The sequence below is a fragment of the Xyrauchen texanus genome, chromosome 48, assembly GCF_025860055.1.
Source record: "Xyrauchen texanus isolate HMW12.3.18 chromosome 48, RBS_HiC_50CHRs, whole genome shotgun sequence".
Taxonomy (NCBI): domain Eukaryota; kingdom Metazoa; phylum Chordata; class Actinopteri; order Cypriniformes; family Catostomidae; genus Xyrauchen; species Xyrauchen texanus.
The window spans coordinates 24679760-24823938 of record NC_068323.1 but is presented as its reverse complement, the minus strand read 5'-3'; the positions used below and the strand labels follow the sequence as shown (position 1 = coordinate 24823938).

The 144179-nt window shown below is 40.7% G+C and overlaps 2 protein-coding genes and 1 pseudogene across 2 annotated transcripts; all 3 read left to right on the top strand.

Moving 5' to 3' along the window:
* The first annotated feature begins 23287 nt into the window (after positions 1-23287).
* LOC127639318 (alpha-2-HS-glycoprotein-like) lies at positions 23288-28232 on the top strand. The gene is made up of 7 exons (XM_052121248.1): positions 23288-23524; positions 23636-23743; positions 23869-23953; positions 25493-25659; positions 25977-26093; positions 26499-26573; positions 27429-28232. Exons 1-7 carry the CDS (start codon positions 23336-23338, stop codon positions 27858-27860), a joined length of 1173 nt encoding a protein of 390 aa, XP_051977208.1. The 5' UTR covers positions 23288-23335; the 3' UTR covers positions 27861-28232.
* A 2605-nt stretch (positions 28233-30837) lies between these two features.
* Positions 30838-34658, top strand: LOC127639763 (kininogen-1-like; annotated as a pseudogene).
* A 2058-nt stretch (positions 34659-36716) lies between these two features.
* Positions 36717-137820, top strand: kcnh1b (potassium voltage-gated channel, subfamily H (eag-related), member 1b). Its single transcript, XM_052122176.1, has 11 exons — positions 36717-36789; positions 40735-40858; positions 46115-46221; positions 46319-46447; positions 46627-46745; positions 48678-49070; positions 65273-65702; positions 121764-121963; positions 122456-122708; positions 124080-124276; positions 137026-137820. Exons 1-11 carry the CDS (start codon positions 36717-36719, stop codon positions 137818-137820), a joined length of 2820 nt encoding a protein of 939 aa, XP_051978136.1.
* Positions 137821-144179: the final 6359 nt, after the last annotated feature.

Below are 144179 nucleotides of genomic sequence, written 5' to 3'. Positions count from 1 at the left end.
GTGGCTCAGTGACAGAGTTCCGGATGCCACCATTCAGCTAGACGGGCTTTCCTCATTTCCTGCCGACAGAAATGCAGCTCTGTGCGGTAAGACTCGCGGTGGTGGCTTGTGTGTTTACATCAACACGGAATGGTGCAGTAACTCTATGCTAATCTCTAGTTACTGGTCATCGCTGGTGGAGCTTGGAACTGTTAGATGCAGACCTTTTTATTTACCACGGGAATTCACCCCTGTCATTATAACCGGAGTTTACATTCCCCCCAGCGCTAACGCTAAGGAAGCGCTCGGTGAACTGTATGGGGCTATTAGTGAACTGCAGAATGCTCACCCCGACGGACTGTTTATTGTCACCGGAGAATTCAACCATGCGACTCTCAAGACAGTGCTCCCTAAATTCAATCAGTATGTGGACTTTGAAACGAGAGGGGCGAACACGTTTGATCTTGTTTACACAAACATCCCAGGCGTGTACTTGGAGGAATACACAGCAACAGTGACCAGCTACATCAGCAAGTGCATTGATGATGTAACCTTCTCCAAGACCATCAGCGTACGCTGCTGAGGATCCGAGACTCCGACTTCAGAGCAGGCGACAAGGCTGCCCTAAGAACAGCGAGGGTCAAACTGTCCCAGGCCATCAGGGAAGCAAAGCGTGCACACGCCCAGAGAATCCACAGTCACTTCCAGGACAGCGGCGACCTGTGGTGCATGTGGCAGGGCATCCAGGCCATCACCAACTACAGGACAACATCAGTTGCCTGTGACAAAGATGCCTCTCTTCCAGATGTGCTGAACGACTTCTACACTCGGTTTGAGGCGCAGAACGACGTGGTGGCGAGGAAGACCACCCCTCCTCCCAATGACCAGGTGCTCTATCTTACCATAGCTGATGTGAGGAAAACTCTACGTAGAGAACCCACGGAAGGCTGCTGGACCAGACAACATTCCTGGCAGGGTGCTCAGAGGATGTGCAGACCACCTAGCAGATGTTCTTAACGACATCTTCAACATCTCTCTGAGCAGCGCCATCGTTCCAACGAGCTTCAAGGCCACCACCATCGTCCTCATACCAAAGAAGTCTTCAGTGTCCTGCCTCAACGACTACCATCCCGTCGCACTCACACCCATCATCATGAAGTGCGTCGAGAGGCTCGTCATGAGACACATTAAGATCCATCTGCCCCTCTCACTAGAGCCAATGCAGTTTGCGTATCGTCCCAACCGTTCAAAAGAGAACGCCATCGTCACCACCCTCCATCTGGCCCTCACCCACCTAGATAAAAAGGACTCATACGTTCGAATGCCGTTCATAGACTTCAGCTCAGCATTCAACACAATCATTCCTCAGCACCTGATTGGAAAGCTGAACTTGCTGGGCCTGGACACCTCCCTCTATAACTGGATCCTGGACTTCCTGACTGGGAGACCTCAGTCAGTCCGGATCGGGAACAGCATCTCCACCACCACCACACTGAGCACTGGGGGCCCCATGGCTGTGTGCTCAGTCCATAAATTTGTGATCATAAATTTGCTTGTTTCTTGTAGAGGTGTTAGTAAAAGCTAAAGAATTAGGCCACACTGGCAATCCAGTTTATGATGGTATGCAAAAAAACAAAACAAATCCATGCTGAAAGCTACCAGTTGCAGGACATATATATTAGACTGTGTATGTGTTGCGCTTATTGACTCAAGTACGTTTTGGAATTATACAGAATTCCTATTGAAAACATTTGGCCGAAGAAAGTTACATTTGGAAAATCTCATTGTAACATCTAAGTTTTTCAAAAGGTGATTAGGTAGTTCTTACTTGTACCCACACCCTAGAAACATGGTTAACTCTAGTGGTATCTTGTATCTTTGCTTATGCAATTTGTTGACACACTTTTGGTATTTCACATGAATAGTTTGCTCAAGATCTGGCAGTAATTGGATGATATTCCCTGAGTTCATAATCTGTGATTCAACATGGTGTGTGCCATGAAACAATTTGCATTTATCACCATTGACATCCTCAAATACAAAACAAGAGTATACCCACAGTGGTCCAAGTTCCCTAACACACTGAAGCAAATGCAAAAGCATGTGCATGTCGAATGTGCAGTATTTCAACCCTAAAGTGGTCCAAATAAGTTAACAAAATAGGTAAAAAGCATTTTGTTTTACAAATATCTATCAACGCTACTTCCACAAATGCAGCATAGTGATAAAAGGATTCCTCTGTCATTGTATCAGCAAGAATAGGGAGGGAGAAGACGAACAGCCTAGATGCTTTCTAGTACTTAAAGTCAGTCCTAACAGCTCTCAGAATGTGTGTAATAAAATATAATGGTTTGATGCTTGACAATCTTTTGTCAACAACATCTGTTAATTGAGAGAGGGACAATTTCTCTCAACAGTATCCTGGAAGAAACATAATCTTAATAGGAGTTTGTCACACCCAGCATTACTGCATGTATGTAGTCAATGCCAGAACTTCTAATGTGGTCATAATGTGACGTATTCATCAGGAAAGATGGCCTTTTAACTCCATTAACTGGCTTGTCCAACCTGTTAGCAGCTTTTGCATCTCCAATACTTTGGTTGTGAGTTCTCCGCAAACCACAAGAATTATCATGGTTACAGGGAAAGACACAGATGTTTCCACCACTTCCAGTTCTGAATGTTTCACCGGGTTGAAAGCATTTGTGGCAGCTAAAGGCACCATTGAACTGAATATGGTTCAAGATAAGACTTTTGGCAGGGAGATCTGCTGTGTCACAAATAAGAAATGCTCTACATAATACCATTTGACATATTTAGCCAACTTTGGTGCAAGGGTTCACTAAATGCTGGGGAAAATGGTTTGTTCTCTCCAAACCATAAATCATAAAGAAGCATGTTCTCTTTTCTTCTTCTCTGTGTGTAAGGCAACTCATTAATCTGAAGGTATAATGTGCAAACAGATACTTTAGAACTCCTGAAAACTGAAACACCATCAGTGTTCCAGGTGTAGGAAATATTGTGAGGGTTGCTGGCTGATAACCCACCACCAGGTCCAGACAAGGCTCTATACACAGTATCATCATATATGTCATTGATATTTCTGTTATTCACTTAAACTAGAAACTAGAGTTAATGAGGTCTGAGAAACCTTCACGCTTAAAGAGATTATGTTTTTCAATAGGAATCTCATTGAAGTAAGAATAAAATTGGAAGTTTAGAATAAAGTGCTGATTAGAGCAATGTTGTGGATCAGCAGAAACTTTTGCAAAGCAGACAGACCAGTAATAATGTTTTACCAGAGGGGTCTTAAGAGTACTTCTTAAAAAAAAACTCCTACAGGGACAGCCTCCAACCTCTCCTGCAGAAATGAGAGCACTGACCCAATTGTGCACCTCTGCAGGTCTGCGGACCGGGAAGAGCACCAATTCGCGAACAAGCGCCACTTCAGTGCATAAAGTGCTCTGGCTTGGTTAATTGTGTCTACGATGGCAGGTGGTAGGCCACTTAGATCCTCCGCATCCCACCCAGGGGCCTGGATGGAGGTTCCAGAGGTCTGGGTGCGGATGCCAGAGAGTGCTCCATCCCTGAGAAAGAAGGTCCTTCCTCAGGGGAATTCGCCAGGGAGAGGCTGTCGCAAAGAGCACAAGATCCAAGAACCAAGTCCGAGTGGGCCAGTAGGGGGCTACCAGAATGACTTGTTCCTTGTCCTCCCTGACCTTGCACAGCACCCATGCAAGTAGGCTCACTGGGGGAAATGCGTACTTGCGCAGCCCCTGGGGCCAGCTGTGTGACAGCTCGTCTGTCCCGAGGGGAGCCTCCGTTCGGGAGTACCAGAGCAGGCAGTGGGAGGTCTCTTGGGAGGCGAACAGGTCTAACTGTGCTTTGCCGAACCGTTCCCAAATCAGCTGGACCGACTGCGGGTGAAGCCTCCACTCTCCGCTGAGTGTACCATGTAGCGACAGTGCGTCCGCTGCCGTGTTGCTCCGTTTGTCATTTTGCCAACTAACGCATGCAGAACTGTGATGTCATCAACTGATTTAACATACTAACAGTAAATAGGACAGCTTCTCTCTGTAGACAATTGGCCCAAGTGAAACACAGGTGGAGTGTGTCCATCTACAGAGCCATACAGGTGCATTAGCGGAGTTTACAGCTGCGCATGTCTATTTGCCGCTTTATTTTCTTCGCAAACTGTATGATCCAGATGCGTTATTAAACTAGAGATGAACCGTGGAGCAAATGTTTACCGAGCTATGGTTGGCGACCATACGGTTTTTTTTTTTCCGAGAACCGTTACACACGTAGTGACCAAGTTGGGTTGATGGTTGCTCTGGTTGAGCTCCAGAGATCATGTGTGGAGATGGGAGAAACTTGCAGAAGGACAACCATCATTGCTACATTCCACCAATCAGGGCTTTATGGCAGAGTGGCTAGACAGAAGCCTCTCCTCAATGCAAGACATTGAAACCCTCTAGGAATTTGCAAAAAAAGCACCTAAAGGACTCTCAGATTGTGAGAAACAAGATTCTCTGGTCTGATGAAATGAAGATGGAACTGTTTGGCCTCAATCGATATCAATGGCCTGGAGGAAACCAGGCACCGCTCATCACCTGCACAAAACCATCCCAGCAGTGAAGCATGGTGGTGGCAGCATCATGCTGTGAGAGTGTTTTTCAGCAACAGGGACTGGGAGAAAGTGTGGTCAGGGTTGAAGGAAAGCTGAATGCAGCAAAATACAGAGATATCCTTAATGAAAATCTGGTTCTTAGTGCTCAGGACACCAGACTGGGCTGAAGGTTCACCTTCCAACAAGAAAATGACCCTAAGCACACAGCCAAGACAATGCAAGAGTGGCTTAGGGACAACTCTGTGAACGTCCTTGAGTGGCCCAGCCAGAGCCTGGACTTGAATCCAATCGAACATCTTTGGAGAGACCTATAAATGGCTGTCCACCAATGGTCCCCATCCAACCTGACAGAGCTTGAGTGGACCTGCAGAGAAGCATGGCAGAAAATACCCAATTCCAGGTGTGCAAAGCTTCTTGCATCATAATCATTTTGAGGCTGTAATCGCTGCCAAATGTGCTTCAACTAAGTACTGAGTACTGAGAATACTTATGTCAATGTGATATTTTTTTTATTTCGAAAGTTATGAAAAATCTGGTTTATGCTTTGTCATTTTGGGGTATGGAGTGTAGATTAATATACTTTTTTTTTAATACTTTAAAGCATTTTAGCATTTAGCAAAATGCCTGAATACTTTCTGAATGCACAGTATATATAAATAAATATATATTTATAGTGTACTACCCAGTCAAAAGTTTTGAAACACTTGACTGAAATTGTTCTCATGAGTTAAAACATCTTTTGATCTGAAGGAGTATGCTTAAATGTTTGAAATTAGTTTTGTAGGCAAAAATATAATTGTGCCACCATATTTGTCCCATCCCCCCCACCCTCCCGTCTGGTTGATGGGGTCCCTGTGTATACTGTTAGGAGATTGCTGGACTCCAGGAGGCGTGGTAGGGGATACCAGAACCTTGAGGACTACGAGGGATATGGCCCGGAGGAGAGATGTTGGGTGCCATCCCGGGATATTCTGGACCACTCGTCTGTTCGAGGACTTCCACCAGCAGTGGCCCCTTTCGACCCAGGGAGCATCTGGGGACACCCCTGAAGGGGGTACTGTCAGGATGCCTGTTTGATCAGCCTCGTTGTGTTTGTGTCTGTGTCATTGTTTGTCCGTAGCGCTTGGCTGTCTTGTTTGTCTGCCCGTGCACTTCGGCGTGTGGTGTTTGTGTTCGTTCACCATGTGTGTCTGCACGTGTTGTTTTCCATGCGCTCAACTGTCAGCTGTCGCCCCTCCCTCTTGTTACCTTGTTAGTTCAACATTACACTCACGTGTTACTCATTAGCCTCTCTTTATATTCCCCTTGTGTTTTTTTGTCGCTTGCCAGATCGCGTTTTCACATGTTGTTATTCAAGTCTTGCTAATCTTGCTTTTTCTTGCTGTTTGTGGTGGCCTAGTTATCTAGTCAAGTTTTATTTTTCTTCAATTTTGATTTGCTTTGGATTCCTAGGTTTTTCCTATTTTCCTTTTCTTTTGCTGTGTCTTGATCCTAGCTTGTTCTACCCTGATTTGATTTATTAATTTTTATCTTTATTGATGATTTCTATTTATTTTTTCCTATATATTAACTTGGCATAGTTTATAGGTTTTTGCGTTATTTTTCCTCATCCCCTGTGGCTTGCATTCCGAGCAGTTTTGTCTTTTCCCTTTTTTCCCTTTTTTTTTCTTCTCTCGAGTCTCCCCATCTTCCAGGCTGCTGGACAGAGCTTATTCCCCCGCCACCTCCGGCCTACCAGCAGTCATCTCCCTTCCCCTTTGCCGCGCCTCACCTGCCAACACTGCCCGTTGCTTCCCCCAACTTTACTATTATTCTAAAATTTGAAAAAAAAAAACCACTTATAATAAAGAATGAGTAAGTGTTTCAAAAATATTAACCAGTAGTGTGTGTGTGTGTGTACTGTATATGTATATATATATATATATATATATATATATATATATATATATATATATATATATATATATATATATATATATATGTATATATATATACAAATACAAATTACACATTCTATCAATTTATATTATATCATGAAATTGCATTTTTGATAATGATTCAAGCTGTTGTCACTGTTTGAAATGTCATACACATTTTTACTAAAGGTTGGAACTTATTAATGGAAATAGAATTCAACATATAACAATAATTGAATAATTTTATTATGAAAATATACTGCTACTTTTACTTAAAAGTACCATGTAAAAACATAAGGTTTAGGCAAGGCTTTGCAGAGGTTTTTACCAAACCCCTGAATGCCTATTTGTAAATTTTTACAAAGTTCTCTAAGTTACACAATGGCACTATCAGGAGGCAGTATGGAACTGCATATAACTGATTCAGTGTATTCTATCTGTGTTTATTTTATATTGGACTAGATTGTGCACATTTGGGACGAAGTGGAGACTGTTCTTTGTTATTATTATAACTTGGGCTGTATTGTGTGAGTTAGTGACAAGTAATTCCTAAATGTTAAATGCGTGAATCATTATGATTATTTAGTTTAGAAGTGTTTGTTGTTATCATTACATCCTTACTACTAGTTGTTTGACTCAGCAGTTTCACTATCGTAGTCACATTTGGTGTGATACCATGTAAACTTATTGAAACTCATGTTGATGTCATATTTTAGAATGCCATTTGTACCTATTTTTATTTGTGTGTTCTTAAAGTACCTGAATGTTCGTCAGTAAGCTTATGGTGTTTATCTAATACGTGCTTTAACAACACCAATTTGACCAGCGCAATCTTATTGTAACTGTGTCATTAGTTTAACACACTGTTTCACGAAATGTATATTCATAAGTACTGTGAATGTAAAGATGTATATCTTAATTCAGCAATGTTATATAATGTCGTAATATATTGTATTTGTACATTTCTACATTTATAGGAAACCACAGACACCCATACATGATGTTGCAAGGTTGTTTTTCCTCATCTGTACAATGTAAAGTATGATTAGAATTAAAGATGATTAAAGATGATTATGACCACTACATTACTGTAAATAAAAGAAAGGATATTAAGAGGCACAAAATGAAAAGGAAGTGTTTGGATCTCATCTTTGGACACACAATACATGTAACGAAGCAAAAGGAAGCTTTTACTTGAATAATGTATACTGACTTACGTGTACAAATATATGTTGTACAAGTTCTCAAATTCAAATCTACAAGCTCTCATGTTTGCAACACCTTTACCTTCCAAGAGATGTCAAACAGGTGTGTTACTGGTCTGAAGACATGCTGATCTGAAGCCACGTGAGTTAAGCAATGATAGTGTCAAACACTTGCTGGCTTGACTGGGTCCATCTGTCATCGAATTTTTCTTTGGGAGCATAGTGCTGTTTGCTTTTCTCATATTCAGTTTTGCAGTCTTTTTGGAGTAGGTGATATCTTGCAGTAAGGTTGTGAGGTTTAGTGATCTTGGAGTATTCTTGAACGAAACTCCTATAGAATCCAGAGAACCCAAAAAAGGATCTGAGCTCTTTGAGGTTCTTGGGTTTTCAAACACCTGGAATACAGGTGGAGAGTTTGTAAGGCCAAAGGCATGACCCAGTATTCAAAGTGCCCCCTAGCTGTACTAAAGACAGAATTCCATTCATCCCCCTTATGAATCCTTACAAGATGATAAGTGATTCATGGATCTAACTTAGAGATGGTGGATTTCCCTTTAAGTGTTGGTGGAAATGAGCGGCAGGGGGTAATTGTTTATATGGTGATCTTTTACCCACGATAGTCAGTGCATGGTACTAACACACCATCATTCTTACCCACAAAGGGCAATCCGGCCACGATGACGCCACTTTCTGCATGCAAACCCTAGCAAACAAGTGGAGAGGTCAAGTATAAACCAGGCATCAGGCTATAGATCACCCTCATTGAATTCAGTTATTCAGCTGAAATCATTCTGAGCTCATCGAAATTCAAACCACTGCCCCTGAAGCTAGAAGTGTTGTTGAACTTATGGGCACATGTGAGTTTCAGGTTTAGGATGAAATGTCCACAGAGGGGTGCTAAATGTGAGATTTAATGTGAATTTGTAAGTTTAATGTAAGTTGAAAATGAAGTAATGCAGTCAAAAGGAATTAATATTTTACTAGCCATATGCCATAACTCAAACAACTACCCTAAACCTAACTGTCAGTGGAGTAAAACTACATTTTAGAGTGAAAATGCAACCTCCGAATTGTTTTTAAACACAATTACTTCCTGGTTTCCACCCGTTCTGGAAAACAAAACTGGTAAGGCAAGGTTGCTTGCGACTGATAAAGTGTTAGTATGTTATGTATACAATAAAAGAAGTATTTAGTGTACTTTTTTATACTTTGTATACTCTACAGCATGGTAGTAGTATGCTAGTCTGAAAATAGCAGAGGTCAAACACCCTTTGGACATCAGCAAGGTGAAGCCAGGTTATGTTGATCAAATCTTAGCAAATAGTTGCCCATTGAATAAGGAAAGTTCATCTGAATGAATAACTTTAAAGGCAAGATTACCTTATCTCTGCACTTGTTGAGGACAGAGCGTTTCCAGCATTGAAGGACATCCGGGGCTTAGCCCAGACAATTTTTTTTTCACACTAGCAACCACATCTCTGTAGTCCAAAGCTGGTGAGAGTGTATTCTTTGAGTTTTGCTCTGGCTGGGCCTGTTTCTACAGTTCCTAAATCTTCCACTCTAGTATTATCCTCGACTAACTCATCCTCTCTCCTCCCTGAATCATCTGTGATGCAAAAGAACAGATACAGCACATAACTTACTGCAAATCAGCTTCAAACAACTAATTCATCAAGTGCTACATATTTCAAATTGTAGACCAATACCATTGAAGAAAATGTATTGGGAAGAGCAGATCAGTGGGATTGCCCTAAGATCTATCATGATTCTTGAATTTTCATGTACATTAACATAAAGTCATCACAAAAGAGTTATATTACAGTGAGTAAAGTGAGGTAAAAATTTTTTTAATATAAATAATTTATATATTTTTTGACATAAATAGTCAAAATTATGTATAAGATCCTAAATTAAAGCAATACATGAATGACTTTATTCTAAGTTCATTGACACACCATGGCATCGAACTGTATATAATTCTCCATGTTCATCTGTCAAAATCCTTTCATTAGGATCATTGGGATAAACATCGTTTCACTTTTAACTTTCTCTAAAGTAAAGTGACTGATTAATTGTTACCAGTTTCCATGCCTGATTCTGGCACAGCTGCAGCTGCTGGCTCCTCAGTCTGTTGCTCATCTTTGCTACACTCTACAAAACCATTTAATCAAATCAAAGTGTATATTTACTACAAACAAATATCACAAAACAAGTCACACATACATTTTATGTTAATGCTTATTGGTTATCCTTAGAGAAAACAACACCTGATGAACAAGAAAAGTACACTTCAAATGGGACTCGAACAGACGTCTCAGGCGTGAGAGGTGTATGCACTAACAATGAGGCTACAGCCTTTAGCATCAGTAGCTAGTGCACCTCTTGAGGTCAGGAGAATGAGGTTTACACACTGCACAGCTATCTACCTGCTGGCTCTCGTTACAAGTGCAGTGTGTTCCTGGCTACCCACTGACTTCTTTTGAAAAAATCCCCAAAGACTAATTTGCTTCATTTTTTTCATTTTTCTGTATTTCCTGCTAACTGCTGTTAACTCCCCACTAAGTAACGTTAGTTGATGTCAACTCCTCCCCTACCTGCTGCATATTCAACAGAGAGGAAGAAACGGAGTAGCCCATAGGCTACCGACAGCAAAGAAACGTATTCTATAGGCTAGATTATTTTTACAGGCTGTATGCAGTATGTGCAAAGCCAAAGCACAATGAAATAATTCAAATTATGATTTCGGAGGTTTACATAGGCTTTTATATATACAGTATACACAAGCAGACAAAAAATTGGAATAATACAGATTTTGCTCTTATTCATATTTGTCAGTCAACATTTAAAAATACATTCGGGGCTACACTCAAAACATTCGGGGCTGAAGCCCCGGCGAAATCGGCTGACGCCGCGTCTGGTTGAGGACATCAGATCAATGTTTTCAGCTGTCAGCATTGACATTTCTGCCCCCACAAATAACAAAGTTAGTGATTTGTGTTTTAATTTCAGAATTTGTGTTAAAAGTATTTCAGGAGGTTTTTATATTTTTTAAACACATTTTAGTGTGCACCATCATGTCCACCTGCATTATTTATTCCATATTTTTGTATAATTTATATTTATTAATTTCCCATTGGGAGAAATTTGCCTCTGAACCATTCTCTCATTTTAACCTAAATTCATGGGGGTTTTGCCACAAATTATTACATAATTTGGGTGTTTAGCAACCCGGCACAATTATCTATGACAAATGGATCAACAAATTGCCCAGATAGTGTAAAGTTTTCAATGCATTTTCAAGACAATTACAAAATAATAGAATAGAGCATATTCTGTTACACTGTATTGTTTTATTTTTCAAATATCATAGAGCTAATTGAACACATGATAGGACAGGTTCATTTCCACTTCCACACTGAAATATTATGAGACACAACTGGCTGTCAAATACATACTGAGCTACAAGTAACACATAAGCTATACATACTGCACAGTATTAATTTTCTCAGGCATTTATTAAGTCTAACTAGATGCACAACTTACACTTTCAGTAATACACCAATATGGCAATAATCATACCGTACTGTTCATTTGTTGTACTTGATATTGTTTACTTCCAAGTTGCTTCTTGGAATATCAAATGAAAATCAATCAATATCTGAAAAAACTATGCCACCTTGAGTAACAAATAACATGTATTAGATGTGAATATGAGTTCTTTGAATGAATATAGTACTTAATACACAAATGACCTTATACACTTATGGTAATTCAGCAAGTAGTAAAAATTATATATATATATATATATATATATATATATATATATATATATATACAGTATACACAAGCAGACAAAAAATTGGAATAATACAGATTTTGCTCTTATGGAAAGAAATTGGTACTTTTATTCACCAAAGTGGCATTCAACTGATCTCACTCTATAGTCAGGACATTAATAATGTGAAAAATTACTATTACAATTTGACAAAATTACAAAAATATTCAGAACTTCTTAAACTACGTCAAAGAATTCTCATCAAAAAATCATCCACGTGCAGCAATGACAGCTTTGCAGATCCTTGACATTCTAGTGGTCAGTTTGTCCAGATACTCAGGTGGCATTTCACCCCACAATTCACTTGCCATAGATGTGTCTGTCTTGTCAGGCACTTCTCACGCACCTTACAGTCTATCTGATCATATAAATGCTCAATGGGGTTAAGATCCATAACACTCTTTTCCCATTATCTGTTGTCCAATGTCTGTGTTTCTTTGTCCACTCGAACCTTTTCTTTTTGTTTTTCTGTTTCAAAAGTGGCTTTTTCTTTGCCATTCTTCCCATAAGGCCTGCACCCCTGAGTCTTCTCTTTACTGTTGTACATGAAACTGGTGTTTAGCGGGTAGAATTCAATGAAGCTGTCAGCTGAGGACATGTGAGGTGTCTATTTCTCAAACTAGAGACTCTGATGTACTTATCCTCTTGTTTAGTTGTACATCTGGTCTTCCACATCTCTTTCTGTCCTTGTTATTTGCCTTTGAAGACTGTAGTGTACACCTTTGTGTGAAATCTTTTTGACAATTTCAAGCATTGTATATCCTTCATTCCTCAAAACAATGATTGACTGATGAGTTTCTAGAGAAAGTTGTTTCTTTTTTTTGCCATTTTTGAACTAATATTGATCTAATGACATGCCAGTCTATTGCATACTGTTGCAACTCAAAAACAAACACAAGTTAAGCTTCAGTAAATGAACCAAATATCTTTCAACTCTGTTTGATATAATGGCGAGTGATTTTCAGTGTTGGGGAGTAGCTACCTGCATGTAGCAACGCTATTAACTACATTTTTCAGTAGCTTGATAGTTGCTCAGCTGCTTTTAAAACAGAGTAGCTTTTCCAGTAGATAACTACATTTTCCAGCTAGTAGCTACATCATGTTGGTCAGATTACAACTAATAGCCTTCCTTATTGTATAGAAGCCAAACTTTTACTGGCAAAAGTCAGATGATCTGGCAGCACATTTCTGTCTGCTGATCAGAATCAGGCAGTGTCGGCTTCTTCTTTTGTAATGGCAGATCACAAACAAAAATAGTGAATTACCGCCATCTACTTAGAGCTAATTACAGCTCACTTGGATAAGAAGAGATTGTCTGATGGTAATGTAAAGTGAGCAACCACAGTTTGTTTAACTTTACAAGAGGTACTGGGGCAGGTAAATCTGAAAATGATGAAAGAACACCATTATATTCTTCCATGAATCAAAGAATGTTTCAAACATTTTGTTCTTAATAGATCACACAACAGCATATTTACCCTTACTATTTTAAATAAAATGATACAAAAAGTTATTATTGGCTTTTTGAGGAATTTTTTTTCTGTTGTAAATATGTTTATTTCGCTTCTTATCATCTGTGCGTTATTGAGAGCGGCAGGTGAATTATTATTATAATATTTATAAATTTACAGTATATATTATTATAATAATTACTACCATGCAGAACAATTTGATTTCTCCAATTCTTTGCATTTAATTAATTATTATTTTCATGTAAAATAAATAAAATGATTGGTAAAAGAAATTGTGATTTATTAAGCAACAATCTAGGATGACCATCCTTCCACTTTTTTTGGACCTGAAAGCGAACAAATATTTGTAGAGCAGCCTCTGTATGTGACATGTAAAGCTGGCACTGGCATGTCAATGGCAAAAAAAGTCAGAAAATACAATGAGCATGAACCCAGGTGTCATGAACCCCGCTCCCTCGCTCCGCCCCCTCGAGCTTCCACGCTCGTTCCGCGCCCTCGAGCTCGCACGCTCGTTCTGCCCCCTCGAGCTCGCACGCTCGTTTTGCTCCCTCGAGCTCGCACGCTCGTTTTGCTCCCTCGAGCTCGCTCGCTCGATTTGCTCCCTCGAGCTCCCACGCTCGTTTTGCTCCCTCGAGCTCGCTCGCTCGTTTTGCTCCCTCGAGCTCGCACGCTCGTTTTGCTCCCTCGAGCTCGCTCGCTCGATTTGCTCCCTCGAGCTCCCACGCTCGTTTTGCTCCCTCGAGCTCGCTCGCTCGTTTTGCTCCCTCGAGCTTCCACGCTCGTTTTGCTCCTACGAGCTCTCATGCTCGTTAGCAGGTCTCCCTCCTCAGGCTCGCATGCCCGCTCTCGTATCACCAGTATTAGTTTCACCCGCACTCGTCCCAATCACTAGAACATTAGTTTCACCTGTACTCGTCTTATCACCCCTTTATTCGTTACACCTGCACCGCTCGTTAGTTCCCCTATTTATATCACAGCACATTTGTTTCACACCCGTTGGTTATTGTATTTTGTTTCCCGTGTCTTTGCCCCCCGCTAGTCTCGTCTAGTTTTGAACTCCTCTTGTCCTCCTCTTAGCTTGCCAGCTCCCCTTGTTCCCCTGTCTTTTGCTCCCCACTAGTCCCGTCTAGTTACTCTGATCCTGTTTCCGGCTTCGACCCCCCACTCTCGTTGACCACTCTCTCCCGGATTTGCCCCTTTACTCCACTTTGATTCCCCGGCTTTTGACCCTACGCTTCCCTCGACAACTCTTCTCTGGATTTACCCTGTTTGTACTTTTGCCTGCACTGCTATTAATAAAAGCAGTTTCCTCCGACATTGTGACTGTTTCATCTTGTGTGTGTGTGTGTGCGGGTTACACCAGGTGAGGGCAGAAACAAGCCCTGAGTCTTTAATCACATATTACCCACAAATATTATGTTACAAGAACTAAAAATGACAGCCCAAGGAGAGTTTGTCATAAAAATGTGATCTTTTGGGAAGTAGGCTACACCTGGCCACAGCAGGACTGAAAAGTGTGAAGTATCGTATAAAAAATATTTTTTTATGGCATCTGATCTTTTTATTATATACTGTTGTATTTTATTTTATGGCTATTATTAACTTTATTAATGTTACTATTCATTAAATGTATTAAATACATTTAATTTATTAAATTAAACAGATTAAATGTATTTAATTAATACATTATTTAATAAATGTAATGTGTCAATTTTGTTATTAATATTATTGGTTTGATAGTAACATTAAAATAATGATTGGCTCATTAAGTAGCTTCAATGTAGCTAGCTACTTTTTGATAGTAACTTGTAGTGTAGCTAACTACTTTTTCATAAGTAGCTTGACTACTTCAAATTACGAGTAGCTTATCAAACTACAGTTTCAGAGTAGCTTTCCCGACACTGGTGATTTTTTTGTATCAAATGATCAGTTTAGCATGATTACTCAAGGATAAGGTGTTGAAGTGATGCTGCTGTCTAGATATGATCAAAAATGACTTTTTCCAAATAGTGATGGTGCTGTTTTTCACATTATTAATGTCCTGACTAAACATTGTGATCAGTTGAATGCCACTTTGGTGAATTATTTGTTATTATCAGTAGTATATTACTTTATTTCAATATAGCTAACACACACATAAATACAAATAATCAAAACAATTATAATAACATAAATATCATAGTCCAAACCTTCACCAATAACCCAAGACATGGCCCTTTCTTCATGTTAATCAAATATAATTCACAGAACTGCACATTTGATCAAAAGTATCAGGAACACAGGAACAGGAATGAGGCTTTAGAACATGGGTGTCTGGATCCTGTCACCAGCTTTTTTTCCATCTGTAAAGTATACCATCATACAGTAACATTACAATATCATGACGTGTTATAAAATAAGGCTCTGCGGAGGTCTAAGAATGCCACTTCAGTAATATGCAGTAAATTATCAGTTTACTCATTTTTTTTTCAATATAAATAAATAATGTTTCAAACAAACATAATTTTATTAAATTAAACTAATAAGTTATGTTTAATCATTTAATTGAATGAAACAATACAATAGCACATAATTTAAAATAATAAATAAATTAAACCTTTACATTACTTTTTAAAAAGAATTTGCAAATTGCTTTTGAAAATCATTTTATTATATCCATCCATCCATCCGTCCATCGTCAACCGCTTATCCTGTGTACAGGGTCGCGGGGGGCTGGAGCCTATCCCAGCTAACATTGGGCGAAAGGCGGGGGACACCCTGGACAGGTCACCAGTCCATCACAGCATTTTATTATATATTGGTTTTAATCTAGTTAAATCCAGATTTATTTATTTATTTACCGATTTTTATATATTCTTTTTTGAGGCACAGCCTAAAGAAACAAACCGATCCACACATATCGGTGCTTTGTAAAGATTAACAGTGTTCTGTGGCAGATGAAGATGGTTTTATCTAAACCTTCTGATCAGAAGACAAAGAAGCTTCAAATACTTTCACAGCAGCAAGATAAAATCACAAACAACTTCACAAGCAGTAAAACAAATTCCCCATTCTCTTAAAGTTTTCTTAAATTGATGTGTTCAATTGTGTGAGAGAGTAAGAAACAATGGAAACTTTGTAATTATATTTTAATAGTGTTATTTATTTGAAAGTCATTTTTGAAATACTTCGTGTATATCAGTAGTCTGTGCTACGTAACACTTTTGAAAGAGACAGAAAATAAACTGACCATCAACTGACAAAGACTGAAACACCAGAAAAATCAGTTTCACGTTGAAAGACAGACACTTAATTGTCTTCAATCTCTCAGATTTGTGTTTGTGTTGATTACTTCATAGGCAAATAAAAAGAGGCTCATTCTGTAAGTTTCCCCCCAACATGGACAAAGTTGCAAGTTCTGTTTACCAACGTTTAGCAAATAGTCACCCTCTAAATTATATAAGAGTCCCTCTTTTCATTGGCTGTTTGGAGTGAAATGTTACCTTTACTCCAGTCATAGAGAACAACATATCTCAGCGCTGACTACAGACTTTTAATACCCACGCAATCAATGTTTTATGTTGAATCTTATTTAGTTTTTAACATCTCAACAAGTATCACAAATTAACCTTTATTTTATTATTATTATTATTGTTGTCACATTTTATACCTGCCACACTAAATAAGTGTAAAAAAATCAATAAATGTACCATAATAAATGTTTTCAGGTGAACTGTCCACACATTGGTGCCAAAAGCTGGTTGTATTTTTTAGTTGTAATTGATGCAATACAGTCAAAAGGAGAGCATAATGTAAACCCTAACCAAAACCTTTTACTTAACGGTCAGTGGAGGGAAAAAAAATATTTTAGAGCAACTCCTGAATATATAGTGCTCACCATTGTTTATGTGAATGTTTTTACTTCCTGGCTCCAGAACCTGTGTCTCGCAGATTGTTCACACAATGTGCTACCAGTAGTGCTAGAGAAAACTGTGTTCACACTTCAATTGATGCAAAGATGTCTGATAAGAAGCAATTTGTCTGGGGTTGATTTCAGGGTACATTCAGATGCAACACAAGGCTGGCCCGTGTGTTTGTGGGGTCCTAGGCGAAATTATGAAAATGAGCCCCCGTGTGAAAATTGTCATAACTTTAAAACATCCATAGAACCACTGCAGACGTGGTGAGCAGATTTTTTTTTTATAGAAACCATTAAAAAAGAAGCACTATACTGTATATAGATCATCAGATGACAAATAACATGTTCCAATAGCTTTTTTCCCAACATGAAGATCCACATGCATGCATAAAGGAATACTGCTGAAAATGCTTGAAATGTATGTTTAGAACAACAAAATCAATGAAAAGGTTGTCCAGCATGTGTGCAAAAGTGAATAAAAGTTCACTTCAGGGAAAATAATGTAACTACAGCAATGTATAATGTTTAATTATTTATAAATAACATTACATATTTTAAATAGAGCCTATTAACACAACACCTTGAAATATACATTTGTATACAAATGTAAAGAATAAACACATACCTCTTAGAGAGCTGACATATTTGCAGATAGTATGTTTTGGTTATTTTCCAGATTAATTGTTCATATTTTCACTCTATGTCTTTATATCGGCAGTGTCTGTATTCCTTCCTGTCTAATAATACTGTGAAAAGAAGCCATGCTGTAGTTCCCAGCAATGATTTGTGATATGAAAAGTTATGCAGATTAGTGTGTACTGCTTAGGTTTACTTTTTTTTGTGTGTGTGTGGATAATTTCCCATTTTTCTCCCAATTTGGAATGCCAAATTCCCAATGCGCTCTAAGTCCTCATGGTGGCGTAGTGACTCGCCTCAATCCGGGTGGCGGAGGACGAATCTCAGTTGCCTCCAGATCTGAGACCGTCAACCCGCACATCTTATCATGTGGCTTGTTGAGCGCGTTGCCACGGAGACATAGCGAGTGTGGTGGCTTCACGCTATTCTCCGCGGCATCCACGCACAACTCACCACACGCTCCACCGAGAACGAACCACATTATAGCGACCACGAGGAGGTTAACCCATGTGACCAGTGGCGGATCTAGAGTTTTATATTTGGGGTGGCCAGGGGGTGGCCACTGCTACTTTCGGGGGTCCGCACACACACACGTGCACACACACTCACATTGAGGAAAGTATTGGGTCACACTGTTGTGTTTATAAGTGTTGAACATCTCCTGGCAGCTCTGGCTCACTGTCTTTCTCAGAACAAGTGGTCTCTGTGTCATCCCTTGATACATCTTTTTATAACACAAGAACAATTTGTGTATAATCACAATATAAATGCCACAGCCATCAACAACAAGAACACACATGAACCAACATTTTAAACGTCCAAACCTGTATGACTGACTTTCTTCTGCTGAACACAAAATATGATATTTTGAAGCATGCTGGTAACAACAGTTTTGGTTCCCAATCACTTCCATAGTATAGAAAAAAAATACAATGGAAGTCGACGGGAACCCAACACTTTTTGGTTACCAACATGCTTCAAAATATCTTTTGTGTTCTGCAGAAGAAGGTCATACAGGTTTGGAATGGCATGAGGGTGAGTAAATGATTATTATATTATTTTTGGGTGAACTATCCTTTTAATCTGACAAAATCATCTCAATGTAAATTCCTGAACTTGGCATTGTGAATGACTGCCTAGTGTCTGGTAGATGCTCTGACCTGTTGGTGGTCCTGAAGTCTGACCACACTGACTCTGACTAGCCTCAGCTAGGGAGCTGCTCTGGGGTCCAGTGGTGATGCAAGGGCTGGGGTCTGTTTGTAACTGATCTGCCTGTTTGTGCTTCTTTAAAAAGAAATCTCCCTTTAACAATATATCTCTCCCTTTCTTTTCATGTTTAATTGATCCTGTGCAAAAATATGACAGCCTATGGTTACATCTAATCATCCAATTACCAACATATTTATTTTAATTACAAATCCTCATTTTCATAACTGTACATTAAAATCAACAACCAGTCTAAGTTACCAGTTTGATCATTGCTAGCCCTCCTCTGAACAGCAGTAACTGAACTAGCTAATCGATTTCAAACTGCTAAATGTCTACTCGCTGAATCTGTATCCTACTTCCCCACATTAGCTAAACATTTGTATACTGTAACTTCCATACTGCACGATATATGCATGTATTACTAGTGCAGATGTAATCGTAAGGATTGTTATGCTAAATTGCGAAAGGATCTCTCTAATCTTATTAATTTGTAACTTATTGAACTCACACAGCGTCTCATCAAATTTATTCAGCAAACAAACATGATGTTAAACCTTAACTTACTTCAAATATGACGTTTTCTTATTCTTCTGTATCTTGCAACTATATTCTCTCGTCTTCGGCTCGTCGTCCGTTTGAAAACTGCGTGTGCTGCGGCGAACGTTTAAAAAAAAAAAAAACTCTTCTTTTGACAAGAGGTTAAATGAGATATCAATCAGCATCAGCAACTGCCAGTAGCGAATAAAAAGTTGGGGTGGCACCCGGGGTGGCCAATCAGATGGCAGGGGTGTCCAGTGCCACCCCGGACACCCCTCTGGCTCCGCCTCTGCATGTGACTCTACCCTCCCTAGCAACTGGGCCAATTTGGTTGATTAAGAAACATGGCTGGAGTCACTCAGCACACCCTGGGATTCGAACTAGTGAACTCTAGGGGTGGTAGCGAGTGTATTTTAACACTGAGCAACCCAGACCCCACTTAGCTTTACTTCTTGCCGATACTAGATATATTGCTCTTATTTTATTTGTTGTCACTTTCAGTTATTTGCCTTTTTGTGATTATTCAGAGCCAGAGGCGGCGGCAGTCGATTTTGCCGGGGCTTCAGCCCCGAATGTTTTGAGTGTAGCCCCGAATGTATTTTGAAAAGTTGACTGACAAATATGAAACCGGACAAAAGCCTATGTAAACCCCCGAAATCATAAGTTGCCTTATTTCATTGTGCTTTGGCTTTGCACATACTGCATACAGCCTATAATAATAGACATAGGCATAATCTAGCCTATAGAATAAGTTCCTTTGCTGTCGGTAGCCTATGGGTGACTCTGATTCTTCCTCTCTGTTGAATATGCAGCAGGTTGGGGAGGAGCTTGCACAGTCGTTGACATCAACTAACGTTACTTAGTGGCGAGTTAATAGCAGTTAGCAGGAAAGACAGCAAAAATTAAGCAAATGAGGCTTTGGGGATTTTTCCGAAAGAAGTCAGTGGGTAAGAATTCACATTTGTTTTTGTCCTTAAAGTCTGAAGATCATCATCTAGCTGGCTTTCACCCACAATAGGCTAAACCTCAAGAGGTCCACTACAATCTTTGTAAAGATTGACGCAACTTGGTAGCTCTTTGTTAGCGCGTCTGCCTCTCACGCCGGAGATTGCGGTTCGAGTCTCGTTCGGAGTGTACTTTTCTTGTTCATCAGGTGTTGTTTTCGCTAAGGATAACCAATAAGCATTAACATAAAATGTATGTGTGACTTGTTTTGTGATATTTGTTTGTAGTAAATATACACTTTGATTTGATTAAATGGTTTTGTAGAGTGTAGCAAAGATGAGCAACAGACTGAGGAGCAGCAGCAGCAGCAGCAGCTGTGCCAGAATCAGGCATGGAAACTGGTAACAATTAATCAGTCACTTTACTTTAGAGAAAGTTAAAAGTGAAACATTGTTTATCCCAATGATCCTAATGAAAGGATTTTGACAGATGAATTATTCTCATAGAGATGATGAGAATTATATACAGTTCTATGCCATGGTGTGTCAATGAACTTAGACTAAAGTCATTCATGTATTGCTTAGGATCTTATACATCATTTTGACTATTTATGTCAAAAAATATAAATTATTTATATTCAATATTTTTTTACCTCACTTTACTCACTATAATATAACTTTTTTGTGATGACTTTATGTTAATGTACATGAAAATTCAAGAATCATGATAGATCTTAGGGCAATCCCACTGATCTGCTCTTCCCAATACATTTTCTTCAATGGTATTGGTCTACAATTTGAAATATGTAGCACTTGATGAATTAGTTGTTTGAAGCTGATTTGCAATAAGTTATGTGCTGTATCTGTTCTTTTGCATCACAGATGATTCAGGGAGGAGAGAGGATGAGTTAGTCGAGGATAGTACTAGAGTGGAAGATTTAGGAACTGTAGAAACAGGCCCAGCCAGAGCAAAACTCAAAGAATACACTCTCACCAGCTTTGGACTACAGAGATGTGGTTGCTAGTGTGAAAAAAAAATTGTCTGGGCTAAGCCCCGGATGTCCTTCAATGCTGGAAACGCCTCTGTTCAGAGCTCATTTTATATGTAATATGATATTGTTTTCACCGTCATTGTGAATTGTATGTTAAATGATCTGGTCTATGCACCTACACACTTGGACTGCGGAGTGTTTCAAATTAAAAGTCATCAATGTTTTTAATTCTATTACCATTCTGTGTAAAATGAAACATGTAACATCTTTCTGTTTGGTTTTTAGTGTAAGAAAGAATTATGTACATGCATTTCTAAGTGTTTTCATTTATAGGCTTTATAGGATACTATTCCGTGTTTAAAAGCATATTTGTTTTTGTGGGTCACACTTTATTTTTGGTGGCCTTAACTACTATGTACTAACATTAAATATTTAGACTTACTTTGTAACTACATGTTGTTCTGCAAAATGCCCACATTTGCTGCTACTGAGGTACATGTAATGGTTAGGAGGAAGGGTAGGGTTAGGATTAGGATTAGGGGTTAGAGTTAGGTTTTGGGGTAAGGGATAAAGTTAACAGTGTAACTAAAAATGTAATTAAATGCAAGTACTTTAAATGTAATTAAAATGCAAAAACATGTATGTGCATAATAAGTACACTGTATCAAATGGTTAAGTACATAGTTAAGGCCACCAAATATAAAGTGGGTCACTGATAGCATCTGCCACAACAACTGTCCAATGACCCCTACTAACACAGAAACACACTTTTATTCCAACAACACAGTGTCCATGAAAACTAAACCTGAAATTAAAGAAAATATTTCCCTTAACTAAGATATTTTTGATAGATAGACTTTGATTTTTCAGTAAAAAAAATGTTGTATTGGGTGATTACTCTGTGCATTGAATGTAAGGTACAGTTTTGTTTTGTAAGTTTATATTAAATAAATTATAGTAAATCTTAGCGGGTGTCTTGGTAGTGACAAACAAGAGTTCTAAACAAATTTCCCTTAGGGACAATAAAGTCCATCCTATTTTATTCCATTATATTATATAAATAAAAATATATGAAAACTAACAACATAATTAGAAAAGCTTACACTTGAATACATTTTCTGCACGCCAAAACTAATTAAAATGCAATAAAATCAAGCATAGCTTACAAGGATTAGCCACAAAAATAAAAAAATGTATATCTCCAATGTCATTTCCGTCCACATTTTTGAGTTAGAGATTAACAAACCTTCCTTTTCAAACTCCTAGACAATTGGTCTGATTCACACAAAATTTAGCATGAATCACCCAGAGACCTTTATGACAAAAATGTATCAAAACCATTCTGATTTGTCAAATCATTTAGAAGATATAAGCAATAAATATTTTGGCCATGGCCCAAATTCATTTATCTTGTAAACGATTTGACCGATCAAAAACGTTTTGATAACTTTTTGTCATGAGGTCTCTAGATGATACAAGTTCAATTTACAGTGAATCGGAACAACATTCAAGAAGAATGTTTTTTTTCCTGGAAAATTTAAAATTTGAAAAAAGTGGAAAAGTTTAATAGATATAAATAGAACATATACATTTTGGTTCAATTCAGAGAAGAAAAAAATGTAGCCCATACGATTGAGAGGATATTAGCGAAATCGGAAAAGTGCGCATTATAGCAGCACCTAGGGTCTAGGACCCCTAATAATATTAGGAAATACATTAACAGCCTTGAAATACCAAAAACAAAATAAAATCTAAATATGCTGAAAAAACTAAAACTAAACTGACACTATCAGTCAAAGAGTGAAAACCAATCAAAACTAAAGAGACCCCGAACATTTTTTTTTATCACAAACTACCTGGACAAGACAAGAAAGTAATGGTAATTTCTCCACCTAGTTAGTTTTGGTTAACAATCCCCTCTGCCATGAGCTTCGTAAGCATTTGTCTTGCCATCATTTACTTTGGCAGGCATCTCTGGCACTAAATTGTTTGCTCATTCCTCCTACGGGGTCATTTATAAAAGTCTGGTGAGGAGAGAAACAGTGTTTCTTGGTTGAAGAACTGCTTGTGTCCGTGTGCAGTATGAGAGAGCTGGTAATACTACTGTTCCTGGTCTCCGCGCTATATGCAGCCAGTGATTTAGAATATAAGTGTTTAGAAGATCAGGACAGCAATGCTGAAGACGCAGCCGTGAAGTTCATCAACGACCATCGTCGTCGTGGATACAAGTTCAAGTTTGTCTCTCTGGACAGTCGCACAGCCAAGGAGAAGGTCAGTTTTCACGAAAGCCAGTCTTCCCATGACTGGCTTCAAGTGTACCAAAACATAGACTTACTGTGAAATGATGTGCATGTGTTTCAAAAATGTCTTGCTTCTGTGCAGGCTGATCCTTGTGAGGTTGTATTCAGGATGACCTTAGAAGAAACTGTATGTCACATTGTGAATCCTAAACCTTTAGATCAGTGTGAAGTAAGATCGGAGACTGAAACGGTGAGCTGAACATCAGAGACGTTCTTAAGTCTTATTTCAAAGATACTACACATTTACCACTATAAATTCAGAGATCTTTGTGACTTGTATTTGTTTATGTAATCCTTTTTATGTTCTCCTTAAAGAAAGTGGCAGCCAAATGCAATGTGACCATCTCTAGTATTGATGGAAAAGCAGCTGTGAAAAACTACATCTGTGACACTGAGCCAGGTGCTACAAACAACAACAACAAATAAATAAAAAGTTTTTTTTTCTTCTTTAGACACTTAACTTATATTGTAACCTTCCTTAAATCTATAACCTTTTAAAAAGCCCTTGTGATTGTTTAAGGTCAAAGACACATGGCCTTACACTTCACATGCTATTAGGAATCTTTTTTTGTCTTTTTACTAGTCGAGTTATCACCCAGAATAGTAGCTGAGTTCTTGGTTACTCAGTGGGTCAAGGTTTACCTAAAGTATATGACTCAGATGTTGCATTAAACTAAATTTTTCCTAATTGTTTTCTAAACTAAACAATAAATTATGTCCATTATATTGACAGCTAAAATACAAGAATTAAATCATTCAAAGCATAGCGTGTCAATTACAAATGAACACTAAAGGTAGTAAAACAACTGTATGTTTTATTCACTTTCACAGAAATTAAGATTGATTATGACTTGTGTTTCACACTGTTACTCACACACTGCTATAATATTTACCTTAAAAACTGTCTGATTACGACACCATTTCACTCATCTTTGGCGCCCTCCTGAATATTTGACTAAGCTGTAGTGACATGTAACGCATGCCATTTTGTTTTGTAATGATGTTGCGACAGTCAATTAACAAATTTTCTAGTCATTTTTTATTTTTTTTTTGAGCTGCAGCATATTCTGAATACTCAAAGTTCTCACAGCAAACAAAATAAAACTTTAATTTTATGTTACGTTATGATAAAACAACTACTGTACATAGTTTTTATTTATTTTAACATTTCAAAGTTTAGTCTTGGTTAAAGTGACAATCCTTTGAAACGAGATAGATACAGCACCAGAAGTCACACAGAACTGAATAAAAGCGGTCAAAATCAACCAAATTCAATATTCATGGATTAAATAAGAATTTGTAAACATTTGTGTTTCTCTTAAATTGTTAATATGCACAATGATTTATGTTTTATTGATGTCAATACGTCAATTATCACGTTTATACATGTTTATACATGTTTCAGTGTCTACGCAAATGCAAATGCACGTATGCTAGAACAACACTTTACATAGGAATACCATAAGATTCCGTTGGATATATGGACAAATTCACAAAACAGTTGTTCCACTTTGGTGGATGTTTTTTGAACAAAAACCTGCGTCTTATTCACTTACCACCCCGCAATCCAGTTTAATCAGGTGCAATCTGAAAAAAATCATTGTCATTGTTTTCACTGCAAACACACCACATTTCTATGAAATTGAGGCCTAATATAGATTGTACTTTATTAAAACTCTGTGCTATTTGCCTGGCACCATTAAAATTGCACTTTTACCACCTGCATTTTTTAATTATTATTTGTATTTAATTGAGCATAGTGCAGGTTTTATGGACACATTTGCGCCACTGCCTGTTTTTCATAATTCCTTTAGTCAATTGAGCACTTAAACAGCACTACAGCAGGCACAATTTATTCTTAGTGAATTTCCAACATAGTATTTTTTTTTTAAGATTTCATTTAATAATTTTCATCTCATAATTCTGTGTTTTTCCCCAGGTTCACATCAATTGCTGGTGAAGAAATGCCCTGACTGTCCTGCTCTACTGCCCCTGAATGACCCTAAGGGTCTAGAGAGTGTGAAAGCTGCCTTGCAGGAGTACAACAACAAATCCGATCACACATCTTACTTTAAAATGCTGGAAGTGGGAAGAATCAAAACACAGGTAATGATAAATAATAAATAAATAAAAATGTGTTACGGCCCTAAAATATTTATACAAAATATTTTGAATATCAGCATGGTCCACCTCGCAAAAATGTTCTGGGCAAGGACCACACACTTAGACAGGAAGTCTAAACAGCATGTAAAAACTAAACATACTGTCATTGGTTGCTTTACATGTTAGTCAAGACAGTCTCTTCCTGTCTAAGGGGGCAGTTTTGGCTGCAATGTGGACCATACTTCATGCTGATAGTCAAAAATCTGGCTACGTAAAATGAATTAGTATGCAACAGTGTAACCTACTAATTCTTTTCACAGTGGATGTTTATGGGTCAAAGCATCTTTGCTCAGTTTGCCATTGCGGAGACAGACTGTCCAAACAATGAGGCGTCCCAGAATCGAGAAGCATGCAAGGCTTTATGTGGAGATAAGGCTGTAAGCTCACAAAACATTTTATCCACCAATAATAACCAAATAATATAATTATCAATTATCAGTTGCTATATGCAATCAACTATAAGTGAGCCAATCGTAGGTTGATTCTCTTGAAAATATAAACACAGTGAGTCTGCGGCACTTTCAACACATTTCTCTGCTTAAGCATCCCAACCAGCCTGACTAAGCAACATTGACTCAAAGAATAATGTCTGCGGCAGGACTTTATGTTCATTTGACCCATGGAAGATGGAGGAGTGTTCAAGAAAAATGTTTAAACTTGTTTAGTGCCATGTCACAGAAAATACTCACTTCACCTTTAACCATTGTTGAGGTCTTTGAGAATATTTTACTATCATTTCCTGTGTGCAATCTCAGTTCATGTTTATTTCTGTGTGTCTCTAGCGGTATGGATTCTGTAAATCCACTAAGATTGGAAAAAACAAACCAGTTGTGGAATGTGAGATTTATGAACCTCAGGTATGCATCACATGCACATAGACACAAACTGGAGCAATGAGACCAGTTATGTTTTCCCATCTTACTTTAATAGGACAGGCCAGGAAAAAACAGGCTATAATAGTGCTTTATTTATCCCTTGGGGGAAATGTAGGGATTACAGCACTAGACATAAATGACACTTAAAATAAATACAACACAATACAAATTCAAAAAATATGAAAATATTAAAGTAATAAAGAACATATTGGTGGCGGTGTGGAGGGGATCAGGGGTGTGTAATAATTTTATGTTGAAAATGTAAAAGTCCCTGGATACATGGCATAAATAAAAGTTCTGCATTGCAAATGAGCGCCACACAGTGGTAATGTTTTAGAAATTAAATTGTAATATAACTGTATTTTAAAATAGCTCATATATCAAATGCAAACTCTTGTTCTCGGGAATGTGACTATTTTTATTGTAACAACACAGTCTGAATTATTATCAAAAGAAACACAAAGTGAAACATGATTTCTGTAAGATAACAAAGACAAATGTCTCATGTTGGCTCCAATCACTGCTTCTGTTAAACCTAAATAGCCACAAACTCTATATTAGCCCTTAGCTTAGCCTGGTTTCTTTAAAATGAGCCATTTTCACTTTTTGCAGGAACATAGAGCAGACAGATCCTGAATCACAGGTTTTCATAAATGGAATATAAAATACTCATGTTTATTATAAGATTGTCAACATATGCAATTTTATATGTAAATTATTGGAATCTTATCTTTTATTTATTTTTAATTTGGTTGTTTTCTGTAAAATGAGACAATTGGTGTTAGGAGTGGAAACCCTAACTCTACTATGCTGGTCTCGTGCTCTAATCTTTTCCAGAACTTAACTCATCCTGTTCAGTCAAGAGACTGTGGTTCTCCATCGCACCACCACCACCATCACCATCACCACCACCACCACCATCCAGGGCACCACCCAGATCATGCTCACCCTCAACGCCCTGATCATGGGGGCCACAAGGACAAAACACCTGATCAAAAGGGCCGTCCAGAACATACGGGCCTCGGCCACAAGGAAAAAGCCTCAGATGACAAACACCGGCCAGAACATGATGACAAAGACACACCCGGTTGTCTACAACGCCCTTTGATCCTTCCAGAATCCAGGCCTGAGGGGCACCATGAGTTCCGATGCCTCAGCTTTGTAAAAATAAACCCCTCTATTTATCCAATTTGCACCTTCCCTCCTCCACGTCTCTGCATGGGTACTCCAGAGCTTGGTCCTCGCCCTTCACATCCTGCTGCTCAGTAACTAACTCTAAAGTGACCTAGGGAACTTATTTTAACCCCCTGAACAAAACAGAAAATGTGTGATAGTTTCAGGGAATCTCATTAGTTGCACAAATCTGGAACAAGTTCAAAATGATCAAGTATTAGACCTTAAGACTTTGCACACGATGACCTCATGAATCAGGAAAAGGTTGCCGTGTATAGTGACAAAAAGTTGTTTAGGAAAGTTCTCTGGTAGTTTGAGTTGCTCTTTAGTGTTTAGGGACAACATAGACTCAAAGTGCTTTTGTTGTACCCTAAAATCTGAACATCTATGGAGATTAAACTGGGTAGTGCCAATGTAATTGTGTAAGAACATTCAGAGTCATGCACAATAAAAACCCTTGAAGGCTGACCAGTGTTTTTGAGTGATAATTGTCTCTAAACATGATACAAATTATTGCATTTATTATATAATCATGCATATACATTTCAGATAGCAAACAACAACACAGAAGAAATCATAAAATGTACTTTAATTTTAAAATATTAATTACGGTTCAGATATATATATATATATATATATATATATATATATATATATATATATATATATATATGAAAACTAGCCAAAACAAACAACATGTGATGATGACTTTGGAGCAGTTAGTATCACAGTCCAGAGATCACAATGTGACATAATCTTCCATTTACCTGGAAGAGTAAAAGAACACATACGTAGCAAATGATGTACATGAGGATTACAGATGGGCAGGAGGAGTGCAGAACATGAACATTTTATGTTCCAAACAATTTCCTAAAAAGTAATGGCACAGTCTAAAGACATTATTAAATCAATCAACACCTCAAATGCTAAAATATAGAACAAGATGAGATAGTCTAAACCATTTCATCACAAGAAAAAGAAAGTCCCAGTGTCATTCTCCTGAAACGGTCTCCTAAATATGTGGTAAAAGCATTTGTACCAACAGCATATCCCTGAAATGTTACTATGTGCTATTTCAACCCTGTCACAATAAGTTTAGAATTTATATAAATAAATCCTGGCAGTATCACTCAGTTTGTGAATATATTCCATGACATTTCTTTTTAGTTCATGGTCATAATGTTGATTACCACAAAAATGTATTATGACGCTTACCTCCTATTCTTTAAAAAAAGCACAAATGGAGGTTACAGTGAGGCACTGTCCAGCGAGGCACTCTCCTCTCTCTCTTAAATCAATCATTCATTTGATCACTGTCAGTTTGGAGGCCACTGATAAGACTGAGTGAACTAACACTGTGATGTTGATTGAAACTGAATAAGTTCTCAGTGGCCTGTCAGGGGGAGAGAATCTGTGTTCTGACTGAGGCAGAGAGGGCTGCTGGTTTGTGACTTTTACAGAACGTGTATATAAGCTTCCATCCACTACCTAAACTTTGTAACTGGGAGAAAGATCACACACCATAAAGCTGGTGTTCATGATGGCTTCCTGTGTGTCTGTGTGGTCCCTGTGGACACTTTGGCCTCCAGATCCTGCAAAGATGCTGCAGCAAGTGGTGCTGCCACAGAAGCCATGAACCAAATCAACCTGGACCGCACAGAGGGCAGAGGTTCTCAGTTTATTTTTATTTATTTTTTTAAGTTAAAGGGATGGTGAGATGTGCTTAATAGCCATTTATTTCTCAGTGGTATAAGAATGGATATCTATCAAAAACTCAAGGGATTTCTATCATAATTTGGAACCAATAGGAAATCAAGGATCGAATTTGGGGAGGATCTATTAATATGTATAATAAGGAACATATATTTGAGCCTACTGGCTTCATTTCCTTTCACATAGGACATGAGACAAGACCAACCTGGTCTCATAGAATCAAATTACTATAATATAGTAATTTATACTACTTTCCTGGTGAAATGAACACTAGAGGTGCTACAACAACAATTACTTTTATTCACTTTCCCACAAATAACAAGTAAAACGGCAGAATATCAGTTCATAAATATAACATTTTGCACACAATGCTATCTTTTTGACATCTAAAGACTTTAACTATAGTACATGATTTGTAAGGTGATACATTTGATCACTTACATATAACCAGATACAATTACAAACTTGTTCAAGAGTGATCAAATTGTACAGTAGCTCAAGGACCTAATTCCTGAAGAGCATGCAAGTCGACATGTGAGCCAAAAGTATTATAGAAGCACCACAAAATGACGTGGTTGCTTCAACAATTGCGTTTTCCATCTCACATTTGTTTTTTATGACACTATGGGTTAGGTTTAGTTTTTTGTTGTTGTTGTTTTTTAGCTTGAATTTACATTTAGCTTGCTTTTAGCACCACACAGTGAACATTTCACCAAAATGTCATTATACCATTATTTTTTAAGAATAATAAATAAATAAAATCAAGAAATAATAATAATAATAAAATACAAAAAATATTCAGTTATGTAATTTTCATGAGACCAGGGTGGACAAGACAAATATACTTACAAGTACTACATACCATACTGAGATTTTTACATGACATTTACAAATATGATTATAAACATAAAGTATAAAGTAATTGTCACGATTCCCCGTTGTCTGCTCTGTGTTTCACTTGTCAACCGTCTTAAAACTACACTTCCCATAGTTCCCTGCCCTCATCACTGCCAGCAGTCACTCATTGTTCTCACCTGTGTCCTGTTTTATCATCACTCTCCCAGTGTATTTAAACCCTGTTTGTTCCCCAGTCATTGTTGATCGTTGTTTGTGGATGTCTGAAGTAGATGCTTCACCCTGTTCACCCTGTTCACCCTGTTCACCCTGTTCACCCTGCTCACCCTGTTCACCCTGTTCGTGTTCTCTTGATGTTTTCATGTTTTGGTTTCATTTTTCCCCTTGTGGATGTTTCCTTTGTTCCTGTCTTGTTTATTTTCATTTTATTCAATAAAGAACCCGCGTTTAGATCCCCACTCCTAGTCTGCCTCTCCTACTTACGTAACAGAACGATCGACCAAATATGGATCTAGCGGTTCTTCAGGTGAACTGTCAACTTCTCAGCCTCATGCAGGGGGACCGTCCTGTGGAGGACCACATCCGTGATTTCCTCGAGCTGGCGAGTGTCGCGGACTTCTCGGACTCCTCCCTGGTGGTTTTCTTCAGGGCCAACCTGAACAGTTCGCTCAAGGAGCGGTTGCCACCGGCGACGCGCGGCTGGACGCTCCTCGAATTTATGAAGGAGACTCTGCTGGCCTGCGGCTCGCCGTTCACTGTGGGCACCGTTGAGGAGGACCCTGCCTCTCCTCCCACAGTGGTGAGCCCCCAGTCCTCCATGGCTCGTCCTTTCACGCCTGCCCTGCCTGTCAGCGAGCTAACCCCCACGCCTGCCTTGGTCAACGAGCCAGCGCTGCCAGCTTCGTCCACCCGGAGGAGGAGGAGAAGAAAGGCTTCCGCTCCCCAGCCCACGCCAGCCACGGTCAGCGAGCCAGAGCCCACGCCAGCCACGGTCAGCGAGCCAGAGCCCACGCCTGCCTCGGTCAGCGATCCAGCGTTGTCAGCCTCGCCCACCCGGAGGAGGAGGAGAAGAGGGAAGGCTTCTGCTTCCCAGCCTCCGCCTTCCACGGCTCCATCCCCAGAACCTCCCGTGGCTCTGCCCTTTGTGTCCAACAAACCAGAGCTCACGCATACCACGGCCAACAAGCCAATGCCTGCAGCCCCGAACGTCAGTGAGCCAGTGCCTGTAGCCTCGAACGTCAGTGAGCCAGTGCCTGTAGCCTCGAACGTCAGTGAGCCAGTGCCTGAAGCCTCGAACATCAGTGAGCCAGTGCCTGAAGCCTCGAACATCAGTGAGCCAACGCCTGTAGCCTCGACCGTCCCAGAGCCTCCCAGGGCTCCGCCTCCCGGGCCTCCCAGGGCTCCGCCTCTCGAGCCTCCCAGGGCTCCGCCTCCCGAGCCTTCCTCGGCTCCGCCTCCTGAATCTCCCTCGGCTCCGCCTCCATGCCAAACACAGGCATGCTCTGTTGAGCATGTAAAAAATGCTATGACTGCACAATGAGACATACATACAATCCCCTTGAGCAGATCTAGACAAGTGGTGCTGGGGAGAGGGGAGGGTTCCAGAGAAAAAAAACTTGTAGCTTTCTGCAGGGAAACGAACAGCAAACAATTCAGAAATTTATGTTAGAAAAAGAGAGAGTTAGCAAGTTGATTAGCTAACAGATAACATGTTCAAAGGACCTATCAGCTTTCATCATGTAAAGTTTTATGACTGAACTTAAAATCATTAAGCATTACCCCACCCCCCCCCCCACGACACACACACAAACAGTTGTTGCTATACCTTCACATTTGACCTATTTACCTATTTGAACATATTTCAAAAATGTTTACTGAAGTTTTTTTTCTTCTTCTTTTAGGATGAGACAGGGGTTGTTTTTTTTTATCTAACAAATACTTTTTTGGAGACCAAGTGTCATGTCCTCAGCAAAAAGAACTGGAGAAACTGTGATATTCGAAGTCTTGAGGAGTATCCGGTATGACTTCACTCACTCATAAAGACTAGAAAATAACTTGTTCTTGCATTTAATTTAGTCTTTTAATATACTTTCCTCATAACCGACAGGTGTATGGACAGTGCAAGGCCGTTTTGTACATGAACAATGTCACCCGGCAGTACAAATATACCTGTACTGTGAAGTCAGGTATACAAACAACCAAACACAACACAGCTGAATTTTACCAGACATGCACATTTTTACATTTGCATTTGTCAGGAACTTTTATCCAAAGTGACTTATATGACACAAGCAATATATCATAGAAAGGCCAAATATATTTGCATAAACGCTTTACCAAGTTGCATATGGAATACATCATAAACTGAGAAAAATCAAATCTATTAAAAATTATTTTACCATGCCAGTGCCAGCTTCAAAAATCAGAGAACGGTGTCCAGACTGCCCCGTACAGCTGTCTCAGGACCATATAGAGATCTTGAAAACAGTGAAGATGGCCATGGAGAAATACAACAAAGAGAGTGGACTGGCTAACTACTTTGTTCCTTTGAATGTTACAAAAACTTTAGCTCAGGAACAAAAAAGAAATAAAGAGATAATTGAGAGGCAGAAAGGTTCATTGCGTTTTCTTTGGATTTGATCTTCTTGTAATATGATTTTGGATATCTCTAAATGTGAGATCATGGCATGAGAGTTTGCGGTAAGTGACAATAAGATTTTATAGCCATAAAAGGTGGTTTTTGTCATAGAAAGGCACTGTATTATGGTTTATCACAAAACTCCTAGTGATCACAGCCAACCTGTGTGTTGAGCTCAATCTCACTATTAATCGTGTTTCAACTACACAATACCAACCAGGACATCCTGGAACCTGAGAGTGGTGCTTTCAACTTCCTGGTCATGCAGGTTCGCACTTTACAGCATCAGAAAAATCAAGACCTTTTACTGTCTAAATATGCAGTGCAATGCCTCATTGGCCAGCCTCCCAGCTAGCACAATTAAGCTGCTGCAGATGGTTCAGAACGCAGGAGCGCATCAGGGCTTCAACCAGCCAAAGATGGCTAATGTAACCCCAGTCTTGATTTCACTCCACTGGCTACCTGTAGCTGCCTGCATCAAATTCAAGGCTTTGACTCTGGCCTTCAGGACAGCCAATGGAACAGCATCTATGTCCCAACTCTCTCTCTGCGGTCAATGAACGAGCGGCGCCAGGTGGTCCCAACTCAAAGAGGCACAAAGTCCAATTCACATCATTCATTTTCTCTGTTCTTCTATGGTGAAATGAGATTCTAATCTCCACACAATATGCTGAAACCATCTCAGCTTACTAGTTGTACTTACTATTTAATAACTAAAAAAAAAACTTTCCTTGTCCATCTCTTTCTTCTTTGGTAGCTGCTATACTACTCCAGCAACTCTGTGAACTTGCTTCTAAGTCACTTTGGATAAGTGTCTACTAAATTACTAAATGTAAATGTAGTTCAGCTGATAGAGCATTGTAATTGTGGCTGGTTAGGGTTAGCTTTAGGGCTGTGTTGTGTTGAATATTATTGATTCGTCCAATCAGCTTTGGCTTTCCTCTGAAATATCAACAGTTTTCTTCTGTCATCCTAAATTTTGTAAATTCATTGCCAATATGGCCACCAAGTGAACTGACCTATCTTAACATTGATATACTTCAGTTGAATATCCTGTTTTACCCAGAAATATGTAGCAATATAGATGTTAAACTGGTTGCAAAATGGTTTTCATGTTGACTTTATTATAAAAGAGCATATTTCGTTTTTATTCATTGAACTTTTGTTGTTTTTAGGCCTCTGAGGAGGAGAAGAAGAAGCACTTGATCAGAGGTGAACTGTATCACAGCCACACCAGCACAACTGGCGCTGGCTCAACTACTAGACATGACCATGGCCATGACCACAACGAGCCACACTCCCACGGCCATGACCACACCCATGATTCAGGCCACCACCACACACATGAGCATGGCACACCCACTCTCACGATGACGATCATGACCATGTTCACATGCACCATGCCAAGGTCCATGAGCACAACCCGGATGAGTGGGAACACCACCACCACCAGTATGAGATGGTGCTGGACCACGAGCACAAGCACCATCACCATCAGCACGATAACAACACTACAGTAAAGCATCCCGATGGAATGGTCTCCAATGGACAAGCCCATACTCCTTCCATACTTCCCTGACAAGCCTGCCGCAGGACCCAAGTAGCCCTCCACCCTCCCGTTCCACTCTGATCCCCAGCCCTTCCCCAACACCATGTCCCCTGACTGCCCTACACATTCCAGTCTTTAGTGAGGATCCTTTCTTAAAACTCACTGTGTAGAGCTCTTTGAATATTTTATATCTGTACAGTGTAATACATACTTCAAATGGTAATATCATGCTTTGTGCATTAAAGTGCATTTTTGCAGTTATTTCCCTTATTAGTTTTTTTGTCGACTCTTACTATGACCTACAAAAGCAAAACACTGACCCAGTTTTTGATACAATGTATGGATAATTCAATTGCTTTCTATCACTTTCACAGTCAGGGTTTTTCCTTCATTTAAACAGATCTTGCTGCCAACAAAGCAACATTTTGGGTCACAGAAGCAAATCTAATTATATTCTTCTCGCGTTTGGAGCTTTGTATATTTCTCGTCTGAAATGCGCATGTGAAGACTGGTTTGAGTGAGTGGGTATTTGAGGAGAGAGACATTCAAAGTGCATTCCAATGGAATATTTCATATGATATTGTTCATTGTTCGGGTGATAAGATAGCAAAATGACAATGTCTGTTTTGTCCTTCACATTGAGTTGGCTGAATTAACAGAAAAAGGCAAGAACACGCAACACAGCGCTTTAACAATGGATGACTGTAGAGTAACCTCATCACATAATTAACCACACACAAAGAATGTGTGAGAGTGATGAAAAAATTTATGCATCCCAGTCTTGTACTCTATATTAGAACTCCCGGTAGGCCTACTCCTCTCAGTCTAATAAGAAACTAAATGTTGTGTGAATTAATAAATGTGTCTGTGGCAAGAAGGATGGCACCATCGTGGCCTGAATCAAGCCGAAGAGAGGGATAAAGGTGGCCAGAGGCGGCAGTTCGGCAGAGAGAGAGAGAGAGCTACAGGAAGCTGCCCTGTATGCGGTTGTGTTTTGTCTTTATGTTTTAATTTATCATTAAACATTATTTATATTGTCAATCTGGTTCTCGACGACTCCTTTCAATTTTCAACAAAGAAAAGAACTGAATCGCACTTTATATTTTGTGAATGTTTGAAAATTGCACTTGTTTGCTGATTCCATGGCTAATGCAGCTAAAGTTACCATTGTCTCTGGATGTATTAACGGAGACCGGAGCTATGTCGGGGGCGGGGAGCAGCAGCTCATTTACATTTAAAGAGACACTGCATGTTTTTGATTCCACCCAAAAAGAGGCATTTATAACATGTTATTATAGGTCTCCTTAAACACCCATGCTGTATAATTGTGGTATATAACAGGGGATAGTGATAAATGTAACACTAAATTAAAAAGCTGTATCATGTAAATAAATATATATTTTTTGTAAGCTTACATACTAGACACATTCTTAGATTGCAAAAGAGGGGCTTTTAGTCACATTAGTTTATAAAGACAGTACAATTTGTAGGCATTAAGTTGATTATTTTTAATTTGAAATGCGATATTTTAAATTGCAATGTAATACTTATTTATTTACATTACCCATATGTGCAACATTTGGTGCAATCTATCACACTAGTTTTATAATCTAATTAAAACATTAATATGAATTTGCTATTATTCTCGAAATAAAAATGGATTAGACTGCCTGATATGGACGTACATATTTCATTTTTATTTAAATAACATTTTCTTTCAATGCACTTACACTCACTAATAAGACATTTGGGACAGCATTTCCATTAATACTGCCCAATGAATGCAGCAAAATTCATATAGATTTGAAAATCTGATTGCATTTAAGACATTTTCCAAGTTCCATATTAGTTGAGCTCAGTTGACAGCATTTGTTTGCATCTTGTTCCTCATTTAGAATAAATAAATACTGTATGTTGTTACAAGAAGGCACTGTATGGCTGTTGATTGAACATCCATTTAACATGTTCATGATGCAGTTCTTTATCTGGCCAGCAGATGTCATTAATGGTCACTGGATTGGTGTCAGGCAGCGCACACATTTGATTTATTTACACAGAAGTGCTTTGCTCATCATCAGCAGGGGGAGCTCAGGCATCTATGCTTACATCCTGAATCCTGGCCATAATCATGTAGGCTGCTGTCAGACAGGAGGCAGGCTCATCCACACACTGATCTCACACCATATGAGGAGCAGGGATGGCCGGGGGACGCAGAGGACTGGTGGCCCCTCAGAACACTTTCCTGGAGAATATCGTCCGCCGCTCCAACGGTGAGAGAAAAACCTTACAATCGCTTACTGGTGAAATAACTGATTCTGCAACATTACAAAAAACTCACTCCAAGTGCATCACCACATGCCTTGCCTCTGGAGTGTATTATAATGGTGTTGTTAGGCTGCTGTGTTTGTGTAATATGTAGTCTATCAATGTGTATGCAATAAAAGCATAGCATTTATGATTTATTAATTCAGGTGTAAATAAGACAGAGGAAAATGGAAAAGTACAAAACCGTCTGCAAAGTTTATTAAAAAGATGCATGTTCTTGCTTTAACCTGCCTTTTCCTTTCAACTTTTCAGTTTGGACATTTTCTTATAGACAGACAGGTATAAAGCTGATGTTTTGAAGTGATTCAATCCCATCCATCCTTGTGTCGTGCTACTGTTCATCACTGTTTGCCTTGACATCTGTAGTATGTAGATCTAGATCAGTAGAGTGCTTTCTCTTCTCCTTTAATTCATTCTCTACAAGATCCTGTTAAATGCATGGGTGTTTGCCAAACATTATTACTTACCTTGGGTCTGTTTGAATGAATATAGTCATTATTTGTCTTGTAATAAACAAATAAATATATATTCTGTGAAACTTATATAGATATGAAATAATCATAGAAATATGATTTTTGGAAGTGCAGAAAAGTGACACTATTACATATCTCGGGTCTTTGATGACCCTATAGACTTTGGTGACCAAGCAGTTCTAAAAATTATATTGTTTACAATTTTGCCTTTCTTTGTTTTACACAATTCAGAAGAGAAAGGCTGAGGAATACTAAAGATTTGTGGGCATAACTCCAAAAATTAGATAGATTTTAGTGGGTGGAATAAGGTCCCAGGTCACTAAAGACCTGAGGTATGCATTACAGTGTTAATGTATTTTGCGCTTTTTTCAAAACCCCTAAATCAGAATAATGTTTGTGAATTCTGTCTTCTAAACAAAAATTCCAATATCCTAATTTTTTTAAATAGCTGTTGTAAACAAGTGACTACAATAAAACCACAGTATACATTAAGGAAGGTTCAACAATATAACGGAGGTAGATTATTAACATATTTTTCATAAATGCCATGTGTTAGCAATGGTTTGATGAGTAAATCTGTAATTTTTTAATGTTTTGTAATTCATTGATTTGAAGTATAGGTTTAGTTGAAAATCCTACAATAAACTCCTTAATGGCAGGTTCCATTATGACAACTTTCCCCACAAAAGGTCAACATGCATTCTATGAAGTATATATAGTGTATCCAACTTTAAGGTACTGTATGTGCCTATACAGAAACAGACTTTCAAAAATAAACCTACACTTATTTAGTATTAAATATTTACTGGAGTAACAAGTGTGACAACTAGCCCCGGTCTCCCCTACAAGATATAATACAAAACCCAAATTCATTTGAAATCACATTTAAATGGGCTTTTCACACTTGAAATTGTTAACCCAGGGTCATTTTAACCTAGTGTTTCACACCTTCCATACTTTACCCTGGGTGAGGATTTAACTGTGGGTAGTCAGGATTAGAGATATTATATTGCAAATATCAAAATATCACTGTAATTAAAATATTACTGGCTCATTATCACACCAGTCAATGTATTCATTGTCATCGCTCCTAATTTTTTTTTCACTTAGACATTAAAACTAAACAAAGAATATGAATATGTAATGAGGCAGTGTATCATTAGTTGTCTGGACACACTGCATTGTTTCACATTGTATTTGGCACCACCATGCTTTGTGCATGCTGTTTAAATTAAGTTATGTGTGAACACGTTACAATTTCCTTACATGGGGGTTGTTGACATACTGTATGTGAAGGGAGATTTTTTTTGTGGTCTAATTCTGTGGCTAAGCCTTACGGAAGTTGGATATGGGTACAATATCATTGAAAAAGACATCGACCCCGTGTTAAGCAGCGTGTGCAAAGCCTAAAAGAAATGGGAATAAAGTTCAGAAATTTGGCAAAGACAAATAAATCATTTGCCTGATACAGTGGTTTTATATGTGTTAAAATAAGTGACCGAGCACATATCTAGTAAAATATATATGAAAAAATGTATAAATAAACATTTCATATATGTTTCCAGAATGAATCCATGGAATTACAATCTCTTTTAGAATAAGTGCAATGTGGGAGCTGTTTTTACATAATCATGTCTTTAAATATTATACAGTCTATCACAATAATACTCCAGCTGAAAAAAAAAAAATAGCTTAAACCAGTCTAAGGTGGTTAACTGGTCTCTCAGCGGCCAGGCTGGTCAAGCTGGTCTATTTTTAGGGCCGTTCACATTGGAAGTGTTTTTGTGTTCCACTATGCTATTTTTTAATTGTTGGTCTACATAAACATCCACTAGCCAGATGTCTTTGACTGTTGCAATGTGCCTTTGTTTTTAAAGCATATCATGCCTTGAATGACACATTTTGTAAAACACCAGGTCAAGTTAAAAGAAGTTGTTTACACTTTCTATGAAGCCTGTATATAAAGCCTGCATTATAATGTATGCATAATGCCTTATAATAAACCTTAAAATTGTAGTATCTCATAAATAATTGTAACAACAGTTATAATATATGATATGATACTTACCTATTAATGTTTAGAGTTTACTGCATTATAACACACAATCAACATGTAAATGTTTTATCCACATTTATTTGAAGTTATAATGTATTATAGGCCTCATAGTTATAATGTTTTGTACATTTCATATTTTGACATTGTTATTTAAGATATAAAACCTGCACAATATTTTCCTACAACTTATGAGTGGTCTTTTACCACTTTAAGTCAGATTACAAAAGCAATGTCTTCTTGTACATTATTATAAGGCTTTATAAAATGGTTATAATCATTTTAAGTGGTCTTTGCTTTAAATAAAGAAATAAAAGCTGCAGTAGGTCCTCTTTAAACAGCCATAAGATATTATGAAGTGGCCATAAGTCACATTTGATTTGAACCTTTTTATTGTAAATGTTTAATAAAATCAGCAAAACCGCATAAGATTATTTCAGCATAAACTCGCTTACATCAAAATGAACACTGGCCTCAGAGGAAACACTCAAAAATGAACAACGTAACAGCTATACTAAAGGCTAAGTACTGGCTCTGTAAATTATGGGTTGGCATTCTAAGAATGTACAAAGTCACAATAACGTTTATTATAAGGCATTACACATACATTATAATGTGTTATGAACACCCCTTATTTCATTGTGTGATAAAATGCATTGTAATCTTAAAAGTTATAACCACAAATAGGTAAGTATTATATCATATCATTACTGTTCTTAAAATGATTTATTAGACAATAGAACATATTATAAGGTTTATTATTAGGCATTATCATGCTTTAAGAACACCCTTATAATGCATTATAAAAACAGGCTTCATAAAAATTGTTACCAAGAAGTTTGAATTTACAATGTGTTTTGAGATGCATGTGTTTGTCTCCCATTCCTTTGTGCTTGGTGTTTTTTGAGTGCAAAAGAACACATCCTGTGTGAATAGCTCCTTAGAAGTGTTTTGAGCACTTTTCAGCTATTCAGGCTGGGACACCAGGGTGGAAGATCAGTTAAACCAGAGCAGCAAATCACCTTAGGCTGTTTTTTTATTTTTTCTTCAGGGACAAATAGTTTTTGTAGCATCCCTGCTGTGAAAAATAAATACATAATAATAATAATAAAATACAGTAAAACCAGCCTAAACTGGTTAGCTGGTCTTTCCTGGCCTCCTAGTCTGGTCACACGGCTGGTTTTAGAGGGGTTTTGTGCACTTGTCAGCAGGTCAGGCAGGGAGACCAGCAAACCATTTTATTATTTTTTTTTCTCAGTAGGGATTTGAGACCCCTATCTCATCACTGACACAACATCATTGTATCACACAATGAGAAATCTGACTTAATCATCTTTAACTGACTTTTCATTCCATCCTGGCAGACACCAATTTTGTTTTGGGGAATGCTCAAATTGTGGATTGGCCAATTGTCTACAGCAATGATGGATTCTGCAAGCTCTCCGGTTACCATCGTGCTGAAGTTATGCAGAAGAGCAGCTCCTTCAGGTTTTTCCATATTTTCCTGCTTACAAATATCATAGCACTGTTCCAAAACCTAATTAGCTGCCTATAGAGGCAGTATTTAAAGGCATCAAAGGCATGCTCCTGACATAAATGTTGTTTCTAAAGGTAGGAAACTATGCTCCATCCTAAAATAACTCATTTTGATCCAACACTAAGGCTGCATTGCTGTACATGTATCCTTTATCATGGAAACATTCATACTGATAAAGACATTTTTTTATAATGCTGGTTGTTAATTGATGGTATTTGCTTCTGTTTGAGCTATCAGTCCTGGTGAAGACCTACACTACCCATGATCCTGTAGGGAAATGCTCCATCAATCAGAGAATTGCAGTAACAAAGTGTAAAAAAAAACTCTCCAGCGAATGCCCACTGTGAATGATGCCATCGAGTTGATCTCCCTATACTCTAAATCTACTACTATTTGCACATATCTGAATATTTAGCAGTTACATAAAACATATTGTAAGGATGAGGTAGGCTGAGAGGATTCCATTTGTGGGTCTTTATTCAAATACTCCAAGTCATAAACATCAATCGTAGATGGCTCTCAGGCTTTAATCGAAATACATATAAATCGGATTTACGGGCAAACAAATCCAAAAAAGAAATTCAAACACGTAAGTCCAGAAAACGTAAAACGATCATAACAGGAGGTCTACACAAAAGACCTTTTCTCAAAAGAGAAAAATGCTTGGTGTAAGTGGCAATACTTTGCAACATTATACTGTGAGCACATGGCTTATATACATGGTGAATAACCAAACAGGAACTGATGTGGCCGGAACAGGAAGTGACAGAGTTCAATATTCAGGTGAGGGCTACCTATGGTGAATGTGAGCCTGTTCCCCTCCGTGCCGTATACCTCCCAGTCCATGAGGTAGGTCCTTCGTCAGTTACTTCAGGATTCGAGGGACACACGAAAGGAAGGAGAAATGCTATAAGTAGCAGGCAATTCTAAATGGTACGTCACTGGATTAACTTGACATAAAATCTTAAAAGGACTAATGTACCTTGGTCTTTCTTGCAAGGGAGTTTCAGGTGTAGATTATGAGTTGAAAGCCACACCCTTTGACCTGGCTGATATGCAGAATGGGGGCATCTGTGTCGATCAGCTTGGATTTTCTGATATCAAATAGCTCGTTGGAGATGGACATAAGCCCCATCTAAAACCATTTCACTCCTTCTAATCCAGTCATCCACGGCAGGTACTTCAGATATTTCCCCAGACCAAGTAATTATGGGAGGTTGGTATCCCAGAATGCATTAGAAGGGGGTCAGACCTGCAGACCGAGTTGCTCCCAATGGCAGCCTAGCGCCTTGCATGGCAGCTCTGCCGCCATTGGTGTGTGAATGTGAATGTGAGTGTGGATGGGTGATTGGGACACAGTGTAAAGCACTTTGGTAACCTCTAAGGTTAATAAAAAAGTGCTATATAAGTGCAGACCATTTAATTATGTTGAGTGCTCGATTGTCAACGTGGTCCATCTTTCTTGTCAACAAAGAAGAATCCAGATGCCGCTGGAGAAGTAGATGGTCTAATAAATCCATAAGATAGGGCCTCGTCAAAGTACTCTTCCATGGCATTGCTCTCTGGGATGGACAGTGGGTATATACGGCTCTTGGGAGGAGAAGTGTTAGGAAGAAAGTCAATAGCACAGTTGCAGGTTCGATGAGGAGTAACTGGGTGGCCTTCTCTTTACTAAAATCCTCACAAGTCAGCATACTCATTGGGGACATTGTTCGGCCATGAAGGGAGGTTCTCGTGAGATGAGTTGTGCACTCTAAACTTGGGTGGCAGTTCCAGACAGTGAAGATGACAGTGAGGAGACCAACGGACTAAGTCCTTGTTCTTCCATGAAAACTGGGGTTCATGAGCGGATAACTAAGGATATCCGAGAATCACTGGGGTTCGTGGTGATGAAATGACGTACAGAGTGATTTCGTCAACGTGAAGCAGACGACTTGGAGTTTTATAGAAAGGGTTTGATGTGTGATATGACCTTTACCGATGGGACCATCATCAACAGCATTTACAGCAATATGCGGTTCACACTTGGTTGTGAGGATGTTCAATTGCTTCACTAAGTCCTGTTGTATCACATTAGCAGCAGCTCATGAGTCAGTTAACACTGAGAAATGATATTCTTGGTTAGCGATGAACAAAATAATGGGTAGTGACAAGTCTTGACTGATTGTTAGAGTATTAAAAATGTGACTCACTCAATAATGTTGTGAAGAGGTTTGATGGAGCAGTTGAAACAGCGATGACCTGGTTCACCACAGTAGAAGCAGAGGTTATGGAGTAATTGTCTTCTACATTCATCTTGAGACCCACGAGTTGTCCTGTTAGAAATGCCTCCATAGGTTGCTGCTGACTTGGTACTTGAACAGAGGTTGTATGTACAAGACGTGGTAGGGAGCTATTGAAACATGGTTGTGATCGTAAGAGATTGTCTAGTCTGATAGCAAGGGTAATTTAATGAGATGTAGTCATCTCTGCATACTAATTTAGCATGGAGATTTGCTGACATACTAGAACGAAAAATGTGTTTCAAAGCAATTTCATTAAACCCACTCTGGGCTGCAAGTGTACAAAACTGTATGGCATGATCGGAAGCAGATTTATTGCCTTGACGTAGTTGAGTGAGCTGAGTTGCTGCGTCCATGCCTCCCGCAGGATATTGAAAAACATCACAAATCAACGTAGTAAAATTATTGTAAGATTGTTGAATATGTGCATCATGATCCCAAACAGCCATAGCCCACTCTAATGCATTCCCAGTTAGCAAAGTCATGATAAATGAACATTTCAACTTATCCTGGTTAAAAACTTCAGGTTGGTTTGAGAAGTAGATGGACCACTACAGGTAGGAAACCCATACAATTATCAGGAGAGCTGTCAAACTTATCAGGTAGAGCAAATATTACCGGATCATGGCGTGGTGCAGGAAGAGACAGAATATATTGTTTTAAATGGTCATTGGTTGCTTGTAGTGAAAGCAGCTGGTGTTGAAAACTTTTGAGCACCTCTTTCTGATATCTGATGTTTGAAAGGAGTTGAGAGACATCCGCTGGATCTGAGCCAGGCAAAGTATTCTGTAAGGATGAGGAAGGCTGAGAAGATTCCATTTACCGGTCTTTATTCAAATACTCCAAGTCATAAACATCAATCATGGTTGGGTCACAGGGTTTAGTCGAAATTCATATAAATCGGTCCATGGGCAGACAAATCCAAAACAGTAAAAAACGTCAGTCCAGAAAAGGTAAGCAAAGATCGTAACAGGAGGTCTGCTTTGGAAATTACTCTGTTTTGAGGGACATGTTTAGACCTGCTCAGGGCGGGACTGCCTATTTGTTTGACTAACGGCAGATGGGGGGCGTATTCAGAATGCTGTTTTGAAAACAAAGTTTATTTTTGTAATTCGGTTTTGTTGGTCTAGCCGTGCAGAAATTGCATACTTCAGCTTTAACATGGCGGTTAATGTGTTTGATGTCATTGTTCGACATTTTTTCCTTCAAACACTGAAACTAAAATCGCAACAGCATTTCAGCACCAAATTGATTCACACTGTATTTGGCACCACATTTCAGGCAGCATAATAAAAGCTTGACTATTTTACCTGATTTTTTGGTGTGCTTTGTATTTTTATAGCTAAGGCATTGTACAGATTCCAGAAAGGTCCCTCACTTTGTACCTGACTGGCTGATCATTATTTAAGCAACATGATAACATCACACTATTGAAATCGAGTAGAGTCTCCTATACTGAGGGCTAATTGTGCTAAGTGCTGCTTATGAAGAGAGTTAAAAATTAGGCCACATCCACACTAATATGTTTCCATTTGAAAACTAGGGCTGTCAATCGATTAAAATTTGTAATCAAATTTATTACATGACATAGAGATTAATTAAATGAATCGCTATTAGTAGAAAATATAACCATCTCAGATCATATCTCTGCCTGCCTCTCGGCCTGAATGAAAGATCGTCACCTGAGCTTAACTTGGGCACGACAGAACTCCTTGTGATCCCACCCAACACGTCTGTTGACCTTCACCTCACAATTCAACTTGGTTCTACATTTATGCCAACCAGGACAGACCAGAACCTGAGAGTGGTGGTAGAAGACCAGCTCAACTTCACTGCCCACATCTCATCAACAGCCAAGTCTTGCAGGTTTGCGCTTTACAACATCAGGAAAATTAAACCTGTCCTGTTTAAATATGCTGCACGGCTCCTGGTCCAAGCTCTGGTCATTTCAAGACTGGACTACTGTTATGCTTTGTTGGCCAGTATCCCAGCTAGCACAATTAAACCACTGCAGATGGTCCAGTATGCTGCAGCATGTATGGTTTTCAATCAGCCAGATGTCATGTCACCCTTCTCTTGATTTTACTCCACTGGCTACCATTAGCTGCTGCATCAAATTTAAGCCTTTGAATCTGGCCTTCAGGACAGCCAACAGAACTGCCCTCTTACTTCAATAAACTTTCCCAGGTCTATGTCCCAGCTCGCTCTCTACAGTTAATGAATGAATGGCACCTCCCGTCGCAAAGAGGCACAATGTCCATTTCACAATCATTCACTCTCTCTGTTCCTCTGTGGTAGAATGAGCTTCCAATCTCCACACGATCTGCTGAAACCACCTCAACTTTCAAGAACCAGCTGAAAACACATCTGTTCTGCAAGCACTTAACCAATTCACACTACATGCACTTACTATTTAATAATTTAATATAATAAAATTATATTCTTGTCTGTCTCTTTCTGCTACGCTAGCTTCTATACTACTCCAGCTACTTTGAGAACTTGGCAGTGTGATACTGCAGATATTGTTGACTTGGAAGACAAATTGCTTGCTATGTTTCTCATTTGTAAGTTGCTTTGGAAAAAATTGTCTGCTAAATGACTAAATTTACATGTAAATCTCTGTTAGGGTACGGCCTCAGAAAGAAGCTCACAAGGTTTTGGAACAGACCCCAAGTATCAATGCATGAATGCACATTTTATGACATAATCTGTACCAGAAAAGCCTCTTAAAGCTTTCAAGCTTAGAAAAAATATGCCTGGTCTGGCATTATATAATTTAAAGTTATATTAGCATGTCATTCCAAATTGAGTTGCTGGTGTTTGTCACATGGAAAGAAAATGTAAGAAATAAAATGGCACACAGCTTGAGTTTATGGTTAAGTTTTGGTTATGTATGCATTACTGTATGTGCCTTATCACTCTCAGTTTCATGTACGGTGAACTCACTGACAAGGAAACATGCAAGAAAGTCCGCCAGACCTTTGAGAACTACGAGATGAACTCCTTTGAAATACTCATGTACAAAAAGAACCGTGAGTTGGCTTTGTGAAATGACAACTACAAGCCTTGTACCAGAGTTTACACTTAACATATTTAAGCAAGTAATTAATGCTTTATTGTTTCATACAGGAATGCCAGTGTGGTTCTTTCTTAAAATCGCCCCCATCCGAAATGAACAGGACAAAGTTGTGCTATTTCTCTGCACTTTTAGTGATATCACTGCATTCAAGCAGCCTATTGATGATGACTCTTCAAAAGGTTTGATATGACACAGTTCCCTTTACAGCAGACATTTCATTACATGTAAATCAGTGGGTACCATAGCTTACCCTAAAATGTTTGCAGAAAAGTCATGACATTTTTTGTTGTGCAGTTATATAATTTTGATTTGTAAACAATTATTTTATTGTGTGTTTCTCATTGTTATGTTCATGAAGGCTGGGGTAAGTTTGCTCGCCTGACACGGGCATTGACAAGCAGCCGAGGTGTTTTACAACAGTTGGCTCCGACTGTCCACAAGGGCGAGAACGTTCACAAGCACTCGCGTCTGGCTGAGGTAAAAAAATGTGTTTGTGATTGCTGCTGTTTGAGTGTGTGTGTGTGTGTCTTCATGTGTGTTTAAGGATTTTCATTTAAGGATGTTCACATGATGCACTCCATGAGAACGTCCCCTCCATCACTGCATCACTTCACCCGAGGCTCATAAAATATGAAGCTCTCTGAAATCCTTCTGTCGGATTTCCTCATGCTTTTGTACATTTCAGACAGCTCCAAAAACTCTACCATCAAAATCTCTGAGTACATCCTACTACTAAGAAAGCAGTGGATAACATTGTAATGGATTGAAAAGATGATATTACATCTTCTGCTTGTAGTGTATCATGTTCCTGGTTGTGTGGTAATAAATAAAAAAAGAAGTTGCTTTCCCTTTTGCTCAACTGGTCAAGAATAGGTCATACATTTGTGTTTGGGATTATGTGCATGGTGTTGTAATTAGGGCTGTGAATGTACATTATATTATACAATTTTTCCTATCCAAGCAAATCAAGCTTGAAGGACCACATTTATTAGCAGCAGAGGGCAGTTAGCAATGCAGGAAGATGGATGGCCGCAAGACATCAAACAATACAGAGCTGCTTGAATTTTTGCACCAGGAGTGGGATAAAGTCACCCAACAGCAATGTGAAAGACTGGTAGAGAGCATACCAAGACGCATGAAAGCTGTGATTGAAAATCTAAATATTGATTTCTGAACTCTTCCTAAGTTAAAACATTAGTATTGTGTTGTTTGAAAATGATTATGAACTTGTTTTATTTGCATTATTTGAGGTCTGAAAACACTGCATCCATCCATCTTCAACCGCTTATCCGAAGTCTTGTTGCGGGGGCAGCAGCTCCAGCAGGGTGTCCCAAACTTTCCTATCCTGAGCCACATTAACCAGCTCTGACTGGGGGACCCCGAGGCGTTCCCAGGCCAGTGTGGGGATGTAATCTCTCCACCTAGTCCTGGGTCTTCCCCGAGGCCTCCTCCCAGCTGGACGTGCCTGAAACACCTCCCTAGGAAGGTGCCCTGGGGGCATCCTTCCCAGATGCCCAAACTACCTCAACTGGCTCCTTTCGACACAAAGGAGCAGCGGCTCTACTTCGAGCTCCTCACGGATAACTGAGCTCCTCACCCTATCTCTAAGGGAGAAGCCCGCCACCCTTCTCAGGAAGCCCATTTCGGCTGCTTGTACTCGCGACCTAGTTCTTTCGGTCAAACACTGCATATATTTTTGTTATTTTGACCAATTGTTATTTATAGATTTCAGATTAAAAATAATATTTTTATTTGAAATCTGGGAGAAATGTTGTCAGTACTTTATAGAATAAAACAAAAATCAAATCCAGAGAAACTGATAATTTTGCAGTGGTCTCTTAATTTTTTCCAGAGCTATATTATATATTAGTATATATACACTGTATATTATGCCTGTCACAGACTTGAAAGGTTCACAAGCTTATTTCTTGTAGTGCACATTTAGTTAAAAAATATATTTCACCCTAACTATCAGAAAAATTATGGGAAAATGTCATAAAATTCACAGAGAGTCTAAGTAGAATGCGGTACTGGAAATAGGTGCAGACAATTTCACAAAAACAACCAAGAAAATAAAGCAGAATACACAATTCTGCTCATTGATATCTAGTTAACTTACTTCTAAGTGTCTTTAATAAAACTGTTAATATCTTTCAAAGATTTGATGTCACCAACATGACAAACTTTGTCAATCCGGTACCTTGTAAACACTATGTCTCCAGGCAGACAGATTACAAATTAAACCTGTGTGTGCTTACTCAAGGAAGTTCAAAGCAGCCAGATTGAGAAAGTGTTTTCCAATTCCAGCGTAGTTGATTATTCGATTTGACGTGGAATTGCTAATATACTTCTCTTCTAATCACTTCTGTTCAGATAGTCATCATATGTCCTCTTCTTAATCCCCATCAGGTATTGCAGTTAGGGTCTGACATCCTACCACAGTACAAACAAGAAGCTCCCAAAACCCCCCCTCACATCATCCTGCACTACTGCACCTTTAAAACCACCTGGGATTGGGTCATTCTCATCCTCACCTTCTACACTGCCATCATGGTCCCCTACAACGTGTCCTTCAAGACCAAACAAAACAATGTCACCTGGCTGGTGGTGGACAGCATCGTGGATGTGATCTTCCTTGTGGACATTGTGCTTAATTTCCACACCACCTTCGTGGGACCGGCTGGAGAGGTCATCTCAGACCCAAAACTCATCCGGATGAACTATGTGAAGACCTGGTTTGTCATTGACCTTCTCTCCTGTCTTCCTTACGACGTCATTAATGCATTCGAGAACGTTGATGAGGTGGGTTTTCTTCCTAAACTTTTCATCTAAAGAACACATTGTTAAAGTGCAAAACTACATATATTCAGTCTACATATTTTCAGCCAGTGGGTTTTCTGAAGTTGACTTGTCCATGTCTGGGGACCCCTCCCAGGGTCCACAAAAGGGTCCAAGGGGTTCTGTGAAAAATGTCAGATGCAGTGAACTTAAAAAATAAATACTTTAAAGATTCTTGTCTTTAGTACAGTGACAATAACAACATATTGTCTTTATTATATCATGCCTGTCATGGTGCGTAAACAGAAATAAGTACATATTAAAGATTGTATTAAATAAAACAACACAAAATAAATCTAAAAAGCAACAAAAAAACAACTTCTAAACTGAAAGACAAAATTACAAACCGGTCTGGAGGCTGATCAAACAAAGCACTGACTTAACAACGTGAGAATAAAACAATCCGACACACACAAGAGGCAAGGGAGCACAATATATATACAGATAAGGCACATAAGGAACAGGTGAAGGCAATTAACATAACAAGGACTAAAGGAGGAATGTGATGATGGTGATGAGGTGGCGGGATCAGGGGAGCACATGGCAGACAAACACAAAGCCATGTGCTTACATACGAGACTAAAACAGACACAAGTGTACATGGTGATGGGGAACCAAACACAGCCATGTGCACTCACACATCACACAAGACTGACAGAAGAGTGCATGGCAAGAGGACCGAAACCGAAGCTGTGCGCTCACAAAAAGACGAGACACGAGACCCAGAATATAAACCGAACTAGGCGAGTCAGGACCCAGACACCACACTCTGAACATAAAAACACAAACACAGAACATGAGTGTCAGAATCCTGTCACAACTATAAGCATGACGTGACCTGACAATGCCTACTATTTTTCTTACACAGTATGATAATTTAGTGTAATAATTTCATTTGATTATAATAATCTACAACCATTTAATATAAATAATGTAACTATAATGAATTATAATAATGTAATTAATAATCATTATAATAATTTATTTAATAATTAAATAATAATTTTACTATTTAATATAATACAGTTATACAATTTTAATAATGATAATAAACCATTTAATTATAATAATGTAATTACATAATTTAATTTAATTATAATAATTCAAAACAATTTAATATAACTATGTTATTTAATTGTAATGAATTCTAATACTAACATTTATAGTAATTATTATAAATTAAAAACATTTAGATTTTTTAATTTACAACAATTTAATTTATTTATATAAATTATACTTAATTATAATAATTTAATTTAATAACTATAATTATAATAAATTAAAACATTTAATAATAATAATAATAATTTAATTGTAATAATTTCCTTCATCAGTATTTTTTTTTTTTTTTTTTTCCAGTAAATCTAACTGCATTTACTTAAGGATAAAATTTTTATGAGATATTGAGCATTGTTTTCAGCGAAATCTAGTGAAGTTTATGTTTAAAACAAGAAGAGAAAAAAATGCCAATGGGGTAAAACAAATAAACGTATTTGAAAGGGAAAGAAGTAAAAACAATTTTTCTTTTTTAATCATAAAATTACCAGATTTAATATCTCCATACAGAAATCTGAGATATGTCTAAATTTAAAATTATAGTTTATATAATTATATATATTTCAGCATTTATGTCAAATTCCACTAGTATCTGGGAAAATATATGTTACATATGCACAATTATGTGACTTATTTATGCCAGTGATGCAAGCATGCTTCCATTTCAGTCCCAATATTTCTGCTGAAATTGTATTATTGCCTCACAGTCAGTACTGATAGCATTGTCACGCTAAAGTACAGTTTTCAAGATTGATTTTATCATAACATGTCATGTATTTCCCTTGGACATTTTCATTTGGTGTAAATGAAAGTGGCAGTGATTTTCTGTGATTCATATTGCTGCATCATGTAGACTACTCATAGATCCTTTGAATTGCTGCGAGTGCTGCAGAATGAAACAGCCAGAGGCTTTTCACCCTGGAAGAAGTGTAAAATCCATTAGTCATAATGTCCCTATGGCCAAGTTTACAACTGGTATAAATACAGGTGTAAACAAGGTCCAAAATGTTTATGATCAGATCACTCAAACCACATTTGAAGTAGTCAACAACACATGTGATGATATCACATTTGAGATGTAAACATTAATCCATCCTGATGTGTCCCTGTCAGCAGTGAAGAGCCACCTACTTATCTGTCAATCAACCATTGTGCTAAGATTAGAGATTTAAACATTACAGGATACATGTAGCTTTACAAGAAAATGACCTTCCAATCAAAACATTTAAAAAAGCACATACATGAATGACCAAAATGCTATTTAAACTGCTATTTAAAGTAATTTGTGAAGTCATTTAAACAGCTCCACTAAAGGCAGCAAGTTAATTTGTTAGTAAAATAATTTCTATCTGATCCAGTAATCTGTCGACTAGTTTCTTCCAGACTAATTGCAGAGTAAATTCAACAATAGTAGGTCGAAAGTTGCTGAAATCGAACTGTGCTTACAGAAATTCAAAGTACAGTCCCCAGTGGCTGAAGCTGGAAGTGTAATTGAATGTATGGGCACATGTGGGCTCCGTTTCAGGGTGAAATGTACACAGAGGTGCGCCAAAAGTGAGTTGTATATTTAGTTGTAAATTATGTAATACAGTGAACAGGTATGCATATTATATTAACTCTAGTCCCTAACTCAAACCTCAACCCTAAACCTAACAATCATTGGAGTAAATGCAACCTCAAATTGTGCCCACCATTGTTAATGTGATTACTTCCTGGATTCCATGGGACCATAATCAGTGTCTCTGAAGTTGCTAGTAGCACTAAAGGGAAAGGTGAACACTCTGGAATTGATGCAAAAATGTCTGATGTGGGATGACGCTTGTCAGTAATTTCACAGAATGGGGTCAACTTCAGGGTACATGAACTATTCAATTTGACTATTTTCTTTATCCACAACGTAAACAATCACGATTTTTCACTGTCACATCAGAGGCATACAAATAAATGGCATGAAGTAAGTGCATCAGCTCCATCAGAACTTGAATGGCTCAATTAGGTGATTGGCTCAAATTCTTTAACTGCAGAATTCTTACATCAGTGTGTCCTGACCTTGTACATGCTCAAACTGTTACTCTTATGTCTTTGTTCACACATTGCATCTGTACAATATTTTTTCGGTAATGTTACATCTTCTTATGGAGGTACATTGCTAGATTTGAGAGCTGAATTGCCTGTATTTCAGCAATGGGTCCTGTTTACAAATGACCTCTAAATGGGAAAAATCCCATTCAAGTTACACTCTACAATATTTTCTTAATGCTGTGCTGACAGCTAGTACTATACATTCAGTATCGCACACGAGCAAAAGTTCTCAATTACCGATGCCATTGTAAAAATGTGCTATTCACGATTAAGTGATTATTAAAATATTCTGAATGCATAAGCATCCAATTACATTGTATTATTGAGATAAACATTTAAAATTTTATTTATATGAGAAAGCGGCTACGGATTGTGTAAACATCTAGAAGAGAAGCCATGTGCCTTTATGATAGGTCCGAGTGGCATTGTGTAGATCAATCCTTGTGTAGACCGATCATTGCATAGACATTGAAAGATCTACCTGTGAGGTAGGATTCGAACCATTCAAGGCACATATCCTTTGACACCCAGGTAATTGTCACGATCCCTTTGTTGTCTGTCCCGTGTTTTCTGTTTCACTCAGCACTTCACGTTCCATGTCACGTTTTCCTTGTTGTCCGTCCCGTGTTTCATTGTCTGTGTAAACAAACTACATCTCCCATGGTTCCCGGCCCTCATCACCTCTGCCACAGCGTTATTGTCTGCACCTGAATATCGTTTGTTATCCTCCTGTGTCGCTGTATTTAACCCCGTCTGTTTCTCCAGTCCCCTGTTGGTCTTTGATGTATGTGGATGCCTGTTATTCGTGCTCTCTGTCTTTATTTACTTCCCGTTGAACCCTTTGTATGCCTTCCGTGTTCTGTTAACCCTTTGTATGCCCTCCGTGTTTTGTTTTACCTTTTCCCATCGTGGATGTTTTCTTTGTTCGTGTTTTTGTTATTCAATAAAGCTTCCGCTGTGAGTAGATCCTTGTCCCGTGTCTGCCTTCACCTGCAATCGTGACAGAAAGACCAACCAAATAATGGATCTAGCAGCGGTTTTCATCGAACTGGCCCAGGCAAATTTTACCGTCCGCGATTACTCACGACTCTTCTCCACGGTCGCCATCCACACCGGGTTCGACGACAACGCTCTGAAGACCATCTACCGGGACGGGTTACCAGCATCCCAGTGGAGAGAGGCGCCGGAACTCGGAGAGCACCCGTGGAGGGAGTACGTGAGTCTCGTTCTGAGGAAACTCGCGGCCGACGAACCACCCCTTGAGATTCCGGCTTTCGAGCCTAAGCCCATGCCTACCCAGATCGACGAGCCAGCGCTGCCAACTTCGTCCGCCCGGAGGAGGAAGAGAAGACGGGCTTCCGACTCCCGGCCCGCACCTGCCCCGGTCTACGAACCAGAGCCCACGCCTGCCCCGGTCTGCGAGCCAGAGCCCACGCCTGCCCCGGTCTGCGAGCCTGCGCCCGCGCCTGTCACTGTGAGTGAGCCTGTGCCCACGTCAGACACGGTGAGCGAGCCTGCGCCCACGTCAGCCACGGTGAGCGCGCCTGAGCCCTCGGCAGCCACGGTCAACGAGCCCGAGCCCTCGTCAGTCCCGGTCAACCAGCAAGAGCCATTAGTCCCTGATGTCAGTGAGCCAGCGCCTGTAGCCTCGACCGTCCCTGAGCCAGCGCCTGTAGCCTCGGCTGTCCCTGAGCCAGTGCCTGTAGCCTCGACCATTCCCAGGGCTCCGCCCCTCAAGCCTCTCGAGCCTTCCAGGGCTCTGCCCCTCAAGCCTCCCAGGGCTCCACCTCTCAAGCCTTCCAGGGATCCGCCTCTCGAGCCTCCCAGGGCTCCACCTCTCAAGCCTCCTAGGGCTCCGTCTCTCGAGCCTTCCAGGGCTCCACCTCTCGAGCCTCCTAGGGCTCCGCTCCTCAAGTCACTCGAGTCTTCCAGGGCTCCGCCTCTCAAGCCTTCCAGGGCTCCGCCTCTCAAGCTTCCTGAGCCTCCCAGGGCTCTGCCTCTCAAGCTTCTCGAGCCTTTCAGAACTCCGCCTCTCAAGCCTCTCGAGCCTTCCAGGGCTCCGCCTCTCGAGCCTCTCGAGCCTTCCAGGGCTCTGCCTCTCAAGTCTCTTGAGCCTTCCAGGGCTCCGCCCCTCAATCCTCTCGAGCCTTCCAGGGCTCCGCCCCTCAATCCTCTCGAGACCCTCAAACCCTCTCCAGAGCTTTCTAGGGCTCCGCCTCTCGAGTATCCTACGGCTCCACCTCTCGAGCCTCCTATGGCTCCGCCTCCCGAGCCTCCTACGGCTCTGCTCCCAGAGACTCCAGAGCCTTCTAGGGCTCCGCCTCCTGAGCACCCTACGGCTCTGCCTCCTACGGCCTCCCGAGCCTCCTTCAGCCCCGCCTCCCGAGCCTCCTACGGCTCCGCCGCCCGAGCCTCCTACGGCTCTGCTCCCAGAGACTCCAGCGCCTCCTACGGCTCCGCCTCCCGAGGCTCCTATGGCTCCGCCTCCCAAGCCTCCTACGGCTCTGCTCCCAGAGACTCCAGAGCTTTCTAGGGCTCTGCCTCTCAAGTATCCTACGGCTCCACCTCTCGAGCCTCCTACGGCTCCGCCTCCCGAGCCTCCTACGGCTCTGCTCCCAGAGACTCCAGAGCCTTCTAGGGCTCCGCCTCCTGAGCACCCTACGGCTCCGCCTCTTGAGCCTCCTACGGCTCAGCCTCCCGAGCCTCCTTCGGCCCCACCTCCCGAGCCTTCTACGGCTCCGCCTCCCGAGCCTCCTATGGCTCTGCTCCCAGAGACTCCCGAGCCTCCTACGGCTCCGCCTCCCGAGCCTCCTACGGCTCTTCTCCCTGAGCCTCCTTCGGCTCCGCCTCCCGGGCCTCCTTCGGCTCCGCCCCCAGAGACTCCCGAGCCTCCTCCTGAGCCTTCCTCAGCTCCATCTCCTGAGCCTCCCTCGGCTCCGCTTCCTGAGCCCCCAGAGCTCTCCGTGGTTCGTCTCCCTTGGCTCCACCACCTGGGTCTCACTCAGCTCTGCCTCCTGGGCCTCCCGAGCCATCCTCGGCTCCGCCTTCCTCAGCTCCGCCGCCTGAGCCTCCAGAGCCTCCCTCAGCACCGCCTCCTGAGCTTCCAGAGCCTCCCTCACCTCCGCCTCCTGAGGCCCCAGAGCCCCACTCAGCTCCGCCTCCTGAGCCTCCAGAGCCTCCCTCAGAATGAAAAAGCATGTGCGAGCAAGGAGGCCTACAAACCTGACTCAGTTACACCAGATCTGTCTTGAGGAATGGGCCAAAATTCCAGCAACTTATTGTGAGAAGCTTGTAGAAGGCTACCCAAAACATTTGACTGAAGTTAAACAATTGGCATAAGGCAATGCTACGACAATCAGGTGCGAACAATGACAGACTGCAGGCAGTGATGAGATCCGGGAATTGTGGGAAGTGTAGTTTTAGACAAAGACAAGTGAAACACAGGGCAGACAACAAGGGAATCGTGACATAACCCCCCTCTAAGGAGCGGCTTCCAGATGCTCCTGAAAAAAAAAATGAAAAAAGGAATACCCAAAAAAACAGAGATCGTCCAAGGAGTGAGGGGGGCAGGCAGACCAAAGAGGGCACCAGGGGTAAACAGACAGTCCAAGGGAGCACAAGGGGCAGACAGACAGTCCAAGGGGGCACAAGGGGCAGACAGACAGTCCAAGGGGGCACAAGGGGCAAGAAGGCAGTCCAAGGGGGCACAGAGGGCAGGCAGGAAGTCCAAGGGGGCACAGAGGGTACACAGGAAGTCCAAGGGGGCACAGGGGGCAAGAAGGCAGTCCAAGGGGCAGGGACTGGTTCAGGAGGCCTGGGAGGTGGCCACAGGACAGGGACAGGTTCAGGAGGCCTGGAAGGCGGCCACAGGACAGGGACAGGTTCAGGAGGCCTGGGAGGTGGCCATAGGACAGGGACAGGTTCAGGAGGCCTGGGAGGCGGCCACAGGACAGCCATGGGGAACTCCGAGGGCGGAGCCATGGAAGTCTCTGGTAGTGGAGCCATGGAGGCAGAGCCGTGGAAGACCCAGGTGGCAGAGCCATGGGTGGCTCAGGAGGTGGAACCGTAGAAGTCTCTGGATTCGGAGTCGTGGGAGGCTCAGGAGGCGGAGCTGAGGGAGGCTCTGGAGACAGAGCTGAGGGAGGTTCTGGAGGCTCAGGAGGCGGAGCTGAAGGAGGCTCTGGCAGACTCAGGGAGCGGAGCCGTGGGAGGCTCAGGAGGTGGAGCTGAGGGAGGCTCAGGAGGCAGAGACCTGGAAGGCTCTGAAGGCAGAGCCGAGGGAGGTGGCGCCGTAGGAGGCTCTAGAGTCGGAGACCTGGAAGGCTCTGGAGGCGGAGCAGAGGGAGGTGGTGCCGTAGGAGGCTCTAGAGTCGGAGACCTGGAAGGCTCTGGAGGCGGAGCAGAGGGAGGTGGCGCCGTAGGAGGCTCTAGAGGTGGAGGCCTGGAGGGCTCTGGAGGTGGAGCCGAGGGAGGTGGCGCTGTAGGATGCTCTAGAGGCGGAGCCCTAGAAGGCTCTGGAGGCAGAGCCGTAGGAGGCCTCTGGAGGTGGAGCCGAGGGAGGTGGCACCGTAGGATGCTCTAGAGGCGGAGCCCTAGAAGGCTCTGGAGGCGGAGCCGTAGGAGGCTCGGGAGGTGGAGCCCTGGAAGGCTCTGGAGGCAGAGTTGTAGGAGGCTCGGGAGGCGGAGCCCTGGAGGCTCGGGAGGCGGAGCCCTGGGAGGCTCGGGTGGCTCGAGAGACGGAGCCCTGGGAGGCTACAGGCGCTGGCTCTGGGACGGTCGAGGCTGCAGGCGCTGGCTCACTGACGTTCGAGGCTGCAGGTGCTGGCTCAGGGACGGTTGAGGCCCTTCTACACTATCAAGTTTTTATGAATGGCATTCATTTATATTTATGCACTTTGCGTGCATGATCTCAATGGCCACTGACTTTTTATGGATGGCATTTTGCATCCCACTGCTCTTAAGACGTAGTGGTCTTGGAGAATTATGTATGCTTTTTCCATTTCCTTTTTATGATTTGTAGCACCTGATAATCATGGAAACAATGCAATTTCTTTGAACAGCAAATAGTTTTCCTAAACATTTAAGTCCTCATATGGGGACAGCTGGTCTATATTTTGGAATTTTTAATTAATACCAAGCTATGAAGTCATCTTTGTGTATCAAATTGTTTATTGTAATATTTTCTCTACTTTGGCAACAAAATCTCAATGTTCTCTCTCTGCATTGTCAAACAAACCAGTGGTAGCCAGTGCTGTAATAAAATAATAAATCACTGAAATTTCTGATTTCAAAAAAATGTGCACATCATACGAAACTACAGAATTTACTCTTTTGACAAACATACAGTGCATCCGGAAAGTATTAACAGCGCTTCACTTTTTCCAAATTTTGTTATGTTACAGCCTCATTCCAAAATGGATTAAATTCATTATTTTCCTCAAAATTCTTCAAACAATACCCCATAATGACAACATGAAAGAAGTTTGTTTGAAATCTTTGCAAATGTATTAAATGTACATATGTATTCACAGCCTTTGCTCAATACATTGTTGAAGCATCTTTGGCACCAATTACAGCCTCAAGTCTTTTTGAGTATGATACCACAAGCTTGGCACACCTATTTTTGGGCAGTTTCTTCCATTCTTCTTTGCAGGACCTCTCAAGCTCCATCAGGTTGGATGGGGAGCGTCGGTGCACAGTCATTTTCAGATCTCTCCAGAGATGTTCAAGTCTGGGCTCTGGCTGGGCCACTCAAGGACATTCACAGAGTTGTCCCTTAGTCACTACTTTGTTATCTTGGCTGTGTGCTTAGGGTCGTTGTCCTGTTGGAAGATGAACCCTGTTGGAAGATTAACCTTTGCCCCAGTCTGAGGTCTAGAGCGCTCTGGAGCAGGTTTTCATCAAGGATGTCTCTGTACATTACTGTATTCATCTTTCCCTCGATCCTGACTAGTCTCCCAGTTCCTGCCGCTGAAAAACATCCCCACTGCATGATGCTGCCACCACTATACTTCATTTTAGGTATGGTATTGGCCAGGTGATGAGCGGTGCCTGGTTTCCTTCAGACATGACACTTGCCATTCAGGCCAAAGAGTTCAATGTTTGTTTCATCAGACCAGAGAATTTTGTTTCTCATGGTCTCAGAGTCCTTCAGGTGCCTTTTGGCAAACTCCAAGCGGGCTGTCATGTGCCTTTTACTGAGGAGTGGCTTCCGTCTGGCCACTCTACCATACAGGCCTGATTGGTGGAGTGTTGCAGAGATTACTTTTCTTCTGGAATGTTCTCCTCTCTCCACAGAGAAACACTGGAGCTCTGTCAGAGTGACCATCGGGTTCTTGGTCACCTCCCTGACTAAGGCCATTCTCCCCTGATTGCTCAGTTTGGCCAGGCAGACAGCTCTAGGAAGAGTCCTGGTGGTTCCAAACTTTTTCCATTTACAGATGATGGAAGTCACTGTGCTCATTGGGACTTTCAATGCTGCAGAATTTTTTCTGTAACCTTCCCCAGATCTGTGCCTCCATACAATCCTGTCTCGGAGGTCTACAGACAATTCCTTGGACTTCATGGCTTGGTTTGTGCTATGAAACACCAAATTGTTGAACTATGTTGCTAATGATGGAAATTGCGACCATAGTTGGCTGACAATGCTTTTGGACAAAGCACCCCTGACTAGCTAAAAAGTGCCCAAACCCCCTCTAAAACCAGCTGATAGCTAACCATCAATCACAGCAATCATTGGTTGGGATACGAAAGGTCAGCGGATATCAGGTCGAAAGTTGGTATTGTTTGATCTTTGAGTGGTGCGTTTGAATTCTTGATCTGCATGTAACACAGTGATGGGGAGATGCTGTAGCTTGATTTTTCACTTGATAGAGTTGCATTGGGGAGCACTGAAGGTTTGAGTGTTTGCTGGTATTGTCAAGTCAAGTCAAGTCATTTTTATTTGTATAGCGCCTTTCACAACACACATCGTTTCAAAGCAGCTTTACAGAAGATCAGCATTAACAGACGATAAAACTGTAAGGTCTATAAAGTCGATGAATCATCAATGTGTAATTAGATAAAACACGATTCTTAATCGTGTTTAAAAATAATTAAATAATAGTTGTATTAATAACTCCAGTGAGCAAGCTGTAGGCGACTGTGGCATGGAACCCAAAACTCCATAAGATGTTGATTAATGGAGAAAAATAACCTTGGGAGAAACCAGTGTAGGGTATCCAGGTCAGGTTTGGGGAATGTACAATTAAATTCAATGATCGTAATCAATGATTAATCATACGGGTTGACCCAGATACCAATACATACAAAAACGCCCCAAACAGGGCTTATGTAGTCCAAGAGTCTGCTTCAAATATATATAGATAATTAAACACAACAAATTATAATTAATTAGGAATATACATTATATACAGACAGGCTATATTAATTTTAATAAACCCTCAATGGAATTGACCCGTAGGCTACCGCAACCAGTCAGTTCGTCCGCCGAACCACTTTGCTAAATACTCTTGATCAATTCTCCAGAAGGTTTATTCTTAGTTATAAGCTAACTCATCAAAGCACGTTAACTTACTTTGATAATATCAGCTCGTAGCTTAAAATTGCACATTAAAGAGGCTTTGTTTTATGACCAACAACCACAGACAATCAAGCGTATAATTAATTTTAATACAAGGCACTATGATATATCACTACACTTACAAACAGACATTTAACATAGAATAAACATAAAATAAGCAAAGTAAACAATAAGGAAAATAGATGGATTATTATAAGGATAGCCAACTTATTACAACAATCAACCCTTAAGAGCCAGCAAATGGAATTACACACTTCAATGCGTTTGAATTTCAGGTGAAATAATACTTGCACACTGGATCTTTGCATTGCTGAGCAAGGCTGCGTGTATGCCATGTCCTAGTGGCGTTCATGAGAAGGAGGATTTCGGTTCGGTGTTTCCAGAGCGTGGAGTTGAAACTCACTTGAAGAGAGAGTTGAAGGGTTGTTCCGAGAAGTTTGAAGCGTCTTAGAGGGTAGCTGTTGAATAGTTGACGAGTGTTCCGGAGAGTTGCAGAAGATCGGGGGGGGAGAAGTGAGAGACAGTTTGAAGTGATCCAGAAGAAGTCCAAGGGGAAGAGGTAAGAGATAAGAGAGAGCGATTTCAATGCCGGTCCTGACTTTTAAAGGTAGGGAGGTCACACCTCCTTTGGGAGAAGTGACCCAATGAGACCCCTCCGTTTTGGGCGCGAGTTTGCTCCCTTTGTCCGGTCAAGGCTCATTTGCATACTTTATGATTCGGTCAGGACTTTGCGTTGACTCACTCAAAAGGCAGTAAAAACCTAGCGGAATACAATTCTAAGGTGATCTTATATTTATATTCAGCTAGGACAAGTCATAAGGTTTAATTTGATACCAAGAAACGTGTATTTGGTACACTTAAAAGTGGATATACACTCTTAGCTATTAAATATACGGCCTCAGAGTTTTACTACACAACTAAACAAATTTCAACTAGTTTTGATCTATCATCAGAAATACACAACATACAGGGATTACACATATTTCCTTAAGAATAAACATTTCTAGGTTTTAACTGAAAGACACACACACACACACACATTTTTACGTTCAAAGTCTCACATGGCTTTTCTCACATGGTAAAGCACGCGGTGTGAGGCGAGTCACATGGAAAGGGGGGGGCTTGTCAATAGCTGGAGTGTCTCTTTGTCAATAGCGCATTGTGCTGTGGAGACTAGTTGGCGCTATTTCAGTGATTAGGGGAGTTTTAACAGTGGGTTCTTTGTTATTCGGAATGATTAGTCCATTGATTCCTCCAGACGCTACACCAGACTCACTGTGGGGGCCAGTTCCCCTCTGGCTAACATCATGAATATAATGTAAATATTACTTATGTATAGTACAAGTCATGATTTAAAATTATTAAACTAAGTAAGTGTTAAGGGTCAGTGTTTAAACATCAATTGTGTTTGAACTGTAAGATTAATGACTAATGTCTTTGAAGTCCATCCTTGATTATTTGCAGAAGTTCAGATAGATGCAATTATCCTTATTAATTGGTTGATGAAGGCTTTTGTTGGCAATAGTTAGTCTATGCATTCCATTTCAAGATTGTAGTCCATCAATAGACCGAGGTGATTCAGGTTGGAGTTGGCACCAGTTCATCCTCTGAAGTCCATCATAATAGACTGAAGTGATGTTTGGCTGGCACCGGCTGCATTTAATCATCATCACTCAGAGACACGTAGCAGTGGAGTCCAACACGAAGCAGGAATGGAGCTGGATCCAGCCAGTTCTGGTGACCTCAGGATAGGAGTCCCGAGGTTGAGACAGGGAAACAAATAAAAAGATGTAAGCATAGATGCCATAAATTTTATTGCAGAGTTAGAGATCATGCTCAATGTTTCTGGTTTCTGGTTCCGGCAGACCCAACTAAAGCAGCCTAATTGTGGGTTGGAGGATAAATTAGGTGTATGTCTGGCTAAATAGATGAGTCTTTAGTCTAGACTTAAACTGAGGGAGTGTGTCTGCATCTCGAACAGTGTTAGGGAGACTATTCCATAGTTTAGGAGCCAGATATGAAAAGGATCTACCTCCTTTTGTGGATTTTGATATTCTAGGAACTATTAACAGGCCAGAATTTTGCGATTGTAATGAACGTGTTGGAATATAGCATGGTAGAAAGTTACTTAAGTACTGTGGAGCTAGACCATTCAAAGCTTTGTACGTAGTTAACAGAATTTTACGTTAACGGAATTTAACGGTATTAGTGCCAACTACTGAAATGTTGCTCTTGTGACAACCCTACAAAGAATATGTCTTCAATTCTTTAAAATTTTAAAACAAATATTAAATAATAGTAGTGTGATTCTTGGATTAAATCAATAGTTGAACCAAAAATAAAAATGATGCTATAGTTTACTCACCCTCATGTGTAGTGTAGCGCAAAAAAAAAAAATCTCTTTATGATTTAAAAAAAAATTACTTACATTTTAGGTTGATTCTCATCAAAACATTATTTGGAAGACTTGGGATATGATGCAAAAGTCACATTAACTCATTTTATGATACCTTTGTGTCCTTTTTTAACCTTTAAAATGAGGCACTATCCACTACCACTGTATTGTAAATTCCTTTAAATTATATTTATAAAATTATGGTTAGATTAAAAATGAGTTCATCTAAGTATATACATTTCAAATGACATCCATTTTGACATTTAAATAAATGTGCGACCACATCTTAATCAAACTCGAACTAGCCAGCACTGAGATGGTTTTGGTGAGAATAATGTTTTTGAATTTTTAAAGAAGGCTTTCTCAAAGTTTCAGCCAATGGTTCTGTTTGGCTCTTTCCTGCCAGCAACATGTGCAGGCAAAAGATGGGTAACTGTATTGACGTGCCCAGCAAAAACGTTGTGAAAGAGGACTGTGTGTGAGGGCTATAATCTCCTGTCTTGCCACACTACTGTTCCACTGCAGTCCCTGCTACAACAACCTGACAGCTAAAGCCCCAGAAAAAATATGTCTTAAATTTGCACTTCCTACTGAAGGATCAAAGCAGAAACCTAAACCTAGGATGGCATCTAACATTTTTAAGAGACAGCGTTTTATCACACATGATTTCTGTCAGAGAACAAGGCTTTTATGTGTATATGTTAACTCATAAGTGCTGTTTATATGTTTTTGAAGTATGTGCATATGCGTATGTGCTCAAGTGTGTCGTGGGAACCCTGAAGTCTGATGTAAAGGGAAACCCCACTATTGCAGTGCAACATACAGTATCTGTCGCATTACACAGTGCATGTCGCTTTCGTTTCTTCAGCAGCTTTTTTGCATTGAACGGTGGACTAATGAGCTTTTATAACTTAATATTCCTGGAAGTTATTACTCCACCCCCTGCGTAACATAATTAAAAACAGCTCTATATTGTTGAACCAATGAGGTTTGAACGATTGATGTGCGTCATAGTTACTACAGTTTTGGTACTGTCCTGACTAGTTAATTAATTTATCCAATGATACAAGCTGAGTATCATATGCGGAAAGGCACGAATAACGAATAATGAATTCATCCGAATAATAGAAAAAAATATTTGCTTGACTGATTTTCCAAGAAGTACAAGGATAAGTGACATTTCAAATAAACATATCCAAAATTACTCTGAAGCCAATATTACTAGTGTAAACCTTATCAATGCAAATGTGCACTGTGTGATTTCAAATTGGATAGCCGTGGTCTCAACTCCATTTACAGTATCCGCTTATTGTGTGCATCTCAGAAATCTGAGCTTGTCAAGAGTAACATATAGTAAGATGCTACATCATGTACATTTTCCACTTTTTGAAATGTTCCTATTAATTTATCACACGATTCATATGCAATTATTCCCATATATTCATTTATAAACCAACCTGGGCACCATGTTAATTACCTGACCTGAAGTGATGATTTTACAGCGGAGCTCGTCTATCCTTCTCTTAAAGTTGATCACATTTTTATCCACATCAGCGATTAAGGTAATTATCCAGCTAAGCCGTCTTCTCAAGAAACTTTAAATGATCCATAAAGATGTAAATTCTCTGTAGAGTGTACATATATTCCTGCTCATGTGATACTAAGAAAATTAAACTGTACTAAATTTGAAAATGTAAAGTGTCCTTGGACTCTGGAAAGGTGCTATATAAATGTAACATTATTTTCCTGTCATTCTCCTCTGGAAAAGAAAGGCTCGCTCTTGCCATTTATACTTCTGTGTTTTGTTAATCTTGCACATGTAATTCAACGAAATAATGATGTTCTCCACATTATGTCAAAATATGTGCGCACAAATTAGCCTAAAGTATATCGTAAAAATTCCCGATAGACTTTAAGGGATTTCGCCAGTATGTAGGATATAGTTATTTTTTCTAATTTCTTTTAATTTTTGTATTTAATTTTCACTATAAAAAATATGTGCATGACATTTCACAATCGCTTGACACCTCGTGCCTCCAGAATAAGACTGTTATTCTGCACACCACTAAATCATAATACAGTGGTTAAGCGGTGAGTTTCATCATTGTACAGGAAATGCACCCCAGGCTTGGAGAACCACCCTAGACCAGCAAACCATCTTAAACTGGAATAAACTGTTTTTCTTTTCAGCAGATTATGTGTATTTATGAGTATCTAGATGCATAAAGTTGTATAACACAACATCCTGAGCATCACAAGAGCATCAAGTGTTTAACCCTGGGTTTAGGCCACTTTTAACCATGTTAAGCAACATTTCAGACTTGGAATTCTGAAAGCAGGTTAGCTAAATTTTTAACCCTAGGTTAAGGTCACTTTTAATCCTGGGTTAAGCAATGTTTTACACTTGGAATTTTAAAGAGCTTTAGTGCTATTTTTAACCCTGGGTTATAAAACCCCACTCCAGAGCAGGGTTACCACTGCTTTAGTGGTGCAAGATAACCCAGTATTACCTTAACCCAGAGTAAATAATGACCAAGTGTCATTATTAAAGTGTGGAAAGCCCATATCAGTTAAAATTGTGAATATTATACTGTAGATACATTGTACATGTACGGAGGGAATCTTGAGCAATGAGGTGGTGTGGATTTGTAGGTAAATACCTGGGCTTGAAACTGATAGGTTCCTGGTAAAAGTAGTAGCCCTTGAAACATCACCATTGCGCATTTGATCAAGACACTTAACCTCAGGTCACTCAGATGGACTGAACCTGTAATGAGTGAATTCTCTGCTGAAAAAGAAAATAAGTACTTTGGCTGATTTGCTGATCTTAGCCTGGCCAAACTGGTGTTAAACTGGTATAGCTGGTAGGCCAGCTGATCTCCCAGACTATAAAGTGCCCAAAATCTCTCTAAAACTAGCCTGACCATGCAAAGAGACCAGATAAGACCAGCTAACCATCTTAAGCTTAGGTTTGGATAAACGTATTTGCTGAAATACTACATAAAGTATGTACTTATCTTCATATAATCATCTTACTCTTATTTTTTGCAGGGAATCAGCAGCCTCTTCAGTTCACTGAAGGTGGTGCGTTTGTTGCGACTTGGCCGTGTGGCCCGTAAACTGGATCACTACATTGAATACGGGGCAGCAGTTCTGATCTTGCTGGTTTGCGTGTTTGGTTTGGCTGCTCATTGGTTGGCCTGTATATGGTACAGCATCGGTGACTATGAGGTCATTGACGAGGTGGTCAACATGGTCCGTACAGACAGCTGGCTCTATCTTCTGGGAGAATCCGTCGGCATGCCATATCGCTTCAACGCCAGTGGCACAGGGAAGTGGGAGGGGGGACCAAGCAAAGACTCTGTCTACATCACCTCATTGTATTTCACCATGACCAGCCTGACCAGTATTGGCTTCGGGAATATTGCGCCCACCACAGACGGAGAGAAGATCTTTGCTGTGGCCATGATGATGATCGGCTGTGAGTACAATTCTACACCACTACATGAAATTCAGGCTACACTAGAAATCAGTTCACACTGTGCCACTTCAAATCTTGTTATGAGATTACAGTTACCAAATTTTAATTATGTTGGATTACACATATTTCTAAAATAATATTTTTGTAGAATGCATTGAAAACATAAGTTTTAAGTTTTGTTAAAGATGGAAGATGAAGCTTTCATTTATTTTTAAGGAGTGTCTATTTTCACCCTAGTAGTCTGATGGAACCATAGAACCACAGAGTGAGTTATTTGTGTCACTGCAGTGGCATGGAGAGTAAACATGGTGCTTATATACAGGTGGCCAAAAGTTTGGAATTATGCTGTTTCGGAAGGAAATTAGTACTTTAATTTACCAAATATATCAAGCGATCATGCTAAATTGATAATTTGGTACTAGAAAATAACTTTCCATTATATCAAACACAGTTGAAAGATATTTGGTTCATTAAATTAATCTTAACAATGTATTTGTTTTTGAGTTGCCACAGTATGCAATACTGCAATCTTAAGGTCAATATTAGGTCAAAAATGGCAAAAAAGAAACAACTTTCTCTAGAAATCTGGTAGTCAATCATTGTTTTGAGGAATGAAGGGTATACAATGCTTGAAATTGCCAAAAAACTGAAGATGTCATACAAAGGTGCACACTACAGTCTTCAAAGACAAAGAACAACTGTCTCTAACAAGGACAGAAAGAGATGTGGAAGACCAGATGTACAACTAAACAAGAGGATAAGTACATCAGAGTCTCTAGTTTGAGAAATAGACACCTCACATGTCCTCAGCTGACAGCTTCATTGAATTCTACCCGCTCAACACCAGTTTCATGTACAACAGTAAAGAGAAGACTCAGGGTGCAGGACTTAAAGGAAGAATGGTAATGAAAAAGCCACTTTTGAAACAGAAAAACAAGACAAAAAAGTCAGAGTGGGCAAAGAAACACAGACATTGGACAACAGATAATTGAAAAAGAGTGTTATGGATCTTAACCCCATTGAGCTTTTGTTGGACAGCTAGACTGTAAGGTGCGTGAGAAGTGCCCGACAAGACAAGTCACATCTATAGCAAGTGCTATCTGGACAAACTGACAGCTAGAATGTCAAGGATCTGCAAAGCTGTCATTGCTGCACTCTTTGAAGTAGTTTAAGAAGTTCTGAACATTTGTTTCAAATTGTAATAGTAATTTTTCACATTATTAATGTCCTGACTATTTATTGGGATCAGTGGAATGCCACTTTGGTGAATAAAAGTACCAATTTCTTTCATATCTTGTAGACTTTTCCCAAATTTGGCTGCCGGTGTATATATATATATTTTTTGACGAGAGACCCGAGTTGTGCTGCCTGATGTATCACTCATTGAAAATGAATAGGGGACCCACAGTTACCATGTACTGTGTAAAACCACCTTTGGATTCAGTTAAAGGGGTGGGGTCTGTCAGTCGCACACATTCCCTTCCTGGTCCAAGGAATGAAGGGTGTAGACTTTCACATGCAGCTTGGCATTGGTCATGAAACTTAACCATGGTTTTACTGTAGCAATCTTGTATTAATCAGTAGTTAGTAACCATTACTTTTTTTTTGTACAATTAACATCTCAGTTAAGACTGTATCCTTGGTTCCTTGAAAGGAGGGAATTCAATATAATAGTGTCACATAATGCTATGGGAACTCCTCCCAGGAGTGACGATCTCTGAAGCCTGTACGGAATCATGCCAATCTTATTGGCAGAAGGTGCTCAACATCACCTCTCATTTGTGCATAATCATGGACATTCAAAATGAAGCACAGCACCTTTTTGTCAGGATTTTTCGACTGAATGGAGTACCATCTCTCTGGCCCTTAATAGTGAGAAAACAATACTGCACCAAGGTATGCAGCATCTCGTGCCCTCCTTTTAAGGGAACCAAGTTTACAGTCGGAACAGAGACATTTATTTTCAAGTCTGTCAGTAAATTATTTACCATAATGCTGCGCTATGGATTCACTCTCACTAGAACAATAGCCACTAGAGGGTAGTGAAAAAGCATCAAAACAACCTGTTGATAAATAGGAAGGAAGAGTGAGAACACTAAATAAATTGTTGTGGTAAAAGCAATACAACAATACCACTAGCCATTCAAGCTAGTAAAAAAACATTGTAAAGAACATTTGCATTAACAATGGGAAGAGAGAGAAAGCACCATGGTCAAATACGTGCACATACAGTATTTAAACAACGACACAAGCCAACAGGGTTGTGAAACATAGACACATCAACCCTCCTTCACAGAAAAAATCTGGGAAGAGATGGAGGAACTATCCAAATTATAAAATCTAGCAAAGGTATTAGGGTAAGCCCAGCCTTCTGCCAGACAGATGTCCTCTAGAGAAACTCCATTTTCCCAAGCCCAGGAGAAAGCCATGCTCCTGATGGAATAGGCCTTGAAGGGTTAGTTCTCCCAAAAATTAAAATGATCCCATAATTTGCTCACCCTCAAGCCATCCTGGGTGTATATGACTTTCTTTCAGCCAAACAATCAGAGTTATATGAAAAAATATCCTGGCTCTTCGAAGCTTAATAATTGTCACAAACGCCAGTGAAGGCGCCTCCTCAATCGGCCACCGGAGATCTAACTCACCCGAGTATTGACTCTAAGACTACATTTCCCATAAACCCGCATACTTGGCCCGATTACACCACAGCTGTTTCAGATCACTATCACCCTATTTAAACCACGTCTGCTCATTCGCTCACTGCAAAGTCTTGTTTGCCCTGGCTACATTTCTGAGCGTTTACTGATACCATTTCTGTTCTACTGTGTATTGACCTTGCCTTGTTTTATCGACTACGTTTGTTTGCCGCCTGCCCATCTTGTACCCACGCCTATCTCTTGTTATTTGCCGTCTGCTGCCTGCCCTGATCTTCTGCCTGTCTGACTATGATACTGTCTACCTGTCAGAACCCGAGTCCCGCGCCATGAAACTATACATCGAGGAAGAGTTAGCCAAGGGATCCATTCATCCGTCTACCAGCAGCAGCTGGGTTTTTCTTCTTGGGTAAGAAGGCTGGGTCCCTTCATCCCTGCATCGATTATCGTGGCCTGAATGACATCATGATCAAGTTTCGATACCCACTACCTCTAGTCCCCGCGGCTTTAGAACAGTTGAGATCAGCCAAAATCTATACCAAGCTTGATCTACGCTGTGCGTATAACCTAATCTGCATTCGAATGGGTGGCTATGGACGAGAGCAAAGTGCACGCCGTCTTGAATTGGCCTCAGCCTACCACTGTGAAAGAACTTTAATGCTTTCTAGGGTTCTCTAACTTCTATCGAAGATTAATTAGGAACTTCAGCACCATCACCGCACCACTCACTGCTATGGTAAAGGGGGGACACACCAAGCTTCGCTGGTCCACCGATGCACTTCAAGCTTTCGACCAATTAAAGGACCGCTTCACCTCAGCTCCTATCCTGCATCATCCCAACCCTAACACTCCTTTCGTGGTGGAGGTGACACATCTAACACTGGCATTGGCGCCATCCTCTCTCAACGCCAGTGTAGTCCTCCCAAACTGTTCCCTTGTGCTTTCTATTCTTGTAAACTCTCACCGCCGAACAGAATTATGACATAGGTGAACTACTGGCCATGAAAGCAGCCCTGGAGAAGTGGCGACACTGGCTGGAGTGGCCAGACACCCATTTCTAGTTCTCACATAGACCACCGCAATCTGGAATATTTACGCTCAGACAAAAGACTCAGCCCAAGACAGAACAGATGGGCATTGTTTTTCACCCGGTTTAACTTCTCCATTTCGTACCTCCCTGGATAAAAAAATGTCAAGGCGGACTCGCTCTCCCGTCAGCACGACCCCACGACCCCACGCCTCAGAATCCTATCTGCGAACCCATCATCTCGCCCACACTGATTTTAGCCCCGGTCCAGTGGGACATAATGTCAGAAATCTCCCAGGCTCATGCAGCTGATCCACCTCCACCCAGGTGCCCGCCCAATCAGACATTTGTGCCATCAAGCCTGCGGGAGAGGGTAATTCGTTGGGTGCATTTTTCCAAGAACTCGGGACACCCCAGCATTACTTCCACTGTACGCCTGTTTAGAAATCGATTCTGGTGGGAAACACTGCAGAACGACACCACCACTTTCGTGAACGAATGTCTCACCTGCAACATGGCAAAAACCCGTAACAACCTCCGGCAGGCCTGCTCCAACCCTTGCCCATACCGCAGCTTCCATGGTCCCACATCGCCGTAGACTTTGTGACGGACCTGCCCATCTCTCAAGGTCATACCATCATCCTAACTGTCATTGACCGGTTTTCCAAAGCATGCCACTTGATACCCTTAGCCAAGCTACCAACAGCCTTCGAGACCGCAGAAGACTTATTCCATTACATCTTCCACTATTACGGGCTTCCCGAAGATATTTTCTCGAACCGGGGCCCTCAATTCACCTCCAGAGTTTGGACAGCCTTCTTCCATTTGCTAAACGTCAACATCAGCCTCACTTCAGGGTATCATCCTCAGTCGAATGGTCAGATGGAGGGTCTGACATACGTACTGACCAAAGGGTGTTTGACCTTAGCTGGGAGTGCAGGATGTCGAAAAATCTGAAATCTTTGGCCTTTGGAGACATTAAAAATGATTTACGTTCTCAAACGGCAGATGCCACGCAGGATCAAGATAGTAGAGGTCCAGTTGATAATGACAGAGGGCCTCATAACGTAAGTTGGGATATCTCGAATATTTTTGCAGCACTAACAAAATCTCGACCAACCTGGAGGCCCTCGCAGAAATATATCAAGCGATCATGTCTAAGGTGAAGCTTTCCACCTTGATCACAAGAATTACGAAGTGAGTCGAGTCTCTGAGTCGGCTGAAAGAGAGCTGCTGGCTAACCCGCCATCCACCAAAGCCGGTCTTGAATGGGTGTGGGAAAAACTAGAGGAAAAGGAAAATTGGACCTGTAATAATGTGCATTTCGTTGGAATCCCTGATGGAAAGGAAGGTCAAGATATGGTGAGGTTTTTGGGTGGGCATATATCGAATTAGATCGATACTGTGGGTGGTCAACTCAAAATTTTGCGCACCCAAAGAGTTTTTGGTCAGCTACCCAGGGCAAGTGACAGACACAGATCTATCCTGGTAGAGACTTTAATCTGCAAGATGCGAGGAATAAAGGCAAGTTGTGGTAGGAGGAACAAAACATCTTGGTTTTTCCAGACTTTTCTATAGCTACACAAATGAAACAGGACAGGTTCGAGGAGTTTAAGGAATTATTTCATGCCCACGACAGGCTATGGCCTTCATTATATCAATGGAATGAGTGTGTAACTTTGCCTGTACGTGGTCAACAATAGAGACTACACATCATGCATTTTTCTGACGCAACCTGAGAGGGTTTGTTGTTCTGTTCTCAGCCCACTGGCTCCTGTCTGGCTCTCTTTTGTTTCCTTTCTTTTTTCTTTACTCCCTTTGTTAAAATGTTGTTGAGCTCATTTGCTCATGTTGTGGTTTGATGTTATTGTTTTCTGGGCCCTATTTTATTTATATTTATGTACAATTAAATGGCATGGTTTATATACAGTACTGTGCAAAGGTTTTAGGCACTTGTGAAAAATGTTGCATAGTGAGGATCTCTTCCAAAATAATGACATAAATAGTTTTCATTTATCACTTAATGTTATACAAAAGTCCAGTAAACTTAAAAAAGCTAAATCAATATTTGGTGTGACCACCTTTGCATTTAAAACAGCCCTAATTCTCCTAGATACACCTGGATACAGTTTTTCTTGATTGTTGGCTGAAAGGATGTTCAAACTTCTTGGAGAATTCTCCACAGTTCTTCTATATATTTAGACTGTCTCAATTGCTTCTGTCTCTTTATGTAATCCCAGACTGACACGATGTTCAATGGGGGGCTTTGTGGGGTCATGACATCTGTTGCAGGGATCCCTGTTCTTCTATTCTAATCCTTTCTATTATCAAAAGTAATGTTTGAGAATCTAACATTTATATTTTCTATTAACACATTAAAGCTGAAGATATAAATAACCTTCTTAAGACAAATACTTTTGTGAAACACCTTATGTGCCTAAGAATTTTGCACAGTACTGTGTATATATATATATATATATATATATATATATATATATATATATATATATATATATATATATACAGTACTGTGCATATATATATATATACAGTACTGTGCAAAATTCTTAGGCACATAAGGTGTTTCACAAAAGTATTTGTGAATACTATATATATATATATATATATATATATATATATATATATATACTTTATGTAAAAATCACTGTACTTTATAAATCTGGTAGCAATAGTGTCGCGGAAAGTCTTGTGAGCATGCATGGACCGGCAGATTTCCGAGCGATGGACACCAGCTGGGACTGTTATACGTGAAGTTGAAATACAGGGGCAAAATCAGATTTTGGCTAATATTTATGCATCCAAAGCTGATGGGGTTCAGGGATCCGAATTTTTTTATAGATCTTGAGGGAAAGCTACTAGCAGCTGGGATCCTTCATTATATGGTTTTGGGTGGACAATTCAATCTTTTAATGGATCCGGTCCTTGATCATAGTGATGAAAAGTTGTGTAGACCCTTTAGAGCAATATTGACACTACAGAGGATGTGTAGATATCTTGGTCTTACAGATATTTGGAGAATTCTGAATCCATTTGGGAGGGACTACCTTTTTTATCAGTTCATAAAATGTACTCTAGGATATATATATATATATATATATATATATATATATATATATATATATATATATATATATATTTTGATGCTCAATTGGGAACATTTTAGTTTCAGATCATGCTTTGGTGTGTTTAGAGATGTTGCCACATATAGAGAAAAGAAAATCAAATATATGGCGCTTTAATACATCCCTTCTACAAGACATTGCATTTCAACAAATATTAAAGATAAAATTAATGCTTTTGTAGAATCCAACTGGTTCTCAGTGTCCTCTGTGGGCGTGGCATTAGAGGCGCTTAAGGCAGTTCTTAGGGTCATACAATATGCCTCATTCATTAAAAATCAAAGAACAAGAATTCACAGAATTCGAAGAGTATTTCAAGTGCTGAAACAGAGCTCAAGCACTGAATCCAATGGTCTTAAAGAGTTGACCAAGCTAAAGTATAGGTACAATACTATTTTGTCACAGAAGGTAGAGTTTTGGTTATTTAGGGCAAGACAGACATATTTTGTGTCAAGGGACAAGGCAGGGAGACTTCTTGCCAGATGCATAAAACAGAAAGAATTTGTTTTCCCACCATTCCTTCAGTAAAATCTTCTGGAGGCAATACATTTACTTCTGCCACAGATATTAATAAAGTCTTTAAAGAATTCTATTTTCATATTTATAGTTCCACGTCCACATCTACCAATAAGTATATTACCAACTTCATCGACCCATTAGAACTTCCTAAATTGACGAATGATCAAAAAGACTTTCTTGACTCAGATATTACTTTGGAGGAGGTTGTTGAGGTAATTTAAGCCTTCCCAACAGGTAAGGCACCAGGGCCAGATGTTTTGCCACAGAATTTTGTAGATCTTATGTCACAGAACTGGCTCCACTTATGTTAGAAGTTTACACAGAGTCATTAAAGAAAGGTGAACTACTGCCAGCATGACGTAAACCATTGTCAGTCTCATTCTTAAAAAGACAAATGAATGAAAAACTCATCATACAATTTCCCTCATCCAGTTAGATGTAAAATATATTGTCTAAAATTCTGGCTAATTGATTAAGCAGAGTAATTACATCTATCATATATATAGATCAAGTGGGGTTTAATTGTGGTCGTCGTTCTTCTGATAATATTAGACATTTTATAAATATTATGTGGTCAGTAGCGAATGATCAGACCTCTGTCACTGTCATCTCACTTGATGCTGAGAATGCGGATAGGGTGGAATGGGACTACCATTTTATGATTTTGGAAATTTACTGGTTTGGGAACACTGTTATTTGTTTGTATAAACAAACGGTAGTGGCAATGCAAACTAATGGATTAATTTCAGATAATTATTATTTTTATTTTGGTAGGGGAACCCGGCGAGGCTTTTATTGTTCTGTCTTGTCCTGGAAACATTAACAGCTGCAATAAGAAAAGAGTATGCTTTTCCTGGTATTGTAGCAGGAGGTGTGGTGCACAAATATTTACTCAACGCAGATGATATATTATTATATATTTCCAACCCTTGTAGATCGTTGCCTTGCCTACATAAAATTAATAATTCTGTCTTCAAATTCTCTGGATATAGGGTCAAAATCGGAAGCTATGTGACAGTATATTGCCATGCCATGTCTTTCCAGTCTGGTGCCTTCCAATGGTCCAAGCAAGGCATTAGGTATTTAGGAATTTTATTTCTAGCAAATTTGAAATATTTAGTTAGAGTTTATTTTGACCCATTAATGAAAATGTTCTTGTGTGATGTGGATAGGTGGGCTTCACTACAATTGTCTATCACTGGGAATGTCTCCTCTTTTGTTTCCCCAAATTCAATTATCTACTATAGTCTCGCCCTATAGAAGTCTATATCTAAATCTTTTATTTTTAATGGTAAACAACCTTGGTTGCATTTCAGTAAGTTACATAGACCAATTGACAAAGGAGGTTTAGGCCTCCCAAACTTTTTTACTATGCTTTTAGTCTCATTGGTCCATTGGTCTCTTCCACCTGAGATGGCCCCTCCCTGGTACAACATTGAACAAGTGGTCTTTACCCCAATCTCACCATTGCAAAATCTTTCTATAAAATTGCCTAGAGAAGTAAAAATGCATTTAATTATTCCACATTTACATGCAGTATGGACAAAGTTCCCCTTCTGTCGCTCTCTCCACGGTGTGTCGGAGAAGCGACACTAGGGGTCTCTCTTGAGCACCAAATATACCTCTGATCTATGAAAAAAGGCCAATGAGAAGTTGGCAGTCAGGATTTGCATACTCTGCCCCCGGACATACGGGTATAAAGGCGAGGCAAATACTAGAGTTCATTCAGAAATTTTGGTTGTTGTGCATGCTGTTCGCGTGAAAACACACCCGTTCCTGTATTCCTCTGACGCTACTGCATGCTGTTGGATTGAGGGCGCATTACAGCGGCAATTTTCTTCTTGCACGGCAGTGCATATTGCCCCTGGGCGCTTCGACAGCGCAGTATAAAACTCAAACGAGTAATTAAAAGAGTGATTTCCTCTAAAAGACTGATTTTCTCTAAAAGAGCAAAATACAATGCGGCGTTGAATGTCCTTTTCAGGACGCGTCTTTATAAAGATGCCTTTCTGCCCCTGTGTAGTTCCTGGATGCGGTAGAAAACTCTCCGCTTCAGACGGCCACAGGCGATGTCTCGTGTGTCTGGGCAGTGATCACACCGAGGCTGTGTTTGTGGATTGTTCATGTTCTCAATGCGAGAACATGACCATGACAACATTGCGGTCGCGGCTCTCTTTCAACCGAAAGCAAGCCACTCCAGCCGCCCCCCGTATTGCTCCTTCTTCCCACGGGATTGAGGACGGTGCGAGTGGCGCTGGAAGCGATTTGGGGATGGCAGCGGGTGCGGCTCCGTCGGGTACCCCTCCTTGGACCACTCGTTGACTCCCGTCCGTGCTCGAGGCCACAGCGGCCCGCCTCACAGCCAGCTCGCCTATCCTATAGAGCTAGAAGCGGATGAGCTCGCCGCTGCATCTGACGTGGATGACTCCCTTGGGCTGCCGCCTTCGGGCCAGCACGCCCAAGCCGAGGCTGACACTCAGATGTCCGACATGCTTTCCCGGGCCACCGCCAGCATGGGCTTGGACTGGAACCCCCATCCTCCCCACAGCCATCGCGGTTGGATGACTGGTTCCTGGGGTCCGGGTGCCGCTCACAGCTGGAAGTGTACGATGAGCTGACATCGCTGTGGAGGGCACCGTTCACCACACGACATCACAAAGCCACACGCTCATCCGCTCTCGCTACCCTCGACGGCAGAGCGGCCCACAGGTACACGGCGATCCCCCCGGTGGATAGGGATGTTGCGCTCCATCTATGTCCCGGAAACCATACCACCTGACACGGTCGCCCTGTACTCCCTTCCAAGGCCTGTAGGACAACATCCTCGCTGACAGCGAAGGCCTACAGCGCCGCCGGAAATGCTGCTTCTGCCCTGCATGCCATGGCCCTCCTGCAAGTCCACCAGGCCAAGGAGCTTAAAGAATTGCACGTGGGTAGCCCTGATCTCGACGTGCTTCAGGAACTGCGCTCAGTGACCGACCTCGCCCTCAGAGCCACGAAGGTCACGGCGCAGTCACTCGGGCAGGTGATGGCCACCCTCGTGGTCCAGAAACGACACCTATGGCTGAACCTGGTCGAGATGCGTGAGACCGACAAGCTTCGCTTTCTCGACGCCCCAGTCTCCCAGTTCGGTCTCTTCGGCGACACCATCGAGGACTTCACCCAGCAGTTCACCACGGTGAAGAAACAGACGGAGGCGATATCACATATCCTGCCCCGCCGCAAACCTGCCGCCTCGGGCCCTGCCCCGTCTGCTCACCGAGGGCGTCCTCCTGCGAGGACACAACAAGCTGCTCTGCCTCAACCTGGGCCCAGCTCTCAGCCCACGCGTCGAGCGCTCTGGCCGGCCGGTTCTGATGAGTCCGGTTGCTGCGTCAATGTGATAGCGGATGCACTGTCATGACAAAGCTTACCCAGCGGAGAGTGGAGGCTCCACCCCCAGTCGGTCCAGCTGATTTGGGAAGGGTTCGGCAGAGCCCAGGTAGACCTGCTTGCCTCCCGAGAGACCTCCCACTGCCTGCTCTGGTACGGCCGAACAGAGGCTCCCCTTGGGGCAGACGCGCTGGCACCCAGCTGACCCGTGGGGCTACACAAGTAAGCATTTCCCCCAGTGAGCCTTCTTTCACAGGTGCTGTGCAAGGTCAGGGAGGACGAGGAACAAGTCACACTAGTGGCTCCCTATTGGCCCAACTGGGCCAGGTTCTCGGACCTCGTGCTCCTCACGACAGCACCTCCCTGGCAAATTCCCCTGAGGAAGGACCTTCTTATCAACCAAGCCAGAGCCCCTTCTACCAGGCAGCTTTACGCCCAGAAGTGGCGCTTGTTCACAGATTGGTGTTCTTCCCTTCCACCCTAAAGGTGTATGTCGCTGCTATCGCGGCTCAACACAACGCAGTAGATGGCAAGTCCCTTGGTAAGCACGACTTAATCATCAGGTTCCTAAGAGGCGCCCGGAGGCTAAATCCCTCCCGGGCAAGCCTGTTCCCCTCCTGGGACCTCTCGGTAGTCCTCGCGGGCCTCCAGAGACCTCCATTCGAGCCGCTAGAATCAGTTGGACTCAGGGCCCTCTCTCTTAAGAATGCCCTGCTGATCGTGCTCGCTTCCATCAAGAGGGTCGGGGACCTGCAAGCGTTCTCTGTTAGCGACACTTGCCTGGAGTTTGGTCCGGCAGACACTCATGTGATCCTAAGACCGCGACCGGGCTACGTGCCCAAGGTTCCAAACACGCCCTTCAGAGACCAGGTAGTGAACCTGCAAGTGCTGCCCTGGGAGGAGGCAGACACAGCCCCTTCGTTGCTGTGTCCGGTACGTGCTTTGCGTACCTACCTGGACCGCATGCAGAGCTTTAGACGCTCTGAGCAGCTCTTTGTATGCTTTGGGGGACAGCGGAAAGGAAACGCTGTCTCCAAACAGAGGCTTTCCCACTGGGTAGTAGATGCCATTTCATTGGCTTATCACACTCAGGCCGTGCCCCCCCCTGCGGGTCCGAGCTCACTCAACAAGGAGCGTTGCGTCCTCATGGGCACTGGCCAAGGGTACCTCCCTGGCAGACATTTGTATCATCCTGTGTTTTCTCAGGTCCAAGCCGGCCGGGTGAATCCCTTGCATATGCCCTTTCCCTCGCTTGAGGTAAAACTGTGCGTCTTTTTTCCCAGGAGATTTCACTCAACTTGAATCCCTGGTCGATTCCTCCCTAGCCCTCATGGGTCAGCAGTTCGGCGGAGGAACTTGCCGACCCAATCCACTGCGGGTACTCAGATCTACCCTGTACTGGAATAGGTGCTCCACAGCGTGAGGACTCCAACGCGGACTCCCCCTGTGTGTATTTTCCGCAATACGGTCCCCTTACGAGCAGACCCGTGATTTCCTTGGGTAAGTTCGGCTGTCCCCCAGTTGCCGTGTGTGGCAACTCCCCCCTCGCTGAGGCTGGATCTACCACTGCGCCACTTCCACGTGTCGCCTAAAAAAACATGTGATGTATTCACCACCTTACCTCCCCAGCTGGGTAGGGGTGGTCTCCGCAAGGTCTTTTCCCCCTGAAAGAATAGGAAATTGGGTAAGACCCACTTCCCTCAGTGCGTGTAATGGTCCCGGCTGTCTATTGCTCTATGCGAGAAACATAGAGAGAAAAGAGGCCCAGCCAGGCTTGGCCTGTTCCCAGGTTGTCAAGCGTCGCCTTGTTCCCCTGTCTAGGGTAACCAGAAGGATTCCGACGACTTTTTTGGGCATTGGGGAAGGGTACGTGCAGTCTGACACAGCCGGTCGCTTGGCACGTAACAAATACCTGCCCGCTCCTGTGTCAGCAGAACACATACACGGCTCAGCACATGGCGGATTTAAATTGGACCCCTAGTGTCGCTTCTCCGACATAACGTGGAAAGAGCAACAGAAGGGGAACGTCTAGGTTACGGATGTAACCTCCGTTCCCTGATGGAGGGAACGAGACGTTGTGTCTTTAAAACTATGTCTAGGGATGCAAGGGTGTGCCTTATTCAGTTTAAGATTTATTTTGTTTAGGCTTGGTTTAAAAGATACACCTACCTGCTGGACATGTTGGTTGGAGGATGGAGACATAGCCCGTGCTCTGTGGTTCTTCGCTAAGATTCAAGAATTCTGGTTCCCTGTCTGATGCTCACTTCGACGTTGTGTTGAATGACGTGACACTAGGGGACTTCTTTGAAGGCCTCGTTACCTCTGAACTTGAGAAAAGGCCAATGAGAAATTGGCAGACAGAATTTGCATGTCCCTCCCCCGGACATACGGATACAAAAGGAGGGAATCATGCGTCTGTCCATTCAGATTTCTTCTTCGGAGCAGAGCGGTTGTGCGATCAGTGAGCTGAAGTCACTTACTGTTCACTCACCTCTGTAGAGTGTATGCTGTTGGATCTACGGTGCATATCAGTGGCATTCTCCTCTGCACGGCAGTGCAGCTTTGCCCTTGGGTTCTTCGATATTGCTTCTAAAAAAAGAGTATGTCTATAAACTAGTTTATTTTCTCTAAAGAGCAAATACATAGCTGGCGTTGAACGTCCTTTTCAAGACGCATCTTTATAAAGATGCCCCTCTGCCCCTGTGTAGTTCCTGGATGCAGTCAATTTCTCTCCACTCCTCATCCGGTGCTACCCTCCAAGGCTGACGTCGTCACTGACCACCAAAGCCTACAGCGCCGCTGAACAGGCCGCCTCCGCCCTGCATACCATGGCCCTCCTGCAAGTTCACGAGGCCAAGGCACTCAAAGATCTGCACTTGGGTAGTCCTGACCCCGATGTGTTGCAGGAACTGCGCTCTGCAGCTGGCCTCGCCCTCAGGGCCACGAAGGTCACAGAGCGGGCAGGTGTTGGCCACCCTCGTGGTCCAGGAGCATCATCTGTGGCTGAACCTGGTCGAGATGCGGGATGTGGACAAAGCACGCTTCTTCAATGCCCCCGTCTCACAGTTCGTTCTATTTGGCGACACCGTGGAGGACTTCGCCCAGCAGTTCTCAACGGTGAAGGAACAGATGAAGGCCGTTTCCCACATCATGCCCCGCCACTGCACCACGCGGGCCATGCCCTGTCTGCTCAGTCAGTGCTGAAATACCTCACCTTATTCAAGCCAGGCACAGCGGTTCCACTAAAACAATTGCAGTGGCTCCTGGGGCATATGGCATCCTCCACGGCGGTCATGCCACTGGGGTTGATGAATATATGAGACCACTTCAGCACTGGCTCCAGATCCGAGAAGTCCCGAGATGGCCATGGCGCCGCGGCACGAACCACATGTTCATTACCCCCGCCTGCCGCCAGACTTTCAAGCCCTGGACAGACCTCTGTTTTCTGCGGACAGGAGTCCCCATACAGCAGGTGTCCTGATGCGTTCTGGTCACCACAGACCCCTCCAAACAGGGTTGGAAAGGATGAGTCAGGCTTGCGCTGAAATTGTGCTTTTCTCCAGTTTGTATGTCTGTAATGATGTACACATAATGGGCTGATAAGACTGGCATGATACCATACATGCTTCAGAGATCGTTACTCATGGGATGAATTACTATAGCTACTGACACAGCATCGAAGAGACCAACTTGAGGGAACCGTGGTTTTACTGTTGTAATACTGTAATATCCATACAGTAACCATGGTTTTGCTTTTGTAATATTGTTTTAGTTTTATTAAAAATACCATGGTTTATCTTCTAGTAAAACCATTGTTCATTTGTGTATGTTTATTTAAACAATTTTTTTATCCCCTTTTCTCCCCAATTTGGAATGTCCAATACTAACTACATAGTAGGTCCTCGTGGTGGCGCAGTTGCTCACCTCAATTCAGGTGGTGAAGGATAAGTCCCTGTTGCCTCCGCTTCTGAGACAGTCAATCCGCGCATCTTATCACGTGGCTCATTGTGCATGACACCACAGAGACTCCGCATGTGGAGGCTCATGCTACTCTCCATGATCCACACACAACTTACCACGCAACCCATTAAGAACAAGAACCACTAATCATGACCACAAGGAGGTTACCCCATGTGACTCTACCCTCTATAGCAACAGGGCCAATTTGGTTACTTGGAGACATGGCTGGAGTCACTGAGCACACCCTGGGTTCGAACTTGCAACTCCAGAGGTGGTAGTCAGCGTCAATATGCGCTGAGCTTCACAGGCCCCCGTTCATTTTTGTATGTTTAGGGATAGGGGTTATTGTAGGGTATCTGTTGGATTCCAAATACAGTAAATACAGACAAAAATATTTTTTTTTTCTCCAACCATGTTAGACAGGGTGTTCGAAGGGGTTTTAGGAAGTAACTTAAAAGAAGTGGTAATGTGAATTGTAATGTAACATGTATTATGTGTGTTGGTTATGGATGTGGGCTTGCCAGATAAAACAAAATTGTGTAAGGAACGTAGCTATATTAAATAAAGTACACTACCATAGGGATCGATGTCCTCCAAGAACAACAGTCAGTACAACAGCGCAATCTGCATGCTGTCAAATATAGTTTAGATATACAGTAAGCTTTTGAAGCTATTTTGCGTGTCCGCTCTTGTATTCTGTGCAGGTTGTAAAAGCATTTTCAGTGTCCTGATACAATGTTCTGCAGTTGTAGCTTCCTCTGCCTGTAACACACTTTCAGTGGAACATCGACTCTATATAGAGCCTGGGGGGATCTAGATTACACTGTATCCAGACACAAGCCTGGAGAGCACTTTGATGGATTACAGAATTGGTTGGTTTTGAGAAGGTCCCTTTTTCTGTTCTCTGGCAAAAAATGCAATGTGACGCTCCCATTGATTTTAAAGGAATGTTCTGGATTCAATACAGGTTTAGCTTTCAGCAGCAACTGTAGACTGTTAATAACCTCTTACCTAAGTGTGTAAAAACACAGAAATTGTGTTTAAAGTATGCACTTACATTGTTTGTACAATGTTTTCTTTGGTAACTGCTCTGTTTTCAGAAATGTTGTCTGGTTTCTGGGACACGTTCTCCTTAAATCTGCTTGCATATCAGCATGTGTGTCCTTTGACAGTATATTGAGGTGTCTGAGCTAGTGTGTACAGCCACAGTTGTGTGTTTGTGAGCTGAGTGTGCGCAAGAGATGCTCAGGTTGCCTGTGGGTGACATGATCTGGAGTGTCAGGAGGGTGTAGGGAGACTGACAAGAAGACAGAAGATCAGGATGTTAGCACACACAGATTCCGTGTGACACGGAATACACACACACACACACACGAGAGAGAGAGAGAGAGAGAGAGAGAGAGAGAGCTCAGTCATGTAGTTTGTGCTGCTGCTGCATGTGCATATATACACTCACCTAAAGGATTATTAGGAACACCATACTAATACTGTGTTTGACCCCCTTTCGCCTTCAGAACTGCCTTAATTCTACGTGGCATTGATTCAACAAGGTGCTGAAAGCATTCTTTAGAAATGTTGGCCCATATTGATAGGATAGCATCTTGCAGTTGATGGAGATTTGTGGGATGCACATCCAGGGCACGAAGCTCCCGTTCCACCACATCCCAAAGATGCTCTATTGGGTTGAGATCTGGTGACTGTGGGGGCCATTTTAGTACAGTGAACTCATTGTCATGTTCAGTTCGGCGGAGGAACTTGCCGACCCAATCCACTGCGGGTACTCAGATCTACCCTGTACTGGAATAGGTGCTCCACAGCGTGAGGACTCCAACGCGGACTCCCCCTGTGTGTATTTTCCGCAATACGGTCCCCTTACGAGCAGACCCGTGATTTCCTTGGGTAAGTTCGGCTGTCCCCCAGTCGCCGTGTGTGGCAACTCCTCCCTCGCTGAGGCTGGATCTACCACTGCGCCACTTCCACGTGTCGCCTAAAAAAACATGTGATGTATTCACCACCTTACCTCCCCAGCTGGGTAGGGGTGGTCTCCGCAAGGTCTTTTCCCCCTGAAAGAATAGGAAATTGGGTAAGACCCACTTCCCTCAGTGCGTGTAATGGTCCCGGCTGTCTATTGCTCTATGCGAGAAACATAGAGAGAAAAGAGGCCCAGCCAGGCTTGGCCTGTTCCCAGGTTGTCAAGCGTCGCCTTGTTCCCCTGTCTAGGGTAACCAGAAGGATTCCGACGACTTTTTTTGGGCATTGGGGAAGGGTACGTGCAGTCTGACACAGCCGGTCGTTTGGCACGTAACAAATACCTGCCCGCTCCTGTGTCAGCAGAACACATACACGGCTCAGCACATGGCGGATTTAAATTGGACCCCTAGTGTCGCTTCTCCGACATAACGTGGAAAGAGCAACAGAAGGGGAACGTCTAGGTTACGGATGTAACCTCCGTTCCCTGATGGAGGGAACGAGACGTTGTGTCTTTAAAACTATGTCTAGGGATGCAAGGGTGTGCCTTATTCAGTTTAAGATTTATTTTGTTTAGGCTTGGTTTAAAAGATACACCTACCTGCTGGACATGTTGGTTGGAGGATGGAGACATAGCCCGTGCTCTGTGGTTCTTCGCTAAGATTCAAGAATTCTGGTTCCCTGTCTGATGCTCACTTCGACGTTGTGTTCGACGAGCTTCACAGGCCCCCGTTCATTTTTGTATGTTTAGGGATAGGGGTTATTGTAGGGTATCTGTTGGATTCCAAATACAGTAAATACAGACAAAAATATTTTTTTTTTCTCCAACCATGTTAGACAGGGTGTTCGAAGGGGTTTTAGGAAGTAACTTAAAAGAAGTGGTAATGTGAATTGTAATGTAACATGTATTATGTGTGTTGGTTATGGATGTGGGCTTGCCAGATAAAACAAAATTGTGTAAGGAACGTAGCTATATTAAATAAAGTACACTACCATAGGGATCGATGTCCTCCAAGAACAACAGTCAGTACAACAGCGCAATCTGCATGCTGTCAAATATAGTTTAGATATACAGTAAGCTTTTGAAGCTATTTTACGTGTCCGCTCTTGTATTCTGTGCAGGTTGTAAAAGCATTTTCAGTGTCCTGATACAATGTTCTGCAGTTGTAGCTTCCTCTGCCTGTAACACACTTTCAGTGGAACATCGACTCTATATAGAGCCTGGGGGGATCTAGATTACATTGTATCCAGACACAAGCCTGGAGAGCACTTTGATGGATTACAGAATTGGTTGGTTTTGAGAAGGTCCCTTTTTCTGTTCTCTGGCAAAAAATGCAATGTGACGCTCCCATTGATTTTAAAGGAATGTTCTGGATTCAATACAGGTTTAGCTTTCAGCAGCAACTGTAGACTGTTAATAACCTCTTACCTAAGTGTGTAAAAACACAGAAATTGTGTTTAAAGTATGCACTTACATTGTTTGTACAATGTTTTCTTTGGTAACTGCTCTGTTTTCAGAAATGTTGTCTGGTTTCTGGGACACGTTCTCCTTAAATCTGCTTGCATATCAGCATGTGTGTCCTTTGACAGTATATTGAGGTGTCTGAGCTAGTGTGTACAGCCACAGTTGTGTGTTTGTGAGCTGAGTGTGCGCAAGAGATGCTCAGGTTGCCTGTGGGTGACATGATCTGGAGTGTCAGGAGGGTGTAGGGAGACTGACAAGAAGACAGAAGATCAGGATGTTAGCACACACAGATTCCGTGTGACACGGAATACACACACACACACACACAGAGAGAGAGAGAGAGAGAGAGAGAGAGAGAGAGCTCAGTCATGTAGTTTGTGCTGCTGCTGCATGTGCATATATACACTCACCTAAAGGATTATTAGGAACACCATACTAATACTGTGTTTGACCCCCTTTCGCCTTCAGAACTGCCTTAATTCTACGTGGCATTGATTCAACAAGGTGCTGAAAGCATTCTTTAGAAATGTTGGCCCATATTGATAGGATAGCATCTTGCAGTTGATGGAGATTTGTGGGATGCACATCCAGGGCACGAAGCTCCGTTCCACCACATCCCAAAGATGCTCTATTGGGTTGAGATCTGGTGACTGTGGGGGCCATTTTAGTACAGTGAACTCATTGTCATGTTCAAGAAACCAATTTGAAATGATTCAAGCTTTGTGACATGGTTCATTATCCTGCTGGAAGTAGCCATCAGAGGATGGGTACATGGTGGCCATAAAGGGATGGACATGGTCAGAAACAATGCTCAGGTAGGCCGTGGCATTTAAACGATGCCCAATTGGCACTAAGGGGCCTAAAGTGTGCCAAGAAAACATCCCCCACACCATTACACCACCACCACCAGCCTGCACAGTGGTAACAAGGCATGATGGATCCATGTTCTCATTCTGTTTACGCCAAATTCTGACTCTACCATCTGAATGTCTCAACAGAAATCGAGACTCATCAGACCAGGCAACATTTTTCCAGTCTTCAACTGTCCAATTTTGGTGAGCTCTTGCAAATTGTAGCCTCTTTTTCCTATTTGTAGTGGAGATGAGTGGTACCTGGTGGGGTCTTCTGCTGTTGTAGCCCATCCGCCTCAAGGTTGTGCGTGTTGTGGCTTCACAAATACTTTGCTGCATACCTCGGTTGTAACGAGTGGTTATTTCAGGCAAAGTTGCTCTTCTATCAGCTTGAATCAGTCGGCCCATTCTCCTCTGACCTCTAGCATCAACAAGGCATTTTCGCCCACAGGACTGCCGCATACTGGATGTTTTTCCTTTTCACACCATTCTTTGTAAACCCTAGAAATGGTTGTGCGTGAAAATCCCAGTAACTGAGCAGATTGTGAAATACTCAGACCGGCCCGTCTGGCACCAACAACCATGCCACGCTCAAAATTGCTTAAATCACCTTTCTTTCCCATTCTGACATTCAGTTTGGAGTTCAGGAGATTGTCTTGACCAGGACCACACCCCTAAATGCATTGAAGCAACTGCCATGTGATTGGTTGATTAGATAATTGCATTAATGAGAAATTGAACAGGTGTTCCTAATAATCCTTTAGGTGAGTGTACATATGCAGCCTTTTAAATACTTCATTACATTTAGTAATTCTCTCTTTTCTCATTTAGTAATTATAAAGTCACTATATATATATATATATATATATATATATATATATATATACATATTTATTTGTTTTTTTCTTCCCCTTAAATATGTTACCTTATCCACCTTATTGCAATTAACTAAATAGTTTTTGGATAAATCTCATAATGTTGCAGTTCATAAGTTACCGTGATATCAATAGAAAAGAAAATTAGTCTTGATATTATAATACATTATATTATATTATTGAGAAATTATATTATGATTATATAATATTTTTTAGATTAAAATATTTGTATTTTTATTTTTACATTATTTTCATGACAATCGAGCATCCACATTCTCATTACTAATGATGCAGGTTATATCTTTCCCCAAAGTAAAAAAATAAATAAAGAATCAATCAAATAAATAGAATATAAATTGTTATAAATTATATTATAACTATACTATTGTCAGGATATAGGCAAGGAGGCAGAGGTAAGTGAATCCAAACACAGCTTTATTCAAAGTGGCAAGAGTGCTAGGTGAGTATTTAGTGAGTTCAGGTGCAGATACGGTGAAGATCACTCGGTGCAGGACGGGCAACAGGTAAGCACACCCACTTCAGGAATGTAGATACCAAGTAGTCACAGTTCATTGATACTAGTCTTCTCTCTTACGGATGCAGTCGCTAGCCAGCAGGTTCGGAGGACTCACTGGAGGATTGGAAGTATACAGGATCACTGATGATAGGCAATTCGAACAGGAGTCCTGAAGACAACAGAACGAGGACACAGAGGTTAGAGATTTGCAGGTGAGTATACGTTATGTCTTAGCAACCAGGGTGCATCAGAGGCTCAGAAGACAATGGTGAAAGGTCTGTTCCTGTTGGAGGCTTGACGCTGAACTGGGGTTATGGTGAGTGTTTTATAGTGCTTGTTGATGAGGCTGCTAATGGTGAACAGGTGTGTGTGATTAGTAATCCAGAGAGAGTGATCGTTGTGTGGGGGGTGGAATCAAGCTTGGTTGATCTCTGACATTACCCCCCTCTCCAGAGTCCGTGCCAGCAGACCTTGGACCCCGACGTCGTGGGGGTCTGCCTCGAGGTCGTGGTGCTGGTTTCCCAGGATGCCGATCATGAAACTCCGTGAGTAGATTGGGATCGAGGATATCATTACGAGGTACCCAGCATCTCTCTTCCTGTCCGTAACCCTCCCAATCCACCAGGTATTCGAGTCGACCACCCCGACATCGGGAGTCCAATATCTCCTCTACCGTGTAGATGGGCTCGGTTTCAATGGACGGTATCTGGGGGGTTGTCTTCAGGGACAGGCTCTGCAGAGGGAACAGGTACAGGTAAGTGATGGGGTTTTAGGAGGGAGACGTGAAATGTGGGGTGGATGCGGTACCGAGCAGGCAGGCGTAGTTGGTAGGTGACTGGGTTGACTTGTCTTTCGATGGGGAATGGACCAATGTATTTTGGGCTCAGCTTACGACAGGGTTGCTTTAGACGGATGTCTTGGGTGGAAAGCCATACCAGTTGCCCGGGTTGGTAATTGGGAGCCTGGTGGCGACGGGTATCTGCAAAGTGCTGCTGGCGATTTATAGCTTGCTGAAGGTGATGGTGTGCCTGATTCCATACTCTTTCACTGTCTTGGAACCATGTGTTGACCGCGGGTACCTCTGATGGCTCACCAGACCAAGGGAATAGTGGTGGCTGGTAACCCAGAACACACTGAAATGGAGTTAGGTTAGTGGACGCCTGCCGGAGGGAGTTTTGGGCATACTCTGCCCAAATTAAGTATCGTCTCCAGATGTTCTGGTTGGAATGGCAGAATGTACGAAGAAAACGGCTGACATCCTGGATCTTTCGTTCGGTTTGGCCATTTGACTGTGGGTGGTAGCCTGATGTTAAGCTTACTGTTACGTTCAGTAGAGCAAAGAATGCTCGCCACACTCTGGAGATGAACTGGGGCCCTCTGTCGGACACGATATCCTCTGGAATGCCGAAATTACGAAAGACATGCTCCATTAGTAATTCTGCAGTGTCAAAGGCTGTGGGCAGTTTCTTTAGGGGAATTAACTTGCAGGCCTTAGAGAATCGATCAATGGCCACAAGGATGCAGGTATAGCCGTCAGAGGCTGGAAGGTCTGTGACGTAATCTACCCCAATATGGGACCAGGGCCGATGTGGGATGGGCAGTGGTAGTAATTTCCCAGTAGGCAGATGACGTGGAACCTTAGTCATGGCGCAGAGAGTGCATCCCTGGATAAATGTCGTAATGTCGTGTTGCATGTTTGGCCACCAGTATTTGTGTTGGAGAATCGAGTAAGTCTTACTGATGCCTGGGTGACCTGTTCCAACAGACGAATGGGCGGAGGAGATGAGAGAAATGCGAAAGTCTTTGGGTACATAGATCTTTCCAGCGGGACACTCTGGAGGACCTGGGAAGCACTGTGATATTTCGAGGAGTTGTTCGTCGAGGTCCCACTGGATGGGGTGAACAAATAATTTCACTGACAGGATGGCTTCGGGCTCTTCCTGGGATGCGTTGGGGGCATGGAGACGTGACAAGGCATCTGCTCGAATGTTCTTTGAACCTGGACGATAAGATATGTGAAAGTGAAAACGAGTAAAGAACAGGGCCCATCTAGCTTGACGTGGGTTGAGTCTTTTGGCTTCCTTCAAATATTGGAGATTTTTGTGGTCAGTAAGGACGATGAACGGGTGCTTTGCCCCTTCCAACCAGTGCCTCCACTCTTCTTGGGTGAGTTTAACGGCCAGGAGTTCTCGGTTGCCGATGTCATAGTTGCTCTCAGCGGTGGATGACTTACGTGAAAAGAAAGCACAGGGCATGGGTTTGGAAGAGTGTTCTGAGCACTGCGACAGGATTGCTCCTACCCCAGTAGTAGAGGCATCTACCTTGACGAGGAAAACCTTTTCAGGATCTGGGTGATGGAGCAGGGGCGCACTGGTGAATGCGGTCTTGAGAGACTGAAAGGCGTGTTCGGCATCAGAGTTCCAAGAAAGAGCTTTTGGTTTTCCCTTCAGGAGAGAAGTTAGTGGAGCTGTTAACATACTATAATTGCTTATGAACCATCGGTAGAAATTTGAGAAGCCCAGGAATCTTTGCAGTTCTTTTACTGACTGTGGAGTGGGCCAGGAGGTGATGGCTTTGGTCTTGTGGTCATCCATCTCAACTCCTCGTTCGCTGAGGCGGTAACCCAGGAGCTCGACAGTGGTCTGATGGAAACATGCATTTTGCTGCCTTCAAGAACAGAGAGAATTTCCGGAGCCGTTGGAGTACTAGGGAGACGTGATGTTGGTGTTGTACTGGGTCTTTCGAGTACATTAGAATGTCGTTGATGTAGACTAACACAAAGCGATTCAGGAAGTCTCGGAGCACTTCGTCCATGAAATTCTGAAAGACAGAAGGAGCGTTTACCAGACCATACGGCATCACGAGGTATTCGTAGTGCCCTGCGGGGGTAATGAATGCTGTCTTCCACTCTTCCCCATCTCATATTCTAATTAGGTTGTATGGACTTCTTAAGTCAAGTTTGGTAAACATTCTGGCTTCTCAAAGTTGTTCGAGGGTGGATGGGACAAGAGGGAGTGGGTAACTGAATTTGACTGTGATCTTATTGAGCGCTCTGTAATCTATGCATGGCCTTAGCCCTCCATCTTTCTTGGAGACGAAAAAGAAACTGGCGGCAGCAGGCGAGGTGGATGGTCTGATATACCCCTGGTGTAGAACCTCCTCGATGTATTTTTGCATAGCAGTCTGTTCAGGAATGGACAAGGAGTACACCCGACCCTTTGGAATGGGTTCCCCTGGAATCAAGTCAATGGCACAGTCCCATCGTCGGTGTGGTGGTAAACTGGAAGCTGCAACAGGATTGAACACATCCGCAAATGAAGAATACACTGGAGGAATAGTCACTGACAGGTTGTCTGTCGGGCTTTCGATGGAAGTTGAACTCACTGAAACCGGTTCTGGGGGCTCGGTGGATGACGGGACTGGGAGTGCAACATCAGTCGAAGGGCAGTTGCAACCCCAATTCAGAATCTTGCCAGATTTCCAATTAATGGTAGGTTGATGGTGGATGAGCCATGGACGACCAAGGATTATGTCAGTTTGGCTATTCTCGAGAATGAACGGTTCAAACGATTCTTGGTGAGTGTTCTCAAGACATAATGTAATGGGTGTTATCTGAGATGTTACGTACCCCCTGTTGATAACTTCGCCAGTTACTGCATGGATGGAGTATGGTTTGGATGTGTTGGATCTCTGAAGTTTGAGTTTCTTGCAGAGACTTCCGGATATGAAATCGCCTGCCAACCCGGAATCAACGATGGCCGCAACTGAAATGTGGAAATTCGGAGACTTCAGGGTTACTGATATTGTTAACGGGGATGATACTAAAGGGTGGTTAAGAACTGAACTTACAAGTAGACGAGGAGGGCGTGATGGGCATGTACGGAGGAAATGGCCCTCAATCCCACAATATAAACATAATCTTAATTCTCGGTGGCGATTGCGCTCACTTTGAGACAGTCGATGGGTTTCTACTTGCATCTTTTCTGACCTCGGTTCTGAGTAGAATTCAGGTGGAACCTGATGAAGTACGGAGGCTGGTTGCTGAATGTCAAGATAACAGTTCTGGGATCTTTGATGCACTCAGAGAGTCTGCTGCATACATTTTTCAAGTCCTAGAGTATCATCGTATATGGCAAGCTGGAGACGAAGCGTGGGGTTCAATCCTCTTCGAAAAACAGCAAGGAGAGCTTTTTCGTCCCACCCACTTGCTGATGCTAGAGTTCGGAATTCCAGTGAGTAATCAGAAACTGATTTTTTACCCTGACGCAACCGTAACAGCTGCTCGCTGACAGATTAATCTCCTGCCGGACGCCCAAACACTTCCTTGAAATGAGTTATGAAACTCTGCAATGAGGATGTGACCGAAGTCCCTTGAAACCACAACGTCTCAGCCCACCTTAACGCTGATCCAGATAACTGCTGGATAATGAAGGCGATTTTTGATCTTTCTGTTGGATATAATTGAGGTTGTTGTTCAAGGGCGAGCGAGCATTGCAGCAAGAACCCGTTGCAATCTTCCGCCCGCCCTGAGAAGGGCGCTGGTCGGGAGGCGGCGTTGGCGACATAAACCAGAGAGGAAGCGGGGTTTGCGGAAGCAATTCATAGCGGTGTACGGTCAAGCCTTCTGTCAGGATATAGGCAAGGAGGCAGAGGTAAGTGAATCCAAACACAGCTTTATTCAAAGTGGCAAGAGTGCTAGGTGAGTATTTAGTGAGTTCAGGTGCAGATACGGTGAAGATCACTCGGTGCAGGACGGGCAACAGGTAAGCACACCCACTTCAGGAATGTAGATACCAAGTAGTCACAGTTCATTGATACTAGTCTTCTCTTTTACGGATGCAGTCGCTAGCAAGCAGGTTCGGAGGACTCACTGGAGGATTGGAAGAATACAGGATCACTGACGATAGGCAATTCGAACAGGAGTCCTGGAGACAACAGAACGAGGACACAGAGGTTAGAGATTTGCAGGTGAGTATACGTTACGTCTTAGCAACCAGGGTGCATCAGAGGCTCAGAAGACAATGGTGAAAGGTCTGTTCCTGTTGGAGGCTTGATGCTGAACTGGGGTTATGGTGAGTGTTTTATAGTGCTTGTTGATGAGGCTGCTAATGGTGAACAGGTGTGTGATTAGTAATCAGAGAGTGATCGTTGTGTGGGGGGTGGAATCAAGCTTGGTTGATCTCTGACAACTATATTGCTGACAAATTATATTTTAATTATATTATTCAGGAATTATATTATTTTTGAGATGTTTTTATTTATATGTATTATATATTTTTTTGTGAAATGACAAGCAAGCACCCAAATTCTCATAGCTAATGTTGTAGGTAAAATCACACTACAAAATGAAAATATTTTTATATATTATTTATATTATATTTATTTTACTGAGACATTATATTATTTTTGGTGATATATACTTTTTTTTCTTTGTTTTTTTTCTGGTGAATCAAGCATCTAAATTCTTTGAAATTATTTAGGTCATATTTCACACTAAAATTAAAAGAAACAATATAAAACATATTCTGGTCAATTATAATGATACTGCTGGGACATTATTATAGTTATATTATATTATATTTTTATTATTTTATATTGTATTATTTTATATTGTATTATTATTATTTTGTGACATTATCATTACTAATGTTGCAGGTCATATTTCACTGCTAAAATTAAATAAAAATTGGAAAAAATACCATTGATTATGCACAAAATCTCATTCTATTTCTCATACAGAAATGAATATATATATAAAATACAACATTATATGAAAGTGTAAATATAGCCCACATTATTGTGTTTGTGATGGAACAGTTTGTCTGTAAATGGGAGCAGGACAAATTAGGGCCACTGCGACGCTGGTGTCTAAATACAGGCCAAGACTAAAATCACTGTTTTGCATACAGATTCATTGAAACTGAGAAAGTCTCACTGTATATGCAAACACTTTACAGAAAACAACTGTGGTGGTACCACACAGTAATTTGACATTAACCATGTATCTTATATATTGTGTTATGACTGACTCAAGGCATAACAAAAGATAGGAGACCATGCCACGAGCAAACAGTGCAAATCATAAGTTTATTGTGTAACTAACGCAAATTTAAACAACAGAAGCAACAATGGCGTATGAATGTTAGTATCAGTAGTGTAAAGCAGATGTATGAATGTATTATGTGTGTAGGTGCAAGTGTTGAGTGTAAAAATAAAAGACATAAACTTAATGTGCATCTGTGAGAAATCCTGGCATCCCGAGCGAGGCGTAGCTTCCCAATGCAGCTGAGGAGCTCCTATTTAAACACCAGCTTCCCAGGTGTCAGCAATTAGGTCTGAAAGAGAGGAGGGGCAGGAGAGCGAACAGAATGCACATTAAGTTTATGTCTTTTATTTTACACTCAACACTCAACACCAAGGGCCGTAACCCCCCCCCAACAAGACAGGGACCCCTAAGGGTACCCTTGAGCTACAAGTATCCCATGATACTAATTGTAACAAATTTTGAGGAGGCATATCTTACCTAACACATTGGGGACCGGGACAATGCGTCTGCCACCACATTGTCCCACCCCTTGATATGCCGAATGTCCAAAGTGTAGGACTGGAGGTAGAGAGCCCATCGCATCAGCTGTTGGTTAGGAGTCTGCAGAGTGCTAAGGAAAGTTAGAGGATTATGGTCGGAGAAGACTACCACCGGACCAGAGCCCAGATACACACTAAAGTGCTGTAATGCCCAAATAAGCGCAAGCGTTTCCTTTTCTATGACTGAATAGTTTAGCTGATGGCGATTCATTTTCTTAGAAAAGAAACACACAGGCTTGGAAACCCCCCCATCATCTTTCTGCAGCAACACTGCACCAGCCCCAACCATACTGGCCAGATGAAACTCATGATCCCACCGTGGAGCCACTAGAACCGGAGCATTTCAGATTAGAGCTTTAACCCTGCTGACATACCGGAGACCATACATACTTTACCTTCCCTTTCAGAAGATCAGTTAGAGGTGCGACCACTGTAGAGAAATTCCTACAAAAACACCTCCGTAATTTCCGGACTATAAGCCGCAACTTTTTTCCCATGCCTTGAACCTCGCGGCTTATACAATGACGCGGCTAATATATGGATTTTTCCCGCTTTCAAATTTTATAAAAAAATAAATAAAAAAATTCTGTGACGTGCTCAGTTTTTTGGCGGCGTGAAGCTTTCATTAGACCAATGAAATTGCCGAACGGGTTAAGGTCAAAACAACTTTTTTTGTTTACTGCTTAGATTAAATCGAGCGTGCTCAAACTTCCCATCATTCTGATTACGGTAGTAATTTTGTCACCGTCACCATGGCAAAGACATGGAGAAACGCATATGATGCTGCTTTCAAGTTGAAGGCGATTGATCTGGCTGCTGCACGGGAGCTTGGTCTTAATGAGTCGATGATAAGACGTTGGAAACAGCAGCGTGAGGAATTGACTCAGTGCAAAAAGACAACTAAATCTGAGGCTATTCAACTCCGACACCGAAGGAGATGACTTCAGTGGTTTCAGTGCACAGGACGAGGAAGATAGTGACCAATGACTTGGTAGGCTACTGTTTACTGCAAATGTTTTATTACAAGCCATGTGTGGCAGCGGGGGCGTGGTCAAGTGCTCGTCCGGGAGAGAAAAGCGGTAAGGGTGCTTACACCTGCGCTAAATTATGTCTAACACCGGTGTCTAATTTCAAGTGCCCTGCTTCATGTGTCCTTCTTGGGAAAACTGTCACACGGGCACCAGTGTGACAGTTTTCAGCAGGGCACTTGACGATCCAGGTAAGGCTTTTAATGGCCACAGCAATGTTTACAATCAATTTTATAAAGTTTCTCAATTCTTCTATGCGCCAACACTAGACTGACATGTGTCACTTTCTCAGCTCTGTGGCTGCTGCCTTTTTATGCCGCACTCCCCATGCTTAATGAAATTAGACACCGGTGTTAGACATAATTTAGCTCAGGTGTAAGCGCCCTTACTGCTTTTCTCTCCCGGACGGGCACTTGACCACGCCCCCGCTGCCACACTGTGTTTCGTTAAAGCCTGAGTAAAGTTCATTTGTTTCAATGTACCGGTAGGCACCTGCGGCTTATAGACAGGTGCGGCTTATTTATGTTCAAAATAATATTTTATTTAAAAATCAGTGGGTGCGGCTTATATTCAGGTGCGCTCAATAGTCCGGAAATTACGGTATAGTAGCCCACCATACCAAGAAATCTCATGAGTTCCTTCTTTATCGTTGGTGATGGGAAGTCATCAATTGCACTCACTTTAGCACGCACTGGTCTCACCAAACCCTGTCCAACAACACGACCCAAGTAGACCACCGTGGCCTTAGCAAATTCACACTTTGCCAAGTTCACTGTTAAACCAGCCTGAGCTAGACTCACAAACAAAGCTTTGACACGCTCCAAATGCTGCCCCCAGTTGTCAGCATACACCACCACATCATCCAAATACACTGCACATCCTTCTAGGTCACGCACCACCAAGTTCATTAGGCGCTGGAAAGTTGCCGGAGCATTCCTTAAACCAAAAGGCATAACATTGTAGGAGTACAACCCTCCTGGTGTAATAAAAGAAGCAATTTCCCTTGTCCTGTCTGTTAGTGGTACCTGCCAATAACCTTTAAGTAAATCCAGCTTAGTCACAAACTTTGCCCCCCCACTTGATCAACACAATCCTCCATACGAGGAAGAGGGTAGGAGTCAGGCTTGGTGACTGCATTCACTTTGCGAAAATCCGTACAGAACCTAAATGTATTGTCTGACTTTGGGACCAAGAGACAGGGTGACGCCCAAATAGAGTCAGAGGGAACTGCTATTTTATTTTGAACCATGTATTTAACCTCAGCCTCCAGGCTTTTACGCTTCTCTGGGTGTACACGATAGAACCTTTGCCTAATTGGCTTCGCATCTCCCACATCTATGTCATGCTTTAGTAAAGTTGTCCGTGATGGTGTGTCTCCAAACAGGCAAGGAACACTTCTAATCAGCTTAACTAGCTGTGCCCGCTGAAATGACTTTAGATGACCCAAAACGCTTTCCAATTTATCCAACACATCCTTATTTTTCAGCCGACCAGACACTATAGCCTCATCAGGGCCTGTTAGATCCTCCATTTCTACCACAACTGGGGACGATGGCATGGCCAAACAAACAGGATGAGTATTGGAATTTAACTCCCCCTTACTCCCAAAAGGCTCACGTGAAACATAGGCTTCAAAAGATTAACATGGCAGAGCCTGGCCTTTGTCCTACGAGCTGGAGTAGAGATTAAATAGTTTTGATCAGAGAGCTTTTTTAACACAGAAAATGGTCCAGAAAATTTTGCTTGCCACGGAGAAGTAGTTATAGGCAAAATAGCTAAAACCTGGTCATCCGGGAGAAACTCTCTGTGCTCCATCTGACAATCATAACGTTTCTTCATCTTAGCTTGTGTCCTAGCTAACTTTTTTCTCGCCACTTCCTGAGACATATAGAGCCTGTACCTAAACCCATTCACAAAATCCAATAGATTACTTGGAGGCTGAGCCTCCTTCCAGTTGTCCTGCAACAGAGCCAGCAGACCTCGTACCTTACGACCAAAGACCAGATCATTAGAGCTAAACCCTGTACTTTCTTGGATTACCTCTCTAGCAGCCAACAACATCCACGGTAAAGCCTCTTCCCAATCACCCTGCATCTGAACACAAAATGAGCGCAGCATGGACTTAAGTGTTTGGTGAAACCGCTCCAAAACACCCTGGCTTTGAGCATGGTAGGCAGATGAAAAATTATGCACTATGTTCAACTGTTGCAGTACCTGAGCAAATAGTTTTGAACAAAAATTTGACCCTTGATCTGACTGAATGACCCGTGGAACTCCAAAAATATAAATAAATTGGGACAATGCACGAACCACAGACTTGGCTGTTATACCGCAGTGGGTAGGCTGCAGGATACCTAGTACATTGACACATCACGGTCAACAAATATCTGGCACCTGATCTTGACGGAGGTAAAGGACCAACACAGTCAATAAGAAGATGTTCAAATGGTTGACTAATAGCTGGTATTGGACAAAGTGGAACGGGCTTCAAAATCTGATTAGGTTTACTTGTCAATTGACAAGTATCACACGACTTAATGTATGCAGACACATCCCTTTTCAAAAGAGGCCAAAAAAATACTGCAGAACTCAGTCATACGTCTTCCTGACACCCAGATGGCCAGATTGGTCATGAGAAATCTGCAACACAATATTGCGATACTTTAAAGGAACAACCACTTGGTAAATCGGATCACCAACAAAACCCTCAAACTGAGGCGTCCACTTTCTCATCAAAACATTATCATGTAAAAAATAACAATGAGAATGATTTCTGACCTCTGCAGGAGAACAAACCCCATCCATACAAGACTTCAAAGTGTTGTCAACTTCCTGCTCCTGCATCAGCTCATCATGAGGAACAGACCAGGGGACAACAGGTAACACACTCCCAGAGCAATCACTGTCCAAACATTTTGAACGAGTTACTGCACAGGCACTGAACACATCAGGAAAGTGTCCCTCACTCTCATCCAGCTTACTGCACACCAGAGGAGTCACCGTCACTTTGGCAGGCGGAGATACATCAGCCCACACTTTATCACCCGCTATGTCATTACCCAGGATCATAGCAACGCCATCCACAGGTAACGCTGGGCGCATGCCCACAGACACCTCACCCTGAAAGAGATCACAATGCAACATCATTTTGTGTTGTGGCACATTCAAAACATTTAACCCCATACCCACTACAGGAATGCTTGAGCCCACAAAGGTGTCATTTGAAAATGGCAAAGTCGCAGCCACAATAAACGAGTCACAAAATTTTTATACGCACTCGCTCTTTGCTTCCCACTAACGAAACAAATCCCTCTGTAATAAAAGGCAAATAAGATTTCAACTCTGAATTGCCTTCACTAGTGATTCCAGCTAACTCCTGATCAGTGACAGACGCAGCACACATCATAGGATTAGCTCTGGGAAAAGCTTGCTTTGGACGAGACTTAAGAGCATAACAATCATTTTTCCAATGTCCTCGCTTATGACAGTAATTACATATTTTTTCTGAGTCCCCTGAAACACGACCACTTCTATCCTCAAACGACCTACTTGCCCTTACTTCATAAGGGCCCGCACCACTTCTTGAAGTATGAATCAAGAAATAATCGTCAGCCAGTGCAGCAGCTTCCCCAACAGACTTGACCCCACGCTCACTAATATAAGTGGCAATGCACTCCGGCACAGAGTTTTTAAACTGCTCCAAAATGAATAATTCACAAAGTTTTTCAAAAGAATCAACCCCGGCCGCTGAGCACCAACAGTCAAAATGCACAGCCAAATCACGCATAAACTCTAGGTGTGACTTGTCTCCACGTCTCCAATCTCGAAAACGTAGTCGGTAGGCCTCTGGCACAAGTTCATAAATTTTTAGAACAGCAGTTTTTACCACAGAGTATTTACCACAATCAGTGCTGCTTAAAGCTGAAAAAGCCTGTTGTGCTTTTCCCGTTAACTCACACTATAACATTAACATGCGCGTGGAGTCAGACCAACCTCGAGTCTCTGCCAGACGCTCAAACAAGGAAAAAAATGTCTCTGGGTTTTCCTCATTAAACCTGGGAACTAATCTCAAATCACTCAAGTCATCTTGCTTCATGCTTACCGGCGTCACAACGGGATGGTCAGCCCGAAGTGCCTCGCTCCCCAGCTTACCTTCTCTAATCAGCGCCAGTCTTTGTCTCTCCACGTCTAACTTCTCCCGCTCCAAATCCTGCCTCATTCTTTCCATAGTGTGATCTTTCTCATGCTCAACTTTAACACGTAACAAAAGCAACTCTTTCTGCTGCTCAAACGACAAACCAACTGGACTTACTCTCCCCGACAAAGACGATTCAATAGAAGTCTCAACTTTACCCGGACTCAAAACACCATTTTCCAACAACTTCACTTTCAAATTACCCTTAACATAATCCTTTGCCTTTCGGACATCCCCTATATCAACCTTATAATGCTCTGCAATCCTAATTAATTGTTTCTTAGTACAAAAATCTAATCCACTTTCATGTGGCGATTCAATGAAATCTTCCACCACTTCATCTATGGCTAACAAATTCACCAATAGAGACAAGATGCTTAAGTGACAAATTTACCAATACACACAGGCTTTTAGCCACAGCCTAAGGACGGCGTTTCCCCGCTATCTACCTAGCCCAAAAGCTAAATCACTGGACCCAAGTCTTCGTGAGGCGTAGCGGTGGGTTTTTATGCATTTACAGCCCGATGGCTCGGAAAAGGCGACCAGCAAGCTGGCAACCCCCCTGAAACCACGGAAATGCTCCCGAGCCAACGTAGGGAAAAGGAGAATGGGAAGCTCTACCCGCCGTACCTCCACACTAAAACAATAGTGCACCGAACCCCTATTGGGAAACGCTGCTAAACCTACAAGGAAAAACGCCAGCCCAAATCTTGCAAGTGCACATTAGCAAACTGACACTTACCTTCTCACGTCTCCAAAAATATCCACTACTGCAAAAAATACACAACTAAGCACTCCCACTCGAGTACACCAGCAAACAAATTACAACTAAAACTAATCAAACTCAGGCACGTCTCCAAGAGCGCAACAACTAACCATATAAGGACAATGACGTCAGAGGATCTCCCCCTTAACAGCCAATCAGGACGCACAGAAAAAAAAGAAATACCATTCAGAGACGAAACTACTATATAACTACGCTCATTCTCATGTGCCCTTCAAGCGCTCACAAACAAATTACTAAAATAAAACCACAAGGCGCTTTAAACAAATCAAATAACTAACAACAAAAACGCGCAAAAAGCAACGGACGAGCCCCCACTTTGTTATGACTGACTCAAGGCCATAACAAAAGATAGGAGACCATGCCATGAGCAAACAGTGCAAATCATAAGTTTATTGTGTAACTAACGCAAATTTAAACAACAGAAGCAACAATGGCATATGAATGTTAGTATCAGTAGTGTAAAGCAGATGTATGAATGTATTATGTGTAGGTGCAAGTGTTGAGTGTAAAAATAAAAGCCATATACTTAATGTGCATCTGTGAGAAATCCTGGCATCCCGAGCGAGGCGTAGACCCGAACCGGAACAGCTTCCCAATGCAGCTGAGGAGCTCCTATTTAAACACCAGCTTCCCAGGTGTCAGCAATTAGGTCTGAAAGAGAGGAGGGGCAGGAGAGCGAACAGAAACAGGCCAAGGGCCGTAACAATTGTTATGTGACATTTGCGTGACACTCCATGGTACTTTAAAGAAAAGTGTTATATCCCCATGGTATATATATACATCTACTAAAGGATCTCTTATTTTTGTAATTTTGTTGTGCTTTTTTTTCATCTGTCACCCATGAGTCTCATTAAAAGCTTGTTAAACTTCAGTGAGAACACAGGGTTCATTACAGTGCAGATTATTTCATTAGTGAGCCCCTCTGAGAGAGGTTGGGATATTCAGTGTTTGGTTTGTTTAAATGCCATCAAATTGATGTCAGGATTTCCCGAGAGCATGTAACAGATGTAGTTCAGGTTTATTTTGTGGAAGCAACTTTACATGCTTCACATTTTATCCGTTTGCTCAATATTTGTCAACATTTATTCAACAGTATCCTAATCAGGCATGATGTGACACATTTCCAGTAACAAACAATTTTTCTGTCAACACTGAAAGTGTTAATTCAACATGTGATAATTACAGCCAATCAGAACATATTTAATCTTTAATAGAACACTACATTGCCACTTTTTCAGCAATCTTTGGTCCGGAAGTATTTTCCCTTTTATTTCATCCTTAGGGATTTCATAAAATCATTCATAAAACAGTATTCCAATATAAAAAAAATGTTATCTATCTATTTATATTTAATAAAGTTAAGCAGCATTTTATATACACTTACTCTGGCTGTGTGATTGGTTGGATTAAATGAAAAGTTCATGTAATACTGAGTTGAGGATAGTGTAAACATGTGTGGCTTGCTGTCCAGGGCGAAGGGCTCGAATACCCCCTAAAGAAGCCAGTAAATTAGACAGCAAGTCTTTAGCTATGGAGACTTGTTTTTTATGAGGAGAGATAAAATGTATACAAAACGTTTCCCACAAAAGACGAACCGGAAACACGTCACATGCTTATCCTTGTGTGAGAAGGGAAGATGTGCCAAAGAAGATATAATCAAGCTGGACCACTAGCTGAGGCAGCCTCGTGCTAGGGTCTGCATCAGGGGAAAGGAAATTGAGAGTTGTAGGATAGGTATAGATTGGAGAGTGAATGTAAGTTTAAACACTGAAGAGACAGTGGTGTTTACAGCCACATGGAAATTAGTTCTGCAAGAGCTGTTGTGTGCTAGAGGGATCATTATGCCCAAACGTGGGGGCGTAATTCCTGCTGCTCGGACCTACCTTAAGTCTCCCTCCAGGCGTGGTTGGTTCGACAGATGGGCCCATGTGGCAAGTGGTGCAAACCCCATGGAAGGAGACTCGACGGCCGCTCGAGCAAGCAAGCCCAACCTGCTTTCGAATAAATGTGAATAGTTCACACTGCGTTCAGTGTGAGATCCCACTTCTGATCATATGGGAGAGCCCTTGAATGGATTTTATAGGAAGGGTCTGCAACGCCTTACCACGGAGGACTCCCCGATCGGCCTGAGCTGAGGTGTGAATCCTAGCCATACAAAACTGAACTTGGCCCCTCTCCAGACGCAATGAAGGGGCCCTCATAGCATTCTAAATGGGGAGTCCTGGCTGCACTTTGAATGGGGAGCCCACGATACAAATAAACATGAGTTAGCTCACACATTTTCGAACACGAGCACCTCCTGCTGCGATTCGAACAGGAGAGCCCTTGAGTGTTTGAGGTGGGCCCATCCAGCGGAATGCTTGGAGGGGTCCCCGCAGCGTTTAAACGGTGGGGCCGGCCTGGTGGTTTGACAAGGATAAAGCAAGCTCCCCCCTGATCCTGAGGGCTTGTTGTTCTTTTCTGATATGGAAACGGTTGATATGGATGTAGCTATGGTAAGCGTCAGATGACCAACGGCCCAGTAGGCATATTTGATGCTCAGACAGGCCTTTTTGGGCTGCTGTGGATGTGGTGCTGATACAGAAGTAATGGTTTTAATATGGTTTTTCTGAGATGCTGGATTTAATCAGAACGGATTTGAGGTATATTTGGAACCAGAATCTGGAAACTGCTTGGTTTTGACATCTACGAAATGTGGATCGAGAGGGTTTCTGAATTGGGTCCCTCTGTAATGGAGATAGTGTGATAGAGATTGAAAGGGCTGGATGAAAGTGGGAAGATTGAAAATGAAAATATAATGCCTCTTTTGGTTTGGTCTGTTTTCTTTGTTTAGAGAGAATTTAACATGACAGAGCTGGGGAAAAATTCAGCAGGATGGAAATGAAAATGAATGACCTCTTTGTGTTGGTCTGATTCTCGCAAATGAGTTCCTCTGCAGTGTATCCTGCATCCTACTGACGTAAGGTACGCATGGCGATATGAATGGATAAGCCCGGTGGCTCTCACTGCATTAAAATGGGAGAGCCCCTACTGCGATTCAAATGGGAGAGCCTGTGCAACGTTTGAACGGGAGAGCCCTCTCTGTGATTCAACGGGAGAGCCATACTGCATTTGAACAGGAGGGCCATACTGTGTTTAAAAGGGAGGGTTTGAATGAGTTTATGCTGCATTTACTAAACTCGCTCAGTGCTGTGGACAGCTGAATCCATGAGCGTGTGCCTGCACGGCATTAGCTGAGAATGGATTTAGGACCAGGTGCGCTTGCGGAGGCAGCCTTGCGCAGGGAATGGTTCTGGAGAAGGGGAGATTAAAATAGTAGAATTGAGGGGGATAAAGTGAAGAGGGGAATTGGTCTGGAGTGGGGTTCTCCAGCAGATGCAGCTCCGTTGGCCCATGGATAGGAAGGGGAGGAGGGATGGATATTGGCAGAAAGAATAGGTTGCGTGTTAAACAGAGGCGTATGAGCGGCAAACAATTCTGAGGATGGATGGTGAGCTGACTGCATGTAGGGAGATGTGTTTTTGAATTTCCCTAAGATTAGGTATTGCAAGACACCTACGAACGCGCTTGACCGAATGCTTGTTGAGATAGACATAGTAGGTGCGGCGTCTGCGGATGCATTAAACTTAATTGTTTTCTAGGTTAAATGTCTGGAACATATGTCAAGCAATGTGGGGATACATGCTTGCTTGTGCCTTTGCAACATAAACAGGCTGAAGCCTTGGGTGCGAGACTGCACAGAGTACAATGGGAGCTTACGATTCGTAGGAACATTGTAGGTGAATTTACTGAGCTCACTCTGAGCTATGAGTGGCTGAGTCTGCAGACATAGGCCCACACGGCATTCAATGGTAGAACACTTGATTCTTGTGGAAATTATATTCAGTATGTTATATGATTAGAGGAGCTCCCAATGCGAAACGAATGGGCTGAATCCTCGAGTACTGGAACATGTGTCATTTCACAGGAAGAGCCTGGGTTTTCTTGTGAAATGTTTGTTGCGCTGTTTGCAGTGAAGTGAGAGGCTTAGTCGCATGGCTTGAAAGATGCAAGATTGCGGCACCTGGACAGCATGTTTTTGCTGCTTCGGGATGTATTGAGCCAATAGCAAACAGAGTAATGTGGTAAACGTAGCATCTGCAGATGCCTTAAACTTAGTTGTTTGCTAAATTAAATGTCGGGAACATATGTGAAGCAATGTCAGGAATATGCTTCCGTAAGTAGATTTTTCATTGAATTAGAAGGCACCTGAAACTAAATACACAGATAAATTCTGTAGTCTGATGTTTATTTAACTTAAGCATATAGTTTGGAGCTTTGTAGATTGCTTTCCAACATAATGCGATTAATTTAATCTTCCTCTTGCGGAGTCGATTTTGGCTCGTGTCTGTTTGGATAGAGGCTGTGTATAGCTGTAGTGAGCTGTAGAATGTTTAGAGAGGGTATTGCTGCAGCACTGAGCTCACATTAAATGTCTGAGTTGATTTGAAAAGATGTTGTAATTAAAGTAGTGGTTGTTTGAATGGAGTTCGCTTGTTGCATGATTGCCCCTGTGTTACAAATGTATATCAGACAATGTCTCATCATTGTCTGATATCAGTCCCGCCATGGTAGTGTCATCTGCAAATGTATTTATGGTGTTGGAGGAGTGGGTGGGGGTACAGTCATGCGTGAACATGGAGTAGAGAGTGAGACTGAGGACACAGCCCTTTGGGGCTCCTGTGCTCAGGATTATGGTAGAGAAAGTGTAGTCTCCGATCCTTACATTCTGTGGTCTGTTTGTTAAAAAGTCTCAAATCCATGTGCAGACAGAGGGGCTGAGGCTGTTGTTGCTGATTTTTGTAACCAATTTATATGGTATTATAGTATTGAAGGTAGCGATAAAATCAATAAAACGCATCCTTAGATATGAGTTCTGGTGCTCCAGATGTGTCAGAGCTTTATGCAGAGCAATTGAAATTGCATCCTCCTTTGATCTATTGGCTGATGGTCAAGGTCGGGGGGATGACTTCCTAAATGTGTGCCAATATCTGCCTTTTGAAGCTGTCCTTCCTCCATACTTACACAGCCTTTAACTCTGGCTTAATTCAGTGGTTTATATGATGGTATGAGAAACACTGACAGGTGGTCTGATAGTCCAAGGTGCGGAGATTGTGAGGCTTTGTATGCATTTGGAATGTTGGTGTAGACTTGGTCTAAGATATTTCCCCCTTTTGTGGCAAAGTGTACATTATTATAAAATTTGGTAAAACTGACTTTTGCATGGTTAAGGTCCTCTGCTTCTATGATAGCAGCTTCAAGATTTACAGTCTCTGTATGTCAGTATGTTCTGTTGAAAAACTAGATGATTTATATGGAAAAGCTGTTCTGATGAGGGCAACTGCTTTGCAGCGAAGTTGCATCCGGCAATCTGAGTCTCTCGCACAGGTCTGTTTGTGGGCAATAGGCGGGGCAGAATGCCGGAAACACTCAATGCTATGTAGAGGTAAGCAGCTGTTTATATACGCTCACTCTGGCAGTGTGATTGGTCAGATTAAATGAACTTGCTCCTACCGAACCTTGTAAATGAAATTTCATTTAGTCATGATGTCATTTTGTAGGCAATTAAAGCAAAATAATCTGCCTTAAAATTACTTTCATGTTTATTTCGAAAACATAAATTGCACACAGTCATACCTCAAATGGGAATTTTAAAACTGCATTGCTAACAATGTTACTTGTGGAAAAACATTCAGTTTTAGTTATAGCTGTTGTCTTTTGATGAAAACATCCTTAGAATTTAATCAATATTTTTTATCATATCATATTCATTCATTTTAGTCCATTTTACTCTGACTATAATATTAGACGAAGTGAAAAATGACAATGTCAAACTGTAACTGACCAAACTTTAAACATCATAAACATAAAAAAGTATGTATTTGGTTAATTAATAAAAAGAAAAAATATTTTTCTGTGCTTTAGTAACTGATTGGGATATTTGTAGCATATTTAGGGGTTTCAATTAAAGTTTGCTAACTTGTTAGTTTAGTGGTGTTTTTCTATGCTAATAGCTTAGCTGTACTGTGTTTACAATATGACATCGGCAGGTTGCGGAAGAGTCTCTTTAGGGCTTCCCGTGAACTTTCGTTGCAATAGCAACCAACACCAGTGATTTGTGATCTTGGTTAACACTAATGATTTCATTGATGCATATGAGCATCAGCACATTCCACAATGCACAAACATTGAGGTGCCTGTGGCTCAGTTGGTAGAGTGGGTCGGCAAAAATCGCAGGGTTGGTGGTTTGAATCCTGGCCCACATGACTCCACATGCCAAAGTGTCCTTGGTCAAGACACTGAACTCCAAATTGCTCCCAATGGCAGGCTATCACCTTGCGTGGCTAGCCTGCCAATATATAAATGATCAAATTAATATAATTTGATCATTTTATTCAGCTCTCTGTATCCATATTGTGACATCCACAACAAAATAAAGTACTTCAGATGTTGAAAAAAAATCCACAGATAAATAATAAAAACATATTTCACAGTTAGTGATCATCACTCATTTGATGACAGCTAATTGTTCAGTTTAGTCCAATTCAAAATACTTAAAAACTCATGACTTGTTTCCAACTATATTTGCAATCCATGGTTTTCTTGGCTACAACTTCCACAGTTGTCATGAAAAATTATAAAAATGTTAGTAAGAGTGTTCAAGTCAAGTCAAGTGGTTTTTATTGTCGTTCAACCATATACAGTTAGTACAGTACACAGTGCAAAAAGTATGGCACAGTACAATAAATTACTAAAAATTTACAGGACAATAGGCACAGGGAGAGACAGTGAGAGACAGTGCAGCAGTACACAGTAGTGTAAAAAGATGACAGTTTCTAAAAATGCCAAATGTAAACAAAACATACTATGAGAGAGTGTTCTATGCACATAGTAGTTATTCAGGTAGCAGCCAGGTGTAAAGTGACAATAATTAAAGTGCATCTCAGGACACGTGTGCATTTTAGTCCAGTCTCTGAGTATTGAGGAGTCTGATGGCTTGGGGGAAGAAGCTGTTATACAGTCTGGCCGTGAGGGCCCGAATGCTTTGGTACCTCTTGCCAGACGGCAGGAAGGTGAAGAGTTTGTGTGAGGGGTGTGTGGGGTCGTCCACAATGCTGGTTGCTTTGCGAATGCAGTGTTTTTTGTAAATGTCTTTGATGGAGGGAAGAGAGACCCTGATGATCCTCTCAGCTGTCCTCACTATCCTCTGCAGGCCTTTCCGGTGCAAGTCCAAAACCAGGCAGTGATGCAGCTGCTAAGGATGCTCTCAATAGTCCCTCTATAGAATGTAGTGAGGATGGGGGGTGGGAGATGTGCTTTCCTCAGACTTCGAAGAAAGTAGAGACACTGCTTGGCTTTCTTGGTAATAGAGCTGGTGTTGAGGGACAGGGTGAGGTTCTCCGCCAAGTGAACACCAAGGAATTTGGTGCTCTTGACGATCTCCACAGAGGAGCCGTCGATGTTCAGCAGAGAGCGGTCACTCTGTGCTCTTCATAAGTCAACAACCATCTCTTTTGTTTGTCCACATTCAGAGACAGGTTGTTGGTTCTACACCAGTCCGTTGCACCTCCGCTCTGTATGCTGACTCGTTGTTCTTGCTGATGAGACCCACCACGGTTGTGTCATCGGCGTACTTAATGATGTGGTTCAAGCTGTGCATTGCTGCACAGTCTTGAGTCAGCAGAGTGAACAGCAGTGGACTGAGCACACAGCCTGAGGTCTCCCAGTCAGGAAGTCCAGGATCCAGTTGTAGAGGGAGGTGTCCAGGCCCAGCAGGTTCAGCTTTCCAATCAGGTGCTGAGGAATGATTGTGTTGAATGCTGAACTGAAGTCTATGAACAGCATTCAAACGTATGAGTCCTTTTTATCTAGGTGGGTGAGGGCCAGATGGAGGGTGGTGGCAATGGCGTCATCTGTTGAACGGTTTGGACTATACGCGAACTGCAGTGGGTCTAGTGAGGGGGGCAGCTGGTTCTTAATGTGCCTCATGATGAGCCTCTCGAAGCACTTCATGATGATGGGTGTGAGTGCGACAGGACGGTAGTCGTTGAGGCAGGACACTGAAGACTTCTTTGGCATGGGGACGATGGTGGTGGACTTGAAGCACGTTGGAACGACGGCACTGCTCAGAGAGATGTTGAAGATGTCAGTAAGAACATCTGCCAGCTGGTATGCACATCCTCTGAGCACTCTGCCAGGTATGCAGCCTTCTGTGGGTTGAATCTACGTAGAGTTTTCCTCACATCAGCCGTGGTAACACAGAGCACCTGGTCGTTGGGAGGAGGGGTGGTCTTCCTCGCCACCACGTTGTTCTGTGCTTGATGTGTTGATGTGTAAAACATTATAACTGATGCTGGAGCTGAGCAGGTGTTTCTCTTTCCATCGTTAGTGATGTTCAGAATGTCGGTGTTGCCAAGATGTTTCACATGGTTGAACTTTTCATTGTACTTTAAAATAGCAAATTCTCAAGTGAAATACAAATGGGTTACATGCATAATAATATCAATGGAAACCTGAATTAATCGCGCATGTGAGCTGCTCTGCGTTTGTCACGAGAGCTCACATTTTAAGCAGTGCCCGGTTGACACAGAGCAGAGCACAATTTGGCTTCAAAGACCCCGTGCAAATACGTGTCCCACATGAAAAGCTTCTTGAATTCTTCATCATCTGACGGAAATGCGTATGGACACGGCTGACATGAGAGTATTAAAATAAAGGTACATCTTAAAAATATATATATACATATATCGATATTTACGGGTTGTATCGATAACATTGGATCGTTGGTTATTGAATTGATGCATTGTTCCAGATCTAAATATCGTTACACCCCTACTGTATATATACTGTATATATTAAGCACAATCACAAACAATCAAAACTAGGGGTCGAACGATTAATTGGATCCGATATTCATAATGTTTCTAATTATCTGAATCTTTTTTTTTGTCTGATATGATTAAATGTTAAAATATGCTCCATTGGCTCTGATGCCACCACCTTCCTCTGAAAGGTAACTGTTTGGAGTCTAGCACAATGTAAATGGCCATTCACGAGTAAATGGCCAGTAAACACTGTACTCTGTATTTGTGGGGGAGAGGTGGGGAAAGAGGAAAGCAGTGAGAGAAAGATGAATCAACTGAGAGGACGATCTGTTTTTAAAGATAAGAATGCAGATACTGAAGTTGCAATAAACATCGCAATACTGCTATGCCAGCGGTACTGGACCGCTGATTGTTATAGCGGTCCAGATCTTGACCCCGGATTTGTTCCATCCGGACCGCGAGACATCATGACAACGGTTGCTCCATGTCACCATTCTACACTTTAGGTTAGCAGCGTGATAAAACAACAGAGCTGACTGTGTACACAGCAAGCACTCCGGGCCGTAGATATCACTATTCTTTCAGCGCCGTGTCTTTGAATATTTTTGTCTAGCACCGAACACGCTTCATTGATGCTCTTTCGCACTCTGCACACGTTGCCTCTCTTCCGAGGCCTGTGACATGAGTCACCGCATAGAAGAGCTGCAGACGCAGTTATTTCAACGACAGTAAATGTAATGGAGAAATACAGTGAGCAGCAATATAGATGGGCTGCAGAGATATGGACTGATTTAACAGAGAACTTGCCCGTATGAGTTATGTTTTTACATGTTATAGCTGATTATGGCACTGATGGTGGATAGCTGATTATGGCACTGATGGTGGATAGCTGATTATGGCATTGATGGTGGATAGCTGACCAATGTTAGGAGATTAGGGCCAAATGTAATGTCAGTTTTGCTAGCATTAAATGATTCACCTCTGTTGTGAATAAAATCCAGTTGCCCATTTTGCACTTGACTAAATGGGCTAGCCAGCAAGCTACCCCTAATCAAAATATCCTATTAGAATATTGGTTTATCCAGAAGGATCTTATTTGATTCTTAGAATCCTATTGGACATAGTGACATTTTAATGGAAACTTACTTGTATTGTATTGGAATAAAATCATGCTAATGTACATTTATAGGAAATTGCAAAGGGTTGCACTCTTTTGAGTGCTATATGGGCATTTTATCCTATTTGTAATCATTAAAAATTCCTGTTGGGAACTACAGAATGTGATCTATAAGGTTTAGGTTGGGATCACCGATCTATATTAGTCAGGATGCTATAAAATATTTATAATTTGTTATATACTAAATTTTGTTTATTACAAAACCAATTATTTATCCTTGTGGCACACAAAGGGATATCCAATGTCACTATGGAGGACATTTTGGTAGTCAGCCTTTTGAATTTGCAAGAAGCCAAAAGGGAAGTGCACTGACATGAAACTTTATCATTGCACCACTGTCCTGACAATACCACATCAATTTGCTAACAGCCCTACTTATTTGGTCAAAAGTTATATTGCTACAATAACTTTTTCCTAAATTAATCTCAAGTCTAAATCACGGAATGTGCAATTAAATGTATATGCAAGGATCTTACATGCTTATTATTATTATTTCCACAACAACGAACAATAAAAATAAAATGTAGAATTAGTAAATTAATTGCTATAAAAGGAGCTTGCGCACCATGCATTGAAGACAGGATTATTTGACTTGCGCGTGCGTGCATTCTCACTTGTAACGGTCGACGGAGAAGAGACTGGAAGAGAATCTGAAGAGAAGTGGCAAACAAAACAAACAATATGTAAGAATCAACTCATTTCACACAATCTAGACATATTCATGTGTAAATGTGTGTAAAATATAATGTATTTTCGGTAAACAGCTTGTCTGTTTGAACTGTAGCGTCTTTATCACGTCAATAATCATTTTTGTTTTCGGATTTAGGAATTAAACATATTCTGTAAATAGGATACTTACAACACAAACAGAAAAGGGTTAATTGTCATGTTCTAAATGTTATTGTGTCGACTGCCGAAATAACCGTCACATCAACATAACTCCTCTGACTAGATGTTTATAGATGAAATTAATAATAAAAAGAACATGAAGAGTGTCAACTCCAAATGTTATGAGCTGTTTAGTTCATTGTTTTTCTTTTATAAATAAGTTTATATATATATATATATATATATATATATATATATATATATATATATATATATATATATATGTAAAGTGTTTCTATATAAGTTTCAGTTCAAATTACATGCTGATAGGGGCTCCCTCCACTTTATTTTAAAATAATAATAATAATGTTAATATGTTGCTTTCCAGTATTTTTCAGAAGATAATTTTGAAATGTTCTGTTTTCCAGTATTTCATTAAACACATGTTCATATGCATTTAAAGGATGTTTTGTGTTGGACTTTGTGTTGATGTAAATTCTGACACTAAACTTTTCATTTTTACTGCAAATGTAGTATATCGGCCCCAAATATCAGTTATCGGATCATTTTCATTATCTATGAGAATGTTGAAGTCACTGACAATTAAAGCTCTATCCACAGTAACTACTAGAAAATCTGCAAATTCTCTAAGGAAATCTGTGTAGGGCCGTGGGGGTCTGTATACAATAGCAAGAGCAAAAGATGACAAAGATTGTTTTATTTATATCTGAAACTCACATTAAGCAATATTATTTATTAATTATTTAAAATAATTAAAGTAATATCCAGACCTAGTAACACCAAGGGCATCACTGTAAGCTGTAGCAACTCCTTCTCGACCCTTCAGGTGAGGCTCATGTTTATAACAATAACCTGGTGGAGTATACTTATTTAAACTAATATATTCAGTTGATTTAAGCCAGGTTTCTCTCCAACAAAGCATATCAAAACTATGATCTGTAATCATTTGATTTACAATTCACGAGTTCACCTGCCCATATAATCCTTGAGTGATAAAGGGTCAAATTTATGAGGCTTGCTGTCCTCAACTGAAGAGGCTCGACTCAAGCACTAAATGTACCCCTCACCTAAGGGACTACTTATTATATAGATCAATCTATTGGCCAGGAACTCTTAGAAGATTGAGGATGGAGATGGGGAGGTTGAGGGTTGTCAGAAAGACTGTCACTAGAGCAAGGTAAGCAGCAGCTTATACTGTATATTCTGCAGCCTGCAGGTTGATTGGCAGATTAGATGATCAAGCTCCTCCCGAACTTTCGTTTAGTACTCCATTTAGTGTTTTGAATGAAAGAGAGCTAAAGCTTATTAGTCCAAACTTTATTAGATGTTTATCTTCAATTCTTTTGTCATTTTCTAGTTTGACATCAATACTTTTTTAGATGACTTAATATAGTGTTTGTGTTTGGTAGTTGGGGAACAGGCAAAGTCTCTCTGTGGCATCTAGATCAAACTGTCTCTATGTGTTGTAGTTTAAATGAAATGTATGATGTCTCAAGACCGCTAGCAGGCAGTCGGTTTAGCCAGTCTGTATCTTGACCTGGGCCCTGGTAAGTCAACTTGAATGATTTCTTTCCATTTCACCATCTCATATTATTATTATTATGGTTTGTCATGAGAACAGGTTGAAATGTTTTTTTACTCATTGCTTGTCATGGCTGGTTAGGACAAAAACTGGTTAAAATGGATATAACTTTTATAGCTTGACACTTTATTGCGTAGCTATCTGGTTCGGAATGATTGCATACTCAGAATCGCACATGAACTATAACCATCACTCAGTACATTAGAAGTAATGATGTAACCAAATGTGGAACAGATTTGTTGCTGTTAGAGGTTACATCCTTAACCAAAGGAAACATCCCCTCAGCTTGTCCACAGCTTGCTGTACATGAGAGACAGAGAGAGAGAGAGAGAGAGAGAGAGAGAGAGTGCAGCTTGTCTCAATGGAGTCTGCTAACACATTACTACACTGTAATGACAGACTTGTCTCCATGATGTGACTCTTATGCTCACTCAGCAAGTTGATTGTGTATTGGGACCTGCTATGGAGGAAGTTCATTTAGAATATAAGATAACATTATCTGTACAGCAGCAAGGAAGAACACATGCCTTTATTAGTACAAATTACACATTCATTTGTTAAAGGGATATTTAGGGCATAAATACAAATTAACCCCTTCACCTTTGCTGTATATCTTGGTTGCAGGAATTTTTAAACCCAAATTTAAAAGCTCACCATACACACATACAGTGGACTAATTGTAAAATACTGGTATAATTTTACAGAAAATCCCTAATATATATATATATATATATATATATATATATATATATATATATATATATATATATAGAACCTGTGCGTATTTAATTTTTTATAGTTAATTGCGATTAATCGCAATATCTTTATAAACATGAGTTGACAAAATACCCAAAATCTACACCACCAACAGAGTTCAAAATAAGCTCAAATCAATTCAAATTATGTACAAATTGTGGTAGTTGTAAATGTATTATGACAGGATTTATTCGCTTCTTTTTATGGAGTTTTGACAGACATAATCTTTCCAGGAGCACAGTGGAATTAAATAGCTCTGGTCATGTGACTTTTTGCACCACTCATGCAAAAATGTCTGCACTGTCATTTACAATTGACAGCTCTATGCAAAATACATCAAAAACCAAATTTAGACCCCGTTCTGAATTGTAACTGTTGGGATTAAATGGGTTGGACAGTGTAAATTCCCTGCAGGTTCCAGCAATTTCTCCAACTTCTGCACTGGCTAGTGCACTATCAAACAGAGACACTGTGACATAACCTTGGAGACAGCAGCAGGGTTTCCGTTAGCTGGTAATCAGTACCGGCGCTATATGCATATTGTGCAGTCTGCGTAGCGCACCAACTCCCTAGGCAGCAGACACTCCACCGGGCACTCCACCGCCTGGAACATATTTGACCTTTACTGGAACGTTATACGTTATTCAAGGACCCGGTAGCAGTCGCAGAATACATACGATCGCTTCACGCTCACTTTTTCACTTCGCTTGCACAGCGCCTCACAACTTCTGCCTCGCGCTTGCACCACCTCACAGTGCAAGGAAGGCAGGTGTTCAAATGGCAGCAGTCTTGCTGCTGCAATTGTTACAAAGTTCCGAGCTCCATCTGTGCTTTGCGGGCATGTTCTACTGCTGTGCTACATTTATCAAATGCTTAGCGCAGGTATCAGTGTAATGTCTCCCACCATCTGTTTTCCCTACAGTCAATGCATGTGACATTTCCATTTCCTGCTCCTCGCTCACTCCAGGCTCCTAGATTAGAGAAACCCCGCTGTTTCCCCGTGTTCGCTCCATGTCAAATTTAGCGCCTAACTACCTCTCCACTGCAAAGTTATTTCAGTATGCTTTTTAGTATCACAACCTTCCATGCAGAAGGTGTATTAAATGAAAAATAAATACACAATACTAGAAGAAAAGCTACAATGTGCTTTATTAGATCACTAACATAAGCCCAAGACTAAATTAAATAATTTTTATAGTTTACTTTTTAAACATATTGGCAGCATTCTCTGGGTTTGATCAATTAAATAAATTGCTAGATGCAAAAAAATAAATGACCAAATAATTTTGTTTTATAAATTACCAGAAAAAAACCCATTAAATTAAATAAATGTAATAAGTTACCATAAAAACATTATTAGGCCTATGTATTATTGCCTAATTATTGTCACAGTTCCGCCTGACACTCCCAGCACTTACACTCCACGTTCTTATCACCCGCACCTGAAACCTGTTCCCTCATCATCTGCCTCACAGTATATAAGCTCCACTCTCCATTCACTCTTTGTCTGGTCTCATAAGTCGATCATAGACTCACTTACCTGCTTCCTCTCCTAGACGTTTCATGGTCATGGTCATGGTCATGGTCATGGTCATGGTCATGGTCATCGTCCAGAGCTCCTCGCTCCTTCATTCCAGCAACGTTCCACGTAATTCTCCTCTCCAACGCTCCGGCGTGTTCAAGCTCCTCACTCCATTGCTCCATCGACAAGTTCCCGTGATCTCCTCTCCGAGCTCCATCACTCCTGCTAGGTTCCACGTAGTTCTCCTCTCCAACGCTCCGGCGTGTTCAAGCTCCTCACTCCATTGCTCCATCGACAAGTTCCCGTGATCTCCTCTCCGAGCTCCATCACTCCTGCTAGGTTCCACGTAGTTCTCCTCTCCAACGCTCCGGTGTGTTCAAGTTCCTCACTTCATCACCCCATCGTCCAGTTCCCGTGATCTCCTCTCCATAGCACTGCGGTGTGCACTCAGGTTCACCAGCTTCCCTTTTCCCTCAATAAACTACACCTCTGGATTTAACTCTACCTTCTAGTCTGTGTATCTGTTACAATTATTGCCTATTATTTTCTATTATTGCACTTCTTTTAATTAACCTTGCCCTATAATTCTGTGACGAAAAAAAAAATACATTCTCAGAATGTTCTACACTTTTTAAAATCAAAACTAGATAAGACTGTCAAAACTATATGTCTAATGCAGAGTCCACTTTTAGAAATACTAGCGTTTAAATTTAAGATTTTAAATCTTCCTCTGTTGGCATTTGCTGAGCTTCTTCATCTGCAAATGTATAAAGCATAAATTAGCCTACGGCATTAAAATAAATTTAGATGGCAATCGATTAAATTCAAACTACGCAATATTAACATGTTGATTAGTTCAGTTGGCGTTTTACGTCGTTAAAGGTTAAATTCTATTTAATACGGGACATAATAGCCTACAGTTAAGATTAAGATGCATTAGATTAGAATGTTTATATGAATATTCAAAATATTTAATAGGGGATATCTGTATTACTGACCTTTAGATTTTCTCTCCACATGTGAACGGATTATCATCATGTTTTTTGGATGCGTCTTTTAGGATTTCACAACAAACATTTGATCATGGCAATCACCTACCCACTCGTGTTCTCCTTCGTCATCCCATCATTAATTTTCACTAATTGCCAGTTGACGTAAGAATAAAGAGACGAGACAGAAGCATGTAGTTATGTCAAGCTTTACTACAAGCTTAACTCAATAAAAGGGAGCGTGAAAACAGAAAGTGAAAGTATCCTTCTTGCTGGAGGTCAAACACTACCAAGTGGTCCTAGATTTTATATCAGTATTTTTTTTTTTTTTTAACACATTCAATAAGAGTGTTTAACACTGCTTAACATGTGGTGAATTATTGAATTAAGGGGCGTTAACAGATGCTGTGCTCGTGATAGAGCATTAGTGTGTAGAGTATGAACTCATTAATCATGAACTCATTAATTCTGAATGCAATGCACACATTTTTACTAAGGGTTCTAAAACCCCCACACACTGTGACTCCCCATCTAAATCACAAGGTAGCACCAGCGAGTCTGGGAGTTAGAATGCTTTCTTGACGTTTTTACAACCCAAAGAGCCTCTCCAGAGACACTCGTGATATCGCCATCTACACACTGAAAATCTATACACACACACATTCCTACCATTTAAAACCCAGAAATGGCTTATTTTTAAGGAAATATGTTTTATTCCCGTATGCTTGGGTATTTCTGCTGTTATATCAAACTAGTTAAGATTGTTTAGTTGTGTAGTTAAACTCTGAGGGCTTATATAAAGAGTCTAAGAGTATATATTCACTTTTAAGTGTACCAAATACAAGTTTCTTGGTATCAAATTAAACCTTTCGACTCGCCCTTGCTGAATATATATATATATATATGGTTACATTAAAATGTATTCTGCTATGTTTTACCATCTTTTGAGTGATTCAAACCACATCTGGACCCTGTTGTAAATTAGGCAAATGACGAGCCTTGACAAGACAAAGGGAACCATCTCGCGCCAAAACTGAGGAGCCTCATTGGGTCATTCCTCACAAAGGAGGCGTGACCTCCCTACCTTAAAAGTCAGGATCTGGTGTGGAATCGCTCTCTCTTGTCTCTCTTATCCGTTTGCTCTTGTCTCTCTTATCTGTTTGCTCTTGTCTCTCTTATCCGTTTGCTCTCTTGCTTTCTTACTCCTTTTTCTCTTCTGAACCTCTTCAAGTTTTCTTCAACTTCTCTTCAAACTCTCGTCAGACATGTCTTTTGTTTTATTTGGCGTTTATCTCAGTCTTTTCCTTGTCTTCGGACAAAGCTCAACACTCTACGTTTTTGGAGCAGTCCGATATCCTCCGGGTGAAAGGACTCTCTCTCAGTTTCAACCGTTACTCCTAAGATGCTTTGAACTTCCCGCGAGCGATCCACGCTCGAGAAGCACCAAGAGAATTCCTCCATCTCACGGACGCAACGAGGACATTCACGCACACACGCAGTCTTGTTCAGCGACACAAAGGTCCATTTTGCAAGTATTATTCCATCTAAATTCAAATGCGTTAGAGTGTGTAATTCCCTTGCTGGCTCTTAAGGTTTAACTGTTGTAACAAGTTTGCGAACTGATTGGTGCGGTACGGGTTAATTCCATTAAGGTGTTCTGAAAATTAATACAGCCTGTCTGCATATGATGTATATTCCTAATTAATTATAATTTGTTGTGTTTAATTATCTATATATATCTGAAGTAGACTTTTGGGCTATATAACCCCTGTTTTGGGGCAATTTAGAATGTATTGTTATCTAGTTCAAACCGTATGATTAATCATTGATTACAATCATTAGTATTAATTGTACATTCCACAAACCTGAACCAAGAAACCCTACAAGTAGAAAACAATGACGTGCCGATTTTTTTAAAACCTGCTCCTCGCTCCAGGCAAAATCATGCCGCTCCACTCCTCACTGCGCTCCCACTCCTATCACCTACTCTGGTACCATGGGTATATCGGGCCGATGCAGCACACTTGCGAAGACAGCCTCACGCAAGGGCCTCTCCAGGTGGAAGGTTTAGATGAAGGGATCTGTATACAGCCATAGGGAGTTGTACCATAGGTCTATTGCACAGAAGCAACCTGCTTGCGGAGGCAGCCTCACACAAGTGCCCACTCTGGGTGGAAGGTTTAGGTGAAAGGACCTGTATTTGAACTTAGAATATGAGAGCAAATGTATGGGTAGCAAAAGGTTAGTTTGGAAAACATAATTCCATTTGTACACACCTGAAAGGGAAGAAAAAGTTTAGTTAGGGAAACATGACAATTACAATTACATTTGGGGGTACTGCTTCAGAAATATTAAGCATGGGTAGGGCACTGCTGCGGCAGTATCAAGTAAGGCAGCGCTGCGGCAGTATCAAGTGGGGCTACTATGCTTCCATTGTTGTAGATGCACTTTGATAAAGGTATCAAACATTGAAATTGAGAGCACCTGTGGAGAAAATAGGAATAACTGTTTACGCATCTGTAAGTGAACAAAAGGTTAGTTAGGAAAACATGAACATGTATTGTTCTGAACAATGGTTGAAAAAAGGCAAATCTTTTTCCATGTTCACCCAAAGTCATTTCTCTGGCTCATACACCAAAAAATACACAACAGCGATTCTATGTCAATGATTACGAGATGGAGAAAAGGCCTCTTAACATGATGTTTTGTTCAAAACAAACCCAGATGGGACTAGAACCCAGAAAAACCCAGAAAAAAAGCATTCGCATGACCCACTGGAGCGAAGCATGTAACGTTTATGTCTTACCTGGTTTTATTCAGCATAGAGAAAAGGCTACACATGTACTTGGGCACACTCTTGAGCTTGTCATGTCTTATGGGTTTCCATTCATAATTTAAACATTGAAGGTGCATGTTTTTTAGATCACAAGCCTATTGTATTCAATGTCATATTATCAAGCTCAGCTGTATACAGTTAAAACTACAGGTTTTTATTCTCGTTGTATCAATTCTTTCACTGTAATTCAGTTTTCCAACATGTATTAAAGTAATGATGTCTCATCATCAATTTAATTTGCTGCTAAGCATTTTTCAAGCTTGGATGATCTAATTTCTCTCTTTAATTCTTCTTGCACATATATATTGCTTTTGATACAATTGGCCTAGTGTCCAAGTAATTATTAATTATTGCTTAGTTTCCAGCCGCTGCTCAAAAAGCAAATGGCAATTTTGAAATGGGACGATAATTATTCAAACACCATAATTATTTAAACATCTTGATGAAAGGTGTTTGAATAATTATCGTCCCATTTCAAAATTGTCATTTGTTTCAAAAGTTATGGAAAAAGTTGTTTTGTCACTGTTAATTCCTTTTCTAAACTCAACTCATGTACTTGAACCATTTCAGTCAGGTTTTATGACTCATCACAGTACTGAAACAGCTTTGTTAAAAGGATACAGCACTACTCTGATTTCATAATTCAGGACATTCTCAGTAGCTATTGGCCAGATCTTTTCATCAACTGTCTCTGTGTCCTGTGGGGTTCTTCAGGGGTCTATTTTGGGGCCACTACTCTTCAATCTGTAAATGCTTCCTCTTGGTAACATCATTAGGATGATCTCTTTCCATTTCTATACCATTGATTCTCAGCTGTATCTCCCATTAAAATCTAGAGACTCTCTGCAGCCTCTCATGGACTGTCTTGAGGATATTAAATGCTGGAAGGCAAATAACTTTCTCCAGCTCAACAATGATAAAACTGAGGTGATTATCTTTGGTCCCTCCAAAACTAGAAGCTCTATAGTTAGTTACTTTTCTAGACAATTTCACTCCATATGTTAAGTTACATGCAAAAAATGTAGGTGTTATCTTTGAGTCTGAGCATTGTCTTGAAAAACAAATTAGCTCAGTTGTTAAAAACAGCTATTACCATTTGAGAGTCATCTCCAGACTTAAATCATAATTTTCCTTTCAAGATCTGGAAAAAGAAATTCAAGCGTTTATTACATCACGCCTGGAAAATTGTAATTCTATATACCTTGGTCTTCCCCAATCTTCATTGGCACGTCTGCAGATGGTACAGAACGCAGCGGGTAGACTGTTAACTAGTGCATATCACTCCAATTCTAGATTCTCTTCATTGGCTTCTGTATTTTTTAGAATTCAATTCAAGATTTTGCTGATTATTTTTAAAGCTCAATGTTCTCAAAGATTCATCGACAAGCCCCATTTTATATTTCTGACCTTATTTATTTGTATTCATCTCAAAGCCTTTATGTCCCACGGTCATGTCTTAAATTAAAATGGGACAGAGCCTTTGCAGTTGCTGCTCCATGCTTATGGAATCGATTGCCACCTGACATTAAGTGTGCTCCTTCAATCTCAATCTTTACATCAAGACTTAAGACAAATTTTTACTCTTTGGCCTTCCCTGGCTATTAATGGGTTGATTAGTAATTGTCATCTTTTTATTTTATTTTATTTTATTTTATTTTTGTTTTTGTAAGGCACTTGTCAGTGTAAGCTGAATTTCAATGTGTTTATAAATAAAATGTACATACTTACCGGACAATTCAGATTAAAATATAACTTTTGTGTGCAGTGCCAGTGCTTAAAGCAAAACAAGACGTTCTCTGCAGTTGATAGCCACAATTAATATTGATTTAATGCCCATTGCAATGAACACTAAACTGAGTTCTTTCAATTAGTCAGACTCTTAGATTTGGAAAACATTTAATGTGATTTGAATTGGTGCTATGCTATTTTAGTTCATTTCTCTCTTTATGTTGTGGAATACTTTGTTTAGAAAATGTGAACAAAACATTATTGCTACATATTGTTTTCTTTTCTGTTCTAAGATGGAACTAAAGGCATTTTGACAGTAAAATATTAACAAATTGAAACACTAAGAATTTAATCGCAAAACTAAATAAGTGATTAATCACAAAACTATGAAAAATCAAAGATTAATCATGATTAAATATTTTAATCAACTGACTGCACTAATATAGACAGACAGACAGACAGACAGACAGACAGACAGATAGACAGATAGACAGATAGATAGATAGATAGATAGATAGATAGATTGATTTTTAGCAGTGTCATCAGTTCAGAATCCCGGGGCTGTCTAGCCATTTGACATGGTTGAATTGCTCCCTAGTGCTTTAAAATATAAAATTATAATGTAGAATTCAAATGGGTCGCAGGCTCTATGATATTTAGGAAAGCCCAATTTAATTGTGCAATATTATCCTGTCACCGGAGCCTGCATTAAGAGGGAAGTGCGGTGGATGCAAGCGCACGCATAGAGCAGAGCAGAATGCCAGGAGAATAACAAAATAAAGATTTATCTTAAAAAATAATTTACACAAATGATCAGTGTGCAATGTTGACTGATCTTGAATGACTTAAAGAACATAATCGGAATGTTGGCCTCAAAGTAGGTGGAGCAGCAGGTCACACCCACTGATGACATGGATCAATGGCAGTATGAAGTTTTAATGTAAGCTTGTCCTGGCGAGCTGTTTCGAACCACTGAAAGGAACTCAAAAACACCTTGGCCCGATTTTGTTCAAAACTATGTTACACTCGTTATGTTTTCCAACAAGTACAAGTACAGTAACAAGTTCTTCCTCATCTTAACAAGTCCCACTCTATATTTGTGCACTACTCCATGTTTCTTCATCGCTTTCACATATGAATAATGTAAGAATCTCTGTCGACACATTTTTTCCCTGTCTCACTACCCAGCCAAAGCACCAGATCAGCTATCCACTGCTTTAAAGCCCAGCACATTCACTTTACCAGAGCCTTATGAACATTATATGTTATAATACTCTCCACATAGAGCTGGATTGATTAGTATCACCTCTGGTGAGGTGGCAAGCCGTGGAAGGCGATAGAGGGTGATGGGCCATACAAAAGCGCTGAGAAAGCTACTACCTTAGATGTAACTGATCCAAAAGAGCAGGGCTGTAATTTAGTTGTAGCACTGAATGAGCGAGATGAGAGCTCTCACAAATTGAGTTAGGCTGCAGTGACAATATTCAACAACTGCATGGTGAAAACCAACCAATAAAAAAACTTTAATATCAATTTTTATTGTGGCTGAATTTACTTATTTCTAAGAGGTATCTGATTTTATTTTTAGGAACATAAGCCTTTTTTGCCGAAAACTGAGTGGTATATTCACATTAAATTCAAGTTAAACTGATTTAACAATACAAAATTCTAATTCAAGGATTTAATTAGATTTTGGAAGGCAGCCTCTATTCGGTTTAAATCTGAATATCGCACAACTGCAACATACATGCACTGACATGCTGAGGTTGAGCATTTCAGCTTCACCTGTACCAAACTGCGATCAGTGCATATATGACAAACTAATGGACCTGTAGAAGACATCAGCAGCTTTGGGGCTTAGCAGAGAATGGTGGTTTGGGATTTGAGCTCCTTGTTAAAAGGTCAGATGTTCAATTGTTGCAAAGCAGGCAGGTGTCTGGTTTCTGCTATGTGTCCTTCAATGTGTATGTCCGCTGTCTACTGCCTACATAGACAATATTCAAACCTAAATGGACCCTCCTAAGTGGCTGATTTAAGACACTCTTCATAGTCAGCAACCTAAATAAAGCTGCAGTGTGTAATGTCAGCGCCTCTTGTAACACCCAATAATGTATCCTATCTAAAGGCTTAAACTTTAAAACCTTGAATTTCACTGGCCCTGAAGTCAGACAAACAAATGGATGGATGGATTGGTGGGTTTTTGGGTTAATGGATGGATGCATGATTAGATTTGGGAGTAGGTGGATGGGTGGGTGGATGGATGCACTGGTTGATGTATGGATGCATGGATGGATGTTTGGCTGGATGGGTGTATTTGTGGATGGGTGGGCTGGTTGATGGATGGATGGATGAATGATATAGATGGATGGATGGATGGATGGATGGATGGATGGATGGACGGATGGCCAGACTAATGGATGCGTGAGTAGGTGGGTTGATGCATGGTTGGATGGATGGATGAATGAATGGATGGATGAATGGATGGATTGATTTGTGGATGGATGGATGGATGGAAGGACAGATGGATGGGCAGACAGACAGATGGATGGATGCAGTCTAGAGGATGTTGGGGGATTTTGATTTGCATACAACAGGAAAACTGTAAGTTCATCCAGTTAGAAGAGAAATATAGCACACTAAGTCAGAACAGTCTGCAGATCTGTGTAAAGCTTTCTGGATGTAGCTTGAAAACTCTATGAGTAGCATTCATTGATAGTTTTGATCTTGGTTTAGCGATTTTATGTCTATACACAACTTTCTAATCAATACTGTTTTATTTATCTTATTTTAAAACAGTGTTTTATCTTTCTTGTAGCTCTCCTTTATGCCACCATCTTCGGTAATGTAACCACCATCTTTCAGCAAATGTACGCCAACACCAACCGCTATCATGAGATGTTAAACAGTGTGAGGGACTTCCTAAAGCTCTATCAGGTTCCCAAGGGCCTCAGTGAGAGGGTCATGGACTATATCGTCTCGACGTGGTCCATGTCCAGAGGAATCGACACTGATAAGGTACCTGGCATGAAATGCACTCAGACTCTCGCAAGCCTTCATTATTCATTTTAAAGGTCATTATTTTCATTCTATGCTGTAACATCCGTAGCATTTGTAAAACATATCCCTCTCATGTTTAAGATCACACTCCAAATATGTTATGTAAAGCTTTAAACAGTTTCTCAACATCTCAAGAATTATGGGTGAACAACTTGGAAAGTCTCCAGAAAATGTCTAAGCTTGATTTTCCTTGCAGCAGTGTACTTTAAAGGAATAATTCAGTCAGAAATTATCATTTTTTTCTTTTTTAACATTGACTCCCCCTCATGTTGTTCCAAACCTATAAGCTGTTTTTTCCCCTCTGTGGAACAAAGGTTGAGTAAATGATGACATAATGTTTGTTTTGTTTTTTTGTTATAGGTTTAGGGCATATCCACATCTTATATTAGGGGTTGCAAACAAAATCTGTCAAGAAGTGGCAAGAAATTATTTTTCTAAATTCCTCTGTAGGTGTTACAAATTTGCCCCAAAGATATGCGAGCGGACATCTGCGTCCATCTCAACAGGAAGGTGTTCAAAGAACATCCAGCTTTCCGTCTGGCCAGTGACGGGTGCTTGCGAGCTCTTGCCATGGAGTTCCAGACGATCCACTGCGCCCCAGGTGATCTCATCTACCACGCGGGTGAAAGTGTAGACAGCCTCTGCTTTGTGGTGTCAGGGTCTTTGGAGGTCATTCAAGACGATGAAGTTGTTGCTATTTTGGGTGAGTGTCAATTTTTTTAAGTTACCAGATATAACGTACCTCTAGAGGTTTGCTACTCGACCTGAGCCCGACGGGACCTGACAGACTGTGTGTTCGGATCAGTTTTACATGTATTGGGTTTGTGTTGATTTTGGGTTTGTGATTAATTAAAACTAATTATTATTCGAAATACTTTGTTTTTATTTTAGGTTGGGTGGTCAATTTAACAAGATTATTTAGTGCAGTTGTAATAATAAAGCATGTCTTAGCAAACACCACTAAGTCTACAGCAGGCCCATACATGAGAACCTCTCAACAGGCACAGCATATAAAGATGGGTATATATGGGCACAGATATAAAGAGGGTTTAGAGACCCCTTGGCAATGGCTGGTTAATCCGTGCTTGGCCATATGTATACCAAGATGTATACCAAAAATGTTTCACTACTATAAATGCCATACACAGTTTTTACCAAGGTGTCTTAGCAGATGATAAAGGGGGAAATAACAAACATTTTCACATTTTGTTGTTTTTGATGCCTGTAACATTGGTTATTTCCAGTTTAGACACTGCTAGTCCCAGCCTCACATGTCAAAGACTTAAAACAGTTTTGTTTGAGGCACTTAGCATTGAGAAAAATAGATATTCTTTGTTTTATTTGAGTTACGTGTGTGAAATAATCAGTAGGGATGCACCGATATAGAATTTCTGGGCCAATGCCGATATCCAATTATTAGACAGTTTTTTTTAATGCCGCAAACAAATATATCGAAAACATTATCGGACGGATTCCACTATTAGTTTGATCATAAAATGTTTATTTAATTTTATAAATATATATATATATATATATATATATATATATATATATATACTGTGGAATGTATATTTACAGTATTCTTTCAGTGTTTTGTCTGCAACCATTCTTAGATTCTTGTAGTGTAATCTACCTATTTCAGATAATCCATTGAAATCTAATCACCATGTAAAAACAAAAATAACTGTGATTGATCATTTAATATCAATTAGATGCTCTATTCCTGTCTAAGTTTGTGATTCTTGGCCAGAACAAGCAGCTAGGTGGGCCAGATTTCATTCTGCAAGTAAAAAGTCTGGCTATGTAAGACTGTCTTTGCTACCATTTGTTAAAAAAAAAACATTTGGATCACATGGCAGAGGGTTTCAATATCATTAACATGAATGAACTTATCCAGTGTTGCCCTGAAATGACATTCTTAACCTGAGCGGTTTCATCTTTAGGTGCATATTGAGTTTTCTGTGATCCATAAATATCCAAACCTATGCATGAAAAAGCTCCAGTTTCCTTGCTGGTGTTAGAAAGCCTGATGGAATTCATTTTTCACTGTCTGCTTGCTCTCTTTTCCTCTCAGGAAAGGGGGATGTGTTTGGTGATGTGTTCTGGAAGGAAGTGAATTTAGCTCAGGCCTGTGCAAATGTCCGTGCACTGACTTACTGTGATCTTCATATCATCAAACGTGATGCCTTACAGAAGGTTCTGGAGTTCTACACGGCATTTGCCGGACACTTCTCAAGGAACCTAGTGCTAACCTACAACCTGAGGAAACGGGTAAGTACATAAAAGACCACTTTACAGGAGAGTTAATTACACTCTGAAACCTTTAAATCAGTTCCAAATAGTCTATCTATCTAAGGGTTACAACCAGTTGAAACAGAACATTAAGGTGGGGCAGTGGTGGCTCAGTGGTTGAGGCTCAGGGTTACTGACCAGAAGGTTGGAGGTTCAAGCCCCAGCACCACCAAGATGCCACTGTTGGGCCCTTGAGCAAGGCACTTAACTCCAGGTTGCTCCGGGGGGATTGTCCCTGTAATAAGTGCACTGTAAGTCGCTTTGGATAAAAGCGTCTGCCAAATGCATAAGCATAAATGTAAATGTAAGGTCACAGTTGCAGGTTATCACTTTTTACAGTGTATAGCACATGAATTTTAGGTGATATATTTTAACAATTGCATTACATAATCAACTACATTTACAAGCTTGTTTATTTGCAATAAAATTTGTGCAGCAGCTCAACTGATAGAGTGTTACACTCGTGATGCAAAAGGACCAGGATACGAGTCCTGAAGAGCACGAGTCGACACATGAGTCGAAAGTGTCATAGAAGCACCACGTGACGAGGTTGCTTCAGCAATTATTTTTGATCTCACATTTTACTTGATAGAGCATTAACCTTAAAAACTTAAAATCTGTTTGGGAGAAAATTTCATTCATGACATGAACTACGTATATCATTTTGCAAAGAAGTTGCCACAGTCATGTATATTTCATCTGGTGGAAAATCTAAAATGACCGTCTCAGTTTGAGGGCTGAAGCAATCATGGTCTCTCTGTGTGTGTGTTTCATTGATTGCATGCCGATCATCAGGGTAAAAGCCTTATTTGTTCAGGTGAAGATGGTGAGCATAAGCTGCTCTGTATTATCCAGGTATAGCCTAATCAGATGCAGCTTATTTTACTAATGCTCACATCTTAAGTGTCGCACTAATTCCTGTGTGATTAAAAGATGATGAGAGAAGGACAGCGGCAAAGATTCGATTGCGACTATCAAAGACGGCTGTTTAATTTAGTAATGGCCAGAAAATGTCTAGAGTCAAAAGTTGAATTAGGGGAACACAAAGTCAATCTGACCTTTTGAAGAACAGATTGAAAGTAGAAACCTAATACACAAGTATCTTTATCATCAACCCCCTGTCTCTTTTTTCCTGTGTCCCTCTGCTGTCTCTCTACAAATAAGAATCAGTAATTAGATCTGTTGGTCAGTCGGTCAGTCAGTCTGTTGGTCAGGGTCGGTCGGTGGGTGGGTTGGTTGGTGGGTCAGTCAGTGGGCCGGTCAGTGGGTGGTTGGGGCAGTCGGTCAGTCTGTCTATCAGTCAGTGGGTCGTTCGGTGGGTAGGATGGTCGGGCAGTGGGTCGGGTTGGTTTTGATTCGGTTGGTGGGTGGGCCGGTTGTTTTGTCTGACGGTCAGTGGGTCGGTCATGGGTGGGGTGGTCGTGGGATGGTTTGGTGGGTCGGTCAGTGGGTGGGTGGGGCGGTCAGGTTGAATGTTGGGTCGGTTTGGTGGGTTGGTCAGCAGGTATTCATCTAGCTGAATTACCCTCATATCATGCTAAAACATTATGTGGTTTAACCATGAAGAGAAATGGTCACGCTGCACTTTGCCATGCAATCAATACATGCTTGTGTAAAAGTACAAAAGTTTCCAAAATTTTTTTATTTAAGATTAAACATTTAAAGAGACAGTCAGAGATATTCTTTGTCAGTCCCACCAGAATTTCGCAGCACCTTTTCTTGATTATTGCGTCTTAAAGTGGGGCTTTGCTCAAAAATTCAGATGCCATTAGCGATGTTTGTGTGTGTGTGTGTGTGTGTGTGTGCGTGCGTGCCGCGTGTGTGTGTGTGTGTGTTATTTTGCAGTGAAAACTCACAAATAATCATAGACACACTGGTGTAATTTGGTATTTTGGTGTCAATGATGTTATAAGTGCAACACCCTGTAATTATTTTAGTGCACAACAACTGAATATGTAGCTAGTAAACATTCTAATCGCAAGGTACTTTATAATAACGGATTTTTAAGAGAAGATAGAAATGCAAATCAACATGTTTCCTGGTCTTACAGAATCACGTTATTATACCAACATTTGTGTCAAATTATGTTTACATGGCTCATTGTAAATTTCGCCGTAGTTTTGTGTTGAAATTTACTACAACACTACAACAACTGTTATTCCCTTTCACACAAATCACGAGTAAAACAGCAGATCATCAGTTCTTAAACACTTACCTTTCACCCTGTTAGTCACACAATTCTATCTTATGACATCTACATATTTGTATAATAGTGCATGACTTCATGACATACATTTCAACATTTACATTATGTTTGCACCTCAGAGCTGCCGTGAACTACTACTAATAACACTAATTGTACTTCATTACTATACTTACAGTAAGTAATTTACACCTCTGAGATTTATTGAGTTTTAATATGATATCCCTTTTATTCTTTTTCCTCTTCTCTTCTTTTCTTTTTCTTTTTATATTTATTATGAACTTTTTATGCTCTCTGTTGGTATTTTGTCTCTTTCTTATATGGAGTAATTCTTTATTGATGCATCCTCTTCCATTTTCTTTCTCTGTTTTTTAATAGATTTTTGTCCGGGCCTGTTATACAGTAATTTTGTCTGTATGTGATAATCAATCTGCACAGCTGTGAGCGTGTGGCCCTGTCCAGCCCTGAGCAGATATATCAGTGGTGTCTTGTTTTCTTTGTATAATATATGGCTCTGGGCAGGCCACATACCATTGATTCAGGTCACATTCAGCCCTGGGGAAAGTATCTGTTCCCCTGTTTACCCACAAAATGTGCTGAATGAGGTTGTTGAAGCATGTTTGAAGTTTCAAGCAAGTTGGTGCTTTTGAAATACAGAGGGGTCCTAAAGTCTGAGGAAAAGTCTTTTTTTTAATCTTTTTTTTTTTTTTAACCTGGAAATACATTTTTATGATTTTGAAAATCAAAGAAAGAAACTTTATTAAGTAAAATGAAAAGGCTATATGTAGTATAGGAATGGCATTTGGAATCCAGCATTAGCAGCTCACAATTCTCTCTTCCAATAACTCATTTGTGACTCTTCAGCTGTCACAGAAACATAAACAGACATACTTACAATATGAACATAATTTATGTTTTTAATGTTTTCTACATAAAAAATATAGAAATTTGTGTAACATAAGTCATTCATTTAAACGAAATGACTTAATTGACCTTTAGAAACTGTAATATGATTACATGAATTTAAAATGTAATGCGTTACACTAACTTTGTACTTTGAAAATCATTAGATTACAACGACTAATAATTTTGTAATCAGATTACAGACAACACTGGTAAGATTATATACAATTGTTGGTCATTAATGAAATGTAAGTAAATTTGACGCCTGATCTCATGACAATTACGTTATCAATGGCCACATTGTTGCGAACCAAAATTTCGTGCTGTATTACAAGTTTAGCTGCAGTTTCCCAGTGAGATGTCCAGCGGGGGGCACCAAAAGCAAGTACAATTATTTTTTAATCAGTGTTTTTAAGATTAATTTTAGATCATTTTAACGAGTAAAACATACTTACCTAACCTACAACTTTAGCCTAAACCTAACAATAGTATCTTAAAAACAAATGCAACATGGAAAGCAAATTTTCTGAACCAACCACGTCATTTTGTGTTCCATCTATGACATTTTTGTCTCTCGTGTCAGCTTGCGTCCTTGGCTGGGCTCAAACTGTAGTCTTCCAAATCCAAAGTCAAACACACTATCAGGTGCGCTACTTGGTGAGTGTTGTGTTTAGCTTTGTTTAGGGGTACAGTCAGTGTCAGGTTGATACAACTGGTAATGTATCACAACAGAGCATGCATGCATTAAAAATGACTACAGAATTCATTAACAAAAGATTCCTCGTTCATGAACAAAGGATGTCTTCTCTCATAAGCCTTTTTCAAATGATTATTTAAAAAAAAATAACCTTACAGACAGCACATAACTACATCAGTCCTGACAGATCTCCTTAAGCCACTAATAAACTAATAATATATTGATGACACGTTATACTTCCATTTGCCATTAACAAACATATACTGTAGGTAGGCTTAATTCTTCACAGATTTGTAGCTAAGATTATCAACATTTAAATCTTTCAAATCAAACTTTCATGACATTTATAAATACTTTCATGTATTTTCAGTTTAAATGTATATTAAGCATTGAAAAATGCAATAATGCAATAATGGGTTATTCATGAATGCAATGTTAATATATCTGATTATAATACAATGACTTTTGGGGACGTGCTTTGCCACAGATTTTGCATAACGTGATAGACATGATACATTTCTACTGGTCTATTACACATTGACGCTATAATGAAGACTCAGGTTGATTGGGATCCATCAGCGTTTATTAAAGAAGACAGAGTAAATACAGGCGTGGGACAATAACGGGCAAACAGGAATGTCTCAGGTAGGCTAAATCGTAGTCAGGCAGGCAAACAGTCAGGGCAGGCAGTAATGATCAACAGTGGAGAGACAGGCGTAAACTCAGTAAAGGCAGGCGGCAGACAGACGTGAAAGGAGTAATCAGGCAAGGGTCAGAACACAGATAAACAGTAATACTATGGGTAAACGCTCAGAAATGCAGCCGGAGCAAAACAAGACTTCGCAGTGAATGAACATGTAAACACAGTTTAAATAGGGTGATGATAATGACAGTCAGCTGGAGCGTAATCACGCCAGGTATGTAGGTTTATGGGAAATGTAGTCTAAATTTGGTGCGTGTCATCTTCATGTAGTTGTGCAACGAGTCGTTATTGGTAGTGACATTTCATTATTTTTTTTATTTCGTTTTTTAAGTTTGAGATTTTGCTTATCACGTTAAGTTAGACGGGATGCTGACATGCTGTTTACTGTTATCATGCACATTTTAATTTGACTCGCTATTTTTCTCAGAATCTTGCGCAAAATTAATCCGTCAGTTTTCAAAATGCTATCCGTAATTTTGATACATAGAAACAAGCAAGAAACTCCCTGTGGCAGGGCGGAGGGCGGGGCCGGGTCGGGTCGTAATCCTACACACCCGGACCCGTATTAGGCTAATTAAGCCTCAGAGAATTGTTGGAGTAATTCATCTTTTAGACAGCTATTGTTTTTTCTGTCAGTTCTGTGTAAATAACACACATTTCCCATTTTGAAAATCCTGGGACCCTATTGATTGCCACAAGCAGTAAATTGTCACTAGTCACCTTCACTGGAGCGAGTAAATGAATATGGAAGTGTGTGTTGTGGAGCACGCTGATGACATAACAGCCGGATGCTTTTACACACTCATGGGAGTTTATGCTGGTGGATCAATTACCTTAAAGTCTGTTTAAAGACTGAAATCACTACCTGAACAATTCCTGTTAATGTCTTAAAGCAAAGGTTCTCAACCAGGGGGGTCGGGTCCCACTGGGGGGCCTCAGCAAACGTCCAAGGGGGCTACAAGATGAATTAAACTTACTTACTGTAAAGAGTTACCTTATGTTAAGTAAGATTTTATTTGTTAACATTAGTTAACTACATTGGTTACCATGAACTAACAATGAACAACAATTTTAGTGCACTTATTAATCTTGGTTTGTTTATTTTAAACATATCAATACAAATTTAAAATTAAAAGTTGTACATGTTAATATTAGCCAATGCCTTTTGAAAGACTAATAAAACTCTATTCATTGTTAGTTCATGATTCCTAATGCCAGTGGCAGATTTAGGCATGGGCGTCATCTTGCGGGGTGGCGGAGAACAGAAGATAAAACTGTAATATCTATAAATGGTAAATGGTCTGCACTTATATAGCGCTTTTTTATTAACCTTAGAGGTTACCAAAGCGCTTTACACTGTGTCCCAATCACCCATCCACACTCACATTCACACACCATTGACGGCAGAGCTGCCATGCAAGGTGCTAGCCTACCATTGGGAGCAACTTGGGGTTCAGTGTCTTGCCCAAGGACACTTCAGCATGTGGAGCCATGTGGGCCGGGATTCAAACCACCAACCCTGCGATTGATAGCCGACCCACTCTAACATCTGAGCCACAGCCACACCCTATAATGTCAATATCTATAGAGTCATCATTGTGTAGTTTGATGAAAAAAAAAAAAAACGATTGTGAATTGTGTTTAAAAATAAGTAATTAAATAATAATTATATTTATAACCCCAGTGAGCAGCTGAAGGTGACTGTGGCAAGGAACACAAAACTCCATAAGATGTTGATTAATGGAGAAAAATTTCCTTGGGAGAAACCAGACTCACTGTGGAGTTCCCCTCTGGCTAACATCATGAATATAATGCCAATTTTACTTATGTATAGTGCAAGTCATGGTTTAAAATGATTAAACTAAGTAAGTGTTAAGGGTCAGTGTTTAAACATTCATTTTGTATGAACTGTAAGATTAATGACTAATGTCTTTGAAGTCCATCCTGGATTAACTGCAGAAGTTCACATAGATGCAATTGTCCTTGTTAGTTGGCTGATGAAGGGTTTTGTTGGCAATTAATTGATAGTCTATGTATTCCATTTCAAGAGTGTAGTCCATCATTAGACCAAGGTGATGCAGGCAGAGATCAGTGAGGTGCATCGCAGTTCAACCGGCCGGTAATTTCGGTGAAGTCTATCCAAAATCCAATGGTTCAGACAATGGCATATGAAGTATCCCATGTCTTATGGTTGGAGTTGGCATCAGTTCATCTTCTGAAGTCCATCGTAATAGACTGAAGTGATGCTTGGCTGACACCGGCTGCTATTAGTCATCATCATTCAGTGACACGTAGCAGTGGAGTCCAACACAGTCCAGCCGGATCTGGTGACCTCAGGATAGGAGTCCCGAGGTTGAGACAGGGATTTTTTTTTTATAATATTAGCATAGATGCCATTCAATTTATTGCAGAGTTATAGATCAAGATCAACGTTTCTGGTTTCTGGTTCTAGCAGACCTATCTAAAGCAGCCTAATTGTGAGTTGAAGGATAAATTAGTTGTCTGCCTGGCTAAATAGATGAGTCTTTAGTCAAGAATTAAACTGAGTGTGTGTGTCTGCATCTCGAACAGTGTTAGGGAGACTATTCCATAGTTTAGGAGCCAAATATGAAAAGGATCTACCTCCTTTTGTGGATTTTGATATTCTAGGAACTATTAACAGGCCAGAATTTTGCAATTATAATGAACATGATGGAATATAGTGCGGTAGAAGGACGCTTAAGTACTGTGGAGCTAGACCATTCAAAGCTTTGTACGTAGTTAACATAATTTTAATACGGAATTTAAGCCAATGTAACAACAATAAAATGGGGCTAATATTATCATAATATTTCTTGGCTCTTGTCAGCACTATGGCTGCTGCATTTTGAACCAATTGAATTTTATTCATTGAACTTGCTGGACATCCTCCCAGTAATGCATTACAATAATTTAGCAATATTTCTTAGGTGGAAGAATGCTGTTCTACAAATATTTGTAATTTGATTTTCAAAGGACAGATTGGTAAATATATACCACCAATAGTTCTTCGCTGTTGAAGACAATGTAACTGTACATCCATCGAGAGTCAAATTATATTTTAGCTGCTTATTTTTAGAGGTTTTGGTCCAATAATTAGTACCGCTGTTTTGTCGGAATTGAGTAGAAGGAAATTTCTGTCCATTCTATCTTTTATTTCATTGATACACTGTGCTAATTTGGAGAATTGTGAAATCACATCAAGTTTTGAAGAAATATAAAGTTGGGTATCATCGGCATAACAGTGGAAACTTATTCCACTATTCCTGATTATATCTCCCAGGGAATGCATATACAAGGAGAAAATCAGAGGTCCTAAAACTGATCCCTGTGGCACTTCATACTTTACTTTTGTTTGGTTTGACAATTCCTCATTTACATAGACAAAGTGGTAGCGGTCTGCTAAATAGGACCTAAACCATACTAATGCAACTCCATAAATGCCAACATAATTCTCTAGCCTATTCAATAGAATGTTGTGATCTATCGTGTCGAATGCAGCACTAAGATCTAAAAGCACTAGAAGTGAAATGCAGCCATGATCAGATGATAAGAGCAAGTCATTTTTAACTCTGATAAGTGTAGTCTCTGTACTGTGATGAGACCTTAATCCTGACCGAAATTGTTCATATATACTATTTCTCTGTAGATATGAACATTGGGAGGATACTACCTTTTCTAGTATTTTTGACATAAACAGGAGATTTGAAATTGGTCAATAATTAGCCAGTCCTCCAGAATCAAGTTGTGGCTTCTTAATAAGCGGTTTGATAACTGCCATTTTAAAGTTTCTTGGGACATGTCCTAAGGATAGCGTGGAGTTAATAATATTAAGAAGAGGTTCTGAGATTACAGGGAATACCTCTGTGACAGGACGGAGGGCGGGGCCGGGTCCGGTGAGTAAGTGTTTTTTTTCCCTCTCCTCTCTCTCTTGGACTGCCGCTCCGTGTTGGTCTTTCCCTCTCTTTTTAAAATGTTTTGTTTATTTGGCACGATCACAATTACGGCGTGTAGGTGCCACACTTTTTTTTCCCTTCCCCTTGTCCCCTCCCTCAACCAGGTAGACGGGGATGACCTGCCGGCAGACGATGCGGAATTCACGCCCCTCACCAGGGAAAAGGGGGAGGGGAGGTGTACATCATGCCGGGGGCTCCCTGGCCTGATAGAGCGAAGGAGGAATGTGACAGGGCGGAGGGCGGTCCGGGTTGTGATTCTGCACACCCGGCCCCTAATCAGGCTAATCAAGCCTCAGAGAGGGATAAAGGCCGACTGGAAGCTGCAGTGTGTGAGAGAGATTTACAGACAGCTGTCCGACACCTTTGTGTATTTGTCTTTTTGTTTAAGTTTCGTATTAAAATATTATTTATTTTGTCGAGCCGGTTCTCGCCTCCTTTCCATTAATCCCTTTACATCCTCTTTTAAGAGCTTGGTTGGTATTGGATCTAACATTTTGTGGCTTTTGATGTTTCGATAAGTTTTGTTAGCTCTTCATGACCTATAACAGCAAAGGATTGAAGTTGCACGTGAGAAAAATTATGAGACTGTTTTCCGAGGTACTGGGACAGATGATTGCATAATTCCAATTTTATTTCTGATTATTTCAATTTTATCTGTAAATAAATTCATTAAATCATAACTCTTGTGCTGCAATGAAATATCTGGTTCTGTTGAGGCTTTATTCCTAACCGATCTAGCCACAGTACTGAACAAACACCTATGATTGTTGTGGTTATTTTATATTAGTTTGCTCAAATATGCTGACCTGTAGCTACAGACACTATCCTTCCATGCACCGTGAAATACCTCTAATTTTGTATTCTTCCATTTGCGCTCCATTTTCCGAGCTGCTCTCCTGAGAACATGAGTGTGATCATTGTAACATGGTGCAGGGCTTTTTGCTTTCATTTTCTTTAATCGAAGTGGGCGACACTATCAAGAGTGCTATAGAGGACTGTATTTATATTTCAAGTTCTTCTAGGCTTTGGGGTTTACTGAGTAAATAATTCATATATGTGTAAGTAATGCATAATAATTCTAATATTTCTAAATATACCACAGTTAGTTCTGGTCCTTGAATCTGATTGGACGAGAGACGTTCCATGAGCACTGTTGGTGTGACAGGATCAGCACTCAGACACTTCACTTTGTGTGTATCACGCCGCTTGTGTTCTTGCTGTTCTAAACTAAAGTGTAAGCATAATGCATATGTTAACAGTTGTCTTTATTTTTGAAATTACACATGTTTGCCAGCAGGTGGTGGCAAAAGATAATTTTTGTGTGTAATATGAGCCAGTTGGTGAATAATATCCGTTAGTGGATCCGTTAGTCATTGTTTACAAAGAACAGCGCTCTGTGAGTTTCCACATTGGATACATACTGTTTAAAATGGCAGAGGACATCGCTGCTTCTATAGTGAATGACATTTGCGCGACCGGCTACCTCGAAATCGAGAGGAATACCCCGCATGGATGTCTATATTCCACTGAGAAAGCTGATCTTCAGAAAGCTGTAAGCATCTCTGATTGGGTGTGGCAACATGTGTACGCACACGCTCCATCTCTCTCTCTCTCTCTCTCTCTCTCTCTCTCTCAACACACACACACACAGACACTGAAGTGAACATTTTGAATTACTAATTAAGGTTTGTAAAGTAGTTCCATACACAAATGCGTACATAAGCTTGTATATAAGCAAATATCACACTCGCCCTACATCAGCACTGCTGTAATTACCTATGGCACTCGGCCAGCAGTGCTGATGTAGGGCCATATCACACATGTGAGTGTGATATTGCCGAAATATAATATGTAGGGCCTATAATACTGTAAATAGGCCCTAAATATTATATTTCAGCAATATCACACGAGCAAGAGTGCAATATGGCCCTACAATAAATATACATTATAATACAGATTCAAATTCAGTTTGAAATAAATAGCTTTATTGTGGCAGATAAATTAAGCATTGATTAGACAATGTAAAAATTTGATTAAGAACTAAATATGCATGTATTGTTTGTTTTATTCTCATATCATTGAACAAGCCTACAGTTAAGTTTTTTCCAGTTTACAGTACGAGTTTGTGTGTTCCGTCTGCACTATTTTTAATTGTCGCTCTATGTGCATGTGCAAGACTCAGACGGATGAGTTTGGAGTGTCTGACTGGTATTCAGTGTCATAATCGCTGTGTAAATTTATAGTGGGAACTTTGAAAATCGCATCTCAAGATTTCTATTTCATGTTTTGCTATGTTAACAATTAGTTTTATCTTCAGAGATTATTAATCATGAAACCATTACTATTCCAGGACATCTTATTAACCTTTTAACAATTAAAGCAGTAATCAACGCTGCTCTGAGTATAAAGCAATTCTCTCTTTGGTCATACTGTGTTGGCGAGGGTTGTTGAACCTTACGTCATGAGTAGGTTATTCCACGGCCACTTGTCTCTCTGGGCTGTGTGTCCCGTAAAGAAGCAAAATGGGGATGTTGTTTTAATTCAGCCTCTAGGCTCATTCATAATTAAGCACAAATAACCAGAGAAATAATTCCCACAGGGCATGGAAAGCAGTTGTCCACCATTTTGAATGAGTCTGGAATATCTTCAGGATATTGTTCAATTACACCTCAGGTTGAGAAGCTAGGCACATTTCAAGTCAAATCAGCTTTGGTAGAATCAAACTTATTCATCTTGGATTTAGACCGAGATAGTCTTCTCATTTCACCTGTTTGTGAAAGATGACTGTGATTTTGCCAACTAAGACATGTTCTTGGATCAACATCTTTTGTTGGTCTTGCAACATAATTTCTGTCAAACAAACATAGTTCTAACCAAAGGGGTCAATGTGTGGCTGGTTCACTTTAGTTAGCCCCTACTGAAAGCATCTTACTTCATTAAAGGCCATTAAAAAGTAGCCGTGTGTTCTGACCCTGGGTCCAATCCTACAACTCTTGCATAAACTATGATAAGAATGTTGTTTAAGCCCAAATCCTAACTCCTAACCCTAAACTTTCCCCTATGTTGTTCCAAGACCAACAAGACTGTTGCTCAATATAACCTACATGGTAAAATATGCCCATCATCAACTTATTTAAAATGGATATTTTCTGTGAATTGAGTACACTTTCTCTTTACTGCCACTTCTGAGAGGTTTGGCTTTGGTGCACCGTGAAACTAAAGATAGTGTGACTGATGCCTATAGCAAACACTTGCTCAAAATGAGTCATGTGACTTGCATAATCATCGTTCGAGAAGCTTGAGGGTCAAGAGTGCAGATAGATGTGTTTGCATGATGTTTTTAACCGATTTCATCTCCAGATAAACAAGACCACATCTAGCCTTATCCTCAGCTCCATTTCACACGTATCTGTGTTTGATAGATTGCAGTTCATTTATGGCCCCAGTCTCTCAGTAAATCAGATTCTACTGCAATCTGTCACAAAAAGATAGTAGTGAGTTTGGCTTTACAATGTTAACTGCAGAAGTCATGAGCTCTGGTATTTGGACTGGTTAAATTAAAAATGAGGCCAGGGTCAGTTACTATCAATGGTAATGGAAAAAGTAATAGTTTGCAATGAATCCAGCTGAAAGTAAGGGAATAGTTCACCATATCCAGTTATCAAATGACATCAAACATTTAATATCATTGACACCAAACCACCAAATGAAGAGGTAATTTTATATGTTTCATATGATAATTTCAGGCATTTAAAATAAGATATTTTATTAATTCATGATTGATACAACAAATTACAGCAAAATCCATAATCTGAATCAGCAACACATTGTCATATCAACAGTCATCCACTAATTTCTCTGAATTATTTGTTCATTTCAAATTGGACATGACAAAGTTTTTGATTCACTTAAGTGGATGGGCTTATAAGAGTCATTCGTTTGGGAGCAAGAGCTGTATGTTTCACACTGTATAAAGAATTGACTCACAAGAGTAATTCGCTGGGGAATTGGACTTCATTGGTCGTGCAGTATGCTTGGCACTTAAAGTCAAAAGAACAGGCTCAGAAGAGCCATTCCTTTGGTAATTGGTCTACACTAGTTGCGCTGTATTGGAATCGACTCTATTCTTGGTTCTCGGTTCCCAACCCCATGTATTACTCAAGAAGAATTCTCATGTTGTGTGAACTCTTTCTTTAAAATTGTGCTTGTTCAGATTTTATGTTTTGTTATTCTGTTTGAACCACATAGATCATCTTCCGTAAAATAAGTGATGTCAAACGGGAGGAAGAGGAGATGCTGCAAAGGAAGAACGAAGCCCCTCTCAATCTTCCCCCAGACCACCCTGTGCGCCGTCTCTTCCAGCGATTTCGTCTACAGAGAGAAGCGCGACTGGCAGCAGAGAGAGCCAGCCAAGGAGAACATGATGTTGAGAGTAGTCCTGTTCATGCAGTGAACACCACGGTACACATGCTACCAACTAGCATCGTCACAGTCACTGAAAGTCCAGCCACACCGATTGCCTCTTCATCCTCCTCTTCAATATCATCTAGAACTTCATGTCGAGCAAAACGTTCCACTCCTATTGCCCCCAATGAAAACTATACAGGAAGTAAGTCAGCCGAACCACCCAAAAAAAAGGGCTGGGGTCGCTTTAAAGACGCCACAGTCAAGTCTGACCTCTCTTGGAGTTCTGTGTCCAAAGCAGAGTCCATGGAGATGCTCCCAGACAGGACTAAGTCACAAGGTGAATTGTCCCTCAAGAAGACAGACTCGTGCGACAGTGGCATCACTAAGAGTGACCTGCGACTCGACAATATGGGCGACAGTACAACTAGAACCCCTCAGGATCAGAGCCCCATGCAGCCCGAAGGGAGCCGAGCATTCTGCCCCATTCCAGAACAGTGTCTTCAGGCTTGCTTTGTAGAACTAAAGCAAGAACTGCGGGGAGATATCCACTCGCTCAACAGAAGAATGTCCGTGCTTGAAAACCAACTCGCTGAGATGCTCAAACTTCTCAAAGCAAGAAAGTCCTCTGGATCTTGACACCTGTTTGTCATATCAAGGCCCGACTCTCCTGATTCAGAAAAAGAAATTGACATGTTCTCCTAACTGTGTTTAATTGGACACGTTGGCTGTAGAAAACACTGTTTGGTCCTGTTGTTGTAAAAGCGAACTGACCCCAACTAGTATCTTACTTATCAACACATTTTACTTTAAGGGCAAGTTGTTGACCTTCGTGATGAAGAGTCATGCTAGGAAATATGTAGAACTTGGAATATATAAATATAAAATATATTAACGGTTGTACTTTATTTTACATAACTGTTCTTCATTTACTTACCATATAACTGCAGTAATTACTAGGTACTAACCCTACACCTAACCCCAACCCTAACCTTAACCAGTATTAAGTACATGCAGTTACCTGATATTACTCAGTACTTTCTTGGGTAAGTACACTGTAAGTATACTGAAAGTACACGTACTGTAAAATAAACTGCAAACCAATTACTGTGAACTTGTATAGTGGTCAACACTTTTTGTACGGTTATCAAAATCAACCAGTATTTGTGTCTGTGAAATGTACAACTTCCACCAGTCTTTAGATGCGGCCACATTTACCATAGCACAGCGAAATTTAGCATGTGACTAAAAAACTACTTGTCAAGCACATTATGATGTACTTTATGCTCTGGAACAAAACTTGAACCCCCCGCAAAATTCCTCTAGTGAAATTCCTCACCACTGGAAGTCCATCAGTCCAAATTTCTGATTGTGTGGATTGCCATTGAGATGACTGTATTTCGGCAGTGGAATTTTGCCGGACAAAGGTAAATGTGACTGCGCCTTTTCTCTCACATCTGTTGTCACTGTCAGATTTCAATATCAGATTTCAATGTCAGCAAATTTGGCAATACATCTTGCAAAGGATGAATTTACATTAAGAACAATTCATCACCTTTGATTTTGCAAAGAAAAGTTTGGTCAGTTAAATACAGTAGTACTACTTTTCAAATGCACATACTGTTGAAACACGGTCTCATGAGAAGTATTAATCATAGTATGAGATGGCGAAATCGTAAGAAATCATACAAGTTGACTTGTACAAAAACATACTTTTACTCCCATAGAATAAAATAAATTAACCAACTAATTTTGTTATAAAGATTTTCCCAAGTTTAACCCCTAACCCAAACCCTAACCCTAAACCCTGATTTTCATAGGAATATCTCTTGTGTACTACGATTTCACCATCTGGTACAAATTATTATGAATTGTCTTCAGACTTTGTTGGATTGTTTTTTCTTCAAATACTTTTATTTTGGTACTTTTGTATTTTTTTTACTATATAGTACTATGTTGCCAGTTTATGTGGTAAATGCTGTGCTCTTAATAATGTTGACAGTATACAATAGAAGATAATAACCAAAAATTCACCAACTGGCAAATAGGTACTACTGTCTGTTTTGGATATGAACTTCTTAATAACTTAATTAAAAATGTAATAACTTGGGGGCATGGGTAGCTCAACATATAAAGATTATGACTACCACCCCTGGAGTAATGAGTTTGAATCCAGGGCATGCTGAGTGACTCCAGCCAGGTCTCCTAAGCAACCAAATTGGCCCGGTTGCTAGGGTGGGTAGAGTCACATGGGGTAACCTCCTCGTGGTCGATATAATGTGGTTCTCGCTCTCGGCGGGGCACGCGGTGAGATGTGCATGGATGCCACAGAGAATAGCATGAAGCCTCCACATGCACTACGTCTCTGCGGTAACACGCTCAACAAGCCACGTGATAAGATGAAGATTGACGTCTCAGATGCGGAGACAACTGAGATTTGTCCAGATTGAGGTGAGTCACTACACCACCATGAAGACTTAGAGCACATTGGGAATTGGGGATGCCAAATTAGGGAGAAAAGGGGAGAGGAAAAAAGAAAAAACTTCAACGTCAAACTTAATTTGATGAACTTCAACGTAGAGTTGAAGGGAAACTTAAGGGACATTTTAATGCTAAATGTTGCAGTAATTTTTTGAGAAGATCAAAAATTATATTATGTACTATACTTAACAGATGAACCATAATGCATACAACTTATATGATGTATAAGCAATACAAATAACTTTAAAGTTTATTAATGTGGGATAAGTCATAGTCTGGATTTATATGTGAATCAATTAATCATGGAATTAGGTGTACTAGTGTTAAACGAGCATGTGATTTTGAGTGTTTCGCCAAAAATGAATTCCCTTTTATAAAACTGTATTTATTTTCATGAAGTGTCTGATTCTGATTTCTTTTCTTTTTTCTTTCTTCTTCTTCTTTTTCTTTTTTGGAAATGTAATTTCCAGAGAAGGTATGGAAAGTGCTACACTGTACCTTGTCCAAATTTGTACTGAACAACTGTGTCTTTTTGACACAATATACAGTATAAACTGTATTCAGAATGAATCAGACACTGATTGATTGATTGTATTGTACCCTTTTTATCTGACAAAGATTAGCAGAAACATTTTATTGGAAAATATTTGAATGCTTGAGATAATGGTGGTCTTTTGTTTACATACATTTCAGATAATTTTTTTTGCAAGATATTAAGTTTAATGTTTAATAGATTAGATTATACTGTATAATGGAAAATACTTTATTATTAAAGTATTATGGAGAGTCTAGAATGGAGAATAGCCACTTTGGGAATAAAATGACAATTGTGCAATGACTGATATGGTTAAAAAAAATTCTTGATGTATTTTGAAGATGTTTAATGCTGCATCCGTTTCATGTGTAATTTCCCCACATGCTGCTTATTTAACTTGACATGTTAAAATTGAGTTTTCACTTCGTTTACTATGCATACATTTATTATCTCATTTTATGCGCAAGGACAATGATTTAGCTTTGCTCATTTTATTATTCTTGAAAGTTGCAGAATAACTTCAGTTAAAATTATTTGGTTTCTTTGCCTAGATTATATTGTAAAAAGAAAGCCTTTGTAGTACTGGGACAGATTTGTGTGAAGTAGCATAGATATACAAACCCAAAAATAAACAATGTGAAAAGAAATAATTATGTATGTCCCTTTTCTGTTTTAATTTGTTTGTTTGTTGTTGTTGTTGTTGTTGTTATCTTTACCTTTAGTTTGTGCACTATTTGTTTTTTGGGGTCACACTTTATATTAGGTGGCCTTAACTACTATGTACTAACTGGGACAGGGTGAAGGGCGGGGCCGGGTCGTGATTATACACACCCTGTCCCTTATCAGGCTAATTAAGCCTCCGAGAGGGATAAAGGCTGACTGCGGATGGTGCTGCGACAAGAGAGAGAGATAGTTTACGAGCAGCTGACCGTCATGTGTGTGTTTGTGTCTTTTTGTTTACATTTTTCTTTAAACTATTATTTATATTGTCAAGCCGGTTCGCGCCTCCTCCTTAATCAAATGATTAAGTACATAGTAGTTAAGACCATCTAATATAAATTGGAACCTTTTGTTATGTAGTTGCACTGCTTAAGTCCAGTTATGTTTGTTTATAACATTCTCACATCACCAAGAAGTCTTTCATGTAATCCTTCATATCTATACATTATATTTTGGAATCATATGAATATTTTATTGTTCAATAAAGCTTTCATCAATTACAAAATACAAAAATATACCAATAAATAACGATGCTGGAAACATGCAGACGAAGAGACGATGGTGAAGTGATGAACCCAAGTGCAGTTTAGTTCCAAACCTGACTACAAACGTGAACAAAACAAAATATAACCATGAAAAGCTTTGGCCTTGGCCTTGGGAATATACATGTAGACATTGGTGATATTTAGTAGTTTAAGCTAAAGTATTACGTTTTGCGGTGTGACATGCGGTACTCCATTTAATAACTCCATATAAAACTATTATTCTTATATGATTGTCATGAATGTAGCGTTTATGAGCTCATATTAATTTAGAGACGACATGGAATATTTAAAGACTTTTAACGGCAAAAAAGCATTTTTATTCATTAAATGTTTATTGAAATACAGGTCCTAGACATAAACTTTACCTTAAACGTTCAAATAAACATTCAACTGCACAGATAAATATTTGCCAAAATAGGCCCCCAAATAAAGATAATTCAATATATACAGTAATGATCTAAAGACTTCTAAATGTAATATTTATAATTGATATATTTCAAAACATTATTGTGAAAGACGAGTAAATCATTGATTAGACGATGCCAAAACTTGTCTTTAGTCATGAAAACATAATGAAAATCAAAAATGTCCTTATTTAATTAGTGACTTAGAAATACTGCAGAATCTGAAATATCTAGCATTCATTTTACATCATAATGTCTTTTATTTTTTATATTTTTATTATTGCTAAAAATCCTAAAACCTTAAAATTAGATTTGCAATCCCAGATGTCAAATGTGGGCTTTTTAACCCCAGCTATATACATGTGTGAATTTATCAAAGCTGGATTTCATGTAGAGTTTTAGCTAGAATTCATAAAAGTTATAACAAATTATGCTAATCCTGTTTCAGTCAATGTCATCAAATAAAATAACCTTTAAATCCACACTGAAACCATTTTCAGATCAGTGAAGTACACCTGTGAAGTATTTTCCTTGTATACATTCAGCTCAGCCTGTACGATCTGGATAAGGTTATTTCATGGTGGGTTTGTTTTGATATAATTACCATGACTAATTCAGATGGTCGCAATAAAAGAGGTCTATTTTCTCTTAATCTGATTAGGGCCACAGAGCCCGTCTGATCCTCTGAGCATTTTCAGATATTTGATTAAAGTGAGTGTTGATGTCTTATGCTAATCACCTGCCTCCTGCTCTTTCTACAATAAAAGCTGTTTCAGGTCTTTTCATTCAATTCCTGGATAGTTCAACTAAAATTGCAACTGATATTCTTTGCATAAAGAGTCATTCGATGAGTTTTGATAAGTGAGACAGGACTGTGTTGTGATTTAGATTTTCAAGCTAGTATTGAGTTATGCAGGGGCAGTAACGGTGGAAAGTTTGCAATTGCAATGACTTTTGCCACATGCATGACCCAAGATTCAAAAACAGGGAACTGACAGTTTCAAAAATGTCAAGCCACAAAATTTTTATCCTGTTTTCACTTCTTCTCTCTGGAGGGAAGGAAAGAGTGGTAATTTTGAAGAAATTTTCCATGTCCATATAGGAGCTGTAGTGTAAAGCTAAAGTGTGCCTCAAGAGTCACCACATAGAATTGCATAAACGTGACAAACAGGTTTCTCACCCTGAAATTCACGCCAGTAGTTGATAAGTTGGGCCCATAATATGGCAAGACGTTTTGACATTTCATCATGTACAGGATATGAATTATACTGTAGATATAATAAATGGATAATAATAATTAAAATGAAAATTCTTCATATCAGCAACAATTAGGCCTATTTCTAGTGAAAATAACGTTTGATATCAGAAGGTTTCCTCTAGTAAAAATTCTATTTCTTGCAACGTTACTCACAGAAATACCTAATCTTGATATCAAACATTTTATTTAAACTAGTAAAAGCCGTAATTGTTTATATCTGTATATTTGTATTGTTTATGCGTGGTCACTCATAGAATTTGACAATGATCTGTCATTCACTCCTGTTCAAAATGCAATTACAGATATCTATAATTATTATTATTATAATTTTTGCTACTTTAAATTGCAAACCCACATGTCAACTATGTAGTTCTTACTAGTAAAAATGCAAAAAAATGTGTATCTGTAAATGTAATTAAAGATGTTTTTATATTTTCATAGTAGTTACAATAACTTTACAAATTTTAAATCTAATTACTAGTTGTAATTAGATTTACTAGTAATATCTTTAATTGCATTGTTGAGATCAGAAAGGACATTTGCAATAGCAACAGTGAAATTATCGATATTGAAAATGATCCATTTAACTTGTAAGAAGTACAGATATCTGTAATTGTGTTTTGAAACGTGAATGACAGATGGTTCTGAAAATCTAATTGTAAAAAAGCAGATAAAGGTTGCCTTTCACTAGTTGAAAATACATTTTTGATATCAAGAATGGGTATTCCCACAAGTATACACTTTTTTATTGAAAAACCTATTTACTGATATCAAAAACTAGCATTTTCGCTAGTAGTAATTCCATTGCTAATATCAAGTGAAAATGTCATTAAAGATTGTGGTGATGTGGGCGTGGCCGAGTGACGTCTGTGGAGAGCGAGGACAGGAGAGGAAGAGTGGTAAGGATTGACACCTGTGGGAAATCACCTCTAACAGCTGTTTTGTGTTGCAGTGAGAGCTGGAGGGGGCTGAAAAGGGCAGTCCATACCATCAGAGGAGAGAGAGAGAGAGAGAGAGAGAGAGAGATGCACACAGCACTGTTTACGTCTGTGCAT

What these genes read in the sequence shown, in the direction of transcription:
- LOC127639318 (XM_052121248.1), top strand. Translation starts at nt 23,336, where the DNA reads ATGAGAGAGCTGGTAATACTACTGTTCCTGGTCTCCGCGCTATATGCA. An exon ending in TAAGATCGGAGACTGAAACG is followed by an intron (nt 23,744 to 23,868) that starts GTGAGCTGAACA and finishes TTCTCCTTAAAG; the next exon opens with AAAGTGGCAGCCAAATGCAA. An exon ending in CTTTATGTGGAGATAAGGCT is followed by an intron (nt 26,094 to 26,498) that starts GTAAGCTCACAA and finishes GTGTGTCTCTAG; the next exon opens with CGGTATGGATTCTGTAAATC.
- kcnh1b (XM_052122176.1), top strand. Translation starts at nt 36,717, where the DNA reads ATGGCCGGGGGACGCAGAGGACTGGTGGCCCCTCAGAACACTTTCCTG. An exon ending in ACTCATGTACAAAAAGAACC is followed by an intron (nt 46,222 to 46,318) that starts GTGAGTTGGCTT and finishes TGTTTCATACAG; the next exon opens with GAATGCCAGTGTGGTTCTTT. An exon ending in AGCACTCGCGTCTGGCTGAG is followed by an intron (nt 46,746 to 48,677) that starts GTAAAAAAATGT and finishes AATCCCCATCAG; the next exon opens with GTATTGCAGTTAGGGTCTGA.